This window comes from Rousettus aegyptiacus, unplaced genomic scaffold (assembly GCF_014176215.1).
Source record: "Rousettus aegyptiacus isolate mRouAeg1 unplaced genomic scaffold, mRouAeg1.p scaffold_m13_p_4, whole genome shotgun sequence".
In the NCBI taxonomy this organism is placed as follows: domain Eukaryota; kingdom Metazoa; phylum Chordata; class Mammalia; order Chiroptera; family Pteropodidae; genus Rousettus; species Rousettus aegyptiacus.
In genome coordinates, this window is record NW_023416307.1 from 127,229,446 (window position 1) to 127,354,202 (window position 124,757).

At 37.6% G+C, this 124,757-nt stretch overlaps 2 protein-coding genes across 3 annotated transcripts; both read right to left on the reverse strand.

Moving 5' to 3' along the window:
- Nucleotides 1-6,195: 6,195 nt before the first annotated feature.
- IL20RB (interleukin 20 receptor subunit beta) lies at nt 6,196-39,501 on the reverse strand. Its single transcript, XM_016151161.2, has 7 exons — nt 38,674-39,501; nt 25,324-25,450; nt 24,395-24,585; nt 20,303-20,427; nt 18,053-18,203; nt 13,372-13,514; nt 6,196-8,267 (listed from the first exon to the last, which is right to left on the reverse strand). Exons 1-7 carry the CDS (start codon nt 38,741-38,743, stop codon nt 8,019-8,021), a joined length of 1,056 nt encoding a protein of 351 aa, XP_016006647.2. The 5' UTR covers nt 38,744-39,501; the 3' UTR covers nt 6,196-8,018.
- A 6,869-nt stretch (nt 39,502-46,370) lies between these two features.
- NCK1 (NCK adaptor protein 1) lies at nt 46,371-121,378 on the reverse strand. 2 transcript variants are annotated; one of them, XM_016151156.2, is made up of 4 exons: nt 121,268-121,378; nt 68,547-68,790; nt 50,814-51,526; nt 46,371-48,708 (listed from the first exon to the last, which is right to left on the reverse strand). In XM_016151156.2, exons 2-4 carry the CDS (start codon nt 68,770-68,772, stop codon nt 48,514-48,516), a joined length of 1,134 nt encoding a protein of 377 aa, XP_016006642.1. In that variant the 5' UTR covers nt 68,773-68,790; nt 121,268-121,378; the 3' UTR covers nt 46,371-48,513. The 2 variants fall into 2 exon arrangements, with proteins under 2 accessions (XP_016006642.1, XP_016006646.1); XM_016151160.2 differs by lacking the exons at nt 68,547-68,790; nt 121,268-121,378 and adding an exon at nt 66,254-68,533.
- Nucleotides 121,379-124,757: the final 3,379 nt, after the last annotated feature.

Genomic DNA, 124,757 nt, shown 5'->3' on the forward strand with positions numbered 1-124,757 from the left:
AACTCCAGCTCCATGTTGTGAGCGTTGGTCTACTCTCCAACCAAGCATGGGATGTGCTCATCCCCCTTCCCACATGAGTTTTGAAGCCCAACCTATGTATACCCCGTTCCTTCCACATCTGGGCTACACTTCATCAGCTTACTCTGTCAGCTTATTCTTCATTATTGGTTCACAAAGATTGTGCGTGCATGTGTGTGTGTTTCATGTATCATTCCTCTGTGTTTGGAGTAGGTTACAAAGAGCGTTTGATGTGTGCTCATTCTACCATTTGATCAGATGTCTTTGTCATGTCTCTGACACTTTGGAGCTAGACGAGCAAGAGGTATGCCTACGCCTCAGCCCCAGGTCATTTTAGTCAGTCTTCCAATAAAGTGGACAAGCTCATTTCCAAAGAGACAATATTAAGAGTTCCAAGATGTCTGCCGTGTAGGAGGACGTTGAACTCGCCTCTTCCCATGAATAAACTCAACTATACATATATATAAAGAGCAGTTACTCCTGTGAGACAATTGAGGGCTGAATGAACAGCTTCTGGACAAACAAGAGAAAGAGACTGAGTAGAGAATGCTGGAAAGCCGCAGCAGCCTTCTAGGAGCTGTGAGAACTCTTCAGGCCAAGGGACTGCTGAGCTCCAGTGCTTACATCCCCCTTCACTTTGATGGGGCATGCGGGAGCTCAATGTACGTGCTTTGGCCACCTGTAAGATGACCACAACACGTTCACAGCTATGTTGCCCAGAGTCTTTTGCCTTCAACACAGGGAGCAAATAGAAACAATAGGATATCACCATACCCTCCTGGCCTCCCCAGCCTAACGAGCCAGTGCCATCGACACAAAGAGTACCTGCACAGCTCCGTGCTGCCTCCCCAAACTACCCAGCATATAAAGCTTATGCAGGAGTCGTTTTTTTCACAAGACCACTTTCTGAACAACAAACAAGAGAAAGACTATATAGAGAAGGCTGGGGAGCCAAGGGATCTCTCTGGGAAAAGCTGGAATTCTCCGGGGTCCCCATTTCAACCCCTTCCACCCCTACAGGGTGGGTGGGGGCTTTTATTCAGGTGTTCTGACCTACCTGTGAGGTCGCTGCAGCAAGAGTTCCTGGACACATCGCTGAAGCCCATTTCAGTCCCGAACAAAGGAAGCAAGCAGAATCAACAGAGCATTACTACAGGTACCTGGCCTCCCCACCTGAAGCTAATACAGCTTGGTATTAGCTGTATTACCCTCCAGATGCCTTAGGAACCTGCTCAGCTCCTGCCAGCCTGAAAAAACCACCAGCACACACAGCCTACCATTGACATAAGAAATGTCCAAACTTGTAGAGAATTTTTGTAAGAGCTTGTTTGAACCCAAACTGATGACATATGCTAGGGAGCAAGATCTCAAATGCTCTGGAGAATAAGTTTGTGGTTTATTTTCTATATTTGAGATTTAGGAGACAACAGGAGGAAAATTACACAAAAGGAAAATTACCTGAAGGTCGGTGAAAGCAAGGCAGGTATGGGATCACGACATAGTTAAGACTATGTGCTCTCTTGAGGGCGGTTGCCCTTTAGAAGGAGGGGTACGAAAGTGTGGTCATGTATTAGGAGATGTCTTAAAGGGGGTATTTCAAAAGTGTATTAACCTAGATGCACAGAAACAATGGCAGAGCTTGCTTAAGGCAAAAATAAGCCTTTTAGTAAAAAAGTTATATGCCTGGGGCATGACTACCCACCAGGACCTGCCCAGTTAGAAATTTACAATAGATCACCATGTGAAGTTACTCTCAATAGAACCCCTCTTTTCATCCACACTTCATAGAGGCCACTTGTAGATAAGGCCATTTTTCTAAGACTGGGAGAGAGAACTATTTTGCATCATTCATACAAACGAATATAAAAAGTCAAACAAAATGGAAAGACAGAAGAATATCACGCAAATGAAGAAACAAGAAAAATATTTAGAAAAAAACCTTAAGGAAATGGAGATAAGTAATTTACCTGATAAATAATTCAAATAAATAGTCATAAGGATGCTCACAAACTTGAGAGTGGAGTAGAGGAACTTAGAGAGAACTTCGACAAAGAATTATAAGTTTATAATAAAGAATCAAGCAGACCTGAAGAATACAATAATTGAAATGAAAAATACTTTAGAAGTAATCAGCAACAAATTGTTAGCATAGAAGAATAGATCAGTGACCTGGAAGACAGAGCCATAAAAAGAAAAAAGAATTTTAAAAAGTGAAGATAGTTTAAGGGACCTGTGGGTTAATATCAAGTGTTCAAATATTTATATTGTAAAGGTCCCAGAAGGAGAAAATAGAAAGAAACAGAATCTTTATTTAAAGAAATAATGGATGAAACCTTCCCTAACCTGGGAAAGGAAACAGACCTCCAGGGTCCAGGGACACAATGAGTTTCCAACAAGATGAACCCAAAGGGAGTCATACCAATACATATGGTAATTAAAATGGCAAAAGTTAGAAAGACAATCTTGAAGGAAGCAAAAGGGAAACAACAAATTACATACGAAGGAAACCTCATAAGGCTATCAGCTCATTTCTCAGCAGCAAATTTACAAGCTAGAAGGGAATGGCAGGATGTCTTTAAAGTGCTGAAAGAAAAGACTACAACCTAGAATAATTTACCCAGCAAGATTCTCATTCAGAATTGAAGGAGAGAGAAAGAGTTTCCCAGACAAGCAAAAACTAAAGGAGTTCATCACCTTAGAGCAGCATCTTTACAAGAAATGTTAAAGGGTCTTTAAATAAAAAACGGAAGGCCACAACCAGAAATCAGAAAATATGAGAAAAGAAAAAATCTTACAGGTAAAGACAAATATTTAATAAATATAGCAAATAAGACATTTAGAAAGCTACCACAAAGGTAAAACAAAACAAAACAAAACAAAACTATCAAGCTCAACTCAAACTATAACAAATAGGAGATGCATAACACAAAAACTCTAAAAGAAGATATCAATAACATAAAGCATGGAGTGGGGAGTAAAAATGTAGTCCTTATAGAATATATTCAAATTCAAACACCTATCAGCTTAAAATAGACTGCTATAGGTAAGTTAATGATATACATGATAGCCTCATGATAACCAAAAACCAAAAACCTATAAGGAGAAAAGAACCCAAACTAAAGAGAACCAATTGGCAACGTTTTCCTTCACTGATGGGAAGAATTTGTTTATTAGTGGCTTTGGCAGAAACCCTGCCTCTCCTCTCCTGTACTGCCTACAAAAGTGGACACCTCTCCATGAGAGCTGACATAGGACAGACGGTTCAACAACCTAGAGAGCTACAGTGCCAGAGGCTTCCCCAAGTCCTGAGAGGGGGCTCAGGACTTTCAGATACAATCTCAGATGCAGACATTGATATCAATAGGCCAAACTGCTATTCCGTCAGGCTCAGAAGGGCTTCTATTCTCTCCCAGGGCTGCGCTATTAGCCCTTGGCTGGTCAGCCCAAGCATTGAAGCTTCAACCACCAATTAGGGTAAGAGGGACAAGAGGAGGAGCAAGAAGAGCACTGCCCACTGGGGCAGGTGGGTGTCCAGACCCAGCTCCTTCATGTACCTATTGCCACCAATAACATCTGCATCTCCAGAACCTGGGCTTTTTGCTTTTAGGCAACACGTTTAGAACCACACTTCAGACCCAAGCTTCTTATCAGTTCTTCAACCTGAGGCTTGTCGGCCAATACATAGTTAAATTTCTCCTTCAGAGTTTAAAACTCTGTTAGAAAAGGAAAGAAGTTAAAAGGAGGGGCCAGGGAGAGAGAAAGAAATAGAAGGGAGAAGACATATCCTGTTATCTGACAAAGAAATTATCTCGTAAATTGAAACTGAGTGGTTTACAGTTATACAGTATATTTAAATTTACAGTTATACAGTATATTTAAATTTCAGCACCTACTTTCTACCATCCGCTAAATTAAAAGTCTTTATTAAAATACAGTCATTCTTCCATCCCATCGGTCCTCCGTAATCTGAGGAGAGGGAGCTATTCCATTAACTATTTCCAATTGCAAGACTCAAAAGTGAAAGTGAGACAGCTGTGAGTTGACGTCAATGAAACAAGCCTCATCTGAGAAAGCCTTTCAATGTCGTTAATGAAGGTCAGGGTGACATCGCCCTTAGTGCTGGAGTGTGATCTCTTAAGGCTAGGAACCCAAGTAGATGTTTGTAGGCTTCATCTTATATTGAGGCAGTTTGGTAGACACATGGGGCATGAGGAGAGAAACATTACTTTTTTAAGAGGTAGGGAAGGGCAACAGAGAGGAAGGAAGGAAGGACAGGACAGTGAGTCAGAGGCCAAAGGCCCAGCAGGGAGGGAGAACCATGAGAGCAGAGTGAAGCCCCTAGCTATGAGCTAGGCACAGACAGAGCACGAGTGAGGACTTGGTTACCACTAAACTCTAAATCCGCTTATGACAGTAAAAGTTTGTAAGAGGCCAAACCCGTGGAAGTTTTGTAATTGACTTCTCATTCTAGGAAACTTGTCTGAGCTTTTTCTTTTTCCTAGAAGCCCAGGGCGTTTCTTAGCAAGTGAAACAGAAGAAGGAATTTCCCAGAGTTCAACACAAGGTGGCGCCAGATACCCGTGGACGTAATGCAATCCTCCCCTCTAGGTGGGCTCCAGAAGCAGCGGAAGTTCCCTGAGTGAGGCAGGCCAGATTCAAAGGACTGAGAGATCTGCACTCACGGAAAGTTAGCCTAAGGAAAAATAGGGCACACGGAAAATAAAGGGGGGGGGGGGATTTTAAGAGATGGGAGTAGCGCAGAGGCTAGACAGAGTCTACAATCCTTCTGTAAAAGGATCTTTAAAAACTTTGCCATGAAATCCCTAATAGAACAGGAGATGGACAAGTTGGAAAGATTGCAAGGGGAGCGTCCCATGAGGAGCTGCTACAGGAGCTCAGATGGGCTTGGGTGGTGGCTTGGGCCAAGGAATGGTGATGGCGAAGAAAAATGCTTTCTGACTGGTGTACTTACATTAACTAATTTACATTTACTAGTATTCTTCATTGATCCAGTAAGTGAGTCAATAAGCCCAACATGATTGAGAAACAAGACTCAGTAGAAATGCATTCTATTCATCTTCGAGAATTCATTAGGTTAGCATTTGCTATTTTTGTGTATCATTCTGGACTCATGACTTCAAATTTATTGTGTCAGTTGGTGTCAGCCAAGATTCTCCTTTTGGATGCTCACATTGCCCCAGCTTTGGCCAGAGGGAGCCCGCTTAGGTTGATTATTGTGTAATTTTGAATAACCCAATTATTTAAAGCTTCGCTTCTGGCCCAACAAGGTGTAGATGTTCTGAGATTGCTTTGTACCTTTTAGCCCAAGAGCTACATGGAATCTGATATCACTCCAAGAAAGCCTGGCTCCTTTGGGGAGAAAAGTAGCATTAGAAACCAAATTCTGGACATTAGTGTACATTATGAGGTAACATTGCTACCTGGCCATTTGGGTGAGAAAAGGCCAAAAATATATATATATTGTTTGTTTAACGTTTTATAAAGACATGACTTCATATGATAAGTTCAGTTCCATTCAAACAGTACTCTGCTCTTACCCAAGGTTTTGAGTCTACCCATTCACTATTCGGGCCCTCCCTTTCCTTAATCGTGAAATCTAGGTTCCTATCAAAATAAACATAATTATTTACTTATTCTGACAACTTAAAATAGCTCCAAAAAAATATACACCATCAATTCAAACATATCAGTACTGAAAAAAGTTTTTGTTTTAAACTATATACATATTCCTTAGGATTTGTTGCCAAATTACTTTGTTCTAGAGTCTCTCCTAATCTCCCACACTGCGTGGCTATGGAAGGACTTCTCTGAATAACAGTGGTGGTTCACTTGTTCCCATTCATTTTTGTTTGGGGGAGGCTGCAGCCTGCCCCCGCTCCACCCACATTTTCTGCTTTACCTTTTCATTTTTCATAGGACTTATAAACTCCCAATAGACCAAATAATTCACTTAAGAACAAGATACTTTATTTTGTATTGTTTTATTATTATAATTTCTCATTTTCCCCCTTTGGGATGCAGCCTCATGGAGCAGGGGTTTTTGCTCATTGGACACTGGCACTTGTCCCTTGAAGGCAGGACTAAGAAAACCGGGCTTCATTCTGTGGTCAGGGGTGCTCTATCGAGTGGAACAGTCGCAAGGACTGAAAGAAATGGTCAGTCTTCACTTTTGTCCTATTACAGTTATTTTTTTTTTTATTGTTGAAGTATCTCAGAAGAGAGGAGGTTTGGGGAGTCAGGACACAAGTTCTCCAGGTGAGAGGAGGACATAACCAGCTACAGAGGTGATAGCCCCTCTCCTACTGAGGACTAGCTTGTCTGGTGTATGGTTGGGCCCCAATGAATGCATGTTAGGGACATGAGAAGGCAACAGAACAATAGAGGAACTTTCTATATACCTATACATGCCAGAAGGAACAGATGGGCACTGGGACTAACTATGAGACTCGCCAGAGGGAAATTTTGGGTCATTTCTGGGTTCTGGGCTTGGACAGGTGACAGAGGGACAGTGGCCCCAGGATGGAGGGGCCAGAAAGAGGGAAGAAGGGAGAATCACAAACCATTGTGGTAGTACAGTCTTTATTGTTGCAAACTAAAAATACGTTTCCAGTTTAGGCTAAATATAAAATTAACAAACACTCTTCATGAAAGAGTCACAACACAGAAGCATACAAAATAGTACAAAGGAGAAGATCTTCAGCAATCTCACCTTCCTAGATAGAGCCCATCCTTTGACTACCTGAAACCCCACTCAGTGGAGAGAGGGTTATGGGCCTCTGTCTAATAGAGGCAAACATCTGACTGAGGCAGTTAGATTGTCCCCACCACTGGGCCAACTGGAAGAGGCCCAGGAAGTGAGCATGGAGACAAACCACCTCCGAGGCTCCAGAGTGGGGAAGGGCGGGGGCTCAGAAGGGAGGCGCAGGCCCGCCCATCGATCCCTTTACCCCTCAAGAAACTTCCACCCTCCGTTCCTTCTCTGGCCTTCTTTTTCTCCTCTGATGGAGGTAAGTGGCCTGAAAAGGTTTCCAGGAGCTGAGGATGCCGTGAATGAGCTGTGTTAAAGAAAAGAGGTCCCCAAAGGGACTTCCTATGGAATGAGGCCACCAGAAAGACCAGGTGAGGCCTTGGCCAGCTACCTCAGTCAGAGTTCTCATGGAGCCAGAGGCTGTCCCCCACTCTTTCCCTGCCCCATTCCCTACCTAGGGTTGCCCCACATCTGACCAAAGGTTGTCTTCAGGGGCCTCTCTGGACCCAAGGTTTTTGAGATAACTAAACCTTTTTGGAAGAAACCAAAAAGATTACCCTAGGTGACCTCTTTTATTTTTAATTCTATACTTTAACAACTCTACAGGAAAAAGGAACACAGCAAACATCACACTTATTCTTGACATCCTTCCGCAATGTTATCTCATTATACACGTACATTTTAGCTGCTGTCCTCAGTGTGCACACACTATTTACCCTTTACACTATTTCATGTGTCCACAGCACCTGTGCACATCCCATTTTCAGTGGAGCTATGGCCTCCCTCCAGGTCAAGAACTGGAGAGCAGGCTGAATCATTCACCTCTATGCAGGCACTTGGCGTGAAGTACAATCAACACCATTGTAACCATCTTTCCTTCCCTCTTCAAGCTTTTCTCTAGGAAAGTGGGATCTCCAAGCCAGCTGGTACACAGAGTCTCTGATCATTCCTGTTACACATGTCTATACTGGTCTTCAGAAAAGATGAACCCATCGCAATGTACAGTGTCACCAATTTCCCTACAGCTCTACCAGTGCTGCAGATATATATATAACAATTGCATAGTTAATCCACCCATTTTATGGATGAGAAAACTGAGGTCCAAAAAGATGAAATTACTTTCCCTAGGGTGACTCAGCTAGTGGATGCAGATAGATTCAGTTCCAGAGGCACATCTCCTGACCCCATCAGTGCTCTGTCTGCCAGACAACTCTGCCTCTGGCAGTTGCTTCTACACATGGACATAGCAGGCTCTTTCTGACTTCTCCTGTCCTTTGTCCATGGAAGAAAACAGAAACACAGCCTTTCCCATCATGAGTCCTACGTCATGCAGACCAGGTTCCTCAGCTTCAGCTGGGCCCTTCTCCAAGCCTGCAAGATCCAGGCCCTGAAGAGTTTCAGAAGACAGCACCGTCATGGCACAGGCTGCCACCTCTTCCTTTTGGCAGCTGATTAGCTTCTGGGGTGAATTGGTGATTTTCTGAAAAATAATTTTCATTAATATTCATCAGATGAATAGTAATAGTAAAGCAGTACTAGTCCTAGAGCCTATCACAAAATCCCAATCATTTGATTAATTAAATTTCAAGCAACGAAGAAGCCTAAAGACAATTCTAACTTCTAGATCAAGGGCTTCCAACAGTTTCTGAGATCATCTCCCAGTTCACTGCCCAGCAGATCTGTTGGGGGCCCTGCTCCATCAGTGCTCGTCTCTGTGGGACCCTACCCCACAAAAGCCCAGAACATAATTTTGGTCAAAAATCTAACATTCTTCTACCAGAGAGCTCTGAAAATAATGATCTGATATGAGATGCTGTACAGACATCACCTACTAGGTTGCCCAGTCCAGAGATGGTGCTTCAGAAACACAAGTCCTTTCCCTACTCATATTTTATGTTCCTGACACCTTCTCCCAATGTCCTCAATACTTAATCATGACTGATGATAAAAATCCAGGTACCAACTTTTCAGAGAGACCCTCCCCAACCATTGCTAGCTTGCTCACCTCCACCATTTGGAGGTTCTTCTGCAGTTATCTCTCATGGCCCTTCCCGTCATCACTCCAAAGAGTGGCATGTGAGCACAGATAAATAGGCACAACGGTTTCCTCCACCTCAGTCCGCAGGAGACGTCAGCTTCATCGAGTCAGTTGCCCTTGATCCTTGTTTGTAAAGAAGCAGCTTCAGGAGCTCACTCTTAGTGTCCTCATGCAAATAATAGGAAAGGACAATGTACAAGCAGGGCTCATCGAGTGGGGGTGTCCTTGTGAAACCCACCACCAATTCACTGCTGCCGGTCCAGTCAGATTCTCAGGACACTGGCTACCTAAATCTGCAGTGGTTATACTTGGTTATTTTTTAAATTCTGGAGCAGCACTGTCCAAGAGAAGTATAACATGAGCCACGCAGACAATTTAAAATTCTCTAGCAGTACAGTTTTAAAAGTAAAAAGAAACAGGTAAAATTAATTTTAATACTATGTTTTATTTAAAAATCTTCCAAAATGTAATTAATATAAAATATTCCTATAATGCTTTACATTCTTTTTTTTTGTACTGAGTCTTCAAATCCACTGTGTTTGTTATATATACAGCACATCTTAATTGGCACTAGCCACATTTTAAGTGTCTAACAGTCACCTGTGGCCAGCGGCAACTATATTGGAGAGCGTAGTTGTACAACACTGAAGTAAAACAACATAATCTCAGAATTTCAGAAGCTGCAAAACTGTTGTCCCACAGGTTAGAACAAACTTTCAAGCAAGGTTCAGTGGATATATACATTTTCAGTTTGAATTCATTTTCGCCATTTAAAAACCGGGAAGGAGATCTCTCATGAAAGTCTAGATTTTTGGGTTTCTCATTTAAAACCTGAGAATCTGGTAGAACTGGCTCACATCCATTCCCTCTTGGCAGCAACCTGCTGCAACTGAGAAGCAGCTGCCTTCTTTAGCTGGAATATGTTTCTCATGGTCCCCATTGAATTACATGAATTGTACTGCACACTCTTTTCTGTTGTTGTTCCTGTCTGGGCGCCAGAGGCATCTGAGCTCACAAACTCCACTTTCTATGAAGCACAAAGAGTCATACTTGCAATGGTTTCTTGACAAATGACCAACTTGGGGCCATCTTTATGCTGGCTACTCACATTACAGTGGATGTGACAGCAAGAAGAGAAAGGATAAAGTGAGTCATGGGAAGGAAAGGAAGACTCTTTAGCACCAAAGCCTCCACTCCCATGAAGCAACTATGGAAGAAAGATAAAAAGAAAGAAATTATATTTTCAAATAGGGAATATACACTGAGCAGTCTTAATATAATTTTCCTTGCATATGTATTTCTGCTTTAGACTGTTACTCGGTGGTATTAACTTGAATGGAAAGGCATTCTTAATGGTATATTTCAGAGTACAGCTATCACCACCTGTAAAATTCTAGATGTAGACATGAAATATTTAATCCAAGCAGATAAATTAAACACTTACAAACTCAATAGGGCTTTTTAAAGAATTGTCAAAGATTTCCACTTGGTAATTTTCTATGGCGTAATTGGAAAAATGCATAGATTTTGCAAGCGTTGTTGGAAGTTGCTTTTTAATAATTTAGAGGATTATCCAGAACTAATGTAAATGTGAAAGTGCAGCCAGACTGTACTAAAGTCGAGGCTGAGAGAGGGAGAGATGGTGGTGGTGATGGACAGCTTCAGCATCTGTTTGGGATTTAATGAACACCAGTGATCTATTTCTTACACAGCACTGTGGGAAAGTCACATATTCGGAGAAATTGTTCACTTAAAATATCTGGGGATAAACAGAATAAAAATTAAAAGCCTTATGGACAAAAATGCATTTAGGAACAGACAACAAAACGATGTCGGGAGGATAGTAAGGAGAACAGAGAAGCAAAGTTGGTGGGAAGTCATGGTATCGTCTTCCACGGGTGAAAGTGGTTGTACCCACGTAGTCTTCTTATCTCTGGCCTCATTTAAGTTGTCCGTTTTTCTCCAAAAGCTCTTTTAGGGTGCGGCTCATAACACATTAGGATCCCTAGTTCTTGTCATTTGAGGGCTCTTTATGGCACCTGAAATTCTGCAAGGAACTGGCCCTTTACATGGTTCTATCCCTGGCCCTTTACTCTGTTGATCACTAACAACACACAGGGTCTTGGAAGGGATCCTAGTACCCCTGATCCTGAAGAAGGGAGGCAACTCTGCTGGGCCAAAGAATGTAGGACCAGAAGGGGAGTAATGAGAAGAGGGTGTTAGAAATGGCATGGCCTGTGAGTAAGGTGTGGGCCTGGGTTAAGAGAAAACCTACAAAGGGTGACTACTTAATGGAATCCAGCTGAGGAAGGCAGAACTTTTCACCATGTGTGGGAAAGAAGAGCCAGCAACCTGCTTGAGCCAGGAATGCTCCCCTTCTATTATTATCATTTTGGATTAGTTCAGGCATTCCTCTTTCCTTGCAGGGTTCCGCTTCTAGATATAACAGAGGAACACCAATCAGACCAATCCTCCTGTAGATAATTACTTCAAAAACTAATCAAAATAGAAAACCAACTTCCTTAATTCATCAGAGAGCAACAAAAAGTTGGCACTTGGAAGAACAGAATGTCACCAGGTTTCCCATTTTTTGCAGTTCCTTGTCTGAGGGTAGGTTTTTCTTGGCGCCATGAACAATGACGGTCTTACTGGCTTGAAGAACCAAAAAGCACATATGAATGCTAACACAAAAGTTAGAAAACAAGAGGAACAGGGTTAAGTGTTAATGGACTAAACACCCCAATTCAATGGAAGAGATTATTGAAATAGATTTGTTTTTTAAAACGAACAACTATAAGCTGCTATAAGAGATACACTTTAAATATGAGGACACAGATTAAAGTAAGAATATGGAAAGAAGATATACCACACAAACAGAAAATCAAAATAAATAAATAAATAGATAAATAAATAAATAAAGGCTATATTGATATCAGGATAAGAAATACTGTCAGTGATGAAATCATGATGATAAAAGGCACAATTACTCAGGAAGATGAAGCCATCATAAATATGCATGTGCCTAAATCAGAGCTTCAAAATATGTGAAAGAAAAATTGACATAAAAGATGAAACAGATACATCTATATGCATAGTTAGAGATTTTGTTGTCTCTCTCTCAATAACTGATAGAATTATACCAAAAAAAAAACTGAATAGCATTATCAAATATTTGACCCAATATATATTTATAAAATACTACCCCAACCACTGCAGAATCCACATTCTTTTATGCTTTAAGGAACTCTGAGCCCCTCAAGTTCTTGCTGAGGGAGAATGAGGCCCACTCTGCCTCCTGTGTTTGACACACCCCACTGCCTTCATGTTTAGCAGTAAACCATGTAGTCATTCAGAGAGGGCTGGAGAGGGAACTGATGAAAAGCATATTGGTAAACATTATGTAAAGGGAAAAATGAAAAGGGTCTATATATGTAAAGCCTTAGAACAGTGCCTGGTGCTTATCCCTGTTCTAAGGTCAGCTAAAGTTATGACCACCTAGAAGTTCTGGAGAGAAAAAGAGAGCTGGCATTAGGATGACGAGGTAGAGGAATGTCATGAAAACTAGATTGATTACACAGAGAATCCTTCCTCTCGTGTAGGGAGAGCACAGCCCTCATTCTCAGGGACATGCAGAGAGCACAAGAGTGACTCCATCCAGAGCCACTCCAGCCTGATGCAGAGCTACAGGAATGTATAGGTTGCAGGCAGGTCCCGCTCTAGTTGCTTCTGAGAAGCTGACTAGTAACTCCTTCCTCCCAGGAGAGAACTGTGAGGAATCCCTAAGGTGGCAGACATAGGTTTTGGTTTGTTGTTGTTTTTCTTTGTTTTTGAGCTGCTTCAGGCGTTGACGTCTGGAAGGGCTGGGGAGGGGACAGGAAGCAGCCAGATGGAACAATGAGGAGAGATGCTAGAGGCCTGTTTTTGCTTTTCTCCCACCTGGTGTGGGCACACAAGGCCTATCCCCACTGGGAAGCCGAGGTGGTCCAGTGTCCTCAGGGGTAAGAGAAGAACCCTGAGCTCGCGAGGAGCTGAGGAAACAGGTGGTTATCCTAAGTCACTGGGCAGGTCCAGATTGTTCCCCTGTTCCCAGCCAAAGGCAAAATACAGTCCATGCCTCCCACATTCACACACATGCACTTCACCCTGAGAACCAATGAGGCTCTTGGCATGTGAACTGAATATGTTGTGTCGGAACAAGTAACTGGATGTAGCTGCTCTTATAATCATGGGAAGGGGCCAAGAATGCTTGGCAGGCCAGTCGAGAATGGTAAGACTATGCATGATTCCTGAAATGCTGAGTATCCTGGGCTGGGCAACGCAGCTGTTCCTTTGGCCTGCCAGGTTCTGAGGGCAAGTGGCAGTGGCCTCATGGAACTGAGAAAGGTCCCTACTCCCTGGAGAAGGGAGGTCTTTTCAAGTTCCTCTAATTAGAAGTGACATCCTGTGCAAATGCTTATCAACCCAGGAAATGTGTGCCCATGCCCAACTACAGCCCAAACTACCACTGGTCAGTGTCATGCTAAAAGGAAAAACAGAGCACTCTTACCAAGGTGTCAGGAAGCACCACCACAGGGCAACAGGAGGACCGGAGCAGCCGGCCCATCTTCCAGATGAACAGCGGCACCACCACCAGGATCAGCATGAAACCAACAAACGCAAACAGGGCCAGCACCAGGGGGAGGGTCTCTCCTGGCAATGAAAAGATAAGAACGGGCTTAGGAGACATGGTGAAGATGCGATCTCCAGTCCTGGGCCTCCCTCACTTTTCTGGAGTTGGCTCTGTGCACTGGCCAAGATATCCTGAGATTTGATGTACGCCCCAGTGACTAAAATTACCACCATTAAAAGCATTTTTTTTTTTCTAGAATCCAGATTAAGGCTTGGTTTCCAGAAAGCCCCAGGGAAGATTAAAATCTTTTACTTAGGAAGGGAAAGGGAGGAGCATCAGCAGTTAAGCCACCAGCCTGTTAGCACGTACCTTGGCGCCACTGCCAGGAGGAAGGCAGAGTGCCAGGCCCCGGGCAGGATAAGGGGAGGTGCCAAAAGAGAACAGCACAGAAGGGGGCTGGGCGGTAACTGAAAACAAAGTGTGTTTCACAATTTGCTCTTGGCATAGATTCATATTATGGAGGAAAATACTGAGTTCAGAAAACATCCACATAATAACTGATATATCACAGCCCTATTATGGTTAAGTGACCTCCCCCGCCCCCCCTCCCCCCCCCCACCCCCGTCACACAGGTAGGGCTGGCTCCAAAGCCTGTGGTCATTCTACTAAGTAAATGGATCAGGAAGTACCAAGTGGGAGCATCTGAAGATGCAGAAGGGGCAGGTTATTTTCCCATCACTCCGTTCTATATACCTCGAGCAACTTATTTAGCCCCTCTAGCTGGACCCCCCCCTCCCACCGCCGGTGTAAAGGGCGGAACAGCCAGTGAGGCTGCAGAGAAGCCGGTGGTCTTACATATGTGTCTGGCGACACTGTACTTTGTTTCAATGCTTTTGGAAAATATTTTGGCAATATATACAAATGTTCATACTCTTTCATCTACTCCTGTGAGTGGATTCCAAAAAAATAATTCTAAGAAAGGAAACAATTATACGCATAAAGCAGTTCATAGCAACATCTGGACTAGAGCAACAGCCTATGCATAACCAGTCTCCCTCTCTGCTCAAAGTGGACTATCTACACCTCCCACTACCTCCAGGCGTGCTCTGTGCATTTTCTTCATAGCACGTACCACAAGGGAAACTATCTCATTTGTTTGTCTGTAGCCTGTCTCTCCAACTAGAAGGTAAACTTCATGAGAGCAAGGACTTCCCTGCTATATCCTAGGGACTAGCCCAGCACTTGACACATAGTCAATGCCCAATAAATATTCACTGAGTGAATGAATGAATCAGTTATTGAATATCATTTTCAAAAGCAAATGTAAATGACTTAACACATGGAAATAACCTAACCTTCCCCCTCTCCCCTAAATAGGGAATGATTTAATATACTATGGAACATCAGCGTGGTAGGATAGGAACTCAGCTATTAAAATGAGAATTAGGATATATACAAGCTTGCTCACCAAAGCATGGTTTGTTGTGACAAAAGACTGGAAAACACGAAATATACCTATTAATAGGGGATGGTTACATATATTTTGGCACATCCATATATTGGCTTATTGTGCATCTTCTTTAAAAATGAGGTAAAAATGAAGTAGATCCAGATCTGTATTTGCAGCCGCTCCTAAGCGCTAGCATCACTGTCTCAGCTCCACCTCAGCTCATCAGGCATTAGGTTCTCAGAAATATAAAAATGTAAATGGAAATTATAAAAGGGAACCAGTCAGAAATAAAGAATACATTATCTGAGATGAAGAGTATATTAGAATCAACAGAGTGGATGAAGAAGAGGATTGAACCACCCATATAGAGGATATGAAAGCCAAGGACACTCAATCAGAACAGCAAGAAAAAAAGAATCCAAGATTATAATAATAATTTAAGGAGGCTATGGAACAAAATTAAATGTAAAAACATCTAAGTCATAGGGGTACCTGAAGGAGAAGAGAGAGAACTAGGAGTTGAAAACCTATTTGAAGAAATAATGATGGAAACCTTCTCTAACCTGGTGACAGAAATAGACATACAACCCTAAGAAGCTCAGAGTCCCTAAAAAAGAGGAACCCAAAGAGGACCACACCAAGACACATTATAATTGAAATGCCGAAGGTTAAAGACAAAGAGAGAATCTCAAAAGCAGCAAGAAAAAAGCAATTAGTTACCTACAAAGGAGCACTCATAAGAATGGCAGCTGACTTCTCAAAAGAAACTTTGCAGGCCAAAAGAGATTGGCACAAAATATTCAACATGAAGAAAACCCGGGATCTACAACCAAGAATACTTTATCCCGCAAAGCTATCATTTAGAGTCGAAGGACAGATAAAGAGCTTTCTGGATGAAAATAAATGAATTCATCAACACCAAGCCAGTATTATAGGAAATGTTGGAGGGACTTTTTTAAGAAGAAAAAACATATGTCAAAAACATGAATAAAGATTGGTAATAACTACATACCTATTAACAGGTACCTCAAATGGGAAAGAAGTACTCCAACCAAAAGATAGGGTGGCTGAATGGATAAAAAAACAAGACCCCTACATTTGCTGCCTACAAGAGACTCACTCCAGATTAAATGACACACAGATTAAAAGGAAGGTAATGGAAAAAGATACTGTCTTGATGGGCCTAGAGGGTACTGAAGTAAATAGATAAAGACAAATAGCACATGATTTCACATGCATGCAGAATCTAAAGAACAAAATAAACCATAGCAATGACAAAAAAAAAAAAAAAAGGTGGAAACAAACTCATAGATACAGAGAATATTTTGAGGGCTACTAGATGGGAGGGAGTTGGGGGAAGAGTGAAAAAGGGCTTAAGAAGCACAAATAGATAGTCACAAAATGGTCATAGATATCTAAAGTATAGCATAAGGAAAATAATCAACAATGTTGTAATAAATATGTAAGGGGAAGAGGGGTACTAGATTTAGTGGGGTGATTACTTTGTGAGTTAACAGATCTCTAATCACTATGCTGTACAACTGAAACTAATATATTATTGTAGGCCACCTATAATTGAAAAAAACTCATTGAATTGTACAATGTAAATACAAGCAACTGTCTATTACATTTCGATAAAGCTGGGGGGAAAATGAGGTAGATCCATGTGTAATGACATGATGTTCACAATACACTGCTAACTGAAGACAAGCAAACTACAGAATGGTTAGCACAGTACAGTCCTATTTGTGCCTGTGAGTACTGGTATCACACAATGACTGGAAGATTAAATGCCAAATCTGCCGAAATAAATTCCTGAGTGAAAACAAGTACATTTTACTTTATATACTTCTGTTTTGTTGAATTTTTTTAAAAAGCTTGACCTATATAGTTTTAAAAATTAGTATAAAATGGTAATCAGAAAATTCACATGGGAATGTTATGGATATTTGTGAAGAAGCAGGTGCAAAGCAAATGTGCAATATGACTACATGTGTCTACACAAGGCAATGATGAAAGGATAATACCACTTTGGAGGGCAATTTGGGAACAGCAGTCAAAATTCAAATGCATATACCTCTCTGACCAGGCAACTCTACTTCCAGGATTTTAACATTCAAATATACCAGCAAAACGATCTATGTACAAAGTAATTATTAAAGCATTGTCTGTGATAGAAAAATACTGGGGGAAAAACTAAATGCCCATAAATAGGTGACTAGTTAAATTAGTTATATATGCACACAATGGAATACTACTATGTGTAGCCCTAAAGAAAGATGAGGAAGTTCTTTACAGATATGGAAAAATCTACAAGATATATAAAAGGAAAAAGACAAGATTCAGGATAGTGCATAGAGCATGCTACCATTTGTGCTAAAAGGAAGGGAAATATACAGAAACATACTAATTTACTTGTACATGCATTTAAAAGTCTTCAGAAGAATATACAAGACGCTAGTACCTGGCGGGGGAGGGAAGGAAGAATGGAAAAGATGAGTAGGAAAGAGAGTTTCTATGTATATCATCGTATTTTTTAACTTTACGAATGTACTAAATATTCAAAATAATAATTACTTTTTTTAAAGGATAAAAATTTATATACAAAAATGTCACGGGTGGTATTTTTGTGTGGCAGAATTGTGGGGTGTGTGGTTTGGTTTGGTTTCTTTTCAAAGGGTTTTTAAACATTGTGGGTTTTTAGACCGTAAAAAATGCAAAGAGAAAAATTAAGTTGAACAAGAGTCTATAGACTTCCCATACGGTCCCTTCTAGCTAAAAGCAGCTACGATATATAATGGGCTGCCTCCTCATACGGTCCGACGCTCAGGTTTCTGGCTGCCTCTCCTGCGCCCTGCCTCTGATTCCCAGGCAGTTCCACCTGGGAAACCAGCCTTGCAACATGTTGTCCCAGACCTAGGGAGCTTTCAGGGAGAAAGTATTCCAGATAGCTGCTCGGATGACCCCCTTTTAGCCCCAGGGTGGGCTCTTGCCTCTAGGAGAATTAGAGTGAAACACACTTTCACCACAGGAACCCACCAACCCTGGGAGGAAGGTCACTGAGACCAAGGGGAGACTCAGAACCAAACGACCCAACAGGCAGGCGAGTGTCCACCAGAGGGGCTGTCACCTGTGCAGGACTCCAGAGAATAGACAGGCCGCCCTTACCTTGCACATTGACACATTCTGCCTGGCTGAAGGCACTCTGCCTCCCAATGGCCTTCACGGATGTCTGGGCCTTTATACAGTAGGTAGCCCCTGGTTCCATGGTTTCCAAGTGCACTGGAATACCCCCGCTCCTCACCATTTTGACAAGTTCCTTTAAAAGACAAGAAAACAGTTATACGCTGAGGGAAGCAAGACAGGAAAGGGAGAGAAGAGCCAGGGAAAGAAAGCTGTAGATACTTCCTTTCCGGGATGTATACAGAATGTTTTCTTTCATCCCTTCCTTCCTTCCTTCATTCATATTCGTATATTTGTTAAACACCTATATGTGCCAAGCAGTGTTGTAAGCACTGGGATATAGCATTTAACAAAAAACGTCCCTGCTCTCATGGAGCTTATGTGGGGGAAGAGAGACAATATATAATATTGGTCAGGTGGTGATAAGAAAAATAAAGCAAGAAGGTAGAGTGATGAAGAAGCACTAAACAGAACGGTTAGGAAAGACCTCTCTGATAAGATAACATGTGGGCAGAGACCTGACGGTCAGAGATATGACTGAGCCAGAGGCTTGGCATGGCCACCGATGCCAGAGGGGATCAGTGCACAGAAGCAATGGAACCGGTGGGCAATGTCTCCTCACACATCCACCCGTCCACCCATCCATCCCTCTATTTATCCATCTATACATCTCTCCACTTTCACCTACCCCATGAGGCCTGTGCTCCACATCTGAACCACTGGATGCTTGTCTGGGCAAAGCCCAGATGACTCAGGGACATGCTTCTCTCTCAGCACAGGCCCTTCCAGTTTCCAAGGGTAGGGAGTGGGCTCTATCCCAAAGAATCTAAGGTAGCTGCATGCTCCCTCCTGCCCAGGCTCTGATCTGTCCGCCACACCACTCCATCTTCCTGGCTGACAATGCCATATCTTATCACTGGGCCCTGATCTAGTAGAAGTAAATATTGGAAACCATTGTTAATGGCTGTCTACATATCCATACCACCTTTCAGGGAAAACTATCCAACCTACGGCCCCTGTTGAGTGGGTGCCGGAGCACATGCCCTGCCCCCTAAGATACCACTATGAGGTCAGGGGTACCTGGCCTGAGAAAGTCTATCAGAGCCAGCCAGCAGCCTGTGACCCCTAAGTTTGGCCTGATTATCTGAGCAGGACCAATCATATTTCCTCCCCTAGGAATCGGTCTTGGGAAACTGAATACCTGGACCTAGAAGCAAGGGCAAAAGGGAGAGGCTACAGTGAGGGGGAATTAGGCCAGACAGGTCTTGAGGGGCTGGTGAAGCACAGCCACAGGAATGTGTAGGAAGGAATGATAAGGAATCAGGGCCTGGGGATGCTGGGAGAAGGCCACACAAAGAGTGCAATGGAGAGGACCCTTCAGAGGACTCCACAGGTGAGGGTCCCTGGATAAGGGAGTCTGAGCTAGCTCCGTTCAGAGATTCTGTGAGAGGCCCCTTATTGCATCACAGTAACCCTTATGATCAAGTCTATTTGTATTTGTATTGGCTGGAGAGGGCCTTGTCACCAAATCAGCTTTGACAGGGCTTCCATAGATTTGACTGTCCCCTGGTTTCTGCTCAAGTTCCACCCCTTCTGCTGCTGTGGCTGCTGCCATTTGATCATTCGACCCAGAGGGAGAGCTGACCTCACACCCATTCCAGCCTGCAGCAGTCATCTCACAGGGAAGGGTAGCACCCTATCTAGGCATCTGGGTGACCCACCAGCTCATAATTAGACGGGTTTATCCATAAGCCAGTTGCTGGCTCTCTGCCCCAACTTCTGTACCCTGCTCAAATACACACCCTCAAAAGGCTTGTGCCAGCTTTATACACTTTTGAAATCATGCAATTGATCTGGAACACCATGGTATCTGCTGCCACTAAACATGCCAGAGAGAATGACTGTGAAAGACAAGCCAATGAGGGAGAAGAAATCTTTGAAAAGGTACTGTGCATCCAACTATTTTAGAGTTTAGAGCAAGGACGCAGTCTCCCTACTTTAGCAAATCTGGTCTGAGAAGGATCCCCGCCAAGCCCTGAGTTGGACCGAGGCGGTCCTTGAAGAAGAGGCTACTGGGATTGTTAGCCTACTCGCATCTTTCCTTTCCCACATTTCACTCAAGTCTGCTTATCCTCGGGCCACCCCAGACAGTGAACGCTGCAGGGTCTGGCCTTTCACACCCACCTCTCAGAGGTTTGTGACTCTTTCCTCAAAGGCCAAGGCCAGAAATCTCACCTTGGCACCAGGTTCCCTCTTCCAGTAGGCAACAAGGAACTCAAACTGAGGCCCCAGGTCTTGTAGGTTAATAACCAGGTGGAAGCCATCCTTGGTAATTTCCATTTCAGGTGGAGTTAGGATAGCTGTTGGCAAGATAGGAGGAGAATCAAAGCCAGCCCCAGATAGGACTGATTTCTGTCCCAGGAGACCATGACCAAGCTATCAGTGGAAACATGCCTGGCTTGGGGGAAGGGAGGGTGTTGAATGTAGCTTCCCAGTGTGCAGAAGCATGTGTGCCAATACTCTCCTGTACTCAGCAGGTGCTCAGTAAATGCTTTTTAAATAACAAGCAAATGAAAAACAAACAAACAAATAACAAAGGCTTATCTATAGTTCATATGGACCAGTGATATGTACTGGCTGCCGCTGACTTTCAAGCATCAGCCAATCAGCAGCCTGTGGATGGGCTGGCCATGTTGTACTCAGCCAAAGGATTCTTCATCTCATACCCTTGATGGGGATGTTGAAAGATCAGAGGGCTTTACAAATTTCAATAATCAACTCTACAAATTACAGTATAAACATAAACACTATCTTTAACATTGCTGGATTCCAAATAGATTGGCCAGCATCCCCCATGGATACTTTCCCATTAGCAGACCAAGAACAGAAGGGCCCCCCACAGGCCATCTCTAGTCTCTGGCTAGTTATAGATGGATCCATGCTTGCTTCTCAGATCCAGATACTGCAGGACCAGAAGGGACACCCTTGGTTTGGGAAGTAGAATGGAGTGTGTTCTGTGCTAAATCCCCCTGTACTGGGGTCAGTCGACACTCAAAAGAAGAAGAAAGTCAGTTCCTACAGGGAGTTTTCAGAGAGCAGAGCAATTCCTGGCATTTGAAGAGCTGCCTAGACAGATGACAGGAAGACTTGGGGAATCAGGGACCAATTGTGCAAAACATCTCCAGTTCAGAGACTTCATATAAGCACACAGCACCATTAGAACTACCTCTGAAATACCTCTGGAAAGAAGAGAGATGTTTGACTCCTCCAGTTTTAGCTCAAACATGATTAGAATTGGATCCTCTGATCGATCATCATCTTTATTGAGAATAGAATTAAAAAAAAAAAAAAAAAGACCTAAAGTCATTTCAGTTCAGAGAGTGTTTTAACAGTGTTGGGGCAGGAACCTCTGTACTATGTATTCTGCAGACTCTTTTAATCCATCCAAAAGAAAGTAAATACTATTCCTGTTGTACGGATGATGTAACCGAGCCTCAGAGAGGTTAAGTGACTTGCCCAAAGTCACACAGTTAATGGCCAGAAATTAAGCCCATGTCTTTCCCAAGTTTCTAGACTCTACTATATGGGGTATTTAGCCTCTGTACCAATGGATCCTAACTCCGGCTCTGCACTGAGAACAGCCTGGGGAGAATGTTAAACTCCCATGAACAGGATGCACGAAGATCATTTAAATCAGACTCTCCAGGGATGGGCCCCAGACATAAGTAGTTCTAAAGCTCCCCTGTGACTTGAATGTGTAATCGAGGTTCAGAACCTCTGCTCTCAAAAAGGCTTCCTTGTAATAGTTGATCTTTTTTCAGGGTCGCCTTAAAACAAAATTTTTCACATGTTTGGGGGAGAAGTCAGGGTGATCTTTTCCAGAGGCAAAAGAACACTTAATGCCCTTAAGACCCATGATTCCATCCCAGCTCTGTAGCTGACTCTGCCTGCACAGGGGTCTCACAGGCTCACATCTGCTACCTTTTGGTGCAGGTACAGACCCCTCCTGTTCCTCAGCTCCTCCTGTGCCATGACGTTTTCTTGTTTACATTGGCCTCCTCAAGCACAAGTTGTTACTGCACACACACCCATCCACTTAGTTTTGTAGGCACTTCTTATCTCTCTCTGACCCATGCTTTCTTTTCCAACAACAGCTGCCAGCCCCCAGCAATAGTCTTGGCTGGAGCCCCGTGCTCTCAGGAGCCAGAGGGAGGTGGTGCTGGGTGCTGCCTGGGCACCGCAGGCAGAGGCAGTGTGGCACCACCCTCCAGTGTCACTCAGCCTCTCCTGGTGCCTGGCACTGAAATCCCACAACTTCCATCCTATCATCCCAGTGCCTGGGCAGAACAGTCCACATTCTGCACGAAAATTCCTATTGGTATCACATTCCAATGGTCCCATTTCTGTCCCCACCTCTTCTTCCCAGTAGCAGAATGCTATCGTAGGACAGCACTGCACTGAACATTTACACATTTCATCTTCTATGGTCACCACAGCAACACAGGGAGGCAGTCTGTTGCCCTTCTTGTAGATGAAGAGTCAGGGACCCAGCTATCGATGGCTGAGCTGGGATTTGAATCACATCCATCTGACTCTACAGAGTTAACTTCCCCTTCAAATGTATCTTTGCCTTCTTCAGCCTCTTCCAGCTTGGGCTCCCCCATCTTCTAAACTCTCCTGATTTTTACCCAGTCTCATGCACTCATCAGCGACCTTTCACTCATCATCCCATTATTGTCGATGTTGCACCTAACCTTCCTTTGTTCTCACTCACGAAGGAGGACCTCTGCCACATCAAGAAAACAGAGATCACCAAAGGCCTTTCCCTTACCTCTCCTGCAGCTCACATTATTGCCCATATCTGTCACAGAGGAGGAGTCGCCTTTCTCCTCCCGACCTCCACTCAATCCTCCACCCAGCAGCCTAACCACCATTCCCATCGTTCCATGAAGCCACTTTCTCAAGAACCCATTTAGGGGTCTCCTTCAGGCTTTTCTTCTATTCTCCCATCCATGACCCTCTACCTGCCCAGCCATCTATCTACTGGTATCCTTCCCTCTATCTGCTTTTTAAACCCTAAGGTTTCCCAGGATCCTATCCTGAGTTCTCTTTGTCCTCATATCCTGTGCCTGGACAATCGTATCCACTCTGAAGCCTTTAGCTATTAAGTTCATGTTGTGTGTCAGGCCTTGACCTGTCTGAGCCCCAGGGCCTGATTTCCAGCTGCCATTCAGAGACATCTGGGCATGATATCTTGTAGGAACCTCAGTCTCAAAGCCAGGAGTCTCTCTTATTCCTCCAGAGCTGTTGTCCCTCCTGAGTTCCCTGACTTGAATGACATTCTCACAACTCCAGCAGGAAGTTGGATACCATCATCGTGTCTTCCCACTCCATCTCCCAACAACTTGCCTCCAAACTCTGTCCTAACTCGGCCATGTCTTGAATTTGTCCTCTCCTTCCTATCCCCTCCTCCCACACCTGGAATCAGGACCCACTTTGGTTCAGCTGAAGTGTTACAGCCCCCTCCTCACTCTTCCCCTGCCTTAGAGTCTTATCCCACCCCAGCTCCCTTTCCACACAGTAGCCAGAGTGATTGTTTTGTAAGGTAGACCCGGCTTAGACCTTCTCTTCTTCAGACTTCCTCTACTGATTTGATTAAGCTTCATTCATGTCAAAGTCCTTTACCATGTTACCAGCCGCTTCCTCACCCCCTGGCCATTCAGTCTTTGCTCCTGCTGTTCCTCAAACACGAATACCTTTTTATACACTGGCCATTGCTTGTGTTCTACTGTATTGGGCCACCTATCTGTATTCTTCTCTTTCTCAATCATTTTTCAGGTACTATTGCTATAGAAAAGTTATTTCCCAGTGACCATAGAAGGGCAACTGTTTCCGGTGGCTCTGTTAAATCCTATTACACAAAGAAGGTGCTCACACAAGGCAACAAACATGGGGTTAGTGAGGCACCAGATGGGAGTCAGTATAAGATTTCTTGAGGCACTGTCAGGGTAGAAAGATGTAGTCCTAGCTCCACTCCTCACTTCCAGAGCAGCTTTCCTTCTGGTTTCTTGATGTCATTGTCCCCACAACCTGCAAACCCTGACAGAGATAGGGAATGACTTCAAAGACTCTTTCAAAATGAGAAATAGGGCATGTGAAAAGCAACTGGCAATATTTTAAATGGATCAGTTAGGGTTCTTTGTGTTCACAGTACTCTGGCTTTGCAAGACTAATTTGATGCCAAAAAGAATCCTGAAAGTCTCAGAGAATATGGTTCCTGAAAGGGAGGCTGGTGGGGGTGGGAGAATAAAGAGAGAAGTATCTTACTTGAGTTTCGATTAAAGGGGTACTCCAGGGTGCTCCAGACTGAGGTCTGTGAGCCCAGCGCAGCCCTGACGCGGAGGTTATATGGCACAGTTGCAGTGATATCATCAGTGATGTCACACTCAGGATCTTTGGTGGGTGAGCACCTGCTGCTGGGAATCCAGATGTGGCTCAGGTACAGGGTCTCATACTCTCTGGCCAAGGAGAGAAAAGCACAGCATCACAATTGCCCCTTCTACCCCGGCTCAATGATGGTTGCACGTAACTGCTTCATTCACCTACATTTCATGGGTCAGCAAAATAAGCAATTGTTCCATACTCCAGTTCCTACACTCTTCTCTGTGATCAACCATCCATCCTTTCTTATTCCTTTTGTCACCAGACAGAGGAAACTTAGGCATAAACCTCAATATATCCAGGTCTCTCCATCTCCAGGGTCACCATCCCAATCTTAGCCACTGTCATCCCTTGCATTGCTATCGTCTCCTGACTGGTTTTCCAGCTTCCACTCCTGAAGTTCTTCAAACCACCCGTCACTCAGCAAATCACAACATTTTTATCCTTAACGGCTTCCAAAGCACTTAGAAGGGAAGCCAAACTCTTCCCCGTGGCCTACGAGACTCTCTGGCCTCTCTCTCTCACTCCACCTCTATACATGCTGTTTCTTCCACACTGACCTCCATGCTGAGCTCTTTTTATCTTAGGAGCTCTCGCTGTGTCTCAAATGCTCTGCCCCTGTTGTTTAGATTAGCTGATTCCTGTCCCTCAAATATGGGCTTAAATATCACTTCCTCAGACAGGTCTTCCCTGACCAACTAATAATCCATCTGTGGGCTCACAAAGCCTCCTTGAGATCTGGAATGAGGGCTGTGCCTCTAGCAATCAACTACTGTCTAAGAGAGAAAAACTGAAAGAAAAAAAACAAAACTCACCCCTGGTACTCCACAGAATAGTCGATTACTTCTCCAGGTACAGTCACTGGGCTCCACATCAAGAGATGCTTCATGTTGGTTGATTGTACAGAGAGGTTCTGAGGGGCAGGCAGAATGGCGACTCCATCTGGGATCAAAGCAGATAGGCAGGCTGACAGGTGGGCTTATATTGAGGAAATGCCACAGCTTTAAATTAGTTCCTAATGAAAGTCTTCATATACTTATGAAGAAGAAACACCTCTAATTTCATCATACGTGTATCGATGCTAAATTTTTTCTCTTTATTATAATGATAGAAAGTTATAATTTTCTATTATAATGATGAAATGTTTTATTATTATATAATTTAGTGAAATATTATTAATAATTTTAATAATAATAGTGGTTAATATTATTAAGCACTTGCCATATTCTAGCTACACCATGTATTAGATTGTTACATGATTATCTCACTTAATCCTCATGACCATACTGGGAGGTAAGTTTCTCTATTGTACAAATGGCAAACCTGAGGTATGTTGTTTACAATTCTTACATCAAATCAACCCAGACGCAGGCCTTGACGCTGCCACTTATGATGTGACCTTAAGCAAGTTGCAAAACCCGAGCCTCCCATCCCTATGTGATAAACCTGTGCAGGCTCCTGCTACCTTCTCATCACCTCCCTCTCCTGCTACTGCCATCTAAATTGTACTGCTTCATGTCCCCCAACAAGACCAAATGGTGCATCAGCTGCCAGCTGGGAGGCGGAGAAGGTCCAGTCTAGAAAGGCACCAAACCAGCTTGGACACTCTGCCCCAGGCAGACTGCAGGCCCCTGAGACAGCCTGGGACACAGGCATCTGTTCATACAGGCGTATGTGGTATGCCCAGAGTATGTATACAGTTGGTATACAGTTTGCACAAGGAATGAAAAAGGCCTGGGAAGCTGAACCTATACTCATAAGGACTTTGGGCATGCCCAGGTCTCAACCTTGTGTACAACCTAGGGTGCAATGTGGACCCCTGCAATGATCCTTCTCTTCCCAGTTTCAAATGTTCTCCTTTTAAAGCCCAACACCTGCCACTCTTTGCTGTTACAATCTCACTGATAACATCTGAGGGCACAGTGGGAAGGGGGAGGGAGGTCTTCGCTCAGAACTTTTTCTCTATGCCTGTCTCCAGATTGGCACCTGTTGTTCGTTATCAAGCCCTGTGACCACAAGAGGATAGGGGCTGTAGGGGACACCCCACCTGGTTCCCTCGCTTCTTCTCTAATATAGGACCTTAGTGATGCACCTCCATCCCACTCTCAGCATCTGTGGCCCTGCCCTGTGAGGAAACACCTGGGGTACCCACAAGAGGGGCTTCCTGTCCTTCCCACCCCTAACCTTGCAATCACCCAAGGGATGAAAAGAGAAGAGCCAGCTGCAGTAGGCTGGCATGGTAGGGCCAGGCATCGTCCTCTTTAACGTCCTTCCTTAGGCAAAGCATACAAAACATTTCTCTAGTCAGCTATGTGGGGAATATAAAACTATAATTCATAATGTAATAGCTCTGAAAATGAAATCTCCAGGCCCATGGAGATTTCTACTAAATACTTTTTAAATTAACACCAATTTTACACAACCTCTTCTAAAAAAATAGAAGAGGAAAGAACACTTTCCAACTTATTTTATAAGGCCAGTATTACCCTAATACCCAAATTTGACAAAGGTAGTAGTATATATTTTAAAAAACAAAAAAACCCAAAATACTAGAGACCAATATATCTCATGCACTTAAATGAAAAAATTATCAATAAAATATTAGCAATCCAAATCCAATAATTCAGAAAAAGGATTCTACACCATGACCAAGTGAAATTTATTCCAGGTATGCAAATGTGGTTCAACATTTGAAAATCAGTTAATATAATCTACCGTATCAACATGCTAAAGAAGAAAAATCATACGATCACATTAATTGACACATAAAAAGCATTTATATAATTTGACAGCCATTTATGATTTTCAAAAAAATTCTCTTCAAATTAAGAACAGCAGGGAGTTATCTCAACTTGAGAAAAGACCATTTACAAAAAATCTACAGCTAACATCTCACTTAATGTTGAAAGGTTGAATGCTTTCCACCTTAAAATTGGGAATAAAGAAAGAACTTCCACTGTCAGCACTTTTTATCAACATATGACGGGAAGGTCTAGCAACTACAATAACGCAAACAAAACAAGTAAAAGCGTACAAATTGGAATGGAAGTAATAAAACTCCCCCATTTGCAGATGACAAGATATGGCTATGTAGAAAATTCCACAGAATCTATAAAGTAAAACCCCTAAAACTAATAAGTGAGTTCGGCAAGTTCATAGGATATAAGATAAACATAAAAAATTAATTGTATTTCTATATACTAGCAATGAACATTTAAACATTAAAAATAAAAATACAGTTGTCCTTTGGTATGTGTGGGGGATTGATTTCAGGACCCACTCAGGTACCATACTCTTCAGATGCTCAAGTCCCTTATATAAAACAGTGTATCATTGGCATATAGCCTATGTACATCCTCCTGTAAATTTTAAATCATGTCTAGATTACTTACAATACCTAATATAATGTAAATGTATATAAATAGTTGTTTTAATGTATTGTTTAGGAAATAATGGCAAGAAAAATAAGCTTGTACATGCATGTTCAATAGAGACACAATCATGATAGGCCTAAATAAATACTACACATCAGCAATAATGTTAACGATTTTTTTCAAATATTTTTAATCCATGGTTAGTTGAATCCACAGATGCAGAACCAGTGAATACAGAAGGCTGACTGTGCTATTTACAACCACTTGAAAAAGAAGAAAAGAAGAAAAGAAGGAAGGAAGGAAGGAAGGAAGGAAGGAAGGAAGGAAGGAAGGAAGGAAGGAAGGAAGATACTTAGGTATAAATCTAGCAAAATATATTTAGAATTTCTATGGGGGAAACTCCACAATGCTGGTGAAAGATATCAAAGAAGATCTAAAAAAAAAAAAGGAGAGACATACCATATTCATGAATTGGAAGATTTAACATAGTTAACATAGCAATTCTCCCCAAATTGATATACAGACTTAACACAATTTCTATCAAAAGTTCAGCAAGGTTTTTTTGTAGATGTCAGCACCGAGCTGATCGAGAAGGAAAGGTTTCAGTGGTAAGATGTCCAGTTGGAAGAATGCACAAGGGGCCAACATGAGAATGAAAAGGCAGGTACCGACTTATTGCGGGGAGCACGCTTCTGTTGCGGGGAGTGCAATTCTATTGTGGGGAGCGCTCTTCTGCTTCTGCTCTTCTTCTGCTCTCCTTCTTGTGCTCCCCTTCTGCTCCACCGGGGACCACATTGCTCCACATATATCAGAATACAATAGTGGCATTCAGCCACACATGCGTGATACAATAAGCTGAATTATGTTTACATATTTTAGGTGCAGGTGCCCTATTACACTAATGTAACATTCTAAATCCAGGGTCCTATTCCTAGCCACGAGCCTAGATCACAGCCGGACCTGGGACACACAGTAGACGTAGACAAAATTTTTCTAAAATTTTTAGGAAAAGGCAAAGGAACTAGAATAACTAAAATAATTTTTAAAAAGCATAGAGTGGAGGTAATCAAACTACCCAATTTTAAGACTTAGAATAATTAAGATTGTATAGTATTCACAAAGTAATAGACACATAGATCGATGAAACAGAATACAGATCTCAGAAAAAGAACCATACAAATACACTCAACCTATTCTTGGTAAATGTACAAAAGCAATTCAGTGAAGGTAGAATAGCCTTTTCAACAAGTAATACTAGATCAACTGGATATATGCAGGCAAAAAAAAAATGAACCCAAACTTAATCTCACACCTTATGTAAAAATTAACTCAAAAGGGATCATAGACTTAATGTAAAATTCTAAAACTTTTAGGAAAAAACATAGGAGAAAATCTTCAGGATTAGGCAGGGAGTCTTCAGACTTGACGTTAAAAGCAAGATCTATAAAAGGAATATTTTATAATTGGGCATTGTCAAAATTAAAATCTTTTGCTCTGCAAAAGACCCTATTAAGTAGATGAGAAGACAAACTACAGAATGGGAGAAAATATTTGCAAAGTATATAGCTCACAAAAAATTCATATCTAGAATACATAAAGAACTCTCAAAACCCAACAGTAGAAAAGCAAACAATCCAATTTAAAAACGGGCAAAAAACATTCAGAAGTATTTTACCAAAGAGCACATGCAGATTGCAAATAAACACATGAGAAGATGTTCAACATCATTAGTAAATTAAATGTGATAGCACTACACAGGTATCGGAATGACTGAAATTTTTAAAAGTGACGAAAGTGAGGATGCAGAGAAAGTGAATCACTCATACATTGCTGGTGGGAATGTAAAATGGTACAGCCTCTCTGGAAAATAGACAGTTTCTTATAAAATTAAATATGTAATTACTATTTGACTCAGCAATTTTACTCTTGGGCATTTATCCCAAAGAAATGAAAACTTATATCACCCAAGATCTTCGCACAAATCTCCATAGCCAAACTGGAATCAGACCAGATATCCTTCGACGGGTGAATGGTTAAACAAACTTTGGTTCATCCATCCATGGAACACCACTCAGCAATAAAAGGGACAAACTATTGATACACAAAACAATTTGGATGAATCTCCAGGGAACTATGCTGAGTGAAAAAAAAAAAAAAAAAGGCAATCCCTGAAAATTACCTACTGTATGATATTTATAAAACATTTTAGAAATGACAATATTTTAGAAATGGAGAACAGATTATTGGTTGTCAAGGATTAGAAGAAGTGAGGAAATGAAGAAGGAGAGAGGTAGGTGTGGTAATAAAACAGGAAGTATTGTTGTGATGTTGGAACTGCTCAGTGTCTTGACTGTAAGTGGTGAACACACAAACCTATACACACATGTGTATATGTGCACACACACAAATGAGTACAAGTAAAACTGAGGAAATCTGAATAAAATAGATGGATTGTATCAATAATGTCAATATCCTGAATGTGGAACTGTACGACTGGCTAAGTACTGTTGGGAGAAACTGGGCTCTGTGTATTTCTTATAACTGCACGTGAATATAGAATTACCTCAAAAAATTTGTAATTAAAAAATACAACCATAACGCCATCACACCTTAAAAAAACAGCATGACTTCTGATTATCAAAGATTGATCGGATACCATTTAAAAGATCATAATAGGATAAACTCAAGCAAGATAAACATACAGAGAAAAAATGTGAAGTTCTACAATTAGGTCCAGTTTGGGAAGGCAGACCTGATGATTAGGGCTTTAAGCAATACACTATGAAGCTGAATTAATGTAGAGAGGGGGCAAGGGAACTAAAATGTTCAATCAAGCCACATTCAGAGACTGCAATATGCTGATCAGCCCTGCAGCCAGACCATGAAGAAACCTGCAGCACAAAGGAAGATTTCTGCTGGAATTGCTAACAAACAACCCATTTCCCAACACTGTGAAGGGAAAACAGAAAAAATAGAGTCTTTAAAATAGAGTCTTTAGTGCTCAGCACAAAATAAAATCATTCATTCCTTATGGCTAAAACCATGGGGAACCTATGGATCAGAGGCTGGAAATTGCCAGCAGGCCTTTCACTCTACATGTCCTTACCTTTTCATGCTACATACTCTGATCCTTCCTCACTGTATGTCCATACCAAAGGAAAATGGGTAAACAAAGTCCTTAAACTGTAAGTCACAGGAACTAAAGAACGATATATAAACTGAATTCCCCGAACACTCCAGGATGCCTCTCAGTGCCTTTATTCTCTCTCTCACTGTTCTCATCTCTTTTTGTTGTCTTAGTCCCTCTGCGTCTCTCTTAGGCGCCCTCACTCTGCCTCTGAGAGGAGGCCATGCTCTAAGTGTTACCCCTTCTCTAATAGACTTTCCTTTGACTCTAATTCTGGCATGTGTTTGAATGCTTTCTTACACTCTGCCAAGAACGCTCTTCTTTCTCAGTGCAGGGCTTGCGACCACCCCCCCCCCCCCCCACACCCGGCTCAGGGGAATTTGCCCTGTCCTGCATCAGAATTACTGAGTATGTTTTTCTTCATGAGGGGGCACACAGGCAGGAAAATAGCAAGGGATGTCCCAAACTTTCTGATGGTTCCATTATGTTAATGCAATAATTTGCATGTGTGACCCTTTTCTCCTACCTGTGAAGTTCCAAATCTAACTCCATTATGGGCAAAATACTCAATCTCATCCCTTTACTAAAATGAAAACCGCTGCTTCTTTCTGAGCCCTTCTGGTGACATATTCAATATTATTATGCTATTTGTATAGTATATTCCAAATTTCATTGTTTTGCCCATATTTAAGTACCTTGACATAACTCACTGATAACCTTACCCCCAAAGTTCACCATAAAATATCTCACTTTTATTTTCATTTTTGCATCGCTCTAGTATATCGATAACCTTTGGAAACAAATGACATCATTCCATTTATAGCATTGTTTTTAGTTGTCCAATTGCTGAAAATGTCAAATCCTAGAAAACATAGCTGGCTGCAAGCTTCACTTTTTTTTTCCTAAATGAGAAAATGGTTAATAGGGTTATGTAGAAAGTGTCATGACATTGCATCAGAAGCAGCGCATTTCATGTTAGGACACCAAATAGAAAATGACTGTACAAGCTGGGAACTATATTTCAGCTCAGATTCCAAGCTGAAAGTGACTACTTAAAAAAGTTTTAAAATCTCCTTCGATTGTTAGAGAAGGCTGATTGTGGTCTTGAAAACACAACTAAGGCAGAAAAAGAAAACTTTGTTATCCACACAGTACTCTCATTAACAAGAAATGTCGTCAGTCAGCCAGGAACATGATGAAGTCAAGTCTCTAAAGAAACCAGTTAATACTCTACCAAATGTAAATATCGAATGAAAAAAAAAAAACCCCAAAAAACAAATAATATACTCAAGGGAAAGCAAAGAGTAAGCTTGACATGTAGACAGGAAAGACATATTGTTCACAGTGAGGAGAGTATTTGTACTCTCCTGGAAGAATTATTTCCTCAGCCACACAGGATGAAGGTTCTCATCAGAGCTAGAGAGCGATACAAGAATCCCCTGTACAATATTTCTGCTCCTTGTGTATAATTATGCTTTTGTTACTGCAGACTTGTGTTATTTTCATTCCAGCAGGTATCAAGACCCACTGGATGGAGCCTCTTTGGTGATGTTTCCAGTAGAGACTTAAGCTGTGTGACTGTGACCTAGCTATTAAGATTCTGGTGCTCAGTTTGGACAAAATTAGCTAAGCAACATCTTTTACACAGAGCTGCATTCACAACACCATCTCTCCTCTCTCTCTCTCTCTCTCTCTCTCTCTCTCTCTTTCTCCCTCTTAGTTTTCTATTGCTCTTGTAACAAATTACTACAGATTTAACTTCTTAAAATAACACAGATTTATTATCTTATAATTCTATAGTTCAGAAGTCTGACACTGGTCTCACTGGGCTAAAATCAAGGTATCGATAGGGCTGTATTCCTTCTGGGGGCTCTAGGGAAGAATCTGTTTCCTTACTTACCATTCTCAGCTTCTACTGGCCACCTGCATTCCTTCCTTGTTCATGACCCTTCCACCATCTTCAAAGTCAACAATAACTGGTTGAGTCCTTTTCATGCTTCAAATTTCTTCTGCCTCCTATCTCTCCTATCTCTCACTGCATCCAGGAAAGGTTCTCAGCTTTTAAGGACTCATGCGATTAGACTGGGCACACCCGGATAATCCAGGATAACCTCCCAATCTCAAGGTCCCATAACATTAATCACAGTTTTAAAATCTCTTTTTCCATGGAAGGTAACATATTCACGAGTTCCAGGGATTAGAGTATGCACACCTTTGGGGGACCATTATTCTGCCCACCACATGGGGCTTGCACTGCAGGGAATGTTGGCTCTATGAACTGACATTATGCCCTAAAATTTCTACCTCCGATACATAAATTATTTCAAGAGAATTTCCTCGTGTATGATCACAAGAAGAAAAAAGCAAGGTTGACCTAGGTCTTGGCTGCAAGCAGGCTGCTGGCATTACTCACTGCCTAAGTACCTAGTGCCCACACCCAGCTTCAAAAGCAAATTCATGCTTCAGAAAAGTGATAGATTACTTCATGGTTTTAAAGTACAGGTTTTAGGATCAGCAGCACCACATTCCCCAGTTTATTAGAAATGCAGACTCTCAGGCTGCACCCTACACCCTGTTGAACCAGAATCTGCATTTTAACAAGATTCCTTAGGTAATTCATATGCATATTAAAACTTGAGAAGCACTTTTCTAAAGACTACAATCGTGGTTCTCATCATCCTTGGCTGTTCATTAGAATCACTGCGGAAGTTGATTGCTGTTGTTAAATTTTATTTTAAACTAAGTCTCAGACTTACTGAAGAGTTGCAAAATTAGTACAGAGAGCTCCCATATGAAACCAAGGCTCCTCATGATTTGGATTTGATTTGTGACTATAGCTTTAGAAATTATTATTTTTTTCCTCTCTCTCTCTCTCTACATACCTCATAGACCTAGCCTTTCTTCCTGATAATCATTAACCCCTGAGGCAGCAGAAGACAATAGCCTGGACCTGACTAGTGATCACAAGATCCAGACCTCTGGCAGGCTAAAGACAACATCTTGACCTACACGATGTTACAGCTCCTGAGCCCTAAAGTGGAACGACTCCCCAGCTACTTTTCCCTGGAACCAAACACAAAGACACTTCAGCAAACCTCAGAGCTGTCCTTAAGACCTGAAGAAATGATTTATTGCCCTTACCTCACCGCCAATCAACCAGTTCCTAACATAACCCTGAACCCCTAACCCACGGTGTCTTATGATTTTGCCCTATATAATCTGTAACTTACATGCCACTGGGGAGCCGGGTCCTTTAGAGCATGAGCTTGCCCATACTCCAGACTGGCCAATCCTATAATACTAAATTATTTCCTTTCTCCATTACAAATCCCTGCTTCTTCATTTCTCTCCACCAGTGCGTGCAGGCAAACAGACCACATATTGGGGTTCGATAGCACATACACCCTTCACTCAGCCTTCCATATGTATATAACCATAGTACAATTATGAAAATTAAGATATTAACATTGGCACGATATCATAATTTAGCTTCAGTTTATTTGAATTTTGCCAATTTTCCCCCCAATGTTCTTTTTTTTGTCTTTCCAAGAATCAATCCAGGATTCTACATTTAGTTGCCACATCTCGTTAGTCTCCTCCAGTCTGTTCTCAGTCTTTGTCTTTTATGACCTTGACATTTTTGAAGAGTACTTACTGGTCAGTTGTTTTGTAGAATATTCCTCAGGTTGGGTTTGTCTGACGTTTTTGCATGAGTTGACTGAAGTTATACATTTTGGGCATGTACTCTCAGGGAGCGCAAGATGTTAATATGTCTTATGACTGGCAATGTTAACCTTCATCACTTGGTTAAGGCAGTGTCTCCACTGCGAAGTTAGCATTTTCCGCTATATAGTTAATAAATCACTTAGGGAACATACTTTAACAATACGCAAATATTCTGTTTCTTCTCAAACTTTTATCCATTGCTTTTATCTATTGGTGGGTATTATTTGCAACAATTATTTCTGTGCTATTCTAATATCGATTATCTATTTATTAATTGAAAATCTGTAAGAAAAAGCTATTCCTTCTCTACCATTTATTTATTGAATTATTCATTTATATCAGCATGGACTCATGGAAATTTATTTTAGTCTGTTGTTATTTACTTTGTTACTCAAACTGTTCCAGCTTTGGCTCTTTCAGACTGGCTCCTATGTCCTTTTGACTTACCTCATAAGTTTATAGACTTAATGGACTTTATTTCTGGAATAATTCTATGCTTACAGAAAAAAACACTGTAGACAGTAAGCACAAAGAATTCCTTTATACCTTTCACCCAGTCTCCCCTAATTCTAACATCGTATATAGCCATGACATATTTGTCAAAACTAAGAAATCAACATTGGTACATTACTCCCAACTTTATTTGGTTTTTGCTAATTTTTCCACTAATGTCTTTTTTCCATTCCAGGATCCAATCCAGGATACGCGTTGCATTTCGAGCTCCATCCTTTCTTAAGCACTTTCTTATATGCTCCCGCTTTGTCATATATTTTCTCTGTCCAGTCCTAGAATAAACCATGTCTCTAAGAAGCTCCACCGAGAGATTTTTGAAAAACCTAATACTCAGGCAGCACCCTGGATTAATTAAGTCCAAATCTCTGTGAAATCCTGGCATTTAGAGTTTTAAAAGCTCTTCAGGTGATTCCAATGTGCATTTGAGACTGAGAACCATTGAGCTAGACATTACTTTTCCTGGCCAAGAAAAATTAAAACTGAACGGTAAATCTCCAAATGCCAGAGACTTAAGTATATTCCCCAGCAAGCTCTTGAGTTCCCTGAAGACAAGGGACTTGGTTTTGATCATCTACAACGAGCACCTAGCCCAGAATCTGGCACATAGGAGGTGCTCAGAAAGGCAGAATGAATGAAAACTAAACAAGTGAAACAAGTCTTGGCTCTCTTAGTAAAATTAACCTTGGCCTGACTTCTTTTTTCCTAATCCATATCCATCCCAAATTAGACTATGAGCTACTTTGAGGTTTATGCTGAACACCTCAAGATTTCCTAAAATTTCAAGTGAGGGATAAAGGAAGCAGCAAGGCTGCCCACCACAAAGCCCTTGGGCAAACTCTCAAGCAGAAATCCCCTCCCCAGAATAATAGGCTATGCTGGCTTCCCCTCTCTGGGTCTTCTGTCAACTGCCCTTATTTGGGTCTTCTTCTGCCACCTTTACTTCCAACAACCCTTATGGCAAATGCATCAAAACAAGGAGCACCATCTTCTTTATTCCCTTTACTTTCCTCTCCTCCCTTTTCTGCCCTACTTCAATGTCTCAGCTTCTTCTGCAGAGAAGTACAAAGGGCACAGGCTCTGGAGCCAGCCAAACTTAGGTCAAATCTGAATTCTCCCATTTACTGGATGTAATAACTGAAACTCTCCCAAGTCTCTGTTTTGTAGTGCGTAAAATGGGGGTAATAGCGCCTACCTTGAAGGATTGATGTGAAAAGTCAAGAAAACATTTTTGCTCACCTACAAGCACAGCTTGTGCTCAGAAATGACAGTTGCAATCATCATTGTTTTATTATTGTTATTGTTGTTGTTGTTGTTGTTGTTGGTGTTGGTGGTGGTGGTGGTAGTAGTAGTAGTAGTAGTAGTAGTAGTAGTAGTAGTGGGGATCAGTTTCCTGAATCATTTGGAAGGGATAGGGCAAGGCAAATTAATTCTATAAAAGAGAGTAAGAACTCTACCCATCTGTCCAGAGATCTGGAGTAACTAATGGAATTTCATTTAGAATTTGCAGAATTCATCTATACAATCCAGAAGAAATAGTTTAAACTGCACAAAGGCAATCTCAGCTAAAGCCCAATTATCTGCTGACACCACCATCTGTTTACAAAACCAACCAGTATTACAGTATTACTAATATGATAAGTAACATGGGGGTGTACACTGACATCTGCAAGTACTTTTGTTTGCAGCATCTCATTTAACCTCTGCCAACCTCGAGGTGGCTATTTTGACCATTTCACAGGTGAGAAAACTGAAGCTATATGTTATAGTAACTGAGCTAGCAAGTAATAAAAGAGTCAAAGCACACACACAAGTCTTTCTGGCTCTGACATTCCTGTGGTTTCTACAACTGTTTTTTTGTTCTGTATAAGTTCATAGCTGTCAAAAGAACACACCCACTTCCACGTCTGTTAGAAACAGAAGTTTTTAGGAAAAGGCTTGAAAAACTGGACTGCCTCATTAAAGAAAACGTCAAAATGAAAAATGCTGGCCTTTCCCCTTCTAATTTGGCCTCCTCATCTGCTCCCTTTGGCTTAGTGGAAAAATGTTTCCCTGGAAACTTGTTTGCCCCACCAGCTAATCAATCAGTCTATTACTAACTATCCAATCAGCCAAGATGCTTAGCCTATGCTGGGGGCTCTGAGGACACCAGGAAAAATGCCCGGGCCCTGCCCTCAGACCAATGCAGAAAACAGAACCCACCAAAGCAGTGTACATGGGGTCAAGGGTCAAAGAAGAAAGAAGCCTGGGAAGGGACTGCAGGAGGAGGGAGCCACCAGGAATGATGATGGGAGGATAGACTTGGGATGGGGAAAGAAACTGGAGACGGTGCTTCTGGTGGGAAATCATAACAATAAAGGCCAGAAGGAGGAAATTAGAGTATAATATGCCAACTGTGAAGACAGCAGCCACCTGTCGTCCATAGCTGTTTTCAAAGAGTAGTGAGAAATAGGGTCAGGGCCTGACTAAACAAGCAGCAGATTTGAACACCACGTGCTGAGCAATTGGAAGCTGTGAAGGTTTTAAAACTAGGAACACCACAGATTTGATGTTTAAACCAGTTCTAAACATTTGCCAATTGCCTTAGCACTGATTTGTTGCCTGATTTAAACTAACTAGAATAATTAGTTCTTAGTGTTAAAAAAAAAAAATACAAATAAAAAAGACAAAGTACTCAAGGCTCCCACTGACACCACAAAGTGCCCAATACCTTGGAGTATTAAAATTAGAAATTTCTATTAAATATGACTTGACATGATGAAACATCAAAGGCAATACAGAACAACAATTTTGGAACAATAAAGCATGTAGATACAAGCATCCAAAAGTGAAGCAGAGAAAATTATGTAACCTTACTGGCAGAGAAAATGCCCCAAATCAAATTATTTTTAAATACTATGGAGTACCCGACTGCTATCTTTTCGGCAGTGACCAAGAGAGAACCAATTTTAATAAATCTTGTACCCAATATTAAGGTTGAAAATTGCCATTTTATTCATTTTAAGAATCTTTATTTTACTTTATTTCTTTTCCTTACAGTTAACAACTCCCAGGCACATTTAAAAAGACTAAGTAACCATGTCGCACCTTTTAAAATCAGACAATGAGATACATGGCAAAATGCATAGTGCTCTGCTAACCTTTAGATGATTTGTTTTGCTGCTTTATCTTTCTAAATTGTTCTGTGGACAGTAGGAGAAATATTTCCAAACAGAATACAGGCTTTTCTTTTCTTTTTTCTTTTCTTTTCTTTTCTTTTCTTTTGGATGTAGGGGTAAAGGTTTAGGAAGTGACAAACATTTTTTAAAACAGGCATAAGATATTCTATGAATATATTGAAATGACCCCAAACCCTGGGAAAGTATTTTTCGCCTTTTTAACCTGCATTCAAGTCCCAGACTATTGGCTGTATTCTAATTCATACTTACCTACGAGCAAACATGGAATCAAGGTGTAGAAAAACCACATAAGACTTGTCAAGATTTCTTCTAGTACCATCACGAGAGTCCGTGTTTGGCAGACTCAACTTGACCTGGAACATCGTTTCCTTACACAATGAAACATTCTGTCCATTCCAGTCATCTTTGCTTCAGAAGGCAGATGTTGGAGCTGAGTCGCTGTGAAGCCTGACTTGCTCCGGAAAGAGGAGCCGGGCCCAGACAGCTCAGAAGGGGCGGGGCGTGCAGCACCCTCCTTTCTGCCCAAACCCAGATATTGCATCAGGGGGTGTGGCCTAGGAGAGTTCCAGAGAAAATGTAACTTGGCTTAGCTTGAGAATCTGCCTGGGGGACCATAGGCTCTCTCCTGGGAAAGGGGACCCCGGTCGTCTCTAGAAAACCCATTGGCAGGGAGCAGGCAGGATTACCTTAGCCTCTCATCAAATAGCTGTGTTTTTCCATGTCTCCACCTTGCAAGTGCTTTTAAGCTGGACACTGATTAGCTCTTTTTACATACCACTTCAGAAAAAAAGTAAATGTTTTAAAAAAATGTTTTAATACCTTTTAAAAAGTCAGGAGGTAAGTTAACATATAGTTTAATATTCACTTACATTTGCAAAAAGAAAACCTGGAAGGAGATACAGAAACTAATGTTTGGTTACCTTGGGGCAGAGGGAGTGGGAATTGAGAAGATGGAGGAGAAAAATGGGAATGAGACTCTTTGCAGTACCTTTTTTATTCTTTGTTTTGGGGTTTAAAAAAAATTTTTTTTTATTGTGGTAAAATACACATAACAGAAAATTTACCATCTTAACCATTTTTAAGTATACAGCTCAGTGGTATTAAATACATTCACATTTTTGTGCAACCATCACCATCATCTGACCACGTAACTCTTCATCTTGTAAAACTGAAACTCCATGCCCATTAAACAATAACTCCCCATTCTCCCCTCCCCCCTGCCCCTGGCAACCACCATTATACTTTCTGTTGCTATGAACTTGACTATTCTAAATACCTCATGTCAGTGGAATTATATATAGTATTTGTTTTTCTGTGACTGGCTTATTTTCACTTAGCATAATGTCCTCAGGTTTCAATCATGTTTAATCGTTCTGCACATTGCAGAATTTCCTTCCTTTTTAAGGCTAAATAATATTGCATTGATGTGTATACCACATTTTGCTCATCCATTCATTCATCAAGAAACACTTGGGTTGCTTCCACGTTTTAGGTGTTGTGAATAATGCTGCTATGAACATGAATATATAAATATCTCTTTGAGATACTGCTTTCAATTCCCTTGGGTGCTGTATATCTTTTTATATTGTTTAACGAATTGTGAATATATTCTTGAAAAATTAAAAATGGTTTTAAAAATTGGAAGGAAAACCTTATGAAAGAGTTTGGTCCCTTAAAATGCGAGCCTTTTAAACACTAAATACTCTATACGTGCAAATGCATTATTGAAAAAACATATATTTTAGAGTACACTAGATTTTGGTTCTGGTTTAAAACTTATTTGCAATGTAACCTTGATAAAGTTAATCACTTATTTATTCATTCAATATTCACTGAGCCTACTATGTGCTAGATCCTGGAGATTCAACAGTTCCCAACCTCAACCAAGAACTTCCCAGCTAGTGGAGGAGATGGACATGGGAATAAATCATTACTGAAAAGAAAGTGACAGAAATATTGACAAGGGAATAAGAGAGCATTGAGGAGAAACACCTAATGCAGCCTGGGGGATCAGAGAAGGCTTCCTGGAGGCGGTGACTTCAGGGCTGAGTACTAAAGGCCGGAAAAAATTAGCCAGGCATGGTGTGTTTAGGAAACCACAAGAAATTGGGTGCAACTGGAGAGCAAGGTTGCAGTGGCAAGAAATGAGGTCCAAAGGCAGTTAGAAATAGGATTACATAGAATCTTGAATGCCTAATTGAACAGCTTAGAGTTTACTCTGAGAGGAAAGGAGGGGTTAAAAACTCAAAATCTAATCATGTCATTCCCTGTAGTTGAGCTTTAAAAAGTTTATGACTAGGATGTAGAAAACAGTACAAGGGTCCAAACTGAAGGGAGGAGGGTCAGGAGGGAGCTTTGTCAGTCTGCTAGGTGAGAGAAGTACGTTTTCCCATGTTTGTAGAGAGAAGTGACGAAGTGACTAACTCCAAAAGATGGAGGTAGAATTGACAGCTTTTAGATATTGAGTGGATTGGGAGGGTGGAGGGGGCGGAGGCAAACATGACTTTCAGGTTCTAGATTTGAGTAATTGGGTGGATTGGATGGCAGCACCTCAACGGAAATAATGCAAAACAGGAGGGTGGGGTGGGGTAGGGTCAGGATGGGCAGAGTTGATGGTGGTACAGAAAAAGGTTGCATATGTTTAGCTTGATACACTTGAATTTAGGATACTTATACAGGGAGGTCTCCAGTATGTAAAAGCTTTGTCTTAAGTTTATGGGTATCAAAAGTATGGCATCATCTTCCCTAGGTTAGGATTTCAGTGGTAGCTGAGACCAGGAAATGAGTGAATACATTCAAAGAGAGCATGGAGATTAAAGATATGTGGACATGCTCCTGGAGAAGATCCACATTTAAGAACCAGCATAAGAAAAAAGAAATAGGGAGATAAAGAAGGAGGAAATAGGTTAGAGAGGTGGTTCTGGAACAAATTGTGATCCTGGAAATGATGAAAGACGGAGTGGTCATCAGCAGGAGTGCAGAACAGTGAGTCACTGAGTTATCAATGAAAAATGACCCCTGGGTTTAGCGCCTGGAAGATCATTTGTAATCTCAGTAAGAGGAGTTTGAATGAAGAACTTGAATCAGAAGCCAGAGAGTACATGGATGAGGAGTACATTGGAAAAGTGGTGCACTTTGATGTGAAGGGGAGCTCCAAGAGCCTCACTTTTTCATTTATAAAGTAGATATGATGATGCCTTGATTAATAGTAATGGGAATTAAAGATTGCGGACAAAACATCAGTACAGTGTCAGGAACACACAGTAACCCTTCACAAATGCTATATTAACCATTTGTTATGTTAATAATATTAACAATAAGTACATTAGGGACAATTTGCTCTGACTGGCTGGCCCTTTGTGGGCTCCCCATCGTTTAGTTTGGCCCCTGGATCAGCAAAAAAAAACAAAAACAAAAAACAAAAAAGACTTCCAGTAAGAGTTACCTAGTAGTAGTTAAAAGCATGGGCTCTGGAGCCACTGTCTGGGTTGGCATCCAGGCTCAACAACTTACTAATTGTGTTTTTTTAGGCAAGTCATTTAAACAATCTGTGTTAGTGTCTTCATCTATAAATTGGAGACATTAATTCATGGGATTGTTGTGGACTAAATGAGATGGTACACTTAGAATAGTATCTGGCAAAGTAAGTGTACAGAAAATGTTAGCTGTGTATCTCTTTATTACACTATAATCCAGAATACTTGGTGCATGTTCTCGATTTCAGCCATGTGAGTCAGTGGCCACGTCTGTGCCTTGACCTCTGGTCACAAGCTCCTTATAGTCTCTCACTGTTCCCCTGCTGTCTGATCCTGGCTCCCCTTGCCTCTGGGTCTGGACACACCCCAACTTAGTATAACTGACCTCAACATCTGTCCCCATTCTTACCTTTGTTCTCCCAGGCCTGGCTTCCTCATTCTTCTCTTCTAAATGCACTTCTGCCCACAGTTTTCAACTTGTTAAAAGCTAACAATAAAAGCCAATGTATATTGGGTATCTACTGTGTGCTAGGAATTGTCCTAAAGGTTTTCCATAATTATATACATTTTCATATATTATACAACAGACTTGTGATGTAATATTTGATTCCTAACTTTTCAGATGAGGACACGACTCAAAGAAAGTGATTTATTGTATATTACAGAGCTAGTCACGGATGGAGACAGGAATTCCAACCAAGGTCTGCCTAACTCCAAGTTCTTTTCACTCACCTTACTGCCTCCCAATTAGCACCAAAGGAGAACTCAGTGTGTCCGAGTGGCACAGAGTGAGTGAGTGATCCAAAAAATTAGAAAAAGCTTTAGCGACTAGACAGATCTCAATATGGAGCTCCAAGAATGTACTCATTTAGATTTGGGTAGGAGATATGCATTTAGAATTTCAACTGGGAGAATAACATAAGCAAGGCCCAGGGATGGAAAAGTTGAGGGGAATACTGAGGAGGAAAAGGAAAAGGAGAGGTTAAGTAAACAGAAAGAACAAGATTCATTCAGTTATGTTGTGGGGGAGAAAGGAGTGTTCACCAAGCCCTGGGGTCTTGATAAGTCTACCTGGGCTTGGGTCCCTGTCAAGACCCTCCTGCTTTGTACTGCCCGGCTGACAAGGCAATACTGCCTATCAATCCTTCACAAGCAAGGAGAGTCTCTGTCCTGGGCTCCGCACACCTCAAGGGGCACTGAAGGGTAATGCTACCTGGCTACCATCACAGCTTTTGCATGACAGTCCCTCTCATGTCTGGTTTATGAATCAAAGAATTCAGACACCAACCTCCGCATAGGCCATGCCACTAGGTGAAGACTTCTGGAGGGCTATGCCTCACCTGCTAGTGTGTATACCTTTGCCTGGAATCTCCAACTCTGATACTGTTCTCTCTTCTGGCTTTGAGGTATTTCTCTTTCTGTACCTTCTCATCACCTGGTTGTGATCCACAGTTGTCTGTACAACATGTTGGCAACAAACTATCCTCTAATCTATTGCCTGCACTACTCAGGTTAATTTCCCCTGCCTTCCAGAGCTGACAGATCATCTCTTTGTCTGATTAACGAATTTAGATCATCTCTTTGTCTGATTAACGAATTCTGAAAAACAAATATACTTCCTATCATTAAGTAGTCTAGAAATAGCAATTTTTTTCCTATTACACTATTTGCTGCTTAAACATTTTATATTTATTTGTGTAAGGAAAAGTAAGATGATTTTTATGGAAAGGTAAAGAGGCAGTGGGGAGGGATAAGTTTGATGGCCAAAAAGAACCCTCTGAGCCTCATATGGCTGGGACTAGAATGAAGCAAGGAAAGCACAAGGGCACAAAATTTGAAGCGCTCTTAAGAGTTGTGTGATTGCAGGACAGGTCCTGGTGCTGCTCTAGCACATACTATGTGATCAATGGAGCATGTAATATGCTCAAAGGTCAACTTTATCGGAGGCCTCTTTTGATCATTTTACATAAATTAACACTCTCACTCTCCAAACTCCTCAACCTGCACTATTTTTTCTTCAGAGCACTTCCCCATTAGGCATTACATCACTAGAAATATGTTTAATAACATCTTTTGGACAACTTTGTTTGTTTTCTTCACTATCATATTAGGTTAGAACGGTCTGGCACCTGGAGCAATAGAATACTTGAGGTGAGTTGGTTAGATGATGGATGATGGACAAATATGCCTAAAAGCTATTTAAATACAATCATGCACACAGTTCAAAAACGATTTTTTCATCTTGACATCAAGTGATTATTAGCGTATGCCCTAATGAAATCAACATTTAACATCTTTTATCTATAATCTAGAATACATCAAACGAGTAAATGTGTTTGGCATTATTTGCTCCTAGAAAAGACATTCAAGGATTACTAATTTCTTCCATAGGGGCTCAAAAGTATCAGTTTAATGACCATTCCTGTGTTTAGCCTAAAATTGACACTTCAGTCTTATTCAGGAATCCACTTGTCTGCATAATTTCCCAAAGGCTATCTGCAAATTTTATACATGGTCTATGATATAAATTCTCTGAGCCTAAAGATTTATTTAGGCAACTAAACACTTTAACTACCTTAGTTGTCTATTTTCAATTGTTTGTTTTCCTGTTTGAAAGTCATTGTCATTCCATGAGGTACAATAAAACATAGCAAGAGAATATCGAGTACTGTGTATTTTTGTCTTCTGTAGTTATAACTACAAATAAAATTTGAAACATTATTCTAAAATACTGAGACTAGCTTTCCCATGAGCTTTAAAGGTAATTTGAGTGAAAACATTTAAAAATCAGGCAGTCCAGCAGGTTAAAAACTGTTAAGCCATTATAGGCATCTGACCAATTGTGAAATCTGAGATAATGAAAGTGCTCAAGCTGGCATATTCTCAAAAACCCACTTTGGTTTAAAACATTTACCTCTGTGAACATGGCCAATTATATAACTGAAAAACTTCTCTTCAAAACTTTACCATGCACAATTTAGGTGCTACTCATTAAACAAAAAGTCTCAACATACTGTGTATTTCAGATCAAAAGAACACATTGCTAGAAACTAGAAAAATACTTTTTGGCTCCTCGGTCCCCTGGTTTAGGTCATGTAACAGCAAGAAATTAGGGCGTGTCTTATGCATAGTAAGCTTGTTCTGTAAGTGTTGAGTCATATAAACTTGCTAAACCAATAGAAGCAGCTTATCAGAAGAGAGTTTCCTATCTTGCCTTGCAATAGAATCAAATAATAGGTTTCCTCAGAAGCAGTAATGTGGCATTTTTTAGAGTCCACTGGATGCTGTTCAGAACATAAAATTAGGATGTCATCTATCCCCTTATCAAATGTCTTTTAAGGCAAAAGTGACTACAGTTGTGAAGTCATTTGGAAACAGTTAAAAGATCTACATAAACACAAAGGACCACCTTCTATTTTAGTAAAATTTTAAAGCACTAAAGTTAAAGCATGCCGTAATGCCACATCCCTAATTTATTGATTTGGACATTGCATTTGAAGTGTTTCTGATAAATGAGTTTCCAGATTCCAAACTGAAAACTCTCCATGTTACAGGTAAAATAGGGAGCAACAGAAACTGCATTTGGAGATGTGAACTAGGAGGATAAGGTTTAGGAAAGCTTTTTTTCACACTGAATTTAATTATACCATGCGTACTAGTAAATATAAGAGGACCGTCCACACTGAGTTCTATATGATCGTCACCTGTGAGAATTCATCTCCAGTGTTGTCAGCTTCTCATTTTTTAGGGGAAACCAGAACTCTGAATTTTACATGAAATCTCCCAATTTTTAAACATTAACAATTACTTTCTTTAAGCACTGCATGGACAGAACTACTTGGCTGTACCCTGAACAAGGGCACCTTGCCAAGATAGCCGGGAGGGGGAGGCTGCAAATGGTGGTGGTAAAATTCAGACTTCTCAAGGAGCTGAGCTTGAAGCTGGGTGGGGGTGGGGGCAGAGAGGTGCCTTTCCCTTATTCTCACAAAGGTACCTGACAGACACAATGGCCCTGCTTCTTTGCAATCTCTGGATTAGATAGAATTAGAGCATGAAAGCTGGAGATAATTTATGTGCCATATATCTTTAACAATGACCTTATTCTGACAACCCAAGCAGCTCATTTGCTAGGTCTATTTATTCTTCCAGCAATGGCAATGGATTGCGCTTAGTTTTCTTGTTTAGTGATATATCTGTGACACACTGTCTTTAATAGTGCCAGGTACCTGTGTTACTGTGTATAGTGAAAGATGTTTTATATATATATATTCAGCTGAACCCTAAAGATTTATGACCAAATAACAAATACAGCTACAATAACTTTTATTATGAAAATTTTTTAAAAAAGTTCTGGAAAACCTCCTTCTGAGATTTTATAGAAGTTATTTGTAGAAGTGGGCTGGGCACAGTTAGATGTGTTATGTGTATTTAAATAATTCATGCTTATAAAAACAGCCATTGGTCTAAGGATTGGTTTAAGACTTTTAAAAAATTGATAAAATGTTGAAGTACAGAATTAAGTAGTTCCCAGTGAGGTTTTCATCACATAATAAGAAGAGCATACAGTATATATTATTGACACACATGGGCTATCTGGAAACTCTCTAGTTATTATAAATCTAATAACAAAGAAATCTAATGGCACAGAAATATGCATTCTACTTCCAGTGCTAGTCCAATCCTAGCCACTTTCTCAACATCAGCTCAGTGGGGTTTGCTATATGTAAATAGTCCATGTTTGTTATACAAAGTATTAATTTCTCCTTAAAAAAAAAACACCCCATCTTTTTAAAAAGATTGGAGAGAAAAACCAAAGAGATGGAGAAAAGAAACTATCATCAAATGTTTAAACTTAAATAAAAAGATGTTTACTACCTAGACATTTTACAACCACTTTAAAACTTTTCTTCAATTTATATTCAAATGATTTTACAGTAAAAAAAATAAGCGTACAAGACTTTCATTTCCATTAAATTTATCTCCTAATAATCATCTTAATAAACAAAGGGGAATTGAACTGAGAAAGACAGTGGAATATAAACTTAAAGGCTTTAAAAGCAGATGTGACAAAGATGAAAAATTGTATATCAATGTCTTAATTGTATTTGCTGACTCCTATAGCTTAGTGCAAGAAGCCAGGGCTGCCACCCAGTGGCAACGTCTTTTAAAATGATTTTAAGATTTAAAAAATAAAGAATATATATTTTAAATAAAACCTCATGAATTAGATGACTTCAATTTTATCATCAGTAAATCTGGTGTATTAAATGTCTGTTTATAACATTAAGGATAGAAACATTCATTTGCGTAGGCTGCATTGTGAAAATTTTAGAAGATATTTATGACTTCTTACTGTTTACTAAGTTTTAGTAAATATTTTCAATTAAAATACAAAAGGTTACTTTGCTTAAATTTGTATCTCCAGAATTTATAACGGGGGGCGGGGAGGGGGGGGGAGGTGGCGGGAAAGCTATGACTATAAAATACAACTGGTTTTCTTCTGTGACCTACAGAAGTAGGTTTGATATTCTATAGTAGCCTCTCGTCCATATACCCAAACTTCTGCTTGGTAAACAAAAACATAATAGAAGCACCTACAAAAATATATGATTTAAAAAATACTTTCTCTAACCATGAACACATCTTACCTTTTCCTTAGGTATACATCAATTTTAGTGTCCCAGTCAAGAAAACTCAAAGCTGAAAGGAGGAAATGAAAATAGTAGAAATACTATGCCCAATAATTACTGATATTTAAAGATGGGGTAGAGGGGAAACCAAGTATCTCAATGCCTCCAATTTCCCCAAAATTTGGCCATAGCTTTTTTCACATTGGCACAGATAAAATATCCTAATACATAATGCTTTGGTAAAATAACACTAGAAAAAAAATAATTCTACAGCATCCATTGAAAAGCTAAATATTCCAAACTGTTCTGTCCTCTTGAATAAACAGATGAGAGAGAAGCACCAAAAATTCTTAGAAATTTGGAGATTTTTGTTTCCAAAAGTTGTAAATTAAAATTGTACAAGATATATTTTCTAACCTATGTCTCATTTGTTTTGCTTTACAGTGAAGACAATGGCAGACACAACATACTTGATATTTACAATGGCTTGTGGCAGATACAATTTAATTTCTAATTTTCCATTTATTATTGCTATTTAGTCACAGAAAAGATTAACACTCTCCAAGGAATTTATTTTAGCATATGCCATATATTGATATAATTTTATATGAAGAGAAACCATTGAGGAAGTGACTAATATGGTGCCCTTACAAGGAAATAAAGCAAAGGCAATGAAGAAATTCTTCCATATAAAGATTTTTCTTTCAAAATATAAACCTTAATATTAGAAGCAAAGAGAAAAACAGCAAAGGAAACAATAAAACAGAAGACTAAGGATAAGGAATTGCTCTATGCAGATGTTTTGCATATGTAGTATATAGGTATGGAATGAGTTATAATAAAAATACTTATGTATTATAGTCAATTCTCATATAGAGTTAGAAACAGCAATATCCAATCTAGCATGACTGGACTGACATTTTCTCAGTCCTCAATTACATGATGAATTAGAGCTGTGCAGCAGTCACTTCTGGTCAGCAGTATCATGATAAATGCTTGATAAGATATAATTTTTCTCCTTGTTCACTTGTAAAAATTGGTGCTTTTTTGTAATGTTCTACAAGTTCTTCCATGGTGCTGAATTTACGCTGCCCAATGCAGTAGACAGTCTCTTTTAGTTGGACTTTAAAATGCTTGTTTTTCCCTTGTGCTTTTAGTGATACTGAGAAATCATTTGGCTAAAAGAGAAAGAACATTCAGGGTAAACATTTTGAAAGACATTAACATTTTCATATTAAATAACAGCTTAAATGTGAGCACTTATTAAATACTTGGCACTACTATGCCAAATTATTTACACAGATTATCTCCTTTATGTCTGAAAATAAACCCATTTCACAGATGAGAAAATCAAGGCTGAGAGAAGCTAAGTTGTTCAAGATCAACTATCTAGGTCACAAAAGAGCCAGGATTCAAATCCAAGCAGTCATACTCCGAAGTCCCTTAATTAGTGTGTTCTACCTAACACCCACAGCAAGTCCTTTAGTATAACATGGGAAGAAGCTATCTTCTGTCCAGTCATACTACTGGAAAAATACATGAGAAAATCCAAGATATCCATTGATTTTAAATTAAGTAGCTAACAGTAGTTGTCATTACAGAGTAGCTGATAATCTACTGAATTCTCAAATATAAAGGACAAAAAAATGAGAACTAATATCAACTTATGAGGTCATCAACTCATATGCCTACAAGGGGCTAAAAAAAACAAAACAAAAAAAAAACAAAAGTAAACAAGTGACCGGGTGGACATACAGAGGGAACTACGGTGCCGCTCTTCACTATCATCAACCACCTACGCTTCCCAAGGGGCTATGTTTAGGCCCTCGTCTTTGCCTTGTAGTCATACTGGCTCAATGATGACAGGTCTTCCTATTTTAAAAAGAGAATCTAATATCTGAATCTTTATATCTCCCAATATTTAAATACTGATAATAAATTCAAATGTTTAAAAAACATTGTGCAGATTAAATGAAATATGTCTAAGATCTTTACTTTAAAAATTCTACTGCTAGAAATAATGGTATATTTTGGCTACTATCTATACTCACTTACTTATAAGAAAATACACAGTATTCTGCAATTAAGCTACTTCCTCAATCAGGCTTTTTTAAACCTAACTCTTGAGTAATCTGTACCAACCCAAAAGCCTCTTTTTGTACAATTACTGCCAGAGTTTCAAACAGTGGGCTTCTTCAAAACATCCCATACTTATAGTTACTTTACCACCTACTCCAAGGTCATTCCCTAACCCCTCTGCCAACTGCTTGTCATGGAAAGCATAGCCAGGTCAGGCATGTAAAAGAAAACAAATCCAACCACTCTTCCTATCACCAACCATCTGCTCTTCCTGAGGGGTTATACAGAAGCCTGATTTCCTGAACTTCACATTGGCAGTTCAATAAATCTCAATCTCTTTCCTCTCTCTTTTCCTTCCTCCCTCAACGCGCGCGTGCACACACACACACACACACACACACACACACCCTTATACTCGCACCACCTAATATAATCTTGACTTTTTTTCAACCCTTTGTACAATCTCACATTCACTTTTGTATGTATAACTAGATACATACAAAGCCAATACTTATCATGATTTGAAAATGGAAACAATATTCTTCCTTTATCAAGGAAAAATAAAGGCTGTTTTTTAAGGGAAATGAATATCATCAAATATACAGTACCCAAAAGAGCCCATATAACTATTTCCTTATTCAATTTTTATGTTATAGTTTTATTGTTTTACGAGTATTAGAATAAAATTTATCTTTTATTGCAAATGCATTTTAAATACTGTTAAAAAAAGTTTTTCGAGGTATATAAGAAAAGAATTTCAACTTCTAAACAACCAATTCATGAAGAAACTTAAATACCAATTTTTTAAATTTAGAGATTTCCTTCATTTATAAGAACGACAGTGCATCCAAAATACAATTTAAGAAATGTTTTCCCAGTTTAGTCTACTGCATTGTTTTACTCTCAATGAAGAAGCCAGCGTTAAATTTTCTCTGTTTTTCAGTTTAACATAACAGAAAATATTTCAGAAATGCAAAACCAACAGAACTAGACAAGGCCAAATAATCTGGTGTAGTATCCCCACTAGGGCTATATTTTATTCAAAATAAATACAGTTGGAAAGTGCATTGCCTTTAGCTTCAGAACATTTATGCTTATGTCCCAACATACTAAATGGTTAATTTTAGGAAAGTCTCTCAAATTATCTATTTATTTTTTTAATACCCAGAGCTCTATTTCCATTTACCTTCGAAAGCCAACTTACCGAAGACTCACTATCACGAATGAGGAAATCACCTTCGTGCCCTCTTTCATTTAATGCCATTTCTGCTTGATGCCTGGTGACTTTCCCATAATACCAAGGATTGCCAGCAAACTTTCCAGTGAGTGAAGGCCTAATGTAATCACACTGTGGAGGTGATGGTTCCAAACCTGAGGTTAAGGGATTATTCTGCATAATGGTAACATAGTTTTTTGGCACCAGACCAACCATTCCATTGATCTTCCTGCATTTCCACCATTCGGGGTCATTTTCAGGTTTTTCAATAACATCCATTACATCTCCTTTCTCAAAATTAAGTTCTTCATCATTGGACGAGCTGAATGGGTAAAGAGCCTGTACCACATGCAACACTTGCCCAGTATTTAGGTTATTGACGACTGCTGCTAATTTCTCTGACAGAGAACCCATATGGTCACCCAAAGGACTGTCACCTTCCTCAGTTACATAGTTTGAAGGGAACCATCCGACTTGTCCATTGTAGCTACCCCGCCACCACCCATCACTGCATTTCTCCATGACGATCACCTTCGTCCCTTTTATCAATGATAATTCGTCCTCTCTCTCTGCCATGTAGTTAAATTTCACAAATGCAGGCATGTTGAGGTCATAGAGACGTTCTCCTGGATCAACAAAGCTTTCATCAGCCGGAGATGCAGAATCTGGCACACTAGGTTTTCTTTTCACTTTACCAATTCCTGTTTAAATAAAAGGGGTAATGAGAAGAGAATACAAAATGATAACCAAAAAACCCCCAACTTATTCACTATGCAAAAAAGATCTTCAAAACTCTGTAGTTTTTTTTAACACTTTAAACATAGATAATAATTTTTTTTTTTTACATCTCCATGGCTTATTTATTTTATAACTGAAAATTTTTATCTTTAAACCACCCCCTTCACAAATTCTTTTCAAAATCAAACACTTAACTACAATTATATGACAGTTTACCTTCTTCATCTTTTTAGTCAAAGGCACTGAAATAACTGCGTAACATAATTATAAAGTTGTCCTAAATTAATTTTCTCTTAAATGTAAATACAGACTTCTCTCATAGCTACAATATACGTACATAAAGGCTCTACCAAACCTATATTCTTTTGTCTTAATTTTTTAGCCTAAATTCTACAATTAGCTGTATAGAAATAAAACAATAACTTAAATTACAACTTGATAACTTAAATTCCAAGGATCTCACACAGTAGATGCTTAATATATATTTGCTGAAAGAAATGAGAAAATTACCAAACGGTATTGTCATCACAAACGTATACTACATCAATGAGCCTTTTCACCACTGCTCATTTCTTTCTTTCTTTTCTTCCCCCCACTGCCGCTCATTTCTTAGCACGAGACTTTGTGTTCTACTTTTATAGCGAAAACTGAGGCGTTCCTCGGTAAAACTTCTCAAATACCTTCTCACTCTCAAAATGCTCATTACCTCACTCTTTTTCTCCACCCAACTCTCTAAACACTGATCCTTCAGGGTTTTTTAAAAAATATTTTTTATGTTTGAACTATAGTTGGCATACAATATTGTATTAGGTTCAGGTGTACGACATAGTGATTAGACATTTACATAACTTACAAAGTGATTGTTCCAATAAATCTAATACCTATCTGACACCATAAAGCTATTACTGTATTACTATGTTCCTTATACTACAGTTTACATCTCCATGACTATTTTCTAACTAACCAATTTGTACGTCTTAATCTGTTTTCTTTTTCATTCACCCTAACCCTCTCCCATCTGCTAATCCTCAAACTGTTCTGTTATCTTTGCTTGTTTCTGTTTTATTTTGTTCTTTAGATTCCACAAGTAAGTGAAATCATGCAGCACTTGTCTTTATCTGACTTACTTCACTCAGCACAATACCTTCTAGGTCCATCCATGTTGTTGTAGATGACAAGGTTTCATTCTTTTTTATAGATGAGGAATGTTCCACTGTATATATGTACCACCTCTTCTCTACCCATTCATCCATTGATAGACACTCAGGTAGTCTCCACATCTTGGCTACTGTAAATAATGCTGCAATGAACATATGGATACACATATCCTTTCAAAGTAGTATTTTGGGCTTCTTTAGATAACTACCCAGACGTGTGATTACTGGGTCTTAGCCTTTGTTTTAAAGTTCATTTTGTCGGGTAAGTATTGCTACCCAGCTTTTTGTTTGTTTCCATTTTCATACAACATCTTTTTTCATCCCTTTACTTTCAGTCTATATGTTTCTTTCGATCTGAAGTGAGTCTCTTGTAGGCAGCATATGTAAGGGTCTTCTTTTCTTATCCATTCAGCTACTCTTTCTTTTGACTGGAGCATTCCTTTTTCATTTGAAATACTTGTTCATAGGTAGGTAGTTATTGTCATTTTATTATTCATATTTTTAATACATTTCTTCTTATTATTAAAGAAGTCCCTTCAATATTTCCTATAATACTGGCTCGGTGGTGATTAACTTCCTCAGTTTTTTCTTGTCTGTGACGCTCTTTAACTTTGCTGAGTAAAGTAATCTTAGTTGTAGATCCTTGCTTTTCATCACTTTGAATATTTTGTGCCAATCCTTTCTGGCCTGCAAAGTTTATATTGAGAATTCGGCTAACAGTCTTATGGGAGCTCCCTTATAGGTAACTGCTTTCTTCTTGCTGCTTAAGATTCTCTCTTTAGCATTTTAATTATGATGGATCTTGGTGTGGGCCTCTCTGGGTTCATCTTGTTTGGGACTCTCTGAACTTCCTTGGGCTGTTTGTCTATTTCCTTTACCAAGTTAGGGAAGTTTTCCATCATTATTTCTTCAAATAGGTTTTCAATTTCTTGCTCTCCCTTCCCTTCCTGGTACCCACCTATGATGCAAATGTTGGTACACTTGATGTTGTCCTAGAGGCCCCTTTTTTTGGATTCCTTTTTTCTAACTGCTGTTCTGACTGGATGTCCTTGGGCACCTCATCCTCTAAATTGCTGATTCGGTCCTCTGCTTCATCCAATTTGTTGATTCCTTCTAATGTACTCTTCATCTCAGAGATTATATTCTTTATTTCTGACTGGTTTCCTTTCGGTTTTCACCTCAATTTTTATGTTTTCTGTCTCTTTGTTAAAATTCTCACTGAGTTCATCTACTCTTCCCCTAAGTTCCTCGAGCATCCTTATACCGGTTATTTTGAACTCTACATCTGGTAGATTGTTTGTCTCCATTTTCTTGAGTTCTTTTTTGGAGTTTTGTTTTGCTCATTCATGTGGGACATGTTTCCTAGTCTCCCCATTTTGGCTGCCTACTTGTGTTTGTTTCTACGTTTCAGGTAGGGCTCCTAAGTCTCCTGGTCTTAGTAGAGTGACATTATGTAGTAGGTATCCTGTGGGGCCCAGTGGCACAGTCCTCCCTGGTCACCTAAGCCAGATGCTCAAGGTATGCCCCTCATGTGGGTTGTGGGTGCCCTCCTGTTGTAGTTGAGCCTTGGTTGCTGTTTGCATGTCAATGGAAAGGACTGACCCTCAGGCTGACTGGTTATGAGGAGTGGCCATGAGGGGCTGACTCTATGGAGCAGGATTCAATCTAGAAAAGCTCTGGTGCCTGCTCAGTCTGTCCTTTGGGTGTGTCCTCCTCAAATGCAGTCCTGGGTGGTGCTCCAGCTCTTGCATTGGTCAAAAGAGGCCACTGGGTGTGCCAGGCCAAGGGCCTCTTAGGAGGGACCCAGGTGTAGGCCAAGTTCAGCCACAGCCTGTGTACTTCCAAGTCACCAAGCAATTTGCAGATAGCTGCCACCTATGCTAGGCTTTATAGGTGACTCAAAAGGCCAAACCAGGAACCGAGGCCAGCTGTCACTAATGAAAGGCTTAGAGCTGCTCAGCAAGAGGTTCAGGGCACGCCAAGATCGGTTGCTGCTTCTTTGGGTATTGTGAGCCTTTGAGAGGTTTTAGCAAAGACCACAGCATGAGCCAAGACAGATCATTTGTATGGAAAAAACCACTGGAGGCAGTTTGGATTGGCCTGCAAGTTGGGAGAGGCAGGGTCTCAGGGAATCATCTTGGCAGAGCAACCTGTATTAATCAGGCTAATGGAGACTCAGGTATGGTGGCCGCCTGCATCTGCATGCTGGGAATGGGAAGGGCTCAACAAAGGAACAACAGATAGTGCTTCCACTTCTGTCCAGGAGAAAGCCACCCCTCCAACCCTCACCCTGAAGCCAGACAACTCTGTTGCCCCTCATGTGTCCCTAGCACTTTTTGAACAGCTGCCCCAGTGCTGGAGCTCAGGGCTCAGAGCAAGTTGAGTCTGTCACTCAGAAGGTCCGTACATGTGCAGGCTCTTTAAGAGGAATGTCTGCTACTCCTGCAGCCCTCTGTCTCATTCAGCCACAATCTCCACTGGTTTTTACAGTCAGAGGTTGTGGGGACTTCTTTCCTGGCACTAGAACCCTGGGCTCAGGAGGGGTACTCTAGAGCCACGACAACCCTCAAGGTCAGGTACTCTAGAGCCATGACAATCCTCCCGATTCTTTGCTGCCACACGCAGTTGTGGGACTGGTTTGTTTCACATCTCTGTTCCTCTTACCAGTCTTGGGGTGACCTCTTATGTATGTCCCCAATTGTAGGACTTCTATTCAGCAAGACCTCAGGTGACTCCCATGAAGGTTCTGTGGTTTCACTGTCATTTTGATGTAGTCACGAGAGGAGGCAAGCACAGCATCTACTTTCCATGCCATCTTGACCGTAATCCCTTCTGGGTTCTTGATACCACCTTTCCCACCTCTTTTGAGACTCTTGGCCATCCTTGTTTCCCTCTTACTCAGTCCCTCCTGTTGTCTAAAAACACACGCAGATTGCTTCTATTCCCAAATAAAATTACTTCAACTCTGCTACTCCTTGTAAACTATGCCATTATTTTAAAAAGTTGTCTACCTTTTACCCAACTTTTCATCACTCACTCACTCCTAACACCTTATAATCTGGTCACCTATCTCTACCATTCTACTCAAACTACTCAATTAAAACCATTATTATAAAACTATGTCATGTCTTTACTGCCAAATCAGTTCCTTTTAGAGTACTGAATCTTTTCAAACTCTCTACACAGCAACCAAGATCAAGAATTACTTTCTCCATCAGTTTCTCCTGAGAGTCTCCTGTTTTTCCTACTGACCTGTTTAAATATTCTTGGTATCTTTGTTTGGGCTCCTCTACAGCTTGTTATAAAATTGTATTTGTTTAATTGTCTAACTCCTTAATAAGAGAATGTGCTTCATAAGGATAATAAAGTAGATCTCCTTACCTTGTTTATCCAGTGCTTAGCAGTATCTACACTAGTAGGAACAAAGTGAATGTTTACTGAATGAATAAGTGAAGGATTCCTTAGCTAAAAGTGTTTCTCAAGATACCATGCTTGGTCTTATCCTCTACTTCAAGGAAATCATATATTTTCATTTTCCATAATTTCTATATAGAAGGTTTTAAGGTCTCTTTGCAGCTCCAGGCTCTTTCTGGAATTCAAGCACTACAACTCCAATTGTTACTAGACATCTACAGATTGTACCATAGCACCTCCAATCCAAACACTTATGTCCAAATGAAACATCCACTAACCCACTTCCTCCCTCCTAATTTCCTTATTTCTGGTTAATGGTATCATTATGCTGAAAAATTCCCACATTAGGGATTTCTGCAGAAGAGAGAACTCAAGGCCTCCATCTCCCTAAAAAAGTAATTAATGAGTTGACAACTTTTGCAAAACTCTGGAATCTAGTAAAAAAACTTACAAAAACTAGGGCAAGGTTTAGTGAAGAAGCTGCTGTTTTGTAGTAAGAAAGCGCTGTGGCATTTTAAATTGCCTGCCTACCATCTCTTACATCGCAGTGGAAGTGAGGACAGTAACATGTACTCCTAATGCCAAAAGGAGGAACACAGGTCTTATTCTTGAAGAATTATGATTGCAGGTTTCAACCTATCTGGCAGCTACTTGAAGGACTAGCACAATGGCTTGCCCTGGTCTCACCCAACTTGGAATATTCCCAGGGTTAGAGTGTCTTTAGCTGAAATCATTTAACTGATGCAGCAGTCTAGGGTAAGGGACAACAATTAGGACAAGAAACAGAAAAACATATTGAAAACCCCAGGAAGGAAGAGTTTGTGATAGGATATACGTGGGGTGATAAGGGCTTTTAAAAACTCCTGTGTATATCAGAGAATCAAGAATGCCATATACATCGCTAGGGCTGGACATATGTTTAGTAAAGTCCTAAAAGACCCTAAGCTTTCACTTATGGTTGATCTTTGGGCTCCGAAGACTCAGTAAATGATGGCTAAGGCAGAGTTATAAATAGCCTGGGTAAGAGTTGGAAGAGGATTTTTTTTCTTTTTCCAGGTGCTTAAGAGAACTGTCAAAACACTAGCTGACCAGTAAGCAAACAGATCATACTTCGGTGGCCACACATGACAAAGGATACAGATTTTACAAAAAAAATAGTTTAAAAGTCACTAAATGAGCAAAAACATCCACCATAAGAAGCAACAAATCCTAGACAGGGTATAGAATCTGAAAGAAAAAAACAATAAAAAATTCTATACCTATCAAAACTATGCTTTGAAACTGAAGAAAAAATTAAGACACTCCTAGATAAACAAAAACTGAAAGAGTTCGTCATACTAGACCTGTGCTGTAAGATAAATGCTAAAGGGAGTCTTCCACACTGAAATGAAAGGACACCAAACAGTTACGTAAAGTTACATGAGGAAATTAAGAACAATGGTAAAGGCAGCTCCACTGATAAATCTAAAAGCTACATTTTTTTTCTTATATGGTTTAAGATGCAACTGTATGAAACAGTAATTTCAAATCTAAGTTAATGGGTACACAATGTATAAAGATGGAACTGTAAAGAAGCAAAGTTTGTATTAATTCAAACTTGACTATTAAAAAGTTAAGCTATTAATTGTAGTTCCCAAGGTAATCATTAAGGAAAAACTAAAAAAAAAAAAAAAAAAAAAAAGTATATAAAAAGAAATGAGAGGGGAAACAAAATAGTACATCAGAGAGAAAAAAAATCAATTACAAAAGAAGGCAATAGAGGAATTGATGGGGAAAAACGGTATCAGACACACAGAAAACAAGAAGCAAAATAGTTGAAGGCCTTCCTTAATAGTAATTACTTTAAATATAAATGGATTAAAAGGTTGGGTTAAAAGGCAGCAAATGGACGAATGGATTTAAAAGTGTGAAAATTACTCAGCATACTCAAACAAGTGATGGGTTAAAAAAGAAACTGTGTTCTATAAAGTCACCATGAGTGACTGAGTTAACAAATACTGAACCTCTGGCTCTTAGAGGAAATACAGGGTTAGGCCCTACGAGCCTCTGTTCACAATACTTTCGTCAACCAATCAATACATAACCTTGTCTTACGTGTGTTTCTCTTTTAAAAACACTTTATATAAATTGTTGATTCATTATCATTGAGCTCATGGCCACCATCACTAACTTATGCCTGAGTAAATCTTACCTAACGCATGTTATTTTTTCTGTAAGGCAAATCAGTTTTTTTTTTGAGCTTAGTAACACTAGAGAACACTTCAACATTAGGCTTCTGGGCCATTTAAACAAAAAAATTATTCTCAAAAAAAGCACAAAAATGAAAAAAAAAACCCACACACAAAAAACACAAAATAAAACATAGAAGTAAATAAACGGATTGTAAAAATGACATCTATTTACAGTATGAAAGCTGAAACAAGAAACAGAACATTATCTTGTTCAACCTCAGCTGGCAACATGTGCATCAGGCAACTCAAGTATTTTGATACTCTGCACATGTCCGCCATGTTATCACCTTGGGGCTTACAAATAAGTTTTAGCAAGCAGGCAAATTCACTATATGGAATCTGCAGAAAATAAGGATCACCTATACTAGTAAATTTAATATAGCAGGATATTAACAGAATTGTACATCAAGACCAAGTGAGATTTGTCCCAGGAATATAAGGATGGTTGAACATATGAAAATCAATGTTATATTCCACATTACCAAAATGAAGGGGGGGGGGGGAACCACATGATCATCTCAACTAATGCAGAAAAAGCACTGCAAAATCTAACACGTTTTCATAATAAAAAGAGTCAACACAATTGGACTAGAAGGGAATTTCCTTAACACAATTTCCTTTCCTTTACTGGAAAGGAATAATCTTAATCATAGATGACATGACCTCGTATAGAAAAAACCCTAAAGAACCCACAAAAAAAGTTAGAATAAATGAATTTAGCAAAATTGCAAGATATAAAATCAACACACAAAAATCAGTTGTATTTCTATGCACTAGCAATGAACAATCTGAGAGAAAATTAAGAAAACAATTCTATTTATAATAGCATTAAGAATAAAATACATAGAAATTTAATCAAGGAGGTGCAAGACTTGAACACTGGACACTACAAAATATTGCTGAAAGAAATTAAAGATGTAAATAAATGGAAAGGCATTCTGTGTTGATAGATTTAAAGATAAGAGTTTTAAATTGCAATCCTACCCAAAGTGATCCACAGATTTAATGCAATCCTTATCAAAGGTCCAAAACCCATATTTTTGCAGAAATGGAAAAGCTAATCCTAAAATTCATACTGAATTTCAAGGGATCCCCGAAGAGCCAAAACATTCTTGAAAAAGCAAAACAAAGTTGATGGACTCACACTTCCCAATTTCAAAGCTTGCTTACAAAGCCATAGTAATCAAAACAGTGTGGTACTGGCATAAAAGGACAGACATATAGACCAATGGAAGTATTGAGAGTCCTGAAATACACTCATACACTACGGTCAAATGATTTTCAACAAGGATGCAAAAGCTACTTGATGGGGAAGGAACAGTCTCTTCAACAAATGGTGCCTGGATAACTGGATATCCACATGCAAAAAGAATGAAGTTGGACTCCTATTTCATAATACATATAAAAATTAACTGAAAATAGATCAATGACCCAAATATGAGTTAAAACTTGAAAACTTTCAGAAGAAAACAAAGTCTTCATGACCTTGGATAAGGCAATGAATTCTTAAGATGTGACATCAAAAGCAAGCAAGCAAAAACAAAAAAAAAAGAAAAAGTGAGATAAATTGTACTTCACTAAAATAAAATTTGTGCAGAAGACACTATTAAGAAAGTGAAAAGACAATCCACAGAATTAGGAAAGAATATTTGCAAATCATAATTCTTATAAGAACACATACATATCCAGAACATATTTAAAAAAAAACTCTCAGCACACAACAGAAAGAAAAATATCCTATTTCAAAAAGAGGCCAATATCCTGAATACAAATGCTCGAAAAGCACGCGAAAGGATGTTCACAACATTAGTCATTTGGGAAATGCAAATCAAAACCACAATGAAATACCACTAGTAAGATGACTATAATAAAACCAAACCAAACCAAACCAAACAACAAAAAAAAGAACATTAACAAGTATTGGTGAGGATATGAGGAAAATGGAACTCTTCCTACATTGCTAGTAAGAATGTAAAATGGTCCAACTGCTGTGGGAAACAGTTTGATGGTTTCTCAAAATGTTAAACACAGAGTTACCATAGGGTACAGAAATTCTACTCCTAGGTATATACCCCCCAAAACTAAAAAAAGGTATTCAATTAAGTATTTGTACATAAGTGTTCACAGACTCACTATTCGCAAAAACTAAAGGCAGAAACAACACAAATGTCCATCAAAGTGATATATTCATATAATGTAACATTATTTATCATAAAAGGGATGAAATAACATGTGCTATATAACATGAATCTAAAAAAAAAAAGCTAAGTGAAACACACACACACACCCACACACATACACACACACAGATACCAAAGGTCACATATTGTATAATTCCATTAATGTGAAATAGCCAGAATAGGTAAATCTACATAGACAGGAAGATTAGGGCTGAAGGAAATGGATAACAGAGTGACTGCTTAACAGGAATGGGTTTCCTTTGGGGTAATGAAAATGGTCTGGAATGACACAGATGTGATGGTTGTACATCAATGTTAATGTACTAAGTACCACTGATTTATATACTTTAAAATACTTAATCGTATATAAATTTTATCTCATAATTTTCCCCCCTAAAATCAAATCCTTAAGAATCATCATGTCCTTTTTGCCAAGACTTTCCATTCCCACTCTTCACTCACTAGGTCAGGCCTATAATATTGTGCTCGAGCCTTCAATACTCTCTTTAAACTAGTTTCCTTACTAATGCAACCTGTCCCACTTCAACCCATCATCCATATCATCCAGTGCAATCTTCTTATAAATACAGCTGCAATTATATGACGCTACTGTTTAAGAGCCAATAGTAGCTTTTCACTGCCTATCAAATTAAGAGAAATAATCTGCTTAGACTCTACAGCCCTCTTTACAATGTCCTCAGTCTTCTTTTCTAGGCTTAAGGTACAGACTATGGAAAACTGCACAGACCTTGAATCGGACTCTGGGTTCGAATTCCAGCTACACCACGTACTAACTTGAATCTCAAGCAAGCTATTCTGTTTTTCTAAGCTTAGAAATGGAGAAAACACCACTTACCATGAGAATGTTGTAAAAACTGAATAAATTAATGTAAAGTAATATAGTACATATAGTAAATGTTAAACAAAAGCACCTTTCATTTCTATAATGTCCTACACTGAAACTATGCTATATTTTTAATAAAAATGGGGCACTTAAATCCCCAAAATAGATATTTCCACCTCCATGGCTTAGTTTACCTTGTTTGCTAGTTTCTTCCCAAAACCCTGTTAAACCTTCTACCTCTCAAAAATCTCCCCATTCAAGAAGTGACATTTCAAATAACTATTATTTTATCCATCTTCCCATCCCATGTTTCTCAACATCCTTCATTTCCCACCCTCAACCCTCATGATATGTACTATTTTTTTTTTTTTTTTTTTTAGGCAAGGCAACCCTTGTTGACCTCACAGACTGCAAGGACCTTGTCAGTTTACAATCCGCTATTTTATTTTTTACGACAGCACTTGGTCTTCCTAGGTGGTCTCCCATCCAAGTACTAACCAGGCCCAATCCTACTTAGCTTTGAAGGTATGCTCTCCTTTTTTTAAGCAACCTATCACCTTGTACTTCTGAGGTCATCATATAATAGCATTTCCTGTTTGTCTTTTAAACACCTCTATTAGAATATAAGTCTCCTAGAGAAGAGCATTCTGTCCCACTGGTCTTTTGCATTTCCTATACTTTGAACTATGTACACAATAATAACTGTTGGTTAAATTGTTTAAAACTAAATATTAATAAAAGCAAACACAAAATTTAAAACTGAAAAAAAAGCTTGTACAAAATGACATTTTTTAATTCTGAAAAAGATAATCTCCACAACTTCATACACAATATACACAATTATACACTGTCAAAAAAAAGAATGAATAATTTCTGGAGAAACCCAACAATTAAAGTCCCACGTGGGAAAACACCAAAACAAAAACAAAAACAAAACCCTACTTTAATCTTAGAGACCAGAAATATTTCATCAAAAGAACATAAAGGCAAAATATTTATTTTCTATATAATGCAAAGCCTTCTATGATCTCTCTTGTGAGCATGTCTTCAACCTCATACCTGTTAAACTAATGCTACAGCCATGCCAGCTCCTGTTACCAAAAATCCCATGCTTTTTCAAGGGTTTGAGCCTTATGCAAATATTTTTATTTCCTAAAACACTCGCCATCCTTATTCTTCAAGACTCAGTCATGTTATCTTCTTCCTAAAGATTTCCCTATCTCTTCCCAAAATAAGTATTCCTCCTTTATGCCACTACTATTCTTTGTAAATATTTTTACTAGAATGCTCAACACACCAATATTTGCTTTCTTGAGATCAAACATGTTTTTAATCACCTCTTTATTTATTCTCAGAACCTGGTCATATTAAGTATTCTATTACCGTTTATCATGTGAATGACTGACAAATGCACGCATAATCAATAACTTGCTTTTTTTTATCCTGCTTATAATTCCGCTGACAGGGAATATTTATTGTCATTTGTTTCTGTTGCTAAAAATGGTCCTCCTAATCTCCTGTCAATGAGAGTTGATACAAAAGTATTTTATAAAACTATACAAATATAAAATATTAGTATCTCTTAATTTCTTCTCAATTATGGTATAATCAGCAACAATTAGATCATTCTACAACAAGCGACCACTCCCTCGGGTCAATGTATTTTGTCCTAAATTCTTCAAAACTTTAGTTAGTTTACTACAATCCTCCTAATCCCAATTAGTCCCTTTTGCATTAGATCTTTCTAATTCATTGCTTATTTGACTCTCAATCTTTCTCTACTATTCAGTCATAATGGGTACACTAAGAAAAGGGTAACAAAATAGGCCCTAAATTTAAATTTTAGTCCTGCTACTTAACTGGTTAATTTAATATTGGTCAAGTTATTTAATCTTCTTTAAATTCTAGTTTTCTTGCTTGTGAAATGAAATAAGGTTTTTATAAAAATTTTTTTTAAGTTTATATGTAAAGCATTTAGTACAGTGAATAGCAAGCACATGGCAAGCATTCAATCAATGGCAGTTATTTTTCTATCTTCTGTTTCTGGCATTTACTTTTTCAAAAACACTTAAAACTTTATTATAGCATTATACAACTGGACCTGGCCAAGGTTGGAAGAGAAATGCTCGGGCCTAAACACTGAAGATGTGCACAACTCTGAGGCAGTCATTTTTATTGTTAGCTTTGTTTAAAAAAAAAAAAAAGTGTTACTTAGTACAGCTTCTAATCTTCCTCATTCCCAACCACTGGTCTTTCTTCTCTCTTCCTACAGCACTGTTTCTGGACTAAAACAATGTATTATTAACTCCTCAAAATAAGCACTGTGAATATTCCATCTTGACACGATAGTTGTCCTCTTCCTAAGGTCAATCTTTATACCCATACCTATTCTTTATGTAACCTGGTTTTTAAATCCTTGATATACTGCATGCTGGTATTTAGAAGCATCTGAGTTTTTCAATACCATTGTTAAAGTATATCTATCCAAAGCAGATAAACTATGCCACGTTTTATTTGGCCAGCCACACATAAAGAGGCTATTGCATCCTTTCATCTGAGTACCCCATAAATTTGAATCCATGCCATTATGAACTGTGCTGAGATTTTTTTTTAGCACCTATATTATTACAGCAGTTCTTACTAAGTCTTTTACTTATGTAAACTGCTGGCAAGCCAGATTCTCAGCAATTTTTTCAACTCCTTTTAAAAACTTAATGTAGAATTTTTAATTAATGTTGTCCCTAGTCATCTTGTTTATTTCTATATCAGTTTTTAGCCTTCAGATATATTTCTAAACCTAAAGTATTTTGTTATTCTTCTAGTGTTAGGTCTTCTTTATGTTAAGCATGTCATTTTACCTCCATCTAAATCACTGAGTAAATAAATGTTCAATAGAATGATGCCAAAGAAAGTATTTTTCTTTCTTTAGGGAACTATAATTCTGTTCTTATGGCCATAGTTCTTCAAAACCAGTTTCTCTTTCATAGATTCACCCCCTCCTCCCGCCCTGATTTCTATGACACATGTAACTGATCAGTTGTTTATCAGGAGTATAAGACTTTTAGAGTTCAAAGGGACTTTCCGGGGTCATATGGTCTTGCCCAACTTTCTCATTTATAAATAAGGAATAGGAAATCCGGAAAGTTTAGTAATGTACCCTTGGCCACATGGCTAATAAATGGTATATGGAAGCAGAACTAAAGAATTCTAAATATGAATATGTGGTGTTCTTTCCATTGCAGGTCTTAATTTAAATTTTGTATTATCTGTTCTTTTCAGCTACATGAAATAAGATAAATTATTGGTTTTGATTATTCTGTTTTATCTAAAACACTGCGCAATTTTGTTTTAAAGGGTATCACACAAGGAGCAGATATACTGTTACCTCTACTTTTTAAATATATTCAGGGAATAGGTGGGTGAGTAGCCTGTCTCTACTTTGACAAGCTGCAAAGCATAATAAATACAAATGTGGGCTTGCTGAAGATAGTGAGAAAAGGCATATTTTGGTTATGAATCTTGAATCCGACCCTGAGCCGACTAATGCATATAGAATTAACTATCAACTAACTTTCTAAAACTCGATAAAGAGAATAATTTTATCATTGTATTGATGATATATATTGAATCACTTTTATACCCTTTCTGGTTGATTTGTCATCAACATCCTTTATGACAAAATTTAGATATGAAATACACTGTATTATTAACAATAAATAACCACCACCATCTACTTCCCCAAAAGAATATAAGTTCTGTGAGAGTTAGCATTAGTTTTCATTGTATGTTTTGTGCCTGGCTTGCAGCAGACTCTCAATAAAAATATGCTGAAACACAAATTAATTAATAAGCTCTTTAACAGGAAAACCAAAAAAGCGGATCTAAAAATTTTATAACTCCCTAAAGAGTAAACAAGAGATACAGTCCAGGATTCACTTGGCCACCAGAGTTAACTAAAGAAACAAAGAAGTCTTAATATTACCATTACAACATTCTTTTTCAATAAAGTGCTTGCTGCTTTTCCATTTTGCATTCCCCAGAAATTGACAGGTAACTCATTGTTTACTTAGACTCCTTATACATAAGACTTCTACAATTCTTTTGTTCATTTTTCAAACAACACCAAGAAAATGTTCCGAGACCAAATCAACTTCACTGTATAAGATCATAAAAAGTCCATCGGCAGATAGAAAGATTAGGCTCTTGTAAGTTAGTATTACTTTATGACCTGAACTCAAAAACAAGCCAAAGAATTCATTATTTTCTTTCAATGTTTTCATTTTCTTTGTACTCAGCTGCTCTCAGAACTTATTTCAAACTATAAAATCTCATTTTTACCAAAACATCAATTTCTAGCAATCCTACATTGATTAAATCAAAACATTCTCTTTGCTGGTATTTTTATTAAATGGCATCTACATTGTTCTTCTAAGAGATAAGTAAAAAGTACTAAAACAATACCGTGGTAATTCAAATGCTGAAGATCATTTTAAAATCATATTGAGATAAAAGATCATTTTAAAATCATGTTAATATATTTACAATTTATATAAGTCACTTCAAATGTCTGTGCTAAGTTCAAAGTTACTGAATTAGAACTTTATCAAACTCAAATCATTTATTTCTATCCATTTCCTATTTGTTATTTAAATACTGATACCAAAACATTTAAAAACTATTTTACTTATCAAGTCAAAACTAATATCATTTGATGTATCAACCATTTAGCTTATGTTTCATCAACATAAAGCACCAGGCTATATAAACCCACCAGGTTTTCTCTATACAGTTTTAATTACAAAAGTGAAAAATCAAATTCAAAAACTACAAGAAAATTATGGATTTAAGAAACAGATTAACTTACTGAAAAAACCTTTAAAGGCGTTTAACAAATCCATGTTGAATAAAAATCCTGTTTTCTTTTGTCAGGTTTGTCAACACAGCTCGGGATAATTCCCAGTGAGCTTCCTGGTCTGTTCTGCAACACTGAAACTCCCCACACCCAATCCATGTGACCTGGCCCACACCCAAGCAATAAAAAGTTTTTTTTGAGGCTTCTCTCTTTCCAAAACTTTTTTTACCCCCAATATAACAGAACCTGTAGAACGAGTATAGAATAAGGCCACAAATCTGACCTTATTATTCATAATTATTTTGGAAGAAGTATTAAAGCATATATATTCTCAATAGCTGAAAATATATTTAATGTATTCATTTTTTCCTTTGTTTTCTCCTTTTCTTTCTTAATCTTCAAACAATGTCTCCACGAGCACAGTCATTATGAAACAAATCCTTTAATTATATGGGACATTTAAGTTACCAAAAAGGGGTTCAGAAATTCTGAGAAAGGCAAGAAGGCTGTCTAATGGAAAAGTTGGATTTACATCATTATACAGACTACATCACTAACTTAAAATAATGTTCCCAAGTACCTTGGAATGTAGACAGCAGTAACTGTAACACAGAAATAAAGTTAACAGAGATATCCTAGGACTCAATAATATCAGAAAATACTATGGAAGATTTTGTGTAAGTATTAAAAATATTAAAAATTTTATCTAATTGGGCTTTTAAAATTTATATGTGGTAATATATAAAACTGGGATATTCTTCCTTTTTGCTCTATATTAGTTTTTTCACTATCTTTTGTTAATTACTGTCACATTTGCTCTAGTCCCAGGATACCAGTATCCTTTTAAAAAGGAACAGAAAGTGTTATCTAGGTATGTTCCTAATCTTTTCTGTGCCTTCATCATTGTAAAGCATACTTTCCTGACAGAAGTTACCTTAATTTTCCTCAATACCTCTACTCAACATGCGTTGAATAAATGTCCAATATTTACAAAATAAGAAGTATTCCTGGTTCTAATTCTGGTCACTTCAGCTATTTAAGGAAAAGGAAAATCTTTCTGATTTGTCTTACATTTAAAAACTAATAACAACGGTTTTAATTGCAAAAACCTTAAAATCTCAAAAAAAAATATATACAAAAATTAACTGTCAGAGTAACAACTTAATCTATTGAATTACCTTTAGAATACTGGGAATGTTTTTAGCTCAGAAACCAATATTCCCATATTTGATACCCTACTTTTAATTGTACCATATTTTAATTTTTACTATCTTACAATGGTTAAAAACATAAGAGATTTGTCTTCTACTGCTGATAATTGAAAGAACACTCTGGTCTAGAATGACAATAATGCTGAATAAAAAATAAAAACTAATATAGTCAATAATATATTTGTCAGTCATGCCACATTATTCCCAAAACTATCTCCACAAAGAGCAATTTTACTTTCTCTTCTACATATATACAAAGAACCATTAAGTAATAGAATGTTGCATGCTTGCCTAAATACAAAAAAAATGAAGTTCTGTCCCTCCCAATTCCTTCCTGTCAGCCAGGGAGAGTTTAATTAAAAACACACACACACACACACACACACACACACACACACACACACACACACACACACACACACACCAGGCTAGTCCTCATCTGTGCATGTTTCCTTCCTATCAGCTCTGCCAAGGCAAGTGTGAAGCAGATTCCACTATCTCTGGCCCTAATAGAGCGCCAGTAAAAACAAACAAACTACAGTTAGAGGAAGGGGGAAAAAAAAGAAAATACAAGAGATCAGTACTACAGTAATAATCCACAATTTAAAATTGTTTTATCCAATATAAGAAAATAATTTGCTTTTACAAGTGAAGTTCAAATGTAAGCCATTAGCTGTTAAAGCGATATGTCATGCAAAATAGATTGCCTTAATGAAAAGAAGGCAATTCTTCATCTTGCTAATTTATCCCTGTCTCAGTTAGATCCAGAATTTGCCTAAAATCCAACAGTCATTCATGGTTCAAGGAGCCCCTGATCAGAGTTATTTCTGCTCCTTAGCACCACTCGGGCCTGATACTTGAACTCCAACCAGATCCACTAGCTAGATTTATAGAAACTGCCCATTAACATGTGAAGACCCTTACCTGTCTCCTGACTTGAAAATCTGCGATGATCCAAACTTACCTTGTCTAGCTGAAATTCCAGTCCTGGCCTTTTCTAGTCAATTCTGCTCCCCAAATTCTGTACAAAGAACCAATCTCTAGTATCTACTTAAAAGTAGTATTGTTGCTGTTTTAATACAAAAATAACTTACCTAAAGTATCCTTTAGATTTTTTACAATAGAAGCTTTTCGAGCACTGTTTTTCCTTTCCACATAGTTAGAAGGCACAAAACCTGTTTTATTCATGGAATTTCGAACTCGCCACCAAGATTTAGAATCGTCCAGGAGCCATAATCTCTCATTCTTCTTGATGTCCAGCTCTTGTTCTTGTTGGGCCACATAATCAAATTTGGCTACTACCACCACTTCTTCTGCCATCTTTCAGCAGCTTCAGCACTATAACCACACAGAAAATAGTTTAATAAGGTTTAAATAGTGGTAGTCTACAAACTGTTTAAAAGAGATACACCTAAAAACCTAAGACCACTGAAAAGTTAAAAGCAAAAATGTGGGAAAAAAAATATACCAGGTAAAGTCTAATCAAACACAACTGGTGTAGCTATATTAACAATGCACAGAAGAACTTTAAGGCAAAACCATCATTAGTGATAAAGAAGTTCCCTGCACAATAATAAAAAGGTTTTATTTAATATATATAACACCTAAACTTATATGTACCTATAACATAGCTCCAAAATAGATTGATAAGACTATAAGGAAAAATGGACGACTCTATTGCTGCAGAGGAAAATTTCTAACATTTATCTCAGTAATAAATCAAGGAGACAAAAAAATTAGTAAAGCTAGCAAAGAAATGACATCACAACCATTTAGTTTGATCTAATAAACATATAAAAATATTACTTCCAAACAGAAGAATACAAATAAAACACAGACAAAAATTGATCAAATGCTAGGTCATAAAGGAAGTCTCAACAATTTTCGTTACTTGGTATTTGACAACCATAACAGTAAGATAGCTTTTAAAAAACCTCATTATGTTTGGAAACTTCTGAAAACTCATGAGTCAAAAAAGAAATAGTAATATTTCAAAAATACTTAGAAAATAATAAAGACTCTACTGCCAGCCTGTGGGATGCAGCAGAAGGAGTATGTGGAGGAAGATTCTTAGTTTTAAATAGCTACATCAGAAAAATAAGAAAAGCTAATTAATGAATTAATGAACTGCACACATGTCTTAAGCAGTCAGAAAATCAGAATATAAAGAAAGTAGATAAAAGGAATACAAATAAAAAGCAGAATTAATGAAATAAAATAAACATATAGAAGACTCAACAAAACAAAAAGGTAGTTCTTAACTAACAAAATGGTCATAGTTCTGGCAAGAATGAGCAATTAAAAAAGGGAAAAGCACATTCAAATACCAGGAATAGAAGACAGTCATAATTATAGATACAGACAGTCAAAAGACATGGCAATATTATAAACTTTATCAATAAATCTGAAAACAAGTAAAACATACAAATTTATAGAAAATAAAAACAAAAGTAATAAAATTAAATCGGTCATTAGGAAATCTTTCCATGATGGTTTTATAGGCAAGTTCTATTAAAATTCAAGGAACAAATAATTCCAATTTATACAAACTCTTAAAACAAAGGAAAATTATAAACCTAACTCCCTCTTGAACCTAAATCAGCTGTTTTATATAGCGATTACTTTACATAACAGCTACCCCTGGTTTAGCAAGCTAATAAATACCGGCTTTTGGTTTTGCATATTGGATTCTTTTTTCTCAACAATGAAGCAAGTTCTTCAACATAACGTTCTCAGGGAAATGCTTTTTAATCTAGAATTCACTAGCATTCAAGTGTAGATAGTTTTGTATCTACAAGGTAGAAAAATTTTTGGAGGCATTGCAAGGACCCCAAAACTGTGATACATACAGCAGCAAAATAATTCATAATACTAAAAAATAATTCATAATACTAAATACTATCATTCATAATACTAAATACTAAATAATTCATAATACTAAATACTATCATTATCATGAAATAATGATAAACACAGAAAACTAGAAAAATTAACTTGTATCTTTACAACTTTCCTGTTTGAAATTACTTCCAAATAAAAAGTTATAACCAAGTCTAAATAATTGCTGGTATATGATATAAAAAATTACAACAAGGAGTTATAGACTTTTTGAGACACTGGTAAACAAAGAGATTTTTTTCAGGGATATTTGGGCACTGATTTGGATTCCTTCCCTGTGAGGACACCCATGTCCCTATAAGTAAAATACAAATTTAATGAAATTTAATCCAAGGTCCCAATGAAATTTATTCTGAAACTTAACTGATTTTAAAATTTACCTAGAAAAGTAAACATAAAACTGGCAAATATTTTAGAAGAAATAAGTTGATATAATGACACTATAGGTGGTATGCCCCGCATTCGTTTTCTCTTTTCCTAGCAATATCCCTGCTATCCTTCGACTTGCCACCTCAATATTATTTTAGCCATGCAACTTAGATGATTGACTCTAGCTTCCCAAAGGTGTATATGGGTTAATTGAAAGCCCTCCCTGCATATTAGAATCACTTATGGAGCTTTTTAAAAAATAATAGGAGCTTGGACTGCTACTTTAGAGACTCTAATCAGTCTGGAGTGTCACCTAGGCATTAGTATTTTTAAAAGCTACCCAAGTGATTCTAATGTACAGCCAGGATTGAGAACACACCTAAATCAATCATAACAATCTCTCCCTTGCTAGATATGTCCACATTAACTCACTTAAAGAAACTTTAGGGAAAAGTTGACTGGCTTTTGAGAAATATAGTAAAAGCCTCTCTGTACAGTAGTCTCCTCTTATCCACAGGGGATATGTCCCAAGACCCTCAGAGGATGCCTGAAACCACGGATAGATAGAACTGAACACTATATACACTATGTTTTTTCTTATACATACATCGCTACGATAAAGTTTATTTTTCTGCTTTGAGGCCATTTAAGAAAATAAGGGTTACCTGAATGCAATCACTATGATACTAAAACAGTTGGTCTCATAACTGAGACAGCTTCTAAGTGACTAACAGGCAAAGTAGTGGATACAGAGGACAAAGGGATGATTCACAAAGGTGAGTGGCGGTGTGAGAAGGTGCGGAATTTTACCACTATTCAGAACAGCACACAATTTAAAACTAATTAATTGTTTATCTCTGGAATTTTCCACTTAATCTTTTAAAACTGCAGTTGACCGTGGTAACTGATATTGTGGAAAATGAAACCATGGATAAAGGAAGACTACTGTATTTTGTCATGGACAGACGAGAGGCCTAGAACTACTGCAGCCATCCTGTCATCAGCTGGAGAATGAAGATGACAAGCAAGTGAAAGGAGAGCTGCTAAAATGAGCACTGAAAACTGCCCTCTTAAAACCTCCAGTTCCTTGAACTAATAATTTATTATGTTAAGACAGTTTCTGTTATTTTCTAGCTGAAAGTTCCCACTATAGGCAAACATACCCTATCAGATATCAAAATGCACTAAAATATTAAGGCAATTTAAAATAATATGATATTGGTGCAGAATCAAATAGACCAGTAAACAGAGATTGAGGTTTAAGAAACAAACACACACAGGTGCCTTTAGAAGCCCCCTTCTCTAATGTACTAGCTATGCATTCTAGTTTAGGTCCTTTTAAGGTAGACAGAATACTTCAAAGCACTTATTATAAATGGATTTTTGTGTATTTTCCTCCAAAGATTTACAGTGCTCTCACCTATACCTAATGCAAAAGCAAGTAATTTGTTACAGTTACCTCCTCTGATTAAGTCTTTCCAAAGCAATCAACTTAGTTTTCATAAAACAACTTTCTTTTAGCACTATTATTATTTACATAATATATATAAAATTATAGTAAAAAACACAGCTGAAATAAACAGTACATCTAACTCTTGGTAAGTAGATTGAATTGAATCTTGGTAAGAGTAGAAATATATCAAGGGTATCAGGTTATAGGTTTCAAATGAAAAGGTTTAGCTAATCAGATAAGTCAAGTTAACTGAACTTCTGTGTGTATAAACATGCAAATATATGAGAATTTTATATGTAACAGGTGGCACTTCAAATCATTAGAGAAGAATGTGTTAACAAATAATTCTAGGAATATTACCTATCTGGGGAAAAAATCGTGTCCTACTTCGCGCTATACATTAAAATAAATTAGAGGACTTTTACTTCCAGGAAGACAAAGTAGTTGTACTTTTCTCTATTTCTCCAGCTAAGTACAACTGAAAACCCTAAACATTATATATAAAACAAACATTAGAAAACTCTGAAAGGTAAAGAGAATAGGCAGATCCGCTAGGGAGGGACCGTGGTACCCAAGGAACAACACAATGGCAAATTCCTTAGGTTTTATTTTTGCCTGATATATCACATACTTGGGACGGAAGATGGGCAACCTAGATATACCATGGGCACAGGCAAAAAACAAAACAAAACAAAATCCAGTGTTCTCCAGACCATGGATTAAAGGGACAGTCCGACAAAACAGAAAACTTTTAGATGATACAATACTGCAGATTTGGTTCCAGACCACCGCAACAAAGCAAGTATCATAATAAAGTGAGTTATAATCTTACTGCTGTGGAGGGTCTTACCTTCAATTTGTAAAAAAAAAAAAAACGCATAATCTGATGATGAAGAGCAATAAAGTGAAGTGTAATAAAACAAGATATGCCTAAAAACACTCTACTGTATTCAAACACTACAGAATGGCCCCACTCATATTAGCAAAGGCGAAGTAGAAAACTTAGGCTTACTATCCTCAAGAGGCTGTAAAGAGGCACCCCAACATCTCTGCCTGGTGGTATAAGTAAAGGCCAAGTAAGGAGCGAGGACTCCTACCCATCAGCCAGACAGAAAATCAGCAACATACACATGGCTTTTCAAGTTCCCATGGAACAAGTACCAAGATAGACCATATCCTGGGCCATAAAACAAACCTCAACAATTTAAAAGACATGAAGCCATAAAGTATATTCTCTGACTACAACAGAATCGAACTAGAAATCTGTAAAAGAAAAATAACAGGAAAATCTACAAATATTTGGAACATATATCTAAATAGCTGATGGGGTGAAAGAGGAAGTCTCAAGGAAAATCAAATATTACACTGAAATTAAAATGAAAATACAACCTATTAACATTTGTAGCATTTGTAGAACAGCTAAAGCAATGCTGATGGAAAGTTATAGCATTAAAGATATACAATTAGAAAAGAGGAAAAGTCTCAAATCAGTAATCAGCTCCTACCTCAAGAACCTAGAAAAGAGCAAAAGTCAGTGAAATTGAAAAGAAAAATCACTGAAAAAAGAGCTAGCTCTTTAAAAAGATCAATAAAATTGAGAAACCTCTAGAAGAAAAAAAAGACACAATTAAATTATTAAAAATGAAGGAGACATACTACAGACCCTGCAGAAATCAAAAGGATAAGAGAATGCTACAAGCATCTCTACATACATAAATTTAACAACTTAGAGGAAAAAAATTAAAAAAAAAAAAACTTACCACAATATACCCAATATGAAACAGGTCATCTGAATGACCCTATAACTATTCAGAAAATTTAATTAGTAATTTAAAAACTCCACCCTGAGAAAGAAATCTCCAGGTCCAGATGTCTCCCTACCAACTATCTAAAGAATTAACACCAATTCCACATAATCTGTTCTAAAAAATGGAAGAGGAAGAAATAATTCCCAATTTATCTTTGAAGTTTATACTACCCTGATGTCAAAACTACACAAAGACAGGATAAAGAAAGAATACCAACCAATATCCTTCAAGAATACAGATGCGAAAATCCTTAATAAAATATTAGCAAACAGAATTAAGCAGTATGTTAAAAGAATTAATACTCAATGACCAACTAAGGATTGTCCCAGAAATGCAAAACTGGTTCAATATTTTTTTAAAAAATCAGTTAGCATAATATATCACATTCACAAGCTAAGAAAAATCATAAGAGCACATTACTTGATACAGAAAAAGCATCTGACAAAATTCAACACCCTGGATAAAACACTATTATATAAGCTCTCAAAAAAATAGGAATAGAGGGGAAGTTTCTCAACTTGATAAGATCTACAAAATACCTACACCTAACATCATACTTAATACTTAAAGAGACAGACGCTTTTCCCCTAAAATAAAGGACAAGGCAAAGATGTCCACCCTCACCACTCTTATTCAGCATAGTATTTGCAAGTTTTAGCCAGTTCAGGACGGCAAGAAAAAAATAAATGGCATATTGATCAGAAATAAAACTCACCTTACTTATGAATGACACAAACGACTACATAGAAGATTCCAAGGAAGCTACAAACAAAGAAGAAAAACCTCCTAGTACTATTAAGTGAATCCAGCTAGTCGTAGGACACCAGATCGACTTGCAAAAACCAACTGTCTTTCTGTATACTAGCAATGAACACATGGACACCAAAATTTAAAATGCAATATCATGTCTAATTGCTCAAAAATGGAAAAAAAATCAAGGAGGTTCAAATCTTACAAAACACAAAGAGGGTCTGTATGTTGAAAACTACAAAATGGAGATAAAAGAAATCAAAGGTCTAAATAAAAGTGCTTATGGAATGGAAGATTCAACATAGTAAAGATGTCAATTTTTCCAAAACTGACCTACAGGTTTCTGTATTTCTTATCAAAATTCCAGCAATTTTTTTTTATATTTAGACAATATTATTCTACAATTTATATGGTAAGGCAAAATAACTAAAATATCTAAAACAATTTTTTTATTTTTAAAATTTTAATTAGTTTCAAGTATACAGTACATTGGTTAAAAATCTATATAGTTACTAAAATGATCACCCCAATTGTTCCCTCCCTCCTCTGACCCTCCATTTAGCCAATGTATTAATGCTAATTGCATTCCTTATGCTGTGCTCTCCATCCCCGTGATCATCCATCAGCTACTAATTTGTACTTCTTTAACTCTTCACCCCATTCTCCCAGCCCTCCAAACTCCCTCCTCTCTGCCCAACACCGAACTGTCCACTAATTTGTGAGTCTGTTTTTGATTAGTTTGTTCTGTTTATTCCTTAAATTCCACGTATAAGGGAAATCATATCGTGTTTATCTTTTTCTGTCTGACTAAAATACCTTCTAGCTTCATCAAAGCACTATTATCTCCACTCTATCTTTTGGTTGGAGTGCTTAATTCTTTTCCATTTAAGGTACTTATTGATAGGAATGTAGTTGTTACCATTCTTTATTCCTGTTTTTGATACATGTTTTTTCTTCTTAGAAGAGTCCCTCCAACGTTTCCTGTAATTCTGGCTTGGTGGTAATAAACTCTTTTAGCTTATTTTTGTCTGGGAAGTTCTTTATCTGTCCTTCAACTCTAAATGATAGCTTTGCTGGATAAATTATTCTTGTATAACCTGGGTCTTCATCCTGTTGAATATGTTTTGCCAAGCCCTCTGTCCTACATAGTTTCTTTTGAGAATTTAGCTGCCAGTCGTATGGGTGTTCCCTTATATGTAATTACTTGTTTTTCTCTTGATGCTTTTAATATTGTTTCTTTGTATTTAACCTTTTGCATTTTAATATGATGTGTCTTGGTGTGGGCCTCTTTGGATCCCTGATTTTTGGAATCCTCAGAGGTTCCTGGTGTTTTATTATGTCTATTTCCTTCACCAGGTTAGGGAAGTTTTCCATCATTATTTCTTCAAGTGGCTGAACATGTTGATTTTCTTCACTTACACCAATCAGACCAGTATTTAGAGCCTTAATACTGTCCCATATCCTCCTTAAATTATTTTTTATAGTCTTGGCATCTTTTTTCTTGCCATTCTGTTTGAGTGTCCTGATTGGCTTTACTGTCCTCTAAATAGGGCATGTGATCCCCTTCTTTATTCACTTTGTTTATTCCTTTGTTTTTTCCATTTAATATACTTCTCATCTCAAATAATAAGTTCTCCATTTCAAAATGGTTCCCTTTTATAATTTCCATTTTCATTTTTATCTTTTTGTTGGAGTTCTCTACATTTCCCAAAAGTTCACTGAGCATCTTTATAACTAGTGGTTTGAACTCTGCATTTGTTAGATTACTTGACTCCATTATATCTGGATCTCTGTTCTGTTCTGTCATATGGTTTCTGCTTGTCTTTCCATCCTGGCTGCCTTTCTGTGTCTGTTTATATGTACTAAGCAAAGCTCCTAAGTCTCCCGGTCTTATTAGTGTGGTTTTGTGATGTAGTTGTCCAGTGGCACAGTCCTGAGAAGGGCTCAGCTTTAGGCCAAATTTAGCCCAAGCCTCTGTCCCTCTGGGGTCACCTGTTAAGATTCAGCAAGCAATCCATAGATGCTGTGCTAATAGCTGACTCAGAGGGCCACACCAGAAATGGAGGCCAGCTGCCTCCACCACTGTGAGTCTCAGCAAGAAGCACCTGACTCACTGAGAATATACCTGGATATGGCTTGGGTGGGGCCTGAGTTGGGGGAGGCGGGGTTTCAGGGAATCCTCTGGGTGGAGTGACCTCTGTTATCCAGTGTGATGAGTCAGGAGGTCAGGGCAATGGCAGCACTGAGTCCTCGAACTAGGAGTGGGGAGGGCTCAACAAGGAACAATGGATACCGCTGGTACTTCTGTATTGAGCATGTCTCACCTCGACCCTCACTCCGACAATGTCTTCTTGTAAATCCCTGGTGCCCCCTGCGTGCAGCTGACTCGACACTGGTGCTCAGAGTGAGCAGGTCCGTCACCATGAAAATCCACTCATGGACCCAGCCCCTTTAAGGGCTTCTGCCACTGCTGCTGCCACAGCCTCTGTCTCACTCAGTTGCTCGAACTGGGAAGGCCCGCATCCTCACCCCGTCCTACCTTCTGTCATTGCAGGGTGCTTTCTTGGATTTCTCTGTAGTTGTATGGCTTGTTCATCTAGATCCCAGGCGATTTTTCCTTGCTGCTGCTCCTTGTTTCTGTCACAACTTTGATTTGGTTGCCAGGGGGATGAACAGAGCCTCTATTTATCTACGCCATTTTTTTTTTCTCTCCCCCTCTAAAACAATTCTTTAAGGTTTGGATAAAGTGGGGGAAACCATTATTTAATATAACGGTCAAGACTGTATGGTACTGGCAAAGGTATAAACACACGTATCAATAGAACAGAACAGAAAACCCAGAAATAAACCCACACAAATAAATATGCCCAACTGAATTTTGACAAAGATGCAAAAAGTAATTCAATAGTGGAAAAATATCTTTTTCAACAAATGTTGGTAAAGCAAATGGACATCAGTAGGCAAAAAACAAAACAACAACAAAAACATACACAAAACATACTGCCTTAATATCACACTTTATACAAACTCCAATTCAAAACGGATGACAACCTTAAATATAAAACTATGAAACTTTTAGGAAAATATATAGAAGAAAATCTTCAGGATACAGAGCTAGACAGAGTTCTTAGATTTGACACCAAAAGCAAGATCCATAAAAGGAAAATCTCAACAGTGGAAAAACAAATCCAACTAGAAAACAAGCAAAAGACGTGAAGAGACAATGAACTGAAGTATATAGATGGCAAACAACCACATGAAAAGCACACTCCTTTAGCTATTAAGAAAATGCAAATTAAAACCACATTAAGACAGCACACACCTATTGAAATGCTAAAATAAAGAAGCAACAATATCAAATGATAAGGATATGTTGAAACTGGATCACTCATACACCGATAAGAATGTAAAATGGTACAGATATTCTGGAAAACACTTTGGCAGTTTCTTATAAAACGAAACATGCGACTACTAATACAAACCCAGCAATAGTATGTACTCTTGGGCATTTATCCCAGAGAAATGAAGATTTATGTTCACACACAAACTTTTACATGAATGTTTATAGCAACTTTATTTGTAACTGCCTAAACCATCCAGAGGTCTTTCAACAGGTGAATGATTAAACTGCGGTAACCCCACATCATGAAATATTATTCAGCAATAAAAAGGAAAAAATGATTGATACATGCAATGACATGGATGTATTTCCAGAGAATTACACTGAAATTTTTTTAAGCCAATCCCAAAGGTTACACACTGTATAATTCCTTTATATGACATTCTTGAAATAACAAAATTACAGAAATGGTGAACAGATTAATGGTTGCCTGGAGTTAAAGAGTGGGTGGGAAGTGAGTGTGGTTATAAAAAGGACAACATGAGGGATCCTTGTGGTAATAAAAATGTTCTGTATCTTGCCTATATCAATATTAATATCCTGGTTGTTATACTGTACTATACTTTTGCCACAAGGTAACATTGCAGGAAACTGGGTAAAGGATACACTGGCTATCTCAGTAAGTTGGAACATTTTTTTTTAATGTTTTCAAAATTAAGTTTATTGGGGTAACACTGGTTAATACAATTATATAATTTTCAGGTGTATATTATAATTAGACATCTGTATATTCTATTGTGTGTTTACTACCCAAAGTCCACTTTCCTTCAGCTACCATATATTTGATCTGCTTTACTCACTTCACCCTCCCCCTACCCTACCCCTCTATATTTGACCCCCTTTACCCTCCTCCCCGACTCCCTACCCTCTGGTAACCACGAGTCCATTGTCCATGTCCCTGAGTCTCTGTTTGTCCTGTTCATTTGTTGCTTTTAGGTTTATATCCAACATATAAGTGATATCATGTGATTTTCAACCTTTTTCTGTCTGGCTTATTTCATCTCATCTTATGGCTGAGTAATATTCCACCGTATACACGTACCACAGCTTCTTTAGCCAATCATCTATCGTAGGGCACTTCGGTTGCTTCCATGTCCTGGCCACTGTGAATAATGCTGCTATGAACATCAGTGTGCAAATATCTTTTCAGATATGGGTTTTCAAGTCTTTGGGGTAAATGCCCAGTAGAGGGATGGCTGGATCATGTGGTAGATCAATACTTAGTTTTGTGAGGAACCTCCATACTGTTTTCCATAGTGGCTGTACCAATTTGCAGTCCCACCGGTAGTGTATGAGGATTCCTTTTTCTCCGCATCCTAACATTTGTTAGTATTTGTTTTGTTGATTATAGCTGTTCTAACAGGTGTGAGTAGGTATCTCATTGTGGTTTTGATTTGCATTTCCCTAATAGCTAGCTATGTTGACAATCTTTTCAAATTTGTATGTCCTCTAGGAAGAAGAGTCTGTTCAGGTCCTCTGCCCTGGATCATTTTTTGTTGTTACTGAGTTGTGTGAGTTCCTTGTGTATTTTGGATATTAGGCCCTGATTGGAGGCGCTGCTTGCAAATATATTTTCCCACTCGGATGGTTGTCTCGTTACCTTATTGACGATTTCTTTTGCTGAGCAGAAGCTTTTTAGTTTGTAGTCCCATTCATTTATTTTAGCTTTTACTTCCCTTGCTTTTGAGAGGAAGATTTCTTATAACTGCATGTGGATCTATAATTGTTTCAAAATTAAAGTTTAATTTAAAAAGACTTGATTAAAAATAAACAAAATGAAATACAGAAATATTTTCATATTCTTGGTACAAGGAAGTCTTTTTTTAAAACCATGATTCTAGTGTTAGAAAATATAAAACAAAAAATTTAAAACTTCTATACAGCAAAGTTCATTAAAGCCTACTGCTGTTATAACAATTACCACAAGCTTAGTGACTTAAAGAGACACAAATTTATTATCTCACAGTTATGGAGGTCAGAAATGAGAAAAGAGTTGTGTTCCTTCTGCTGAAGGCTGTAGGGAAAAATCAATTCTTTGCCATTTCCAGCTTCTAGAAGGTTCCTGCATTCCTCGGCTCATGACTACATCACTCTGACCTTTAGTTTGATCATGACATCTATTTTTCTCATTTTAACCTTCTGCTTTCCTTTCATAAGGACACTTATAATTTATGTTGGGCCATAAAGATAATCCAAAATAATCTCCCCTATAATGTAAGTGAAATAAGTCAGACACGGAAAAACAAATAGCACATGATTTTACTTAAATGTCGAATCTAAAAAACAAAGTAAACAAAACAGAAGCAGCCTCATAGGTACCGAGAAACAAAGTGGTATTTGCTAGATGGGTGGGAGTTTGGGGGCCTGGGTGAAAAAGGTGAAAGGATTAAGAAGTACAAGTTGATAGTTACAAAACAGTCATGGGGATGAGAAGTATAGCATAGGGAATATAGTCAGTAATATTGTAATAACCATGTATAGTGCCAAGTGAATTCCACACTAATCAAGGGGATTGCTTTGTAAATTATATAACTGTCTAACCACTATCTGTACACCTGAAACTAAAAGTCTCTAACTGTATCAGGTAACATACTCATAGGTTCTAGAGATTAGAGCATATAAACCTTTGGGGAGCCAATACTGTACCTATTACCAACATAAAAAAAACACACAAAGTTCGGAGACTACTAAACTGGAGGAAATATTTGTTACATATGTTCGAATGTTAATAATACCCATTAAACAATTAAAGCTCATACAAAAAAGATTAAAGAAAACCAATATCATCTAGTGCTCCTCAGTATGTATAAAAATAGGTATTCTACTACATTATTGGTATTATAATCCAAAAATTGATATAGTCATAAATTTTTAATTATAGGAATTTCAACACATACAAAAGCAAAGAATAGTACGAACCTCATATTTATCACCCAACTTCAATTACCAATATTCACATTAGAACCTAAACTAGAACATAAAAAACAACAACAAAAAAACACTGATAATTTAACTTTTCTTTGACAATTATTTCTTCAGTAAAGTACCAGATAAAAGACCTAACCTGAATATAGAGTACATAGAGTTGGGAAAACTACGTATCTTTAAACCAAGAAATGTTGAGAAATGGCATGCTTACACTAGAAGGACAACAACTAAGGCCAACTAACAAAACAAAGTAATGCTTCCCATCTTGTGCTTACTCTGGAGAAGATGCTCAGAGTAAAATGATGGGTAGAAACGTCTGCACTATCTTAACATTTCTCTATGACTTTCAGTAAAGCTTGGTTCAAATTATATAAATTAAATATGAAGTGATTTCACTGTACTTTAACCCAGCCCAGAAGCCTGATTATAAAGACTGTCAATTAATATTCTATATTCTCCCATAAAAGCTTCAGTTCCTTGTTTCCAACACTCATGATATTTGCACTTGGATGCTCTGATAGCCCCTACTATTGCTTTCAGAAACTAGATTCCAGTCCTTTTGTTTTTATGTCCTTGTACATGACATCTGTGTCCAATTCCTGCCTGACATCAGAGGCTGGGTTTCCTGTATAGAATCTGAACTATTTTGATCCTCAATGATTGCTGTCCTACTCTGATAATATAAAAATCCTGGACCTTGAATGTAATATAAGTTCCAGTTTATACTACTCACATCCCTGTTTGTCTTTTCTTCCTGGGCTTATTTTTCTTAATCTCTGGTTTTCAAATTCAGCTCCAATCTCATTCCTAAACTAGACCTATACATACTCACTGATCATTCTCCTGGCATTTCCTGATCTGGTCATCGTAAGAATAGGACAAAGCTGGAATTAAATAACTCAATCATTGTAGTATGTCACTAAGGACAATATGGGATTTATTATTCTAGAGTTCTTCATAAATTATACTTTTTATTATTGGAAAGGGATCAGCAGATTGAGTTGGAGAATATACACTGGCTTAAGATCAGAGGTTCTTATACCCTCACGAAGGCTAGGAGTTGCTAAAAAATATGTAACTCTACACCATGGAATGTTCACTAAATGTCCATAATTCAGATATTATCCTAGCATTTCCCTCACAACAGTCTTTTAAAGTATTATCCTCACTTTATCAAGTATGACACACACGCTAAGAAGTTAAATAAATGGCTTTTCAACCATGGAAAATAAGTGGCGGAAACTGGGAGTCAAATGCATGTTCTTTTCACTTCCCCAGAGTTCAATGTACCTTTGATTACCATGCTCCCTTTTAAAAGGAGAACAGAAAAGCAGTGTACATGTTAAAAATGCGTTAAAACCAATTACCTACTAAATCAGCAATTCTCAAACCATTTGGTCTTAAAACCCTTTAAGTATTTATAAATCAAAGACCCAAAGAGCTTCTGTTCATGCCAGCTATATCTATAATATTTACATTAGGACTTAAAAGTGAAAAAATGTTGTTTTAAAATTCAATTAAATATAACTATATTTAATCTAATACATTTAAACTGTTTTCCAAATCAAAAACATTAGTGAAAAGAGTGGCATTACTTTACATCTTTGCAAATCTTTTTAATGTCTGACTTAATAGAAGACAGATGGATTCTCATATCTGTTTCTGCATTTAATGTTTTGGCTAAAAAGAAAAAAGGAAGGGTATTTTAATAGTCTTTTCAAGATAACTGTGGATTTTCTTTTTTGGTACTACACCAAAACTTGACGAGTGGTAGTTTCTTAAACATTACTTTGTAATGTTGCAACTAAAACTTTATCAATGAACTTTGCCATACCAGTATATTAAAATTTATTGGCCTAAGTATTTTTAATTTCAAGGAAGATGAGTGTAAGCCCACTGCAACCTCTCTCTCCAATCTGGAGATTACAACTAAAAACTCCAGAAAAAATAAAAAGAATCAACTACTTAAGGAATCTGAAAAGTACACAACAGTAAGCAGACTTGGGAGGGAATTGAGAGTGAAAAATGACCAATATAGCGATGATAAATTTCCTTTTGATCCACCCCACTCCCCAGCTTTAATTCCTGGCTTTGACCCAAAGGAATTTGTATAGAAGGTACAGTCAGGAAAAAAACTCAAGAGGAGCTCATCTGGCGAAAATGCAGGAGAAAAGGCTCCAGAAAGCCAGAGACTGTGCATTAAATCCCTGCGGGTTTTTTTTCTTCCTCTTCCAGCCTTGCCCCAAGGCTAGCCTAAGAGGTAGATCTGCACCACTGCCACAACAGTAAAGATGCCACATACATCCAGACCCCAAGAGAAAACCTATCCCTCTGGATAAAGGAAGAAGAAAAAAGGGACCAGGTGATACAAAGAGTATGGGGGTAATATCCACCATTTTTCTCTCCCTTTACTCATCATTTCAGTCATGGCCGGAACTTAGCAATATGGGAGATTGAAAATCTAAAAAGAGAATCCAATCTTTCTGGCCTAAAGAACCAGCTGGGAGCTGGAAAATATGGGGAAAACTTCCATGAGAAAAGAGCTGGAGAAGGTAATCTATGACAAAGACTCTATCCTCTACCAAACCCTAGTCAGGCTCCTTTGAGCCCTCTTCTTGACTAGCCCTATAAAAACTTCAGACTCTCAGAATAATGATTTTGCCCACCCTCTCACACTAAGAAACCTAAGCACAAGCAAATTTCTAATGGCTTAAGGCCTCATCCCTACAATGACAACTTAAGTTCCTGAGAAAGCCCAACGCTGCCAGGAGAATTAACTGTTTGTTTTAGCCAAAACTTGGTGATAGGCAGATAGGCCCCCAAATCCCCTCTCAGAGCAGTTACCTTACAAAGTATTATAAATACTTTTTCTGCCCCTTTGAGACAGAAATCTTCTACCACCTAGAACTATCTTCTCAAGGACCTGAGAGCCATCTCTTTAAAATGCTAACATTTATGGAGAGAGCTCTTGCTTTTGCTTCTAATCCCTGGAGGAAGGTAAGGGCCCAACTGTGGCGGAAGCCTTGCTCTCAATTGTACCACTGCCGCTTGTCATAAAGAGAAATTTGTTTTTCTTCCAGTTAAGTACTGATTACATAACCAGATGGCCTAGTCATATGGACCAATCCCCTTTATCACCAATTGGTGCCTTTGCCTCAGCATACCCCAGCTTCCAGCAAGTCTCCTGTCTTGTTTTGGTGAAGCTGAATTCAATCAGTTCATGCTGGACTCTTGTCCCTATTGCAATATTTATTGAATAATATCCATCCTTGCCACTTTAAGCTGGTGTCTAGTTTTGTTAACCTTTGATATCTATAAATCTAGTTATGAAACAAGTACTGGGCTCCCCAAGATGGATATGCATGGAATAGCCAAAGGAACAATACAAAGAGATACTGAGAACTGAAGCACAAAATAAACACTACCCGAGTCCCAGACCATCCCTGGCTGGTGCAGACAGTAAACAAACTCAAACAGTACAGAAAAGGTTTAGAAAATTAAACTTATATTAGAACTACTGCCCCAAAAAAGCAAGTAAAAACTGGTTTGAACCTAATAGGATTTGATCCCTGCTAAAACAGTAAAATCAACATTCTCCAAAGAATTTTAACAGGGTCCAAAGTCTCACAACATAAAACTCAATATGTCCAGTATATAATCCAAAACCGTCCAACATACTGAGAAGTAGGAAAATCTGGCCAATGAAAGTTGGAAGAAAAAGACAACCAACATATGCCAACCAATGACTGAGATGTTGGAATCATCAGAAACCTTAATGCAGCTATTACAACAACGCTTTATAAGATAAAGGTGAACTCTTAAATGGAAAGATAAATCTCATCTGAGAAGGAGTAACTACTGAATAGAATCAAATGGAAATTTCATAACTAAAACCATGATATTTCAAATAAAAACTTCAATGGAGAGGGTGAATTAACAGAATCAAGATGACGGCTATATTAATGTCCTATGGCTGCTATAACAAATTACCACAAACTAGATGGTTTAAAATAATAAATTTACTGTCATAGATCTGAAGGTCTCAATCAAAGACTCATTCAAGAAATCTGGAGTCAAGGTTTGACAGGGATATACTACCTCTTAAGACTCTAGGGAAGAATCTGTGCACTGTCTCTTCCAAATTTTAGTGACTATCAGCATTTGTGGCTGCAACACTCTAACTGGGCCTCTGTGGTCACACTGCCACCTCTTTCTCCTTTGTCTATCAAATCTCCCTCTGCCTAACTAAGGATACTTGTCATTGGATTTAGGACCCACCAAATAATTCGGGATAAGCTCCACCTCTCAAAATCTTTAATTGCACCTTTTGCCACGTAAGGAAATATAGTCACGTACCACATAATGTTTCCATCAACAATGGATCATATATATAATAGTGGTCCCATAAGATTATAATGGCTCTGAAAAATTCCTATCTCACAGTGACGTTGTAGTCATCACAACATCTTAGCATAACACATTACTCACATGCTTGTGATGATGCTGGTGTAAACAAACCTACTGATAAAAGTATAACAATACAATTATGCATAGTATATAATACTTGATGATAATAAATGACTATTTACTGCTTTATGTAATTTACTATACTATAATTTTAAATTTTTTAGTATATTCTTCTTACGAAAAAATCTGCTGCAAAACAGTATTCTGGGTTATACCAATAGCAGCCTCATACATCTCATGTTTACCATGTCTCTTAATTATATCACTTTCTCTTGTGTTTAATTTAATCTTGTGTTTTCCTATAAATTCAGTGTAACCTAAGTGTATTGTGTTTATAAAGTCCTCAGTGGGTAAAGTGATATGCTAGACCTTCACATTTACTCCCAACTCACTCACTGATTCACCTAAAGATCCTACAATGAACAAGACAGCCCTCCACAATAAGGAATGATCCAGTTCAATATGCTATGGTTGGCAAACCTTGATATGAGGAGACAATCTGAATGACTAAGAATTTCTCATCAGAAACCATGAACCACATCTGAAAAATTTTGAAAGAAAACAACCACCAACTCAGAATTCTATGTTTGTGAAAATATCCTTCAGAAATGAAATTAAATAGACATTCTCAGATAAAGAAAAACTAAGCCACTTTGTTGCCAGCAGACTAGTTCTAAAAGAAATGCAAAACTTCTTAAGACTAAAAGAAAAATGATATCAGAGGGACACTTGAAACTTCAGGAATGAAGAGCAACAAAATTGGTAAATATCTGTGTGACTACAGAAAGATCTCTTAAGTTCTTTAAAACACACATAGCTCTTGAAAGGGAATGTTATGATTCTGTTGTGGAGGTTTCAATGTATATATGTATAATTCATATGACAATTATATAAAGTAGGGAAAACAATGAAACCTATATTGAAGGAAGGCTCTACATTCTATTTGAAATGGTAAAATATAAACTCTAAATATACTGTGAAAAGTATATATAGTATATTATAATTTTTAGAGCAATCACTAAAAACAAGAGCAAAGAAATAGAGCCAAAAACCAATAAATACATGAAAATAAATACTAAAAAATAAATAATACAAAAGAAGACAGAAAAGGGAAAACAGAGAAACAAAAATACAAGAAACAGATAAACAGCAAAACTGAAACATCAATAATTACATCAAATAAATGGTCTAAATACAGTAATTAAAAAAAAGACTGTCAGATTAAATGAACAAACAAGACACATCTGTTATCAGAAACCCATTTTAAATATCATGTTATATGAATTAAAGTAAAAGGATCATGCAAACACTAATTAAAAGAAAGCTGGGGTGGCTTTATTAATATCTGACAACAGATTTTAGAACAAGGAAAATTACTAGGTATAAAGGCATGAGATAATGAGAAAACGGTTAATTCATCAAGAGAATACAACAATGCTAATGTATATATACTTAACAGAGTTCAAATATACACGAAGCAAAAACTATTAGAACTGAAGGAAGCAAACAAATCCAAAATTACTCCTGGAAACTAAAACACTGCTCTCAGTAACCCACAGAACGAGTAGACACAAAAGCAGTAAAGATATAGATCTAAACACCATTAACAAACTGACTCTAAATGACTTTTACATAACATTATATGACTCAGTAACAGCAACATATACGTCTTGTCAAGTGCACATAGTATATTCACCAAGACAGATCATATTTTGGACCATAAAACTAACTTTAATAAATGTAAAAGGGATGATATTACACAGCACATGACCTCTGACCATGATGAAATTAAACTAGAAGACTGTGGGCTCCAGGCCTGGCTGTGATCCAGGTTCATGGCTAGTAATAGGACTCCGGACTTAGAATGTTACATTAGTGTAGTAGGGCGCCTTTGCCTAAAATATGTAAATATATTTCATCTTATTGTATCATGCATGTGTGGCTCCCCTAGATGTACCACTTTGGCATGTGAATTACTTTGAGCTGAAGGCAACTGAGACCCTGCAGGTTTATCAGAAACTTTTACCTCTCTATTAAAGAATTTAAATTTGGGTCCTTGCCCACCATAAGAGCTATTACCAGAAATAACTTTTTATGACTCATCTATAGGGCAGGGCAAACTTTTAATTACTGAACATCTGCTCTTCTTATCCCACAAGTGACCTCTGAAGCCCCAAGGTATTTTACCTTATCCTTAGCTCAGAATACCATATATACTTGATTTTAACTTTCTGTTTTGGAATTTCTCATGTATGTGAGGTCCATGACTCTCTCATGTAAGTGGGCTTCTCATATGGACATAAGTAATTAAATTTAGTTTCTCTTGTTAACCAGTCTCAGGTTGATTTACTTATTAGATCAGCTGCAAGAACCTAGAAGGGTAAAGGAAAATTTCTTCCTCCCCCACAAAACCAAGATGTTCTTTGAAAAGATCAAGAAAATCGATGTCTCTAGCAAGAATGACCAAGAAGACAAATTACCAATTTCTGAAATGAGAGAATATCATTAGAGACCCAAAGACATTAAAAATCTTAACTCCCATAAGATGATGATTGTATTAGTAGGAAGGGCCTTTTGGAAGTGATTAAGTTATAAGGGTGGAGATCTCAGGAATGGGATCAATGCTCTTATAAAAGAGATCTCAAGAGTTCTGTGGCCTTTAGCTTCTACTACATAAGGATACAACACAAAGGAGGGACTTCACCAGACCATGCTGGCATCCTGATCTCAGACTTCAGCTAGCAGCCCCATGAGCAATAAATTTCTGCTATTTATAAGCCACTCATGTGTGGTATTTACTAAATATACTAAATATACTAAGAGAGAAAAGTGATAAGAAGAAATGGGGGTACTGCTATAACAAATATCTAAAACTGTGGAAACACCTTTTGAACTCCATAATGGGAAGAGGCTTGAAGAGTCTGGAGGTGCACGCTAGAGTCTATATTGTCACTGTAGGGGAGCAAAATTTGCCACCCTAAAACATCTCTTTGGCATAAGGATTATTTAAAGATGGCTAATTATTAAGAAACAGTAGGCAAAAGAGAAGCTAGTCACATTCCTTCTTAGATTTTACAATATGAAACCACCAATATTCTTCAAGACAAGGAAAGAAAAATCCTAAATGCAATTCAGATATCATTAAGGCTGCCTCCTCCTTTTCATCACCTGGGTTTCAACCCAAAGCTGTGGGAGCCAGACCAGCAGAGCTCCTGGAATGTGATTCCAGCCTGAGGAGAACAGCCTCAGGCTGTACTCAGCAAAGCTACAGGAGGAAAATATTTAATATTTTTAAATGGACAAAATATTTGAACAGACACTTCACCAAACAGATATTTGAATAGCATATAAGAACATTAAAAGACCCTCAAACATCACTAGTCATTACAGGAATGTAAATTAAAACCACAAAATGATATCACTACACAGCCATTAGATGGCTTACAAAGAGAAGGGAGATGGAAAAGAAAGGAGGGAGAGAAAGACAAGGGAGAGAGTGGGGGGAAAATGGGGAAGGAGAAGGGAGAGGGGAAAGAGAAGGAAAAAGAAGGGAAGGGAGACCAAAAAACCTTATACTACCAGGTGCCAATGAGGATGCAGAGCAACTGGAACTCATGCACTGCTTATGAGAATTCAAAAACAGTACAGCAACTATGGATAAGTTTGGCAGTTTCTTATAAAGTTAAACATACACTTAACATATGACCCAGCAATTTCATTGAGTCAGACTCAAAAGGTTAAGTATGACATTCTGGAAAAGGCAAAACTATAGGGACAGAAAACAGATCAGTGGTTTTCACAGATTAATGACGGGAGGAGAGTGAGACTACAAAAGCATGAGGGAATTTATCTTCTTGATAGGGGGTGAAGAAACTGTTCTGTATTTAGACTGTGGTAGTGATCACATAATTCTGCGTCAAATCTCATTCACACCCCCAAAAGTATGACCCTTACTATTTATAAACTAAAATAAATATATAGCAGAAAACACTCATTGGGTCTGTCTTATACTATAAATGGACTTGTTTTTATTCATTTATCATCACACAATATACATTCACAGAGCTTTACTGATCTTCTAAATGTTTACCTTTCATAAAATATCATTGCATTTCACGCGACCTCTGGAAACTCCAGAGTGAAAACGAAAATTAACATCTTAATATATGAAAATAGTTTTGGCCCTGTAGACTCCCAAAAAAGTCTATTTTAGGAACCCTTATAGAACTGCTAATCTAAATAAGAGAATAACATCAGGCCAAACACCTAAAAGTGCATTCTTCCTCAACATTCTTATATGTATTAATGACACTGTTTGCCAAATCATTTTATCAACCATATTGTGTATGATACGTACTCTATGAGGAAGGGCACTGTTTGCTATGTATATAGGTCATAATAAATATCACCATTTTTGGCAAACCAGTTGTTATATTCTGAGGAAAAAGTTAAGGAACCAGCTAGTGATAGAAAAAATTCTAAAGGTAAATCTCCATGCTAGTATAAATGCAATTTTAGAATCTGCTGTGCTTTAACACATAACTTGACAATTTCCTGTTTCTGATAAAAATCAGCAAGTGACAATACCCAAGTGACTAACTCCGGAAGTTTGGTTGGGCTACAGATCTCTCAGTAAACAATTATGAGGGGGAAAAAAAAATCCCCAAATAACTAACTTCAATATGCTATAGCAATGCAAAAAGACAAGGCAATTCTTAAGATGATTTTATTCTATTCGATATTAAAACTTACTATTTTGTCAAGTCATTTTAATTGTTAAATACTCTTACTACTGAAACAAAATGGATAAGAATCCCATCAAGGGGAAAATTAAAAATTACAGGCTAATCTGAAATAAATGTTACTTAAAATCAAGGCCCCCTCCCCTTTTTTAAAAACGATACATCAAATAAAATGCACCTTATACTATTTACTTTTGGAAATATCACTGAAACATCCCCAATGTGAGTGAGAAAGCACAAAATGACAAGGACAAAAGTTCTGTACATACCAAAATTCATTCACTTACTCATTTGACAAATGTTTATCAAGCAGTTATTACAGACTTGGAGCATACTGAGTAAAGGCCTAAGAGTAAGAAAAGGCACATCTAGCAAAAATCCTGCTCTCAAAAATAGCAACTAATATTTTACTTCAACAACTTATTTAATATATCACATATACAAAGCATTACTCCCTATATGACTACTTTGTCAGACTTCACGAAATTTTTCTTATTACGCTCTCTGAATTACAATAAGCTCCACCAAGAACACATTAAGAACATAGCACTGGTTTATATAATTTAAAGATGAGCTATTATATGTTACAGTTAAAGTAAAAGCAATATAATAATCTTGTTAATATTGCTAATTATAAGCAAATAAGTTATTGTATAAACCACCAACTATGAAAAAAGTATAATGAAGAATTTAATGTCATAATTAACACAACAAACAAACATATTAACTATCTAATCTTTATTGTATTCCAGGGCAATTAAACATAAATGGGTTGATAACTGACCATAATGGTATTTTGTTTTATATTTCTTTGTGTATTATACATATATTTATAGTCTATACAATATAATGGACAATACCCTTAATTGCAGTTTCTGGAAGGTACATATATGTTCTTCAGATCACTATTTATTATTCGTTAAAAATTTTTTAAAATTTTTCAATTACAGTTGACATACTATATTAGTTTCGAGTGCACAACATAGTGATTAGACCTTTATATATACCTTACGAAATGATCCCCACGATAAGTCTAGTACCCATCTATCACCATACATAGTTATTATAATATTGACTATATTCTCTTATATGTATTTTTATATTGTAGTAAAATACCTATTATGGGCTGAATTCCACCCTCATCCCCAAAAGTCAGACACTGAAGTCCCAATCTCCAGTACCTCAGACTAGGACTGTATTTGGAGATAAGGTCTTTAAAGAGATAATTAAGGTAAAATGAGGTCACCAGGGTGGGCCCTAATCCAGTATGACCGGTGTCATAAAAAGAGCCAACTAGGGACACAGACACATCAGAGCAAAGACCATATGAAGACACTGGCAGAAGGACAACCACTTACAAGCCATGGAGGGAGGCCTCAGAAGAAACCAACCCTGCTAACAACTTGATCTCTCAGATTCTAGACTCCAGAATTTATAGACAATAAATTTCTGTTGCTGAAGCCAACCAGTCTGTGATACTTTGTTAGGGCAGCCCTAGCTAACTAATATACTACACATAAAATCTGTCATCTGAACCATTTTTAAGTGTACAGTTCAATAGAGCAACAAATACCACCATCCATCTCCAGAACAACTTCCAACTTGCAAAGCTGAAACTCTATACCCGTTAAACGATAACCCCTATAAAGTTATTTTCAGATATGTATTCTCAAAATAGTGTACCCTTAACTTAGAAAGAAAAGGAGCAAAGCAAGAGAAAGGAAGACACAGGATCTAGGAAACAGAGAAACCAATAAAGAAAGGCAAAAAAAAAAAAAAAATCCAGGATGTCAAAAAAATAAATTTATCTTTGAAGCAGGTCTAGAATAAAGAGCCCAAATTAGAAGAGGCTTCCAGGGAAAAAGAAAAAGAAAAAAAAAATGAATTATCTGACAGATGACTATGAGAACATTTATACAAATATAGATTTTATAGAACTACTGGAGAATATGGGAAGACATAGCTATAAACTCAAAGAAAACAAAGAAAATTTTAAATGAGAACCTTATAAATTTCTTGTAACTTTCAAGAAAAAATAAGTTACACAAGAAAGGAAATTTAATCACAAAAGGTGGGTCAGCTATAAAGAAATATGTTCATGGTTATATAGTCATTATGAAGAAATACTGAATATGAATATATAATTTTATCAAGACTGAGGCTAAGAGATAGGTTAAGAAAACAAATTCCTCATGTATCTTAATAGAAGACAGGTAGATGTCTAAACTTAATGAATCAAGAGATAATGTGGACATTATATTTTTATTTATCAAAGTAAATATATGAACATAGTTTAAAATGTCATATAATGCTAAGAGACCTATAACAAAAGTAACAGTCCTTTGCTCTCCTCCTTTTCCCATCCCTTGCCTTAAAAGGTAATCACTTTCAACTTTTCTAGCTGTCTGGTACTTTTCAGAAACAGCTAAAAGAGTTGAAAGTGATTAACCTCATGAGGCAAGGGGGCTGAAAATGTGGGAAAGAGCAAAGAACTGTTACTTTTGTTATAAGCCTCTTAGCACTATATGACATTTTAAACTGTTTCATATGTTACCTTGATAATTAAAAAATTTAGAACACCTTATTGACCCCTTAAAAATAAAAAATTAACTCAATCAAAATATCGAATCGCTGATTTGTAAGCTCTGCCAGCATCATTCGCTCTTCTTTTTGTAATAGTATCTCAACTTCCTCTGAGAAACTATCCTCTCCACCCCTACCCCAATAATTCTATTTAGACATTTTTCAGGTAGAGTTCCACCAACTCAGGGGCAATATATGCAATCCATGCACAGTCAATCAGAATATTAAATTCCCTTAATTCTTGTGACTAGTTCAAGAATGGGCTTAAAACTCAAGTTGTTCATTCAGAAAGACTCCTAGAGTCTATGGGGATTACTAAGAAGACACTCTCCTTTTCCAACAGGCTTAAACCTCAGAGCATGCAGACTTTAATGTCACCATGTAGAACCTGACAATGAAACTGAGAGGCGAAAAGAGATTAGAGCGCATTCTTTGAGCCACCAAATCTAATCAATCCTCAATTCAGTATCTACCCCTGGACCTCTCATTTCATAAACAAAAAGTAACTTTCTGTTAAAACAAAAGCAAACAAACAGAGCCAATATATAAGAGGATAAGAGGTATCTGAATGACTAAAAAAAAAGTATCCGATTTAAAGGAGAAAAGAATATAAGATAAGTGCAGATGGAAGAAAAATGAGCAAAAACAAGGATTAAAAAAGCTAGTTGGAGACTAAGGAAATCCTAAAACTAGCAAATACAGACATTCTCCAATTTAACAACTGTGTGTGTGTAAACACTTTGGGATGGGTTTAGAGAAAGCTAACACTGAACACTGTGGGGTTTATAAGCAATTAAATCAGTAATTTTTATCAAGCTATCACTTACAAACATGTTTACCAGTTATTTTATTTATTTATTTATTTTTGAGGTCCTACCTTGTCCAGGTACAGTATGAGCTATCCAGGTCACAAAGCTAAAGCTGCCATGGAAGAGCTAGTGGGCAAACTTCTGTTTCTTTGCTAGTACTGTTTTGTCTTTAATGCTGACTTATTTTATCCTTATTCACTTCCCATTAGCATCACAAAGTATGCCAATTGCATCTGTGAATTAGGTTCAATGTACTGCTACTGTTTGTACATTTAACTACCTCTGACTGGACCAATAAAACCAGCTGTCTTTTCACTTTATAAAATCTTAGTTCCCAGAATCCACCTATTTTAAAATGCAATATAAAAACAAATGGACTGTCTTGAACTCCAAAGGTCTAAAGAAGAAAAAAATATAAAATGGTCCCAAGGAGGCAAGCTAGGTATTATATATAACAGGGCAGATCCAGACAAGCTTCAAATCAAATTTATACTCATTAGTTCTATCTAAGACAGAGGCTATGCATTTTGGTTTTATTCTCCTCGGATAGGGAAATGCCAAAAAGGGAACCAACCACTAATACTTGGAGGAGAGCTCGTCTACTCCCAGTGTCATCTATCCTGGAGTTTCTGGGAAATACAAGTTATTTTCTGAGACATGGAAGGAGATATTTTATCTAGCATACATTGCCTCCAACCCCTAAGTCCTAGAGAAGAGAACCCTCATAAAGAAACATGTCCTTTATCTAATGAGAATGGAATCAATTTAGGTGACTCCACCCTTAAAAACAAATGGGAGTCAGAAACTAGACACCAGAGGCCAAGACAGTAAAAGTTAAAGAACAAGGTCACCTCTCATTTCTGTTACTGATATCTCTAAATTGCTTCCCTATTTGGCTAAGTAGGCTGCAAGGTAGAGGAAATGAGGACTCTCTAGATTCTCTAGCTCTTCAGCCAAGATTGAGAGAACCCCCAAGGGTCTGTGTAGGAGAAAACAGCATTCTTTTCTTTTTAAAAAACAGCTTTACAAGCACAAAGGAAGAAAATCCACTGTCTAAGATCTGATTCAAGGGAAAAAGAACAGGAACCAGGCCTGAGAACGGAACATCCTCCATTGTTCTTAAAGTGAAGCAATCCTCTATAGGTTCTTCCAACTGTTAGATTACTGCACACACAGGGCTAGCTAGGTCTTAAAGGATAATTCTCTTCTACTACCACCACATAAAGGTTCCTCCAGCTATCCCTAATCTTAGCACTATTTGACATTTTAAACCATGCTCATGTATTATTTTGATAAATAAAGATCTTGCAAGTACAGAGTCTGCACCTAGAAATAACTGTCTCCTTCAATTTTATACCCTAGGTAACTTGCTTGCCTCACCCTAGTCTCAGCCCTGCTTCAATGTCTCTATAAATAAAATATGCTTATGATACATTGAATTTCCCTTCTATCCATATACGTGGGTCCCAGACACTGCTCTGCCATTAGCTATGACCCAGGCAATGTCCTATCAACCTCCCTGAAACTCTACTTTCTAATCTGCAAAATAAGGGAACCGAATCAGATAATATCAAGAAGTCTCTCTTGAATGCTAAAACTATGCTCTAAGTTCTCCCTTAAGTTTTCTGAACTAAACAAAACCAGCTTTGTATTGTGCTTTCTAATTTCTTTATTATATTAACCCATTGCTATCCCGAGCCACTTACTCTTTTATACTCTAATTACTGTATCTCTTAAGTGTCACTCCAAGTTGTACATATTCCCAAAATAATACATACAGCACTGAGAACAGCAAAACTATCATTTCCCCATCCTGTACAGTAAAAACAAAGAAACAATTAATCAACATTTGAGTATTTTTCATATTAATTGCTGTACTTAATTCTAATCTCCCCTCATGCCCTCCATATGTTTATTTAACTTCTACTCAAAAATAGTTTCAGAACTTTACCACTTAGCCCTATTAAATTTTATTGTGCCTCCCATTATCCTTTTGGCCTATGCATACCGCCAAACCTATTGGAGTTATAGGAAACCAGTATACTATTACTCAAAATTCCTAGGCATAAAAATGCTTTCTTTAAATTGTAAAGCACTGTGCTTGTCTACTCCATAGGCACCTCATGCTTAACTAATTTTCCCTACAGTTTCTGCTTCTGTGATCTATAATTTAGTAAAGAGTACTACCATTAATCCAATTATCTGAACTAATGAACCCTACTCAGTCAACCCCCACATCTCAAGTCATGTCCTTTTCACCTCTTTCATAGGACTGAAATAAATGCAGTTATCTCCAATCTCATTACCACTACCTTAGTAGTAATGAAGGCACTTGCTTCCTTTAAGCAGTCTGTTCCCAGTCTCACCTTCTTCCAGTTTGAAGCTTTTTGTTAGTTCTTAGGGAGAAAAAAAGTATCAGAAACATGAGTTCCTCCTTTAAATGCTTGCTATCTAGACTTGAAAGATAAATGAAAGGTCTCAAATGCATTTGCTTTGAATCACAATGAACTTATTGTTCTAGAGTTCCTGAAAATCAGGAGAAAAAGATAAGAACTCTTTTAAACTATAAGGAAACTTTTTTTAAGTCATGAGAAGAGTCTGGGAAGATGGTGGAGTGGAGTAGGAAGCACTAAAAACCTGTCTCACCACATAAACAATTATACTAGCAAAATCTGTCTGATATAACTATGTCAGAACTCTGGAGTCTATTCCAAGAGTTGAAACTTCCAGGGAAAGGCTTAGTCTATAAACTTTGGTTCATTTCCATCAATTTCAGCTTGTAGCGTGGCAATGACTACCCATCCACCATCCCTTGGTCCTATGCCAGTCAGCTGTGCCTTAGTTTCAGGAGTAGCTTATGGGAGCCAAGCTGAGAAATAAAGGATCTGTATTCTCACAGCTGATTGCTGCTGCTGATCACTGAAGTGCTGACAGAGAGGAAGGGAGCCATTCTGTATGCACCCTTTCCCCAAACTATATAAGCCCCTCCCCCTCAAGAAGATCTTGGAGATCTAAAGGGCTGCAGCCTCTTTTTATCTTTCTCACTTCATTTTTCTCTTTTTCCTCTTTTGGGAGCCAGACATTAAAGAAGTAGGAACAGGGGAATTTAGAAAGTTACCATACATAGTCGTAAAAGGCACAAGCTCAGAAAAGGCCTGAGAAGAACTTAAGTTTTTATCTCAGGATGATTCCTGGCACAGAGACAGCTTATAACAATCAAAAACAAAACAAAACAAAACAAAATAAAAACCCCAGCAAAATTTGGGAACAGGGAGAATCTGATTTTCAGATTTACCATATTATGAGATTCAAACATCCAATTTTTAACAACAAAATCACAAGGAATACAAAGAAACAGGAAAGTATGGCCCTTTCAAAGGAAAAAAGAAACTAACAGTAACCATTCCAGAGAAAGACCAGAGGACAAACCTACACAAGACTTGAAGATGTTCAAAATAACTAAAAATCTAAAACAAATTCTGGAGCTGAAAAGTACATAATGAAAATGAAAATTCATCAGAGGGATTCAAAAAGTAGATTTGAGCAGATAGAAGAATTAGTGAACATGAAGACAGGGCAACTGAAATGATCAAGTCAGAGGAACATACAAAAAAATAACTGAAGAAAAGTAAACACAGAATAAGGTACTTGTGAGACACCAGCAAAAGAATCAACATATGCATTGTGGGAATGCCAGGAGAAAAGGGAGACTAAAGGGGCAAAGAGATTATTTTAATAAATAATGGCTGAAAAGAGCCCAAATTTGATTAATGACATAAATATAAACATCCAAGAAGTTCGACAAACAAAGACGAAATCTTAAAAGGAGCAAGAGAAGCAATTCATCATATGCAAGGGATCTCCAATAAGATTATCAGCAGATTTCTCACCAGAAACTTTGCAGGATAGAATATAGTAGGTTGATACACTAAAAATACTGAAAGAAAAAAAACCTGTCAATTAAATGTAATATTTGGTAAAACTGCCTTCCTTCAAAATTGAGGGGGAAACTAAGATATTCCTAAATAAACAAAAGCTGAGGAAGTTCATTACCATTAGACCTGCCCTACAAGAAATGTAAAGGAAGTACTTCCTGCAGGTTGAAATGAAATGATAATAAACAGTAACTGAAAGCTATATGAGTAAAAGTAAATACATGGGCAATTATAATAAAAATTATTGAAACCTCAGTTTCTAACTCCACTTTTTGTGTTTTCTATGATTTAAGTGACTAATAAACAATTAAAAAAACAATTATTAGTCTAAAAGCTAGTATCATTTTAACTTTGGTTTGTAACTCCACATTTTGTTTTATACAGAATGTAAGAGACTAATTCATTAAAAAAATTATTAGTCTGTTTTCAGACACACAATATTTAAAGACGTATTTCTGTGACATAATAACTGAAAAGAGGTGGGAATGCAACTGGACAGGAGCAGTTTTTCTGTTATCGAAGTTAAGCTGGTATAAACACAGCAAAAGTAGCAGGATATAAAATCAATACACAAAAATCAGTTGTGTTCTAACATTAACAATGAACCTTCTGAAAAGGAAATTAAGAAACGATTCCATTTACAATAGCATGAAAAAGAATAAAATACTTAGGAAAAAACCAAAAGTGTGAAAGATTTGCAAAATAAAAACTTCAAAACACAGCAAAAAGAAATTAACAGAATAATTTGCTAGTAATAAGAAACATACTTTTTTCCCCCTGAAATCATACCTATCATCAACTATTTCTTTATTATAATTTATTTTATGTTAGTACTTTTGAAGGGTAAAAACTTCCAATTCTACTTTCAAGTACTTTCAGGAACACCATCAGTACTAAGATAAAAAGGATATTCCAGAAGAAATTAAATTACAAAATATTGGATCAAGGATGTTGTTGCTCTTGTATATTCACTGTATCATCAGTTCCTAGCATATAAGGCATTCAAGACTAAGGCTGATGCCACATAAGGATATACCTGTGGCAATGAGGGCAACAGTTAACATTCTACATTCCCACTTTGTTACATCTGAGTCATGGGCAGTATTTAATTATCAATTCATCAAAAGACAGGAAAAGAGAGGAAAAAAAGTATAGTAAACAAAACAAGAAAAAATAAACCTACTTATACAGCTGACCCTTCAACAACACAGGTTTGAACTGTGTGGGCCCACTGATACATGGAATTTTTTCAATAAATACCTGTACTGTTTTTCAATCCATGGTTGAAAGTCCACGGATGTGAAGGGTCAACTGTATGCATTGATGCATGCCATTTTATATAAGGGACTTGAACATCCACAGATTTTGGTTACCTGTGGGGGTCTTGGAACCAATCCCTTGCAGATACCAAGAGACAATTAAGTTTTGGGGGAGTCAAAAGTTATATGTGGATTTTCAACTGTGTCAAGAGTTGGAGCCCCTAGGCTGAACAATATCATAAATTAGATGAGTTTACTTCACTTTTTGTTCAAAGTTCAACAATACCATAAATTAGATGAGTTAAGTTCACTTTTTAAAAGTTATCAGATTAGACATAAAAGTAAATACAAAATTCAATTCAAGCTACTTATAGGACAGAAAAGCTGAAAATAAAGGAAAAAAATATTTTGGCAAACACCAACACACAAAAAAGGTGATGTACCAATTTTAATCGGATAAAACGATATTATAGCAACATTAAAATATATGGAGAGATGATATACAGTAACAAAAGTAATAATAAACTTAAAAAAAGCACCTTAACTTTATACATACCTTACTCTTAAAATAAGGCAAAAAGTCATAGAATTACAAGAAAAACAATTTTTAACCAGTGTGCAACCTCTTAACTTATTGTCAGAAACTGACATATCACAAAGCCAAAACATAAGAACATAGACTACATGATCCACAAAATTAGTGAGTTTAATCTAATAGTTATATAGAGAACCCTCCGAGACCCACCACAAAAGAATATAATTAGTTTCAAGTATGCATAGAATATTTTTAAAAATTGATCATGTATTAAGAGTTACAAAAGGAAGACAAAAAAATTTCAAAGAATATATATTTAAGACTATATTCTCTGACCACAATATAATGTTGAACTAACCAATTAAACATTTTTTAAATGTCTGTAAACTTAAAAATGGACTCCTAAACAAAATATTAAAATAAAATCACAACAGAAATTACAAAATAAAAACAAAATAACAATAAAAATACTACACTATCAAAATGTAGTGTTCAACTCAAATTATAGCCTTAATGCATTTGTAACAAAACAGTAAGACTGAATATGCTTAACTAATACATTTTCTATCAAGAAACTAAAAAAAGACAACAGAATAAACTTAAAGGAAACAAGTGTATTAATAACTTTTTTTCTATATTTTATGATGCTCTTAAATGGCAGGGTCCTTTGCACCCAGAGAGGGATTGTCACTCCTAGTTACCCAATTCCTAGTGATAGCAACCAACTTACCTGAGAGCACATCTTTGATATACAATCAACCAATACAGAGCCCATATTCTCCTTGCCCTAAATCACCCCCAGAGCCAGGTACTACACAACTGGAGACCATCCCTATTACTCAGAGCTATAATAAATTATTCAAACTATTCAATCCTACACTTGCTCACCCTTGCTCAAAGGTAGGCCTTCCTCATCCATTCCTTTCCACAGAAACCACAATAAAAGCTCCAGCCCATGTTTCACCCTTGCTCCTTCTACCTTCTGACCAACTTTGGTGCTTCCCCATATGGCCCTGTGTGGCATGCCATGGCCTCCAGTAGCCTCCTATTTCTAGGGAACTGTGAGTAAAAACTTTTTCCTTCATTACAGTCATTCCATGTCTGTGTGTCTTACTCTACATGATTAAAATAAACCCTGGGTACATTTTAAGACTATAGGAACACTAAAGAGCAGAATAAAATGAAAAAAATTGTAAAAAAAAAATCTGAGCAGTTTCTCAAACATAAGAATCAAAAAGCATAAACTATAAATAAATAAAGATTGAAAAATGAGCACATTAAATCCTCTTCTCTTTAAAATCAGTTGCGAAATAAAATTCACATACAAAACTCACCAATTTTAACTGTAGAGTTTAACAAGTCTTGACAAACATATAAAATTGTACAACCTGCACCACAATCAAGATCTAAAACATTTTTGTCACCCCCCAAAATTTCCCATGTGCCCCTTTACAACTACTCCCTCACAGCAACTACTGATGGGCTCTCTAGTCACTATACAGTTTGTCTTTTCATAAATTCCTTAAATATGGAATCACATAGTTGACCAATCAAAATTTAAAACTTCTATTCATCAGATTCCCTATTATTATCAACAACTTCATTAACTTACTTTTAAAAATTATTAAAATAAAAACACTTTACTAAAAAAGACAAAATTCTAGCAAGATCAGAATAACTACAGAATACAAAGAGCAGCTTATCAACATAGAGCTGAACAGGTGGCAAGATGGGGTTGGGACTCTTGCATTCTGGGAGGAAGCAGAATTTACATTTACTCTAGAAATGGGATTGTCTTCCCTGACCAAAATGTTCCTCAATGTTTACAGTATTTCTGACCCACACCACCATCCAGTGGTTTCAAAATGTTTGCTTTATCAATATTGGATCCATCTTAACAGCATCTTAAACCTAGGGACGCATTTAATGGTGAAGGAGAAATACATTGGAGATACTACAGGTTCAGTTCTAGACCACTGCAATAAAGCAAATATTGCAATAAAGTCATGATCTTTTTGCTGGTGGAGGATCTTGTCTCCAATTTGTTTAAAAAAAAAAATCGGCATCTGTGAAGTGTAATAAAATGTAGTATGCCTGTAGTAGTAAGCATCTGACCTTAGCATTCACTGCTCCCACCATAGATCGCATTACCAGGAAGCTGCCAGATTAATAAAATAATGGAATAGCATATTAAAGGCTCAACTAAAAGGTCACCCTGTTGGTCTTCCAGAACGCAGTATATGTACTGAATCAATGGCTATGGTGTTATATGCCTAATATCGAGAATGCACAAATCCAGAAACCAAGGGGTAAAACCTTTCACCATCAATCTCAGTAAGACACTTGTGGAATGTGGGTTTCCCATCCCCACAATTCAAAACCTCTTCTGTATTAGAGGTCCTAAGGGTAACACTTCCACCACAGGTCACAGTATGGGTTCCACTGAGCCTAAAAAGCTACTACCACCACTTGGTCACCTTGGGTTCCTAATGCTGATAGACTGGTGGGCAAAGAAAGGAATAACTATACTAGCGGTGATAACTCACTCTGATTATCATTAGGACGTGTATAAAATGGGAGTAGGAAGCGGTCTGTCTGTAACTCAGGGATTTCCATACTTGGTACTACAATAAACAAGAAATTGCAGCAAACATAACCCAAAAAACGTAACACAATGAAGGACTCAATCCTTCAAGGATTAAAGTCTAGAGGTCACAAGCAACCTAGAGCAGTTGAATTGCAGACCCAGCATAAGAGAATTTTGTAATGAGTATTTGTAAAAGAAGAAAATGATGAATATTAATTCTTGCCTCAACGCCAGGTACAGCAGCAAATAGCACTAGCATACACCACTAATCTTTCTTAAATCTGTTGGAGAGATTACAGTGACTCAGTGATGGGTTAGAATCAATGTAGGGTCCGACCAGATCAGAGCAGAGCCAAAAGTAGATGTATAGCAATTTGTTACACAGCAGTAGGAAATTAATACAGCTAGAATCAAAGGAGAGGCCAGCAGCAAGAGGCAGACTCAATTAGAAATCTGCTATACTTCATCTTCATGCTAATGGCCTCTCCTTTGATTCTAGCTGTATATGTTTCATACTACTGTGTAACAAAATGCCACAAATTTAGTGGCTCGAAACAAAACTGTAATTGGAAAATAAATTAATTTAAAAACCCACAAATTTGTTTTCTTAAAGTTCTGGAGATAAGGTCCAAACAGGTTCCAGGGAGCTAAAATCAAAGTCTGCATTCCTTCATGAGGTCCTAGGGGAAACTCCATTCCCTGTCTAATTCCTCAACTCCTGGCCACGTGATCATGACCTCTGCTTCCACTGCCACATCTTTTTCTTGGATTTATACTCCTGCCTCCTCTTATAAGGTTCCTTGTGACTGCATTGGGCTTATTGATAATCCAGGAAAATCTGCAAAGTCCCTTTTGCCAAGCAAGGTAACATATTCACGGGTTTAGAGGACTAGGATGTACACATCTTTGGCAGACCATTAATCTGCCTACCACACTAGTCATTAGTTTAGGCTAATGGTTCCAAGTTAAGTTTTGATTTACTTTCCCCATAGTACTCACTGTGATTCATTTGCTTTCTGCCCAGGAACTGGGATCTCACTTGGCAGGCTCTTGTATGTAGCCCAAAAGTGGGGGAGGGAAGGAGAGAAAATTTATACCGCCCCCCCCCCGCCCCACCCCAGGGCAGCTGTCGACTGATGGAGAACAAGAGCAGATGATATGGTTTACTCCTGTCCATGCAGGAGTAGACAATTTGAGATGCAGCTTGATCCTCACAAGTTCCCACTGGAGTGAGTCCTAGTTGCAATAGCAGTGAATAACTCAGTGACACACTCTTGTACTGGCTTTCTTCATGTTTCATTCACCCTGGTCCCTTGCTCTTGTTCCCTAGGATCGCCTGCCAAGTAAATTACCTACATACAACTCTTTGCTTTTAGACTGTATGTTTGAGGAAAGGATGGGGAGGATATTGCATAAAACGGTCAGGTAGAAGAAGTTTTAGAGACAGAAAAGGGAAACACTATCTAGTCTTGACACTATTACTGTAGGATTTTAGGTCAAATCTCTTCTCTAAGTTTTATCAATGGTAAAATGAATGGTTTGACTTCCATTATTATCCGTAGTCCCTTTCCCCGGTAAACTTCGATGGCACAATAAACAGCATCATGGATTGGTGAAAGGGGACAGCAGAAAGACTGAGTAGTGAAATTATCACTAAAGAGGCCAGCCAAAAAATTTGTTGAAATAAGCCAGTCAGAAGATAATATGGCCTGGATTCAAAAAGCCATGGAAAAATTAGACTCCTCAGACACTGCTGGTGGGAATATAAAATGGGACAGCCACTGGTAGCAGCTCCTCAAAAGTTAAACAGTTATCATGTAACTCAGAAATTCCACTCCTAGTTACACACCAAAAGAAATGAAAACATATTCACATTAAAACATACAACAAAGTTAAACCCTTACACTGCACCATATATAAAAATAATTCAAAATTGAACAAAAACCTAAATATAAGAGCTAAAACTATAAAACTCAGGGAGAAAAAATAGGGCAAAAGCTTCATGACACTAGATTTGGCAAAATGTCTTAGATCTGGAATAAGCAACAACAGAAAAAAAAAAGATAAATAAGATTTTATCAAAATTAAACTCTTTTGTCCGTCAAAGTACATGATGAAATAGGAGATAATATTTGCAAGCCTGTTTCTAATAAGGGATTAATATCCAGATATATAAAGAATCTTTACAACCCAACACCACCAAAAACAACCCAGTTAAAAATGGGCAAAGGACCTGAACAGACATTTTTCCAATGAAGATACACATATAACCAAGAAGCACAAGATTCTCAACATCACTATCATTAGGAAAATGCAAATCAATACCCCATGAGGTATCACATCACACTCGATTAGGATGGCTATTATTAAAAACAGAAAATAACAAGTACCAGTGAAGATTTAGGGAAAATAGACCCCTTTTACACTGCTAGTAGAAATGTAAAATGATGTGACTACTGTGGAAAACAGGTGGTTCCTCAAAAAATTAAAAAAAGAATGACTATGTGATTCAGCAATTCTACTTCTAAGTATATACCCCCAAAAAAGGAAAGCAGGGTCTTGAATGAATATCTGCTCACCCAAATTCACAGGAGCATTATTCATAACAGCCAAAAAGCAGAAACAACCAAAGTGTCCATCAAAAGATGAATGGGTAAATAAAATGTGAAATATATAATCAATGGAATATTACCGGCCTTAAAAGGGAAATTCTGACACGTTACAACACAGGTAAACCACGAATATAGCATTCTAAGTGAAACAAGCCAACCACCAAAGGACAAATATTCCATGATTTCATTTATATAAGGTTCCTAGAGTAGTCAAATACATAGAGAAAATGTAGAATGGTGGTTGCCAGGGTGTGGGCAGATGGGAGAATGAGAGGTTATTGTTTAATGGATACAGAGTTTCAGTTGAGGAAGATGAAGAAGTTCTGGAAATAGATGGTGATGGTTGTACAACTATGTACTTAAAGCCATAGAACTATACATTTAAAAATGGTTAAAATGGTAAATTTTATATGTATTTTACCACAATAAAAAAAATCATAGCAGTACTACTCATAATAGAGAAACAATCCAAATGTCCAATGAATGAAATGTGGCATATCCATAAAATAGAATATTACTCAGCAATAAAATGGAATGAAGTACTGATACATGCTATAATATGGATGAACTTTAAAACATTATATTAAGTGAAAGAAGCCATTCACGAAGGACCACATATTGTATGATTCCATTCATATGAAATGTCCAGAATGAGCAAACCTATAATGACAGAAAGTAGACCGGTTGCCTAGGGTGGGGGACAGGGGATGTTACAGAGGGATGATTAACAAGAGTGAGGTTTCTTTCTAAAGTGTGGTGTGGTTCCAAAACTGTGAAAATACTAAAGCCATTAAATTATATATACTTTATAGGAGAATTGCATGGTATGTACATTTCAATAAAGCACTTTTTTTAAGCCAACAATACTCAATAACTGAATGGAATTATAAAATGAAACAAAGGGATGAATAAAAGATAACTACAAGAGAATAGAAACACCACAGTTTGAATTCCTGTTCTGCCATTTATTATGTGTGTGACATTGAGCAAGTTCTTAACCTCTCTGTGCTTTCGTAACATCTACCTACAGGGCTGTTGTAAAGATTAAACAAAATAATATGTGGAACAGTTAGTACAATGCCTACTATACAACTGTCCTTCCCTGCCTCATTCTCTTACTTAATACTAAAAATTCTACCATCAACTGTTTGGAAATACAAATTTAATGATAGTGACATCTGAATTTCATGATAAGGAAGTTATGTTTATTCCAGGTAGCAAATAACCTAAAAGTCAGCTGCTCACAAAGCAATCTTTGACTGCTAATTTACTGCAAGTTGAAACCCAAAGCAAACTTTAGATAGCTCTTTTCAACAATTATCTCTCAACTTTTTCTCCTCCCTTTCATTTTAAAACACTTCTTTCCTTACCTACCTGCCTTTTTACCTTACCCTTTATTCTAAACTATTTTGTTTAATCCTTTAGACTGTTGTTGATTATGAGAAAGGCAACAATAATTTATTTTCTAAAATAACACATGTTAAGATTTAAAAAGTCGATCATGCTAACTATGGGACGGTTTCAAACTGCTCAGTTAACCTACCAAAGTGTCCTAAACAAAAAGATGAACACACTTTAAAAAGATGAGAATGATAAGGAATGTAAGAAAGCTCCTGCCTTCCCTTGTGTTGGTGGTTCTCTTACTTGTTTATCTGGAGGCAGAATCCTGTGGCATCCACAAAAAGAAACTGGAATTTCTACATACTATCCATAACCAAGTTCCACTACCAAAAAAAGTCAGATGCTCTACGAAGTTGGTATTGGTCCAATTTGACATATTAAACTATACTTCCATATTTAAATATACCCTCATTTCATGTCAATGTTAAATAAGAATTTACTTTCAAACTATTTTAAGGGACAATACCTTTCAAAGGGGTACCTGCACTATAAATGCTTCCGGAATGAGATTCAGTAAAAGGATGTGGTTAAGAAGTATATACAGATGAACTGCCATTGTACTGCTATGATTTTGTATACTTTCAGATCATAAAATTCCTACTAAAAAAATTTCAAAATAAATTCATAAATCTTACCTCTATATAATTTTTAGTACAATTCTAACTTACTATAACATTTAAAAAGAAAGTTATCTCTAAAGAAAAGTTGCTGCAACAAGCCCAGAAGCCTTTTCTCCCTCTACAAACTCCTTAATGCCTAACTTAATGACTTCTTGATGCCTAACTATATTATCTCATTATATTTCACTTCAGCAATGTTTACTGGACACTTAGTGCTCAGCAAGTATGCCAAGTACATTTAGTACAATGTTAATAATCCCCATAGCAACTTTATGAAGCAGATATTAATAGCACCATTTTATAACCTTCATGGAAGGTAACATTTCATAATCTTCAAATGCATATCACAAGGAATAGCTACACTAGAGGCAGCCAATCTAACCATCCCTCTTTCCTTAAACTCTTTGCTGGTTTCCTCAACCCTATATGAAGTTGGTTCTCCTTCCTTGCTCTCCAACTACTCCTGGTTTCTATTTCTGACTACTCTTTTTTCTCCCCTTGAGCCATTTGCTCTTCTCAATATATATCTCTCTTTAAAGATCATCCACTTGAATGACTTCATTTTATCAACTCCAGCCAGATGACTATCAAATCTATAATTCCAATTGTGTTCTAATTGTGTTATCTAATCCAAGCTACCATTCCTCAACATTTCTACTTGAACGTCCTACACATCAATCCCATCAATCCCAATTGTCATTATCTCCAAAACCCAATTCTTCTGTCCATCCTCTTTACTAATCTCTGTTAATTACAAATCACTGTCATCCTATTCACTCAGACTCTCCCCTTAAGTCACACAGCAATTTGTTTTTTCCTTTGAAAAGTGTCTTGTTCATCTCGTTCTGTTCTGTTGCCACTGCCACCACTAAAACTCAAACCCTCAGCAATTTACATAAATTATGATAAGAGCTCTTGGTTATAATTCAATCCAGTGTCTCCACTTTAGTCTGTTCTATATCAGACATTCATTTGTACAGCACATTTACTGAAAGACTAGTGTGTGCAACCGGGGATATAACTGTGAGAAAGATATATCTTTTTAACAAAGGATACAGGCAACGCAAACAAAAATTTTCTCAAATAAAATTACAGACTGTGATAAATGCTGTGATAAATATAAACACAGTGCCATCATAAAGGAATGAGAATAGGAGGGCTACTTTAGTTAGAGATTCTAGTTAGAGATGGATTTTAGGCGGACACTAAGATGAAAAGGAGGCAGTCGTGTAAATATTTAAAGCAGAGTGCTCCAAGCAAAGGAAAATACAAAACACATAGGTTCTAAGAAAGGGAAAAGCTTGGCATATTATGGGATATGATCTAGTCTAATGTGGCTTGAGAATAGTAAGGGGGAAAGTGGTACAAAGTAAGGTTGGCACAGATATAGGCCAATTTTATTCAATAATTAGCTACCAAAAGATTTCTCTTTAAAGCCAAGGAGTTCTAATACAATACACACTGTGACAGAGACAGCTAGTGCTCATTAATATGTGTTCTCTCTTTCATTACCACACTGCTTTATTACATTTCTGAGCCACTCCCATAGTTAGGTGGGATCATATGACTCACTTCTGACAAATGGAATGTGGACAAAAGTGCTATGTTCCATTTCAACAACAACAAAAACAATTAAAAAGCAGGACTCAGACAGTTCTCCAAAGATATACAAGTGGCCAACAAGCATATGAAAGGATGCTCAATATCACAATTCAATAAGAAAAAAGAAAATCAAAACCAGAAAGAGATATATCACCTGACACCTATCACGATGGCTATTATGAAAGAAAGAAAAGAAAGGAGTAAGACGGGAGGGAGGGGAAAAGGAGAGAGAGAAGACACAGAAGAGGGGGAGGAAAGAAGGAAAGAAGGAAGGAAAGGAAGGAAGGAAGGAAGGAAGGAAGGAAGGAAGGAAGGAAGGAAGGAAGGAAGGAAAAAAAGAAATAAGAATTGGTGAGAATATGAATAAATTGACCCTTGTGAACTCTTTGTGGGAATGTAAAATCATGCAGCCTCTATGGAAAACAATATGACAGTTCCTCAAAAAATTAAACAGAATTATCATATGACCCAGTTATTGCTGAAAGCAGAGACTCAAACATATATTTATTTGTACATCCATGTTCATAGCAGCATGGAAGCGACCCAAGTGTCCATTAACAGATGAATTGATAAACAAAATATGATATACACATTCAAGGGAATATTACTAGATGTAAAAAGGAAACTGACACGAGACAACATGAAATGGATCTTGAGGACATCACGCTAAGTGAAATTAAGCAGACATAAAAAGACAAATACCATATGATTACACTAAGGTACCCAGAACCACCAAATTCACGGAAACAAAATAGGATGGTAGTTGCCAAGGGCTAGGGGGATAGGAAAGTGAAGAGTTGCTGTTTGATGGGTACAAAGTTTCAGTCTTGCAAGATGAAAAAGTTCCAGAGACCGGTTGCACCACAATGTGAATATAGTTAACAATACTGAACTGTGCACTTAAAAATGGTTAGGATGATAAATTTTTTGTTACGTATATTTTACCACAATTAAAAAATATGGAGAGGTAGAGGCAAAAAAAAAAACCAGTTAAGATAATTATTATGTTATACACCTGAAACTAATGTTATTATCTCAATAAAATAAATGAAAATGACAAAATATAACAAATCACCAGTCCGGGGGGAGGGGGTGGAAAGACCAGTTAAGATGCCAACGATGCCAACAGTCCAAGTGACGGTATGATGGTAGTTTGTACTTGGGTGGTATAGTGACCATGTAGATAGAGAATTAAAGAATTCAAATTGTACTTGGAGACAGAAGAGACAAGACTTGATGATGGACTAGAAAGAAGTGTGAGAGGTGAAAAAGGAATCAGATGATACCTGGCTTTCTAGCTACTGAATGGACAGCAATACCATTTAATGCAATGGTTAGGAGTAAGGTAACCAAGATTTTGTTTTTATTGTTTTAAGGTCAAAATATCTTTGAGATATTCAAGTGGCAATATTAAGAAAACAGCTTGATATGTGTGGCATACTGTATTTTCCAAAGATGGCTGAAATAGAATCCCACATTGTATATGCTTTTCTGTGTGATTCAGAACCCCACCTCTTAATGGAGGGATAGTCACTGAATCTGGGTAGGCTTGTTACTATGCAGAAGTGACGATATCCAACTTCAAAGCCTGGCACAAAATGAGTTAGAGCTTCTGCCAGACACCCCAGAGATGCTTGTTCTTAGAGCCTAACCATCATGCTATGATGAAGCCCAACTTGTCAACAATGTAAGCAAGCCATTTTAAAAATGAATCCCTCTAGCCTGTGTAATGATATTCTATTCCATGAGAACCACATGGAATAGAAACAAGCCACCTCTACCAAAGTCCTGCCCAGATGCATATGACAGACCCAAAAGCAAAAAAAAAAAAAGAAAAAAGAAAAAAAAAGAAAAAGGTTATTGTTTTAAACCACTCAGTTTGGGAATGATTTTTTTTACACAGCAGTAGATAATGGATACGATATATGACTAGAGCTCAGGGCAGAGATCTTACTGAAGACATAAATTTGTGAACTAGCCACATACCAATACTATTTAAAATCACAGAATTGAATGAGATCACCTAAGGGAAAGTAATGAAACTCTAAAACTCCCATGTAAAAACCAAGCAAATAAAAGACATCATGAATTCAATTCCAAACTCTTTTGGACAACTGCCTAAATTAAGATTATACAGAAATAAGGTATTCTATTAATATCATTGTCAAAAACTACTAATTTTATTCAAAATTAATTTCAGTACCTTCTCATCTGTTCAAACCTGGTCTTACTGCTTTTTTTTTAAATCTCATAATCAGCATTCAAAATAATCCTCTTTACTATCACCTAAGGGATCCCTTTTGTTTCTCTAGAATCTGATTTCCTGTTTCCTGTATCTCTCACCTTCTTCTTTCATTGAAGTTTACTCTTTCCTTTTAGTGGGTAGAGCAAATCACACAATAGTTTTCTGAGAAAGGAAGTGAGCAGAAGAAATTTTTGGAGACCTTGCATGTCTTAAAATGTCTACACTCTATACTTACGCTTAATAATTTGGTTGGGTAAAAAGTTCTAACTTGGAAATCATTTTCCCTCCAATTTTGAGGGCATTGCTCACTGTCTTCTAGCTTGTGAGGCTGCAGTTGAGAATACTGAATTTCTGTAATGTGGCCCATTTACCCTCTCTGGAAGTTTATAGGATCTTCTTTGTTCCTGTATTCCAAAATTTCACAATGACACACCTCAGTGTCTGTGTGTACTGGTTATTAAGCAATTGTCCCTGGCTTCAAACCCACTCTTCTCTACTCTGCTTTGTAATGCTGAGGGGCTGGAACCGTGAAAATTACACTTCTTTGCTAGCTGGCTCTCTGTTAGACTGCCTATAAGGGGCACTAGAAAGACAATAGAAGAATGCAGGAACAAGGAGATGATACTCCTCCTTCAGTTCAGCATCAACCAACAACCCTCTCTCTGGCAATAGGAATGGTTCCAGGAACAGCAATTGGTTATAAGTTAGCAATTTTTAGCTTTTGTGTTTTCCTGCCATTCCCAGATCAGCCTCGACAAGTCTAAAATATCTACTTCCTCAGAAGTCTGAGTTTCAGCTCCTCAGGGCCACTCTTCAAGTTTCTAAATTCTAATAACCCCATTCTCTTCTGGTTCTCCCAGCTCTACGGGCTAGTAATTACAGTAAATTCTCCCTTAACATAGTTGATTGGTTCTGTAAGTGAAGTGAATAACTAAACCAATTTTACCATAGTATAATTCATATAAACAAGTTAAGTTCCTACAGCATCTCATCATTATTACAAGGAAACAAGGTTGAACAAAATAACTATTCAATGACTCTGAGGACCTGCTATACATCCTACAGTTACTGTCTCTGTTCATACCTGAGTGTTCCCTTCTTGCCTTTTCGGTTCTTCAGTTATCTAGTGTACTGGTTTCTGGCGGCTGCTGTAACAAAGTAACACACACTGGTTTGGCTTAGAACAGAAATCGATCTCACTGTTGTGGCCGCCAAAAGTCTGAAATCAAGGTATGGGCCATGCTCTCTGAAGGCACCAGAGAAGGATCTGTTCTAGACCTCTCTCCTAGCTTCTGGAACCCTCAGGCACCCTTTGGCTTGTAGATGGTCACCTTCCTTCCCCCTCTGTGTCCACATTTCCCCACTGTTTTTAAAAAATACTAGTTATACTAGATTAGGGCACACTCTAATGATCTCACTTTAACTTGATTACCTCTACAAAGGCTCTTTCCAAATAACATCACAGTCTAAGGTACTAGGGGTTAAGACGTATCTTTTTTGAGGGACACAATTCAACTCATAACATCGGGCTAAACAATTCTTATTATGAAATTCTGTTATAATAAGTGGCATTTCCTGACTAGACCTTGACTGAAAGTATGTATCTTTCAACAATTTTCCTGAGTAACCAGAGGGCTCTCAATCTGCAAAATGATGCTCTTCAACTCTAGGAACTGAAATATAATACACACACACACATACATATTTCAGTGCTATTTCTTCTCTGCTCCTTTCCCTGTTCTTTTTCACTGGCACTTCTGTTATTTGGAAGTTGATCTCCTAAATTGATCTTTTATCTTTTTCACCTATTTTCCATTTTTTCCTGTACTTTATGAAAGGTCTCCTCTACTTTAACTTCCATTCTTCTGTTGTGTTTTCTTCTTGCTATTATGTTTTGATTTCCAAAAGCTTTTTTTGCTGTTCTGATTGTTTCAAATTCTTTTTTTTTCTATTTGCTTTAGTATAACTCACGAGCTATTCAAGTGACCCATTTAAAGTGCAGAAATCAATGGTTTTTAGTATTTTCAGAGTTGTGCAACCATTACCGCAATCAATTTTAGAAAATTTTCATCATACCAAAAAGAAACTCCATACCCTTAATCAGTCGTTTCCCATTTCCCTAGAATCTCTTCTACCTCTGGTCTAGGCAATCACTAGTTTACTGTCTCTACATATTTGTGTTTTCTGGAGATTTCATACAAACAGAATCATAACAATAGGTGCTCTTTTGTGACTGGTTATTTTGCTTAGCATAATGTTTTCAACGTTCATCCATGTTATAGCATGTGTCAGTACTTCATTATTTTTAATTGCCAAGTAATATCCCCATTGTGTGGATATGTATTTTATTTACTCATGGATTCAGTTAGCGGGCATCTGGGTTGTTTCCCCTTTTCCAGCTATTATAATTGGTTGAGCAGCTTCTTAAAAGTTTCAAGCAATCCTATTTTTAGCACCACTCTAACGACTTCTTTGACAAAACTGATATCCTGATGCTACCAATTCCTGAGCCTGAGGATTTTGTTCCCACCCACCTACTGCCAGTGTAGGCTTAAACGCTTTTAATTCTACTAAGAAGTTTCTATCAGTCTGTTTGCTTTCCAGCTTCCAAATTTTATTGCTTATACCATTCTCTGTCCCTGTGTAGTTCAAATCTTTTTAAAGTATCCTTTATTATCACCTTGGTGGGCTTTGTAGGGGAGTAAAAGTAAATGTATCTTTCACTTATCTATTTTTATCCAGAAGTCCTTTTAATTATTTTAAGACTTTATTCTTTCTGACATATGCATTTTAAGACTATAACTTTCCTTTAAGCATGACTTAAAGGATGTATCCCTTGTTATGTCATATTTGCATCATTCAGGTCAAAACAGTTTAATGTTACTTTGCCTGTAATCCTTCGGTTACTCAGGAGTACACTGTCTAGTTTCTAAAGAGCTGACAATTTTCTAGTTATTTTTTTATAATAACTTCTGGCTTAATTTCAACATGTCAGAGCACACACTCTAAAATTAATTATTTTCATCTTTTTTATGGCCCAGCATATGGAGAAAATTTCCATAGACACTTGAAAAAAAGTCTATTCTGCAGGTGCCGGGTGAATTGTTCTATGTATGTCAATTAGAGTCATTCGTTAATTATGTTGCTCATAATCTTTTCTTTTAACTTTTTTTTCTTATTGTTCTAATTACTCAGAGAAGTATGCTAAAATATAGCATAATATGCTTATGGATCTGTCTAATTCTCCTTTTAGTTCTGTCAGCTTTTGTCTACCACTTTGGCAAAAATTAGAATGATGATGCAGAGTGAAGGAATACTAGTTGTTGGTAAAGGTATAAACTTATATGTTTTCTGAACAGCAGGTTGGTGACAGCAACATTTTAAACATCTATATTTACAAACTCAGCTATTTTACATCTACAAGTTAATTCTAACATTTAGTGTATACCAAGTACTGTGTGGCAGTGAAATGGATTCATGAATTCTCATTTAAACCTTATAATAATCCTCTGATTAGGTATCATCAGAGAAGAATAAGGTTTATAGAAGCCTAAGCTCAAATGAACAGGCATGAAGCCCATACTGGAATTCAAGCTGACTCCACAATATTTAAATTTATATATACTGACTTTGATGAGACAATTAAAACTAAACACAATTGAGTCTGTCCACAGCTAGGCCTTTAAGGAAAAGACATTTTATTTCCTGCGACAATTAATTCCTGTTTCTCCCACTCTGACATGTGGCTCACATTAATATTCCCTAACATTTCTGACTGATATCAGATAGAAAAACACGACCACACATATCTGTGTATATATATATATATATATATACATGCACACATATGTATGTGTGTATCACTGCATGGAACAACTTCTTACCTATAGCCAATTTTTGCTGCCAGCTATGATTTACCAACTATAGAGAAGGCTAATGAAAAGGATTATTTAAAATATGACTTGGGCCTGTTCTCAATATGATAGCTGCCCCTTTCACCATTCTTCAAAGTACATGCACCTATATTCTGGACTTAGATGACAAGACAAAGAACAATGCATACACAAACATATTATGTGTTGTTATTTACTCTGACATTTAGTTTTCCTACATTAAAAATTTCTCGCCTCTGATAATAGAGTATATCCTACCAATTCTTAGTCATAACTTCCATGATACGTACTAGACTAAATTAAAACAAATAGCTTCAGGAAGTTCCAAGACTGTAAAGCTTGAGTCTCGATAAAAATAGTAGTTGGCCAGAAACAGCTTTTTTAAAGGAAATCAGAATCTTTGTAACAAAGACAGGGTAAGCAAACCTTTTCTGTAAAGTGCCACACAGTCTCTGTCGCATATGTATTTTTTTGTAGCACTTTAAAACGTAAAACCATTCTTAACTAAGGACAGTACAAATAAAGTTTTTGAGGAGTTCTAATTAAAATAGTGGATTAAATATGAAAAAATGTTCTTTTTTTTTTAAATGAAACTAGCACAGGGCAAAACCTACAGGAAAGTAAACAATATTAAAAAATTTTTGGAAGCGAAAAAGCAGATGAACAACTAGTAACTAATTCATTTAGTGAATTCTAGAAAGGTGAAGCTTAACCCTAATTCCTAACAAGGAGTTCAAAAATCCAATTTACACCCAGGAATTCTCAAAAGATTCACAAACAGGCAGCACCTGGAATTGCTTTAACTGAGAGAAGAAAGGGCTAAATAAGTAAGACTAGGTGAAAGCTATCTGAGAAGCAGTTAAATCCTTAGGCATTTCCTCCCCAAATCAAATAGTTGGCTACTCAACTCTGAACTGAAGGTCGGTCACCAGATATAACTTGAAGATCTGCAAACTGTACCAAAAGTGGATGAATGAGAATTCCAGTCCCTTATACAAAAACAAACAAACAAAAAACCCGGTGGCCAAGACTTCAGCCCTCAAGCAGACTGAGTTTTCCCCCCATGAACCTGGTTCAAGAGGAAACACCTCCCAGACATCAGGGTTTTCTCAGAAAAGAGCTCACTTGGATCACCACGCAATGAAGTTCAGTCTTTAAGTTCCCACAACTCAGGCTTTCTGTCACGAATAACATCCAATGATTACTGACACCTGAAGTAATTAAGGTTCCATCATAAAAGTTAGAGACTAATATAGAAGAAACAGTCTGCAAAAAAGAAAAAGTATTTAAAAAAAAAAGTCATTTATAGCCTCAGAAATTAGTGCATTCCATGAAACAAGCACAGGATGTTCTCTATAAAAATTTTTGAGAACAAAAAAGAGTTCTTGAGAAATCAAAATCTTGACAGCAATAGTGAAATTTTCAACAGAAGGGTTAGGAAATTAAGTTAAGAAAACCTCCCACATAAAATTAAGCAAAAAGATTAGGAGATGAAAAACACCAGAAAAAAAAAGGAAAACTAGTCTAAGAGATCCAAACAAATAACAGAAGTTTCAGACAGAGGAAAAAATAGGAGAGGAAGTTGTTGTTATAGACTGAACTTCATTGCCCCCAAAATTCATGTTGAAGTCCTAAAAACTCTAATGTGACTGTATTTGAAAATAGGAAATAATTACGGTTAAATGAGGTCATAAAAAAAAAAAACCATCGATGCAAGATCTTAACCTTTCATGGGAATCCACTGTAAAATATACTCCATCAAAAGAGGGGTCAACCCAAAGAAAGAACTACATGATTCACAGAGACAAGGAGATTTAACACAGGAGACCAGCAAAAAGAGTCACCAGTTCTATGGTAAAAGGAGACATCCCAGAAACTACTATGGATCACCTAAAAAGCTGATTTGAGCTGATACAAAAACTGGTAGATAAGAACAGAGCAATTCTACTCCCATGTATAAATACCCAAAAGAAATGAGTATGTATGTCTACTAAAAGACTTCTAAGTAAATGTTAATAGCAGCTTTTTCATAATAGCAAAAACAAAAACAAAAGCAAAAACTGGAAACAAACCAAATATTCATTACTGGTGAACTTTTTAAAAATTTCATATTCATCCAATGGAATACTACCATCAATTAAAAGGAAAAAAAAGAACTATTACTACACTAAACATCATGGGTGAATTGCACAAACACCATGTTAAGCAAAAGTATATAAAGCCCTCCACGAAAAAAAGTTTCTTAAGTATATAGAGCCCTCCACAAAAAAAAGTCCCATTTACATAAAGTTCAAGAAAGAGGCAAAAATAACCTATGGTGCTATGAAAGTCATAATAGTGATTACTTTTGGGGGTAGGCTAAGATACTGATTGAAGGGAAGCATGAGAGAAAGAGCCTTCTGGAGCACTGGGAAATATTCTATACCTTGATCTGGGTGATGAGTATATAATGTCTACAAATGCAAAAATTCACTGAGGTATATACTGAAATTTGTGTACTTTGCAATTAAAAAAAAATTAACAATATTTTCTCAAAACAAGTTTTTAAAGATATTAATTAGATTTTCAATTAGATTGCATAACAAAAATTAATCAAAAGGAGAAAAATTTTAAGGTATTATACTCAAAGATCTGTATTTCAGAGTTACTTATAATAAGGGGCGAGGGGAAACCTTGGAAATAACCCAATAAATGAATGGCATGCAAACCCTGGATTTCTCTGGTATGAGAGAAAAATTATTATTCAGTATCAATCTGTTACTAGCAATCAAACTTAATAGTAATTAACCTAAGGCAGCCATAACCTAGATATAAGAGCATGTTCACAAATTCCATGGCAAAAAAGAGTTTGACTATTCAAGGTCCAAAGAGCAGCCGAAAAGAAAAGAAAAATGGCAAGTGTTGAAGCTACATGTAGGCCTTAGAGGCCTTTTTAAGAACATTAAAATAAAAAATTTAAAAAAAAAAAGGAGTCTTAGAGCACAGAATTCTGGGGGGAAGAGGTTGTACACAAAGTATTATAAATATCTTCAAAAATAAAAAATGTTATTATTCAAGTACATGTAGACCTGGAGGTGACTGAGCATTTCCAAGGAAAATTTCCCAATGCCTTGTTTAATTAAAAAAAAGTTTTTAATACAGCTAGAATGCTTAAAAAGTACAAGGCCCATAAATTATTTGCTGTTTCTATTACTTGAGATGATCTAGATACAACATGATTTGAAAGTATGTACTGAAATTTTTTGGAAGGCTGAGTCTTTAAAAACAAACAAACAAAAAAGCATCCTTTTTAGATGCATCCATTTTTTTAAAGATTTCCCCAAGCCATATTCTTACTGCTTTATTCAACTGGTCTGTTTGGGGGGAAAATAGATCAATAAATAAACAGAAATTATTCATAGCCTATTTATGCTCAATTTAGGAATCCTGAAGTACAATTTCAGGATTAAAGAACAAGAGAATCAGCATTTCAACAGTTTATTTTAGTAGATAATTTATTTAAACAAATAAAACCAACCCATTATTAAACAACCAAACATTAAAAGAGAAATAGCTTCTAACCTGTTTCAGACCAAAAAAAGTACAGCATTCCTTCCAGAGATATTTCACCTGATAGTTTTATGTGCTAACCTGTCTTACACCATTCAACTTTTGCTACATAAATATAAGAAAAATACCAAGGCAACTCAATGCTGCTGCTATTAACAGAAACTAACTTAGAGTAAACAGGGAAAATGTGAAGAACAAATATATAAAAGCTCTAACTCCCCAAATGGAACAAATGATTTTCAGAATGTTTTGCTCAATAAGCAGTCACTCAATAATCTGGTTCTTGACAGATGAACAAAATGATAAAGTAGCAAAATGTTACTGTTCTAACAATCAAAAAAGAGAAAAAGAACATTTAGCTAAATCAATAAATTTAGTTAACTGATAAGCTCTTAGGGGTTTCCTCCAAACCATTGCACTATTCCCATCTATTTTCAAGACCCCCAAAGATTCAGTCTCCTTATCGAGAAACTCAAACTCCAGCAGTAAAATTTGTAAGATATTCATTCACTTTTTAGTGGGTCACAGGACTCAACTGTAGAGATATTATTTTTGTTGATGCTGCTGATACTTCTAACAAACACAGAAAAAGACTATATGTAAACTTTTAAGTCACCGTTTAAATAATTTAAACAAGGAAAGTCATGAAGGTTCCCCTGCCCTCATATAAAAGTTCTGAATTTTAAGGCATATACAAAATGCAAAGTAATATGAAGCAAAGAACACAAAATAACATTGCAAGCGATGAGTAGTATAGTTTCATAAAAAATACACAGAACTTGAGTTAGGAAATCAAGGGTTGAGTCTCAGCTCTGCCACCATCACAACACATGTGAATTTTAGTGCAGCTATTCTGTACTGATTGCATTTTCTCTACCTATAAAATGGAAGGGGAGATTCCAACTTTCCCAGAGTACTGTTCCATGATATTATGATACAAGCCACATCAGAATAAAAATAAAAAGAATACAAACACAATAAGGACTATGGGTTCAAAACAACACAAGGAACAGAAAGATCTGGAAGGCTGCACTGAAAGAGCAAAAAATGAAACATCAACAAAATTTGACTTAATTTGCTACTTGGGTACTTCAGGAGAAACTTTTTCTTTTAAAGAATAGGCAGGTAATGCACAGACATTCAAATCTCAACAGATAAAAAGGTAGAAAAATACAATGTCTAAATGAGGAGAGATTGGTTTGTTGACAGTGGACAGCTCCTATAGAGAAATAGTAGTCATTAGAAAAAAATAGGGGAACTATTGCTGCTCTAACAGCGAGGGACACATTCAAAGCACTACTTTAAGACTAGACAGAAGACTGGACATACAGAGTAGGAAGAAAAGGCAGACTGAAAACCTAGTTAAAAGCTAGTAGAAATGAACAGCTGAAAATTTTTTCCAAAAATGGCTGACAAAAATTGGCCAATGTTATGTAGATTGAGGAAGTCAATGATAAAACCAAGGTTTGTTTCTGGGTAATTGAAAACATAGTATCACTTAAACAGTCAGCATATAGAAACGGTTTTGAAGGAAAGACTGTAAATTCTACCTCTGAAATAGGGTCATCTCAATAGAATTGTTGACTTAATTAAATAATCTTTATTGTCATTTTTTGCCATTGTCTTCCTAAAACTGCATAGCAAAATATTTATCAAGATTGTTATATGCTTAGTGATTTCATAGTTTCCTCCAATTTTATGTATTGACTAAATAATAATTTAGTCTTCAGGTGTAGGTAAAAAACATTTGGTATTTTTCCATTTTATAAAGGTGAGTAAATTGTAAAAGTTATTAAACAATGATAGAAAATAATGTACATCTGTATTTATTAAATCAAGTCTTCCTGATAAGTGATTTATAACAATCACATCAATCTACCTTAAGCTTTGGCAGGAAAGTTCTCAAAGGTCCAAGAGAAAAATAAATTTGGAGGCATAAATTATTACTTAATATTTAACAAAACATTCTATGTATGCTTCAAGTTCTGTTTACATGAACCTGAAAGCACTGATAAAATCTGGACTAAAAGATAACGCTTAGAAAAATAAAGCAAACATTTAATATAAATAAATAAAGCAAAATTTAACATAACGTGAACAAGCCCAGCTAAGGTATTCTGAACACTCTGCAAATAGTGTTTATAGATATTACGGCTAATTCTTACAGATCAGTTTTCCCAAAGAAGAAAATGAAAGAATTTCTAATCAAGATGGAATGAAAATATTAGTCAATCGATGTGTATTTCTTCGGTTACTATCAAACTGTGAATGGGATGTCTATTTAAAAACTGAACGTTATTGACAACCACCAAATAAAACCTTCTTGAATTATTTCCCCATTTACTTTGTGACCCTGTTGAAAATTGAGACTTCAGGCATAGTGCTTTCCGGGTGCTTAATAAATTATATGGTTAGTTTTTCACAAACCTACCAAAGTAAGATTTTAAAAAATGATTAGTGCTGCTCTTGCAACACTTACTCGTTTTAACCGGACACTAAGCTTCTTTGCTCATCACCCAAGATAGAGTTAGAAGGTTCTCCTTCCCTCTTTCCTAACTCCTAAGGTTTCTTACCAAATCTAACGAGATTTTTAGGTGATTAGTTCATCAGTTCGACATTACTTGAGGGTCTATAATGAATGTTACGGTTCTCAGCCCTGAACAAAACCCTGTTTCCCGAGCTTCTAACGGCAAATTTAACTTTTATGAAAACACAAAGTTACAAAACCAATCTACTGAAAAAAAAATTTTTTTTTTACCGAATCTACAGCAGAGCCACACAATTAAAATAATCGAGATTTACCAAGAACTAGAGAAACAGTAGGGGTGGGGGAGGGGCACAGGACACATCCCGAGGATGTCCACCTTCCGCACAGGACCAGGGTCCCTTCCCATCTCTATAGCTGGATGTGAGCGCTCCCCTTCCCTTCTCTACCAAGTCGCTACCTCCCTGGCTTTGCATTACGCCACGGCAGGCAGAAAGACTTTCCCGGGTGGAAAAGAAACAGAGAAGCACGCACGCTGCACACTCAATCATCCAGCCTTTCAGGGATCGCCGGCTGGTGCGGTCATCCTGACCTGGCGCTCTGGTGCCGAACAAGGAACCCGCCGGGCCGCTTCCCGCGGGGCAGTGACCGAAGGGTCGCGCCGAGCCACGGTGCAAACGCCCAGGCGGGGCCGATCGGTCTCCCCGCCCCCTCCAGCTCAGCTCTGGGCCCGCAGACGGCGCCCCCGGGGCCAACTTCGCCAGGGAAGAGGAAGCAACGCAGCGAGTAACAGGCTGTGTGAACGTAAGGAAAGGCTCTCTGAGTCTGCCTGCCAGCAGGGCTGTCTCTCCTTCCCTCTGCCGAGCCCCGGCGGCCCCAGCTCACCTGAGGAGGACACCGGTACGCCGCCGCGGTCGCCGCGATGGCCGTTACGGCACGAGGCCTCTGCTCAGCCGCCGCGTAGCTCTCGGGAGAGGGGCGGGGCGCGAGAGGCAGGCGGGCGGAGCTGCAGTCCCGACTGGCCGTGAGGCCGCGGGCGGATCCGCGCGGGCAGGAAACCCCCTCCTGGTCCAATTTGATAGGTTCAATTGCTCCCTTCTCTTCCATCCCTGACGCGAGAGCTGTCTGCACCGCGCTGGGATTGGACGAGCCTGACTGTCAATCGAGCGCTGTGCTGGGCGTGAAACGAGCTGAGGCTGCGCGGCAGAAAGAGAGTTAGAGGGTAAGAAGTGCTCGATTTACGTTGTTTTTTCTCTTTGGTTGAGTACTTTGGGCCTTCCTTTGCGCCGCGGGAGAGACCCCATGGCAAAAATGACTACTTCCCGAGGTCAGCCCCAACTGCTCTGGGATTTTCTTCCTGAAGAGTCTCGCCAGATGAAGGTTCTTAGCGAGGAGCAAAAAGGAACAAACCAAAATGCCTGGAAATAGTGACCTGAGAGAAAAATGTAAGATGTATGCTTAATTTGAGCCACAAACCGAAATAAGCGGAGTCTGAAAGTCTTCGAAGTGTTCTGGCGCATAGATAGCGTCCAGTCTCGTTGCGGTAGTCGTGCTCTTATGGAGAAGAACAGTGACCTTGGATGTTAGGTCTGCCCACTTATAGGGGTCAAGACTCAGCCACCTGCCAGGTCATCAGTAAGTTAGTTCTCCCGACGCTAGGGCTGCAGCCCCCCACAACATTCCTCATTTCTTTTCTAACCATCTTTGTTGCTCAGCTTAGACTTTCCTCCTCAGGGAAGCCTGCTTGGGTTAGGTTCCCTTTCTGGAGCACTAGTATTTTCCTTATCCAAGCTGTTGAAATAGTTTGCCCATATCCCTATCTAGATTGTAAACTCCATTAAGTCAGGAGCCATGTCAGTTTTTAGTTTTTTCCCCAGTGCCTAGCACGTGATAGATGAACGGTAAATACTGTTGAAGGCATTAATTAATACATCGTTTCCCTTCTTTAAACCTAGTCCTGACTATAAGTCCCAAGACTTCACACTATTTTTGTATTTAACTTTAAAATTATTTATTTGAGTGGTGATAAATTTATGTGATTTGCTTGCTATATATAGGATCACAAAGTCAAGATAAATCACCAAGTTGGCTGGTGCAAGTACATCATCAAACTGGGCAACAGCTACTCTATGTCTACATCCCATTATTAGCATCCAAAGCGAATAATGTAAGTGAATTTTGAATTTATTCTAAAGGTCTAAATACCTTTGCATATTTTATCATGGCTGCTATGGACAGAATTGTGTCCTATCAAAATTTATATATTGAAGCCCTCACCCCCAATGTGACTGTTTTTGGAGACAGAGGCTCTATGAGGTAATTGAAGTTGATGAAAATGACAAGACTGGGGCCCTAATCCTACATGATTAGTGTCTTTATAAGAAAAGACACCAGAGAGCTTGCTTTCTTTCCAACGTAGGGGGACACAATGAGGAGGCAGCCATACAAGCCAGGAAGAGAGTTCTCATCAGAACCTGATCTTACTGACACCCTGATATGTAACTTCCAGCCTCCAGAACTGTGAGAAATTAAATTTCCATTGTTTAAGGCACCTAGTCTGTGGTATTTTGTTATGGCGGCCTGAGCTTACTAATACAAGTTTTATTTGTCGATACATCTTTAAAAGTTTATGGATCAAGATATTTATTTTGAAGCTGGAGAAACCATTGTTCAGACAGTGAACTGTTAACAAAATCTACCTCAATTCAATTCTAGTTACATATTTAACATGTGATGAGACAGGGAGTGTGAATACAAACAATAGGTAAAGTAGTTTTTGTGATCAGGTAGCTTATACCACTACCTTAAGTGGGGAAAATAAACCCAGAAAAAATATACTGAAGTCATGGATTTTATTTTGTAAGGGAATACATATTTCGAGTGGGCCAATGACCTGAACAGACCTTTCACAAGATTTTGATGCAGATCTTTTGACTCCTCCTGTCTGCCACCTCTTTAAGCAATAGAATTAAGGGATTTAAAAGTGTTTTAGTTCCCCGTAAATGTGTTTTTTTTCCTGCTTTCCTTGTTTCCTCTTAATCCATTTTTACCAGGAACGCTTCTAAAAATTTTTATAAAAAAAAAATTAAAAGAAAAATAAGGAAACAGCATAAAAAGAGGAAAGCACTGGGTGGAAGGGTAGTTAGGCAGAAAGTCACGTGTGAAATTGGAGTATGGTATATTTAGAAGGAATGAATTCCATGTTCTTACGGGGTGGAAGTTGTTCCAGAGACTTCCTTTCACACACACTGTCTCCCCAACTTCCAAATATAAATGTGTATGTGGCTTCTTTTTCCTCTCCTAGCGGAACTTAAACCAAAACAGGAATCACCCTTGCTAATTAGTGCTGAATGGATGAGAGTCTAGCCAGAATCAGGCAACAAGAAAATTTCAGTCAGAATTTAAGACCTATGGAGTGGAAATGGGGCTTCTGATATGGTAGCAAATCTGTCTAGGCTAAAAACTCTTGTAGGAAGCTCACTTCATTAATGTTGAAAGGCTTTCAAAAGACAAGGAATGGAAAAAGGAGCCTCCATGTCTCAAGGCCTTTCCCAGGAAACTCTTGGTAGCTTATAGTTAGAAGTGATGAGAGATAATGATCTGGTTTAGCGTCACTGTCAGGCAGGACCGTTTAGGACCAAAACAAAAACAAAAACAAAAACAAAACCCTACCTACTAATCAGCAAGAAGTAACTAATCACAGGCTTGATTGTGAGGTATAGAAATTAGTAGACCTTGGTAACTAAATTTAATTTCTGGATTGAGTGTTGTTATGTTTTAATGAGAAATAATTCATCCAAATTTATTAAGAGTTCATTCTTTGTTATACACTACAATAGGTACTGGAGATCTGAAGATCAGTCTTAAAGAAGTTCAATCCAGTGTCAGAATGAGATTTAAACAGATACTTAATATAGTAAGTACAATAATAGATATGTCCAGGGGGACATTAAGCCATAGGGGGAAGAGAGTTATGTGGTGAGGCTAGTCAGACAATTAAGTAGGCAAAAAGAAGGGCTTTCCACATGGAGGGACCTGTGTAAAAAAGGTATTACACAATTGCATAATATGCTGGAGCAGAAGATGACTAGAAATGTAAGCAATATTGGGTTATGGAAGTTAAGGACCTTCAACTTTATCTTATAATAAGAAGCCATCAAAGAGTTTTCTTTCAGCACTTTGAAATATCATTGTTTTCTGACCTCCATTTTTCATGAGATGCCAGCTGTAATTATCATTGTTTTCCTGAATGTCATATTTTCTCTGGCTGCTTTTAAGATCTTGGTTTTTTGTTTTTTATTTTTTATTTTATTTATTTATTTATTTATTTATTTTTGTCTTTATGAGCAGTTACACTATGTTTCTAGGTGTGTTT

Excerpts from the sequence above, each read along its gene's own strand:
- NCK1 (XM_016151156.2), bottom strand. The coding sequence starts at position 68,772 with ATGGCAGAAGAAGTGGTGGTAGTAGCCAAATTTGATTATGTGGCCCAA. Across the intron at positions 51,527-68,546 it reads AAATCTAAAGGATACTTTAG|GAATTGGTAAAGTGAAAAGA; the intron begins GTAAGTTATTTT and ends TTATTTAAACAG. Across the intron at positions 48,709-50,813 it reads TTCGTGATAGTGAGTCTTCG|CCAAATGATTTCTCAGTATC; the intron begins GTAAGTTGGCTT and ends TTTCTCTTTTAG.
- IL20RB (XM_016151161.2), bottom strand. The coding sequence starts at position 38,743 with ATGGTACTAGAAGAAATCTTGACAAGTCTTATGTGGTTTTTCTACACC. Across the intron at positions 18,204-20,302 it reads AGAGGGAACCTGGTGCCAAG|GAACTTGTCAAAATGGTGAG; the intron begins GTGAGATTTCTG and ends TGTCTTTTAAAG. Across the intron at positions 13,515-18,052 it reads AGAATGTGTCAATGTGCAAG|GAGAGACCCTCCCCCTGGTG; the intron begins GTAAGGGCGGCC and ends TTTCATTGCCAG.